The sequence below is a fragment of the Lutjanus erythropterus genome, chromosome 8 (genome assembly GCF_056507025.1).
Source record: "Lutjanus erythropterus isolate fLutEry1 chromosome 8, fLutEry1.hap2, whole genome shotgun sequence".
Classification (NCBI taxonomy): Eukaryota; Metazoa; Chordata; class Actinopteri; order Lutjaniformes; family Lutjanidae; genus Lutjanus; species Lutjanus erythropterus.
Genome location: NC_139324.1, coordinates 31,166,356 through 31,310,534, shown reverse-complemented (window position 1 = coordinate 31,310,534; position 144,179 = coordinate 31,166,356). Strand labels below are relative to the sequence as shown.

The following is a 144,179-nucleotide window of genomic DNA, read 5'->3' as shown; positions in this document are numbered from 1 at the left end:
TAGAGTTTATGACATTAATTAACAGTCTAAGCATGATATTCAAATAAATACCAGACGCTCACACTGTGCCTGTGTTTTTTTCCTGAGGGTTTCCACCATAACTGAACGACTGGAGAGGGAAGAGGAGTGGAGCTCTGATGCCACGGTGAAAAGACTGGCTCGACTAGAGGAGCAGGTTGTGACCTGATTTTTGGTTATCACTAATGTTGCACCTGCGTCTGTAACATTTCACATTTTACTGCCGGGGCAAGGCGCGGCGCAGAAAAGAGATGACACACTTTCTTGATGCACTCATGTGTGTTTGTTGAATTTTATTTCCAGACGTCCCCGATGGGGGAAAATCGGCCATCTTCAACGTTGTATAAGCAGTCATCAAAAGTATTTGACCCACTTTTATTTTTGTCACATCAGGTCGTCCAGTCGGCCAAAGCCCTGCAGTGGATTATGGACAGCCTGAAATCTCAGGGTTTTGCAGCAAAAGAAGCTCAACCACCAAGTCAGCAACCAACTTCCTCATTCATCATGATTAATTTACATATCTTTGTCATAAATTTTGAAGCATATTACACGTCAAATCTCTCTCCCTCCTGTCTGCACTCATTTTTATTCTTCCCCTGCAGCGTTAACCACAACAGACGAGTCTCCTGACACGTACGTCAATGCATCAGAGAAAGAGGACGGGTTCCACGTGAACGCCCGTCAGTTTCACTACCCAAGCAGCAAAGTCACACGCTTCCCTGTGCCTGAGGAGAAGGTGCCCTGGGAGGTATTTCATAAACATTTACAGCCGAAACTCAAAGCAGCAGCTGGTCCTCAGAACATTTGCTGCATAAAAAGGATGAGTTTGAGTTTCATGTCCTCTTTTTTTCAGGTCAGCTTCAGCTCTTACAAGCCGCCCTACTGCGCCTCTGAAGACACCGGGGACCAAGTGGATCATGAGTATGTTTTTACCAAGAGATGATCGTACAAACCGGGCCTCATGCAGGAAGTGATGTACAAACTGATACCCACAATTTGTCCTTAATTCGTTACATATATATATAGATCACCATAAATCCAATAGTGTAGGAGTTTTAGACTGCTGGTTGGATAAAACAAGTAATTTGAAGGCATCTGTAGAGGCCATAAACTTTAAAATAAAGTGTAAAAATAAATACAAAATGCTTTCCCTTTAAGCTCTGATTAGTTTGTAAAAAATAAAAAACTTTTTGTCATTCCTTTACCACCGACCACTTGATCAAACTAATTATGACAGAATTTATTTGACTCTAATTCTTATTCTCATCTCTTTCACTCAGTTCTGTTACTGTGTGACAGCATTACAGATGTTTTGCCATTACTGGGTGTTTGGTTTTCCTGTAACTCCAGCAATGACACTGTGGAAACATGATTTTTACTTTAAGTTTATTTCACCATACAGTGGGTAAGGGAAGATTTGAACGGTTAAGAACGTTTGGTGCATCGCAAGTTGACTTCTTGTATTTTTTTAGAAACAGAAAGTTGCTGCGTGAGGCCCAATCTTTGGAACCTATTAGGCTTTGCATATAGATATGCATCTGGAATAAAAATGTCTTTTATATATTTTTTTTATTTAAATGAATTACTAACTTTCCTAAGCTAACCTTGTATCTAATTACAAGTTAGCTTCCTCATCTCTTGCATTTAATATATTCTTTCTCCTTGCAGATCGGAATCAGAAGACTTAGATAATTACAGGTATGATACAAGATAAGATACATGAGGCGTCAAATAGCACTTTCAGTAACAAGAGACACTTGTAAGGCGCATGTCTTCATGTCTGATGTGTATCTTATATGTCATTAGAAACCCTGGAGGGAGGACGGGCATCAGGGGACGAGGTGCGCTGAGCCGCCTCGGTCCAAATCTGACTGTGGACCTTGTGCTTACACGGTACGTCCTCTCATGTCCTCAGAGTGTTTTTTTTTTTTTTAAATCTGGTTTCGCCACCGCCGGATTACATGGCATGATCATAGACTTTAAAATTGATTTTTAGCTGGCGAGACTCTGATCTGTCTGTTTTGGAGTACCTGGCTGTTCGGGGTGAGAGCCAAGGAATGTGGACTTTACCTGGGGTGAGTCTGGCTGTTTGTTCACTTCAGCTGTTTGATTTTTTTTTACGATATTTGAGTAAATGTGCGATTCTGTTGTGATTTTGAAACCTTCAGGGACCCGTCCATTTTGCTGAACAACTGCCTGTGACTCTAAAGAGAACCCTGGGAAATAATGTGTATGAAAAATTAAATGAAAAAGTGTCAGAGGGGACAAAGGTAGGTCTGGTCAACACTTTGTTTTGCTTCTTAGAGTCTAAATGTTCCTGGAACGTGTAATTATTGTAAAAGAAAAGGTGAAAATCTGGCCAATGACTAGGTCTTGAGGTGTGTTTTAAAACACTCAGATATTAAAAGTAGGGTATGTGATTTTGGAGAAAGATCATTGATATTTGCCAAACAAATACAGTCCTCCCATCAGCACTCCTTTTAGGAGATTTTTTAACCTCGCTCTCCAGAATATATCTTGCACTTTAAAAAAAAAAAGGCCCTGTCTCTGTAGCAGTCCTTTCCATAATGTTGTCAGACTCTTGGAATTACTATCTCAGCCTGTCAGAGGCAAAAACGAGCACAAGCAAGCATCACCTGCCCTGAAGTGTTCGATGGTGTTTGCGCTCTGTTTCCATCACTCCTCTTCGCTTTCATCACAGTCAGTTTTGCGGTTTGCAGCGTTTTAGAGACTTGTTTTTTAAAATTTACAGCTGAAACTTGTTTACCAACCAATCGTTTCACTTCTCTACTCTTCTAACCACCAATGCATGTTGTCATGAGGATTTTTTTAAAATAAATGACTGAAAACAAAAAGAAATGCTCAACTTGAAGAATCTCAGTCGGCTGAGGGGTGTCAAACCGATTAGCTGCAGCCCGAGTGGAAACCCAAGAATTTGTTTTAAAGCGAATGCACAGAACCAACAGCATTGCTGCATTTGCTGAATTTTACAAAAACAAAATGTCATTAGCATCACATACGCCACCTGCAGTTATGAGCCATGACAGTAAAAGCTTGACCGCTCGAAACTTGAACTTTGAACGGGCTGCAGCAAGGACCCGTTAACTCTGACCTGAGAGGTCTTGTGAATCTGTCTGGAATTGGGAATCAAAAACTTTGATTTTGTAGCTGCAGTAAATCCAAGTTTAACATGTTCAAGTTGTGTTGGAACTGTTTTAGAGAGCTATCGATTCAACTTTACCGTCACTCTTGAGATGCGGTTTGTGTCAGTTCTAACAGATAAATATAACAGCAAATATGAAATAAATTAGACGAATAATAATAAATTAAAACAAGCTTTTCTTGACTTTGACATTAGAGAACTTGTCCTTTCTGACATGCAGTCGTTGTGTTGCTGTGTTTTAGGTGTTTGAGGGGTATGTGGATGACTGCAGGAACACAGATAACGCCTGGGTGGAAACCACCGTCTTAAACATTCACCTGGACAGAACGAGCCAGATGATGACAGACATCATGGTGAGAACATCGTTATTTTATTGGTTTAAAACATAAAATACATCCAGTATTTTACACTTAAATAGATATAGTCAGTGGCGTAATGAAATTATGACAGGCCCTGGTGCACTCTAGTTCTAGTTCTCTAGTTTACTGAGGTCAGGGGTTCTCAAATTTTTCTCAGCAAAGAACCACTTTCAATTTAGAAAATAGCCCTCATGTATGTCCCCTGGAATAATTTGATACTCACATGTTTTGGTCCTGACTAAAATTAACTGGTGTGAAATATTTAACACACTTGGGACTTTTTTTTTTTGGCTTGAACCTTAACCCTGAACGTGTCACAGCTCTATTTGGAGTCCCACCGCTCACAGCGCCTAATTTCCCGTCCACGAAACGGCGCGTTCTGGCGTTTACAACTCTGTTAGTTAGTCGTAAAGCGAAAGCATGCTCTTCCCACCACCTCACACAACAGCTGGCTCAAGGAGATCTTAAACCACATCAGACTTGAAAAGATTAGATTTTCTCTTGCAGACTCACTTACAAACTCTAGTAAATCCTTTGAGAACACCTGGAGGCCCTGTGTTGAATATCTTAATAAAACTGTCATATATCCAGATAAGTTCATAGCAGCGAAAGTTGCTCTTGTTATTACTAATGAATAAATGAATAAATATTTTTCTATCATGATTATTAAAATGAATGACACCCTTGGACTCCCTTGACCCCTGTTTTAAAACCCCACCCCATGGGTCCCAGTGCAGCCCGCACTCCCTGCACTGTCTATATTTACACCCCTTACTAGGGTGATATTTGGGGACAAAATTCAGGTCTCCCTCCCTACAGTGAATATGTAATTACCTGTTATTGTTTTGCGATTATCCCCCCTCAGGTGGCGAGCAGCCATATTCAGTGGCAGGAGGTGAGCGGCCGAACCCAACTCGACTCGAACCAAAGACAATCCCTGCGGCAGGTCGCTGAGCTGCACAACAGGAAGTTCTGACGCTGCTGTAGCTGTGAACGTGCCTCTCTCTCTCTCTCTCTCCACAGGTTTCCTTTGGCCTGTTGTTCATGTGGCCTTTTGTTAAGTAGATTAATTCTGTCGCACTGAAAGCACTTGACTGAAAACAAGACACTATAAAGCCATAATTTTTTGCTGCTGCTGTGGATTATTTTACAACAATTTGCACAGATGCTGTTGGACAGTAGACTGAATGTTTAGCTCACACACTGTGCTGTGTGTTAATATTCCCATGTGTTCACTGAGAATTAATACCTCAGTGGTGCAGTGGAACTAAGGATGCACAATATTGGATTTTTGCTGATATCTAATATGCTGATATTTTTTGCAACTAATTACTGACACATGCACATGTTTTTTATCAAGTCTCTCCTGTGGTGAATTAACACACTGTTATGCCTTCTCTTATTGTGGTGACTCACTAGCAGATGCAGACATAAAACATTGTACAGTGCTTTTCAAAATAAAATACAATGCTTTTCATAATACAGTGGTTCTCAAAATAAAATGCAGTTTTTTTCTAAATGGACACATTCACTGAGCTAAATAAGAAAACTACTGCTGACAGGTTTTTTTTCCATCTTTTTTTTCTTCACATGCCACTAATATTGTGCATCCCTATGAAGTACACTTGCTCAAATATGGTGCAATTTGAGGTAATTGTACTTCACACTAGTATTTCCATTTTATCCTTCTTCATACTTCTACATCACTACATTTCAGGGTCAAATATTGTATTTATTACTACATTTATCTGACAGTATAGTTGGTATTCACGTTTACATTAAAAAAATGCAAGTCATCACCTCACTGTATATAAAATGATGCACTGTCACAGATAAAAATTCCTGCATTATATAAAGTAGTTTAAAAAAAAAAAAAAAAGGTCCACTAAGCCACTAACAATAATAATAATAATGATAATACAATAATATGACTTGCAAAGTGCTGGAAAAATGCACATTTATGAAAGAAATCATTCTGCATAATAAGGAAGTGTATTTTTTATGTTATGCTGCTAATACTTCTGTACTCAAGTTGAACATTGACTGCAGAAGTATCACTTGTAAGTACAGTAAGTAAGTAGTATTTTTTACTTTGTGGTGCGCCACTGCTCCTTTTATATTCTTGTGAGTATAGGTTCTTCTGAGTACTTCCTCCACTACTGAAATACTTTATCTGCTCTCTTTCCTGTATCTGAGTTTGCTGCACTTTATTTAATGTGTTATTTTTACATAATCAAGACCTCTTGGACTTAATAGAAAATAAAAAGCACCCAAATTAAGTTGTCTCGACTGTTTTTGGTGTTCGGGGGGGAGACTCGGGATTGTTGCAACGCTGGGTTAGTTGTAACAATGTTAGTTTGACCAATTAGAAAAGTGCTGCAGTGATGTCATCAATATTGTACATTTCCTTTTAAAGCAGGTGGCATGTCTGTGAGCAGCAATGTAGATTTCAAGATGATTTTTTGTGCAGTGTTCATCGTATTGAGGATGAAACTGTTTGACTTACATAAAATTAAGTAGCTGTTTCTCTAATTTAATGTGATGCTTTGCATTCATGCTAACTTCAAGCCTACGTGCTTAAACAGCAATGGCTGTCTAGGGTGGGGACAGTTATAACAGTTCAGTAAAATCATGAGAATTTCTGCATGGTGTGAACACAGATTATCTCTCAGTGTTACATTTATCCCCAGCAAGTGTTAAAACTCACTCCAGTAGTGGGGTAGGTTGTAACAACAGAACTCTGTGTTCATACTTGCTAAACCGCTTGATTTTCCACTTTGTTTATTTCTCTCTCCCGGTTTCCTACCAAGGTCACAATCCTCCCAATTTCATTCTGATTTTTGACAGATTTCCACACTTTTTTTCCCTTTCGTGATCACATCCTGTCTCTGATACTGTCTGAGAACATCGTCCTCACTAAGTGAGAGACGGAGAGAGAAATGGAGAGCCCTCAAGAAGCAAAAAAAAAAAAAAGAAAAGCAAGCAAATTTTTTATGTCCAGGAAAGAAAATTTCCTGTTTGTTGCATAAAGTTTTAAAGGGGCATATTGTTTTCAAACAGCAGCTTAACTAACATACCTAAGGAAACTCATTTACACTAGATAAAGGAAATATATACCAATGATTAGTGATAATTATGAAGGAAAAAAAAGTCAAAATCATGACTTAAATACATTTTTTTTTTAATTCTGACTTACCATGAGGATACTTTTTTGCTGGCAAAAATGGGCTTCCATACATGACCTTTAGGAAAACCAAAAAAATACTCATTTTCTGTGATACTGTAATCAAACTTGACATAAGGCTAAATGCTGTGGTCCCATTGTGTTTTCAAGCTGATAAGTGTAAGTTGCAAAAAAAAAAAAATGAGGTCTTGAGGTTGGCATGTAACTCACATAATCTATGATTGTGTAGTAGATGTCTAAGTGAGTTTTACTTGTAGCAGACAAATATGTGTACCGTGTATCAAAGTTTGAGAGATCTGGCACAAACAACCACTGAGTTACTGATGCTCAAACAAAAAGGGTTACTACCGTCCCCGGTCTCCCCTAATAGTAAAGCCTGTGGTGTCTCATATTTGTTCTGCAGAGGAATTAAACTCCAATTTAACACTATGAGATTTACATTAACACACAGTGAACGCGTGCATATTGTTTTGTCATGTGTTTTGTCGTGGCTGACAGAGTTTTTGTCCACCTGCCGGGCACGCAGCCAGCTGCAGGCGTTTCACAGCAGCCTCTGCGGGCGCTCATTGGCTCCGGCAGAGGTGGCCAGACAGCGCAGTATCGGTTTCACACCCTCTTCATTCCGCTGCTAGTTTTTCCTCATACCGATAAATCAGTGTTTCCCTTGCCAGGAAATGAGAAATCATGCTCTTTAATTCCTTTACATGCAGTCGATATGTGGCCTTTTGAACTGATTGTAAAGTTCCTAAAAGCACTTGAATGAAGACGTTTAGTTTTAAAAATTAAACTCGGTTTTAAGCAGTGAAGTATCTCATTAGTTCTATATAATAATAATAATAATAATTATTATTATTATTATTATTATTATTGTTGTTATTGTTATTATCACAGTCGGTCCCTGGAGGAGCAGCGTCACTGAAAAGAAAGAGATGCTATTTTTAACCACAGCGTCAAAGAGGAGAAAAATGAAGAGGTCCCACTCTGATCGTTTTTCGTGATATCATAAACAGCGCCACAAAGCAGACTTTAGCAGGGAGGCACTGTTGTGTTCTGTTATTCTGGACCAGATCTTATACAGTAAAATTCTATTAGCTACGTATATCAAGTGGATTTGGAAATATTGGGGGTTTTTTTCATCAAATTTGAAATAGCTGATTTGCACCAAACAATTTTGTGTATTTATGGAGTAACCGCTCTCCATATCAGTGGTGGACCGGAACTAAATACATTTACTCAAGTACTGCACATATAGATTTGAGGTACTTGTTTATACTTCTGCGACACTACAATTCAGGGGCAAATATTGTACTTAAACTGTACTTTAACAACAATTAAATTATGGCTTGCTATAATGTGTCAAGATAAGATAAAACTTAACTGACGCCAGAGGGAAAAATTCACAATCTACCGAGCAGTATATGAAACAAATTAGCCACACCTGTACCAACTATGACATTAATATGATGTACCTATTAGTGCTTCAGTAATGACATAATATTAGGAAAGTGGCCACTCTTTTTTACTTTTACTTAAGTAAATATTTTGAATGTATTACTTTTCCTCGTAACCACTGTATTTCTACTTAAGCAGAAGATGTCAGGTCGTCCAGCAGGGTCAGAGACTGCACACTTGACCATGATTGTGGAAAAAAGCACATGAGAATGCAAGATGAGGCAGATTTCAACTTATTTATTTATTATTTCATACAAGGCCCATGAATATTTCAGTTCTATATGATGTACTAATACTATACAGAATACAGTTTGTATTTGATTCACACGACTCGAGTCACAAACTTGAAGACTTGAAAAGACATTTGAAAAAGGTCTGACTTGATATAAGAGCCGACTTGATTTTCACTTGCTATTCATGACTTGATACTTGAGTCGAAAAGGACTTGAAAAATGCAAATTAAATATTTGCATTTTTCCAGGCAGACCACGAGGCACCTATCATGGCGGGAGCTAACGTTTACCCAAAGAAAAAAAAAATGGATTCAAGGATTAAGTTGTTGATGGTAGTTAGAAGATAACAGAGTATGTGCTGTCATTAGAGAAGCATGTTAGACAGATGTTTTCACAGGTAAAGGAGAAATGTTGTGATCCTGCTGAAGGAGAACCAAAGCAGAAGGTTTAACATTGTGATGTAATTTTTTGTTTCATACTTGTGTTTTCACTTCAGAGCCCTTTAGAGCTGCATTATATTTTCAGTCTCCACATTGTTATTCATTTAGGAGGCTTGTTTTTGTTTTTTGTTTTTTTTGTTATTGTTGAAAATAACATTCAACTGTCTGTAACTGATTCAAATGTGAAAAGTGGTGGAATCATCATCCTTTTATATGACATGAACTTCTTTTGCTGAACTGATAGCAGGGACCTGACTTGACTTGACTTGCTTAATTCTTAACACACTTGTTCAGTATTTGAAAGTCAAAACTTGCTTGTGACTTGCACGTGTGACTTGGTCCCACATCCGGCTAAAGCTGTTAGTTAACAAAAATAAAACACTTAGAGCTGCAACGATTAATATATTATTAATCAGCTCTGAACTTAATCTGTATCTATTCTGATACTCAACTGATCGTTTTGAGTCATTTTTTTTAATTGAAAAAAAAAAAAAAGAGCTCTCTTTCCTCCACTCTGACAATAAATTTAATATTTTTGAGTTGTGGATGTCATCTTGATTTTTGATCAACATTTTTCACCACTAGGACCACACAAATAATCAATTCACTGACAAAATAATTGACAGGTTAAAATAATTGCTAGTTGCAGCCCTAAAAACATTATATTAGGTTAAACAAATTCAACATATTTTATATTGAGTTAATCCAAAAGGAACAACATGGATTATTTTCATAGTTGATTAATTGGTTGATTAATTTCTACATTAAGCGATTAATAGTTGTTTGTCAATCAGTGTTTCCAAAGGCCCAAAATGATGTCCTCAAATGTCTCATTTGACTCAAGATTCAAAGATAATTAATTTACTTTCATAGAGTAGTAAAGAAACCAAACGTTGTTCACATCTAAGGAGCTACAATCAGAGAATTTTGTTTTCTTAAAAAAAAAAATACTCAAACCAACTAAGCATTTAATAATAATCGTTACAACTGTGGTAATAAAGTTACATTACTTAAATATTATGATACTTGATTATGTAACTGGATACATTCTTTAACAGGTGATTAGTAACTGTATCTGAAAATATTTTTAAGGTAATCCTCCCTATTTCAGCTTGACGTTTGATTAAATAAATTAAATTTGAACTTCTGCTCTACGGCCATTTTTTTTCTTAGAGTACAGAGAAGAGACACCACTTTTTTTTTTTCAGCTGCTGCTGGATTCATCTTTGCAATAGACGATCTTTGACGACGCGTACGCCGGGGTTCACAGGTGTACAGAGCGTCCGGACGTGACGTAGCACGCTCACAAGACCAGACCATTGGATTGGATAATAAATACATGGACGGAGAGAAGACAGAGAGAGAGAGCAGTTGGACATCTCCGAGGGATTCAGCGGAGCCAAACGGTAAAATATTCTCCATTTTTAATGACATTTGGGGGACAGAAGCGGCGTCGTGGTGAAATTTAAACCTCCGTGTTCGCGTCGTTTGACGAGAAACCGTTGGGTTTGATTGTGTGATGAAGCCGAATGTGCTGACTGGGCTAAGCTGTCAGTTGAGCTACGGTTTGTGTGCATTAACACGACGACGATGCAACTGTTTGTACTGTTTATGAATGAATTTTCTGCCACAAATCAACACCCGGTTACACCCCACGGTCCCCAGAGAGAGACTGTACCACTGGTTTTAAACACCGCGAGTCAAACAGTACATGTAAAGTGCCAGTTTCACAGGGTTAGAGTTCTTTATCGCCTTCATTATGTAACCAAGTGGACTATCTTGTTGAACTGTTTGGATCCAGAAAGCACTCTTTCCCTGCCCGTTTGGAGCAGGAGGAGGAGGAAATTACAGGCTGCTCTGCTCTGCTGTTGCAGGAAAGGAGGCTAAATTATAGTGGCTGGTGAAGAAATGTTTGTTTTTCAGTAAGATGTTACTCACAATGTACTTTTGAGTTGTATTTTTGGACTACGTGGCTAAAACAGAAGATCCTGGCTGGGAAAGGTGGGCTCTGATTTTTATTATTCGGTTTCCTTTAGGTGAGGATGTTGTTGTGGTTTTTTGTTAGTTACACCTGGCTTAAACTAATCATCATCTTGGTCTTGGTTATCATCTTTGTTTTTAGATATTAAACAGTGACATGGCACAAGTATTGTCTTGTCCTGGTTTGAAAGGCTGCATTACAGTAAAATACCAGACTGTTCTAGCTGTTCTAATCATTATATCCAGATTACTGACGATTATTTATCAGAAATCTCTTTGTATTAGCATTTTGTGAAAGCACCAACAATATTGTTGCAATATTAATAGAAGTATTAGGGTGTTGTTGGGTTGAATGCATCGTAATCTGTAAGATCATCACTCTCTGAGAATTAAAATTAAGAACAAAATTGTTGAGATATATATATATATATATGTATATATATATATATATATATATATATATATATATATATATATATATATATATATGTGTGTGTGTGTGTGTATATATATATATACATATATATATATATATATATATATATATATATATATATATATATATATATATGTATATATATATATATATATATATATATTACCCTGCTCTAATTAAGTTTTAGATTAGACTTCATGGTCTTTTGAGGCTGTACAGTAGTTTTTGGTGATGTTTTTGGATTGTACAACATAATGTATAGGGATATTCAACACCATACCGGACTGTTAATATTACATGATTAAGTATGTTCTTTTATTGTATAAAAGGACTGCATTGATTTTGTTTTGAAACTGTGTGTGCATAATTAAAATATTTAATGCCAAAGACAATTTATGCCAATTTTTTTGCACATGCTTACGTTATGGCTGGAGACTTTTATTTTATTACAGGAGGAAAGCAGAAGCACTGTAAATGAAAAAGAAAAATTAATTTTGTAAAAATATTTGATGAAGGACACCTCTTCAAGTCGTCGCTTTTCTTTGTTTTTTAATATCACAATAAGAATTGCATTACGGACTTTTTAGCGTGGTATTATCGTACAGAGGGTTTTTGGTATCGCTACATCCCTAATGATGAGAGATCTTTCTAATATTTTGTCCACCCCATGTATATCAGTGAGAGGAGACTAAATATTTGACACATCACTGAGCGTAATGCAATACAGCTCACCTACAGCACAAGCCAGAAATTGGACAGAGTCATTGTATTTGCAAATCAGGAGTTTACCTCTAGTCTTGCTTTAGGAAATCCTGAGTCAAATACAAGTTCTACATCCAAGTAACTAAACTAAACAAGTGGTCCTGCACCCTTCAACCAATTTAATGCTTTTATTATTAAGGGCTGAACAATATAGGGGAAAATATGCACAGATGACATATTTTAGCTTAAAAGAACTGCAGCTCCTGTGATTTAATGTTTTGATAAATTTTTCAACTGTAAAATTTGAACACATCTTTTTAGCCTGATCTTTGGGTTTAGAGAGGATATAAAGATATTACAGGGGAAAAAAAAATCCAAGTGAAGTCACAAGTCATTGGTGTTAATCTCAACAAGGAATGGGTATTGAGAACTGGTAGTAAACCTGTACGGGTTCCCACCTGAAATATTGATAAATGTGTGCACTCAATGACTTTACTTAATTTAATAAAAATGCAGCTAAATGCAATAACTCAACTTATTTCTGCAAAAAAGTAAAAATAAAATAACTGTTGAATCTTTGCACATCTTTGCCTGTCATTTCTGTGTTTTTTGCACCAAATTATGGCAAGTAAGAGTATCGATAATTGCTGGTATCGATAAGCAGTATCAGTATCCTAACACCCACCCCTAATGTAAACAACGTTGAGTCTAAAGTCACCAGCTTGGGACTCTGATCCACACCTCTGTCACAAACTGCCACCTCCTAAATGACCAAAAAGTTGAATCAGCATCTCTACTAAAACAGTTTAAACGAAAACTGAACGTTAGACCTTCATGAAAGCAGGATTTATTGCAGCACTCTTTGTTTTAGCTTGGCGTACCTTATAAATTGTCTGTGTATGACTGCATGTTCAGGCTCAGAGGTGAGAGGAAGTGTTGGTCATTGTCCTCTTCCAGATGTTGGACTGATAACACATCAGCCTGCGTGCTCTCTGTGAGCCGTATCGCAGCTCTCGGCAGACATCTGACATAAATCAGGGACGATCATTCATCCGACTTCATGTCACAACAGTTTTATGGTTCGGCTGCTTTTCACTTCTGTCTTACATACGTTGACAGTCAGTCGGCGGTGGAGAGCGTTACACGTGTGAGAGGTGGATGCTGTGTGCTGTCATGGCAGCAGCATTGTGTTCCACCCTCATTGTGCTGAGTGGGACATTTCCAGTAAGTGTCCACGTGTGTCACTAATGGCTGCTTTGCTTCTCTTGTAACTGCCGTGGTGTCTGTGGTGCAGTTACAGGTCACACTCGGCACCAATCAGCCAAATGTAGTCCCCCGCTAACACTGAATTGAGGGCTGCACCTCTCAGGTGTTCTTTTTGCTCTTAACTACGGCATAAAGTCACCCAACACCAGCTTTACAGCAAACGTGAGCGGCTACAGATGTGGACCAGTTTTAACCTGTGAGGCTCTTTGTTATATTTATGCACCACAGACTCTTTTTAAATAAGAAGAGCACTGACGTTGAATGAACAGAATGAGCAGATAGTTTTTCATTTCAACAGTATAAATTAGTGAAGTCATGATTCTTCATGTAAGTGGAAACCACAACATTTGCTTCATTTCCCAAAACATTACAAAGAGCAATGTGGTCCTGGAATCTCCTCCTCTACTGCATTTCATTGAGCAGCAAATATGAGTTAACAGTTAGTTAATGTATTAGTCAGTTATCAACAGAAAATCAATTGGCAACAATTCTGATAATTGATTAATCAAGCAAAATTGGCATATAATGTCTGGTTCCAGTTCCTCAAACGTAAAGATATGCTGCTCTTCTGAGTTGACTTTATTTTAACTTTAATTTTGTTGTTGTTTTTTGCTGCTGGCTGGACAGAATAAGACATTTGAAGACATTTTTCACTTTTCTTTTGACATGTCGTTGACTCGAGCATAATTCAAATAACAGAAAAATCTAATGGTGTCTAATTAGATATTTGAAATAATTGTTAGTTGCGGCCTTAATTTGATGTTCATTTTAATTTCAACAAATCCAATGAAAAAAACAAATCCTATTGCATAACAATCAGGGATGTAACAATATATTGAATATTGCAACAAAAAACACTGTACTAGACGATACAATATATGATATCTACCACAATATTACATGGTTAATTATTTTATTTTATCATTTTTATTCTTTAAAAAGGACTGATACTGACTGCTGCCTTGTTTTTGTTTTACTATTACACATGCATAATGCTAACATTAATTGCTGGTAATGGTAATTAATCCCAACTTTTTGCATGTGTTTATGCCATGGCTGCCTACTTATTCATTATTTTTATTTTATTAAAGAAGGAAAACAGAACTACAAAGTACTTCTGCTTTCCTTCTCTAATAAAATAAAGGAAGAACAAATATACAAACAACAAACACTGTACACATCAGATTTATTATTCAATAAAAGACATTTTTTCATCAGTATGACAATATTGGCAGGGTGAGTCTATGTGATTTGAAAAGCCGACAGTATGAACCTTCACAGTTTGTATTTAAGTGATTCAACCTATTTAACTGGTTTATTTGTATGTTGAAACCTGATGTACTGTCGGCTATGAGTCTTGTTTTCATAGATTATAATATGATTAATGTGCCTCTGCCTCGTTCCCTGTCAGACTGTTAGTAGTTAGGCTAAAGGCATTGATCACCAGAAACCTCTTGATTTTATGTTCAGTTTTAGGCTAATCAAACCCGCTCGTTAATAGAGTTGTAAAGGGGATATTGCATCTGTCATTCCTGTTATTAGCATGCAGATTTACAGATTATGGGCTGTAGATGACAATATACCTCTGGACAATATACCCAACATGCTCAAGGTATCACAAAGAGCTTTTCATTTTCACTTTCACAAATTCCTCCAAGAAGTTACTTTGCTAAGTAGGTAGCCCTGTAATGTCATTGGTAGCCTACTTAAATGGCAGCAGCCTTGTAATGTAACAGGTTCTGTTTAACAGTAAAACTACTCAACACTGCACATTAATGAGCCACGCCGTTAAACTTGGTGATATGTTCCTTTATTACTACAAATATGGGGACTGTAGAAGTTTGGCTCAGCCCCTCATACACCATCCTAGTGCTGAAAATACTCACCAGCACACCAAATGTGTATTAATCCGCTACTGAAAATAGGTCCCAGGAAATGCACTACTACTCCAGTTTGAGTGATGTTTTATAAAACGTACAGAGCTCAGCTGTTTGAAAGAGTTACTGAGCCTTTTTGAGAAATGAAACTATAGATTTTTATAGAGACTGAAAGTTCATCCTTGACCTCGGAAATGGTAGTCGACAAAGCAATCTCATCATGATGTTCTTTTTTTTTTCTTGAGCTTGCAGTCATATCACTACATCAGTAGATGAAGTTTGCAGAGGTGTCATTATGTTTGGGTTTAATTTAATTTCGATTTAATATTAATACATTTCTGGCACAAAAATGTGTATCTTCAGTAGAAATGAACGTGCCACAGAAAGGAAAGGGTTTTGAAAAACCTACTAACGTATTTAGTTTTGTTTTTTTATGGGATTTGTGACAATAAGAAAAATATAGAATGCCACTAGCTTTATCCTTTAAGTGGTTCGCCTGCTCAAATCCCCTCATCTTAAAAAAGTGGGTCACCCTGCGGTGATGCTGTTGCATGGCAACGTGGTGTTTGTCCAGGTGTCAGGACTACCTGCACATCTGAGCTATCCAGTGCCACGTCAAGCAGAGCGTCAGCAGAGGCAGAGGAAGGATCGGGGGGGCGGTCCTGGTGCTGGCGTAGAGACAGGAAGCTGTATTTATGTAATTGACATGTGTAGCAACAGCAGCAGTGCAGCCTTGCAGCTGGTCTGATCTCTCTAATCCGAGCCCTGGAGACTCGGCTTGTTTGTTTTCGGTCTCATTTATGTAGCGGTGGCTGCAGTCAGTGTCACGTCCCATCAGGCTTAATGAATAAGCTCATTTCTGTGTTTCATAAGATGAAAACGTGAAGTTTTTATGTGTTGTCAGTGGTGTGCTGTCCTGATGAAAACCATCTCAGCCGTCAGGTGTTGTGATGAGTGTCGTCATCTGATTGAAAATGTTTAAGTGAGTGATTTCCCCTGTCTACATCCGTTTACTCCCCCACACGCTCATGGTTCGCCCCCACAGGTGTTTTGACTTTTGGTTGATTAGACCACTGACAGCTCCATCACTCTGATGTAAGCTTTGATGCCGTTATTAAGACAGGACTAATCAGAAAAAAATGAAAACACCTGTGTGGGCATACAGGCCTAACTACCTGTGTAAACTTCATTAATTGACACATTTAATGCCATTTCTCCTCTCTGTCTTTATGTTTGAGAAACTGCCATTGTCCATGATGTTGAAGTGCCAAATTCAAAATCAATGTGAATGTTTTCTATCAAAGGAAGCTTTCAAATAACCAGCAGACAGACACAAATTAGAGAGGAGGTAAAAGCATGTGCACTTAAATCCACTACATCATGCTGTACATAGTATATAGATATGTGTCATGGCTTTTAGTCATGGAATTAAAGTCAAAGATGTACTGTATTTATTTCATTGCTAAGTTGGCTTGATTGAGGGTCTAGACATGAGTTGCAGCAGAGTGAATTAATAATTGGAGTACATGCAAATGTCTCGTGCATAAAGATTGTAACAAAATATATATATATATATATATATATATATATATATATATATATATATATATATATATATATATATATATATATATATATATATATTTTAATTTGATTGATGCATGTGTCAGTTTGTGGATCCAAAGTATTCAAAGAATTTAAGTGGCACAATATAGCTTAAAAAAAACAAATGCTGAAAATAGTTACCATCAGTTTCTTCTCTGCATCCTCCGTAGGGATGCATCCTAATCCAAATACGTTATTTGGAAAAGCACACATTTTTTTTCTAACCACAGTTGATCATTATTATTCAGGGGAAAAAAAGTCAGCTTTATGTGCGTCAGTGTCTTCAAACTGATTCATTGTGGATGACCACAAGACAAAAAAGACCATTCTATCTACAACATAGGAACTTCATTTCACAAACTACTTGTTTAATGTGCTACACATTATTGAAGTGATAACTATATTCTGTAGTCAGTAGGGGTGGGAATCTTTGGGCACCTGCCGATTCGATCACGATTACGATTCAGGGGCTACGATTCGATTATAAAACGATTATTGATGCATCTTTATGTATATTGATGCACTTTTTCACAAACACATTTCTTTTTGTCTCACTGAATAAGCATTCGTCACTTCGACAATTTTTAAAAACAGCGCATTTGTAATAAGAATTTATTTCGATTATATTTTATTAAACTATTGGAAATATGTGCAAACTGGAAAGTACCAACAGTAGCCACTAGTAGCCGCAGCAACAGCAGCCTGCCGTCTCCCCGACTCCTCCGTCGGGTGGAATCGAGTTACGGCTTCTCATGTTTGTTGTGTTGCCAAAGTATTTTATTTTAGCTCGACACAACTTACATATAACGTGGCTCTTGTCCAGTTCGCTTCCGCTGTCGACGTTGTAGAAGCCGAAGTGTTTCCACACGGCTGCTTTTAAATTAGAATGAGCTGTTCGGACCTCATGGCGAGGTGGCTGCCGGTCGGCCATGTTTGTTTTCCGCTGTGCGCGTGTCGCTCCAGGTGCGCGTCCCAAAGTGTCCCGGCGATGACGCGTACCGCGCTTCTTAGTTCCACATTATTTAGAAGGTTCTGTATCACTTTAATTAACAGATTTAAATAATCGAAATTTGGACGTTTGTGAATCGATTCAGATTCGCCCACGTCCGAATCGCGATGCATCTAAGAATCGGAAATTTCCCCCACCCCTAGTAGTCAGTGGTGTGAGAGCAGACTGTTTCTGGCTGAACGAAGAGGAGGATTAAAATACAACATTTGTCCAATTTAACAAGACTTTTAGTATAAATTGTGACCACTTCCGGTCTCTAAATACAGAGACAGACAATTTTGTTGGATGAACGGATAGAGATAATGTATGATTATCTCTGTACAACTGTAGTCTTTACGTCACATGCCTGTGTCTTTTCCTATTGATGACTGATCTGCCGTGTTTGTGTCATTTTTTAACTTTAATAGCAACAGAAAAAGGCTCCTCCAAGGTGATTAATCAATTAGTTAGTTGACTGAGAGAAAACTAATCATCAACAAATGCGATGATCAACTAATTGTTGAAGTCAATTATCAAGAAAAAACGCTAAACATTCTCTGGCTCCAGCCTCTCAAAGGTGAGAACTTCCTTATTTTCCCCTTGGGCTGTGGGAAATTGTATAAATTTGTGACATGTTATCAAATAAACAATTCATTGATTAATTGAAAACAATTCAATAATTACTTTCCTGCACCCAACACTGTAAATCCAATCAATCCCTTTGTCTCAAAAACAAAAATTAAGCATTTATCAGGCCAAAACTGGGTCAAAGTTCCTCATCTAAGGTTTAAATATGTAAGTGTTTCAGGTGTGTGCGTGGTTTATAATAAGGATGCCTGCCAACAGCTGTTGAAAATAGACGTGACGTAGGTTTTTGTGCTGAATAGGCACATCGCGTGCAGCCCGGCCATTGAAGGGCAGTTGAGTGGAAAAAGCCAAACAACAAACGCTGGGCTAAAGGAGGGATGTGAGCATGAATGTCTTGGCCCCTTTCCTTCTCTCTTCCTCCCTTCCCCTCTCCTCCCTCAGGGCCTCTCCTCCCTTCCTTCCTTCTGACTGACATTTTTGTAATGACACTGTCTGAGCTCCACAGGCCCTGCCTCCCATCCCATCCATAGCTTACTGTGCGCCACACACGGAGCCAGCTTGTCACACCGAGAGCCTGCCTGGCACGCCTCACATCTATATCAGACCGCTAAATGCCAATAACGACAACTAGGCTTGATTAAGAAAGTAAGCATCTTCCATCTTCCGGGCCCCTCCGCTCTGTTGGCTCTCGTGGAGGTAGAGCTGTCGTCTGCCAAAGGGTTTATTGGACACACTCGCTGCCGACGCTCTGCTGGTCAGCCTGTTTTAGGATTGGGATTCTGTTGAGAAGTGGGTTAAGCCTCACATCTCTTTATATTTGGGCAGGGGTATTACAGCAGTGACTGCGAGGGGTTTAGATTAACTCAGCATTGTTGAACCCTGAGTTTGCCTGGGCTTTGCTACTAATATTATGCAGGCTTTACTTTCTGGAGCAACGCTGGGTGAATTTTGGAGAGCGGTCTGCATCGACTGGTCATGGGTTAGTTATAAATTCACAGTTATATTTAGAAAAAATGATGCATTTATCTTTATCTTTAAAGGGGCAGTGTGTATCAATTGTGCATCCAAAATTGAGTACTGCAGTCCAAATAGCTAGTTGGCACCATGGACGGTATATTAAATAGATTGAAAAAGCCCACTGCTTCAAAAATACACTCTCCGGAGTTGCAGTTCAGTGACTGCCTGCCGTCTGCCTGCCAAATGCCATTAACATATCGCTGAATTTAACCTGCTCCTTGTAAAAGATTAGCAATGATTTCTTACTACTCATAAACAGACACTTACCCGTTTAGCAAACATTCTGCATTAATTTGAACACTAAAATGGGCAAAAGTTACAGCCAGAATATAAGTTTCACAGTAGTACGCCGCAGCTGTAGCATTGTTCTTGGTTCTTAATCTGTAGTGACACTTAATGGTCATTTTATCGTTTATTCAACTAAATATATCATAGCTTTCTCCTTTAAAAGTTTTAAATGTGGCCAAACACCATGAAAAAATACGGTAGATCAATTACAAGTTTGAGTAATATGCAGTTAACATGGATGATTATTTTCTATACAACCATCTTCATTGTTTTGGTGGTGGTATGTGTATGTGCCTTGGTTTGTGTGCATGTATGCATGTACTGTATTCACGCAACTGCACATGGCTTTAAATGTACTCTCCCTCTTGTGATGTGTCTGCTAGCTGAGCTTCTATAATTACCACAGCCTGCAGCGCCTCATGGGGAGCATATTAACACACACGAGTGGAGGAGCACATGCACAAGTCATACAGGCTACGTGTATGTGTGTGTGTGTGCGGTAGTGTTTGCGGTATCTCTGACCTCTGATGTGTGCATCTGTAGAATAATGTATGAGTAGAAAGGGATGCACTGTTACTCATAGATCAGTGTATAATGTGTTCTTCTGTATCCATTAGTGGGCTTGTCTAATGCAACAGGGAAAATGTTCCTAAATCAATCACAAGGTGTGAGTGTGCAGCGTGCACCACGTGACCAAAACAAATGTTAAACTGGAGCAGCCACAAGCTTAAATGCAAACCATGCAGGATTTTCCTAAAAGCAATGTTTAAACCCATCTAAAAATAATCCCAATCATCCCATTCATTACTTATGACCCACTAGAAATGTGCAGTGTTTGCTGTATCTCCTGCCCGCTGCCTGTATTTTCTTATTTTTGCATGTGTTTCTGTGTAGCACCCAGCCAATAACAGTGCATAGGTTTTTAGGTTGAGACTATAAAAGCATAGTTACCAATGGTTACATTGCATTTTCCAAATCTTTCCTCTGCTCTCTGCCTGTGAGAGCTGCAGAAAGATATATACACACACACACGGGCAGAGCAGACTGAGGATCGCTTCAGCTGCTTCACACAAAATCCAACATTATGTGGATTTATAGTGTAACCATTACGAAACGAACACAAAATAGTGTTTTCTTTCTCTCATTCACTGCTTTTTTTCCCCCACTAACACTGATCCCTCACTTCATTTACTCTACCTCTTTCATTGATTGAACTGAGGATGGGCAATCTTTGAATGGCGAATCTGTATAGCCTGACTGATACTAATTTTTCCGACTTTCTTACTTAATATCAAATTAATATTATAATTTTAAAGGATGATGAACACTTACTTAATAATTTTAATCAATTTAGTGAGTCATCAAGGAAAATTGTCAGTCTTCTCAGGTTCTCTCTCCTCAAATCAGATTTTCTATGCATTGCACACTTTTAAATTGAGTATCTTCTGTGGTTTGTACAAAACAAGTAAATTTGAGATGGGTATTTTTGGCATTTTTTCAGCATCTTACATTCTCAGTGATTAAATATTTAATCAATTAATTATTATTATTAAAAACAATAATTGTTAGGTTAATCAGTTTTGTTAGGTGCAGCACTAAAAACAACATAAACATTTTTGATAAGGATTGCTTGAATTTTTTGCTGTTGCTGTCACCAAGATATGCACTGAATGTGACATTTTGCAGTTTAATAAAAAAATAAAAAATCTGATAGCTACCAATATATCTGCAATAAGCTAATATTGGCCCAGCTAGTTAATTGGTCTAGCTCCAACACAGACTGTGAGAAAGAAAAGTGAAAAGCAATAAATCTGGAAAATTTTTCTTTGATAGCTTTTCTTAAAAATAGGTTTGTTATTTGCTAATTTTCTTTTTTATGATAGATAATGACAAGTGGGGATGTTTGGTTTAAAGTTAAAGTTGCACACGCTTATAGAATAAAAGATTTTTTCCAATAATTATGCAGTTATACAGTGCATACTTAATGTACAGTGTGTGCGCTGCCCTGCAGTCTCCCCTTGCCTCTGTACAGCTGTAACCTCACATATTCGTCTAACGGCACCACACACCCCCAGCTACACAGTTGTAATCTCAAGCAGACCACCACTGCCTGCCACCCACTGCAGCCCCACACTCTTTCATACATCCTCCGTCCAGGGACAAGGAAGGAGGAGGTGAAGTGTATGTGAACATGGCATCCCAGCATGTGTTCATTTCCTCCCACTTCTGTAATTCTCTTTAGTGAAATAATTAGAAGCAAGAAAGCTGGAGAGCCTTCATAACATTTAATGTTATCTAAGACTAGCTGCTGTGTGCTGCATTATAGCTCTGCACGCAATCCCATAAATCATGCTCGGGATTACCAGGTGCATATATGTGTATGTGTGTGTGTGTGGTGGGGGGTTGGACAGTACAACCCCCCACCACACAGGCTTTCTGTCTGCTGCTACTCATCTGTTTGTTCCTGCAGTCTACTCTGAACTCACAGTAAAGAGCGAACCAGGATAGATGGATTGTTGTGGTGCGGGCAGAATCCTGCGGGAGCGTTGAACAGTCATTGTTATGCAATTTCCTCTCAGCGCGGATTGGTCAGGCTGTGGGTTGTTGGTGGGCTCAGCACGGTAATCTCACAAGCATTATCTGTCTCTCAGAATCAGTGGTTGTTGTGTGCAGGACTCTCTCATCCATGCCGGCCTTTGTAAATCCAACCAGCCAGCCAGGACTGCCTGTTTCTATCATCCATCTTAGGCAAACGGGTTTGTCCCGGGCCACGTTCAATCCAAAAACATTGTGAACCTTTTTTGCTAGGGTTTCCGCATTGGCATGTTTCCTCAAAACAGTACGCAACAATGTGCAACAGGCTTTGAGATTCGTTTTCTCTATTTTTGTGTGTGTGTGCCACAGGTGTTTCCCACTGAGCAGCAACGTGTACGTAAACAGTGCCATATTACAAAAGGTATTGCAATGCAGTGTGCTTATGTACACAACAGGGTACTGTTTCTGTTTAAAAGCACATTTTGCCACTTTTTGTTGGGGCTGAACACAGCCGTGGTGCATGAAGTCAACATTATCAGGACTATTTTATTCTCATTCGTTTAGGTATTTTCCCAACTCATGTGACTTCTTCTTCCACCCGATTACACAATTTTATCCAGCTGACTCTGGGCTGCATGATTTATATGATTGGTTTGTACCATAAAAGCTTTTGGTGAAAGTGCTGAAACAGTGCAGACAACCACAGTCACACTACCTAATCACAGGGATTGATGTACAGTAAAAATAAAATTAAGTGTAATTTCAAGTTTTGCAAGTATTGTAAGTATTGTACCAATAATACCTAAATCAGTACTTTGCAGTATCTTTGGACAGTCTTAAGGGAATATTAGGGAGGGAAAAGTTGGTAAACCTTTGCTGCTTTGTGTCTACCATTTGTTTTTTTACAGCATCTCTACAACTCTAAACAAGTCATAAGCTGATAGTGTTTAAAGTTTCCATGAAGTCGAAATCAGTGTGTAATCGTTTTAACGTCCCCAGTACGCCTGTATCTGGCCCAACAATGAAAAAGTCATTTTGTAGATATTCTCTGATATTTTTACTGGTGTCTCAGAGTTTTTTGGAAAATGATTGAACTATTGAAGTCATCATGCATTTGGGTGCATACACTTAATTTGTGTCCATTGAAATGCTTTCTTACTTATGATGCAGCAGTTGCTAACAGTAACTGTTAGCTTTGGTGAGTGTGCAACAGAACTGGGCTCAGCAGCCTCCCAGTGAACACGATTGGTCACTAGGACAAAAACAACCTCAGAGGTCGACAGGTAATACAGAACCAAGGTTATTTACAGAGTTTCCTGATGGAAAGATAGCTTTAGTTGTTGCTAATGTAACTTAGCTAATAACTAAAAGCTGTTACCTCAGTTAGCTGTGATTCAGCCCTGGGGTACTCTAGCAAACACTGGGTTAGCTGGCTTTAAGTGGGACTCCTTTAGCTATCAGGCTATTACGTACTGTATTTGTGTGATTGTAGGCTATATCCATTTTGACCACATAAGCAGTTAATGAAGCTACTGCGTTTTTTCTTTGTAGAGCAGTGTATTATTTTGTTGATTCAGATGATGATAAAGCTGAACAGAGGGAACAGGGTATTCATTACCAGGTCACTGCCAAAAATATGAACAGACATAAAACTGAACAGTTTTACAGTGAAAAATTATTGTTAGTGTGATTCAGTTTACTCTAAATCTTTCTTCTAGAAGTATCTGGCCTGTCTCTCTAAAGATTAGACAGACTGTCGCCGTGCCAACAATAAACCTTGAGCCAATCACAGGGCAGAGAAGCTTTTATTGACGGTTTAATTGCTTTGCACACTATCTCCAAGTTTATCATATTGATTGTCTCAGTGGTTGCACACTGCAGTCACACAAAGTTGACTACCTTTTACTGTAATTAAGTAAATTTACGAGTACAGCACAGTTTAAGATGTGGAAACTTAACCTTAAGACTTTCTACTTTTTGCCCACTTTTAAGGGAAAATATTATACTTTTAAATTTTAATTTTGTTTTTTGAAAGCTATAATTAATTTGCAGATTTGGATTTTTCAACATGTGGTAATTGCTTTAGAGCTTTTGAAAATTTTCTATTAGTACCTGAGTTTCAGTACTAATACCAAAACATCATGTCATCAATATGTTACTTTGATCAATATAAACATGTTTATCTACAACAGCCTTTTTTCATTTGAAAAAAGACCAAAATTCTGACATGTTAAATTTTATCACAACACAATCAGTTGTACAATAACTCTGCACAGTCCTCTATCTCCCTGTTCTGTGCGTGTGCAAAAAAAATCTGAAGTTTCTCTGTAAATGGAAAATAAGCTAAGTGGATCAGACCGAGCCACACAACACTATTTCAGCCATTCAGCAACAGGCGACATTCGTGCTTGTGTGCAGGACAGGGCGAGGAGGAGGGGAGCGAATATTCGCCCCATGTTACTGGTGCAAGTGTGTGTTTATTTACTCACAAACAGGCAGCCATAAGCTATTGAGCAACATGCTAACAGTTAGCGAACACTGGCCAGCAGGCACTAGGTGTGTGTGTTTGTTTGTGTATGAGCCTCTGACAGCACTCACCAGAGAGGCTGGTTCTTTCTGCCTCTCTTCTTTCCCACTTCCTTTCTGTACATTCACAAAAATACATTACTCCTCCGGTCAGCGGTCAACAACAACAACAGAAAGACTAATTAGCTCACTGTAAACAGCCGAGCATGGACGGTCTTTCATTGCCAACTTTCTGCACTTAACGGATTTTGAATGCGACGCTAAGAGAATGTTACACCTGGTAGCTTATAATATAGTGGTATCTTCAGTTTCAGCAAATTTTCTGATCTTCAGTTCAAATGAGAGGAGAAAAAAGTTAAAATAAAGTATAAAGATTGTTATCTATACCTACACCTACATGGAAAACAAATCTGATAGTTATGTAATAAAAACGGTCACATTTGTTTACTTAAGTGACATTTTGAATCACTTAGTAGTAGAGATTTTTGTGGTGACATTTCCAGATTTTATCATTTCTTCCACCTGTGCTTTTATCATAATTTCATGGGACACAGTTTGACAGCCACATTCCTGAACATGTCAACATACTGTGACAGACTATGTCCAACCATGCAGGTCTTATCATTTGTCTGTAATCGTAGGTGTGTGTGTGTGATGGCCAGTGTGTGTTTACCTGACCGCTGCATGTGATGGCAGATTGTAAAGGTAAACCACTGTAAGCTGCGATGGTGCTTTTTCTCTTATTAATGCTGGGGACACAGGAGCTGTCAGTGCTGTTGTTCCGCTGCTGGTGAAATAGTAATGAGTGTGTATAACGGAGCTGAGCCAGTGTGGTTTACAGCTCTGTTGCACTTGGAGGCGAGGCCAGGGCACATGGAGCACTGACTGGCTGTGCAATGTGTCTGTGAGCCGGTGATGGAGACACAACAAGAGGCTTTTGGAGTAAATCTAATGAGAGACTGAGGTCAGATTTGCTTTTATTTTTTGTCTTTGGCTTGTAAATGTTTAAAGAGGTGGTCTGGAGTGTTTTGATAGATCTAAAACCCTCTGAATAAGGAAATCTGGTTGTAGCTGTAGTTCTGATCAGCATGGACAGCCTGTTGATATGTATTAGTAAAAAATTTTGGGATTCAAAATTTTAGGTTGATATTTTGTGGACAAGTTGCAGATGTAAGTAATTTTTCATGCATTTAGACTGGCTAGGAACTTTTATTGTAGAGATATAATGAGAATGATGATGGGTTTGACATTAACCTGTAACACTGTGTGGATTAGAGCTTAAATTAGTCAATTAGTGACAAAAAAAATTAATCTTAAACTATTTTACTTTTTGTAATTGGTAGTTGTATTAGCAAGACTTCAAGGATTCGTTTGTTTCATTATCTTAAATCAGACAATGTATGTGTTTCCTGTGTTTTAGGCCTATATTATTGTTGATTTGGACAGACAAAACAAGAAGTTTGGAGATGGCACACTGAGCTCTGACAGTGGGATATTTGTGCGGATTTAATTTTAAGTGCACATTTTGAGGTGATTGTGCGAACCACTGCGCCACCGTGCCGCATAGAGCCATTCCAGGCGGGGCATGGATGAAAAATAAGGGTAAAATTATGGAGTAAAACTAAGCTTAATGAATTGGTGCTGCAGCTAACGACTATTTTAATTGTCAACTAATCTGTTGGTTATTTTCTTGCTTAATCAGTTAGTTATTTGGTCTTTAGATTATCAGAAAACTATCGACCAGTGTTTCTCAGAGCCAAAGATGACGTCCTCAAATGTCTTGTTTTGCCTACAACCCACAGATATTCAGTTTACAGTTTACAGTCATAATGGAGTAAAAAAAAACAGAAAATACTCACATTTAAGATGCTACAACTACAAATTTGCAGTCTGGACTCCATTATTTTTAAAACAGTATTTTTATGGTTATTGTTCTTGTTGTGAATATTTAACAGTTATTTAACTTTGAGACAGTCAGTGAATGGACCACATATGTTCAAAAAGCAACTGGATGTTGGATGCATTATAGGACTGTATTCTCTCTATTTGATCCTTTTTTCTTTTTTTTTTTGAGCCATTTCTTGAGGCAGGAGGGTTTAGGTGATTTCCAGCTGGTCTGAATCATCTTCTTGGCAGCTGCCATCCCGAGCACTGCTGATTGTTCCTTAGATGTATAGTTCAAAGCAATCTCTGAGCATCTTCAAGTGCCGATTCTGGATCGGGGGGAATGTCCTGCCCACAGACCACAATGAACAACTGAAATATTTCACACCAATAATTATGTAAATAAGGACCGACTGCCCACTCAGAACCTCTGCATCTGTTATTCACTGTAGTTACATGTTTATCTTGAGGGAGGAATATGTAACAATTGTGAGTCCTATTTTAAAATACAGTCTATGGTTGAAGCGAGTTGTTTCCCTTCGCCCACTGAGACTCAAGGAAGTTCAGCCAGGCTGCCGGAACACCGCAGGAGTGCAAGACAAGCACAACTTTGTAATTTGATAATAACAAGTGACGATGAGTCCTATACTGTAAGTTGATCAGCTGCTAATAACTGTCAGTTGTCTGTCAATGTAAAGCTAGGCCTGTTATCTTAAACAAGTCTACTGCTCTGAAAATACACACTCTGTCATTGGAGTTCAGTGACTGCCTGCCTTTTGCCTGCCAGAGTCCATTAACATGTTTCCATCATAAACATCTACTCTTTCTAAAAGATTATTAATGATTTCTTGCAACTAAACAGACACTTACTCATTTGGCAAACATTCAGCATTAATTTTAGTAGGGATGCACGGATACAGACTTTAGAAACTGTAAAATTCCACGTAAGTCCATGTAAAACTGAAATAAATGCACAGAGTGCAGCTGTAGACCACAGCCAGCCGCTGTCCAGTAAGTCCTGGTGGGCGTAAATTAGCTGAATGCCTCGAGTAATTCATCCGAAGACGAAGAAAAGACACTGCTGCCACCAGTCTGTAACCTTCTTTCTTGGTAATAAGCTGCTTCAACTTCTGTTTGTATACTCTTCTTTATTCTCCTGTTAATTTTCACTAAAATGGCCTGACAGACAGCACAGTACACCCAACTTCACTCTTTGAAATTTCTGAAGGACACTGCAGCTCTAGAGTTGCTGTCAGAGAAGTGAGTAATTCAGCTTTGCATGTTTCCTCAATCACTAATGACATATCCTGGTTATTTTATGATTTCCTATAGTAAATGTTTTACAGATTTCTGCTTTAAAGGAGGATTTTTATTTTGGCTTCATACACTTTTTCATAGGAATAAAATCATAGCAGTGTTTGCAGGTTACAAGTACATCTGTGATAAAGACAAATGAAAATGTTTGCTTGTGCTGTTTAGTCTTGACTTCATTTATTTTATTAAAGCTTATCATTAAAGACTTTCATCACTTCTGTGGTATAACAAACCACAGAGCACAGAACTGACTGGCACATTGAAAATGAACACAGTTTGAAGCTAACCTCTGCAGAGCACAGAATCACCTCATGTAGTGAGGCAGGTGGTTTGTCCGTGTATTTCCAGCAAAAGTAAATATGGCAGATGGTTGGCTCCTCTGCAGAGGTGTTTTGGGGCAACCTGAGATTGTTTCTGTTTTCTCATGATCACAAAATAACTATTTTGTAATCCTGGTATACTGAGCTTTGCTTTCAGTTTTTTTTTTTTTTTTAATTTCTCTGGTGATCAAAAGAAAATGGACTTTTCGTTTTAATTATGCCTCTGAAGCGAACCTTATTTATGCATCACATACTTTACTGAAAGGCAGTTTCTACCTGAGCAAGCCGTAATCAAAGAAGAAAATAAGCAAGCTCAGATTTCAGCTGTCCTGCTCATCGCTCTCCAAAGTTATGTGAAACTTTCAATTAAAGTTAAATGTATTCAAATATTTGCATCATGATTGAAGGATGGAGGAAATGCAAAGAGAGAGAATGGAATCAGAATTTTAAATGAAAGCCAGCTCTCGTACACCCATGACTCACTATAACTTGTGTGGGTTTGTGGTGTGGTACCAAAAATAGGCTCCTTTGTACTATTCATGCATTATTTGTTCGATAGTACTCGCAAATCAGCACTGCTTTGATCAGTTTAAAGCAAATGCAATCAATATTTGTTAAAAGCATAACCACAAGAGTAGCCTTCCAAGGAATTAACTGCACATGTAAAACACGGGAAAGCCTCTTTAGCGTCAGACTAACAATTCCAACAATTACAATACTGCAAATGAACAGATATGTAATGTTATAACACTACTGATATTAGAACAGAGAGGCTTTGACATAACCATGTCATGATTTTGTGATGAGACAGGTAGAGGAATGGGTATTTTATCGATGCGATATTTGTGCACAGTAGGGCTGCACAATCAATTGAAATTTTTATCAAAATCGCAATATGGCATTCTGCAATTTTCAAAGGAGGTGCAATATTTGTTAAAAAGGCAAAATGTGTGTCAAAAAACTTTTAAATTAATGCATGTCATGAGGCATAGATGTCCTGTCCTACAAGTCAGATTCTACAGAATAAAAAAAAAATCTTCATTTGGTAGTGAGTCCTACAAAAGAAATCCTACCAGTCATTTTAACATGTTTTTCAATCAAAATAAGATGAATGTTGTAAAAATTATCATTACCTCCAATATTGCAAATCATATTGCAATGGGAAAATCAGTCAAAATAGTCGCAATTAGGTATTTTTCAAAATTGTTCAGCCCTAGTGCACAGAAAAGCATTGCTACTGTGGTTTTATCAAGCCAAAAGCTAACTACTTAGAGACATCTTCATAACACTTCCTGTGCTTTTATTTTTAATTTTTTCCAAAAAGTTGAGTGCTGTTTTGGTTTTGCAGGAGTACAGCCTTTCCTTACACTGTTATCGTGACAAGCGGTTTTAAAAGTATTTAATTTCTTTGAAAAACACATAGTTGTGGCATGTTTCTGGCTTGTTTTCGTCATAGAAAGTGGCTGTTGCTTGTTTCCACATGAGCTCACAGGCTTGTGATCTGCTGACCTTTGGAATTTCAGCTATAGAGCAGAGCTGGATGTTCTCACTAAGCAAACAGCTCAGGTATTTGAATTTCAGTGCTTCTATGGATAAGTCCCTCTCTCTCTCTCTCTCTCTCTCTCTCTCTCTCTCATATTAATATTTAACTAGACCGGAATATTCGGGAATCCCCTTGCTGCGTTTTTGTTTATACACTGTGTGTGTTTGAAGAAGTGTGTCTTCAGCGACATGGCAAGAATAAGCATTTCACTTTACACCCACTCTTGTCCTCTTCAGGGCCAGAAGAATGCTTGACATTGTGTTAATGTCGGACTTTGCATCACAAAGGTGCAGTTTGAACAAATCGGCTAACACGCACTCACCATTGCTTAATGTCAGTGCCATTACAGGCAGCATCCTCGGCCATCTGCACCGTGACTCATTTCACTGTCATTTCACGCCATTTATAGGCTGTGTTTGGAAGTCTCCCCCTCAGCCTCGCCCCGGGATACCGGACCTCCTCCTCTGGCAGCAGTGTCCCCCTGCTGGGGTGTGTCTTGAGGATGGAGATTGGACAATGCTGCTCCAATCTCCCAACCCCCCACTCCCCGTGCATCAATACCCTCCATCATTGTCTTCCCCAGAGGTTTAGGTCTGTAACGAGAGGATGGGGTGGAGCATCTGTTCCCCAAGCCTTTCCTTTCACCCACAGACCCTCCTTCTCAATCAGTGCCTTTTGATATACTCCCTCTGGTCGCAGTCGGTCTCTGTCTCTGCCAAAACACTCATACATACACCACAGACAGACAGACGCACCACCATGACCTTCCTCCATCAGTCACACCCCCCTTTTTCTCTCCAGTCTTTTGATTATCTGGTGACTCAACCGTTCAGTCAGTTTCTTAATGTCACCCTGAAAACGTGGCAGTGTCTTTGTTTTGTTTTGTTTTTGTTTTGTTTTGTTTTTTTTAAACCGTGAGTTTGTTTTATCAAAGTGCACTATATCAACACTAGCATGTAACCTTCAACCAAAAGAAGAAAAATATATATTCATTTATACCTATAATTGCAATTGCTGTGTATACTTTAACAATGGAAAAAAATATACAAAGGAAAAGTAAAAGTAAGTGCCTACAGTGAAACCAGGGATATTTCACAAGCTCAGACAAACTTCACAATCTGTCAGAAATTAATTAAGTGGTCTCCCCAAGTCACGATGCTCCACAAAATTTATGGAAGGTCCCTAATCTCCCCATACTAGGTCTTTCTTTTTTGCTCCAGTAAAGTAACTTTGCTTGCAGTGTTCCAGTACCTTTCTCTAAGGCAGAGGAGGAGGATACATGAACACACCGAAGTTGGAAGAACGACTTTCCAACTCAGGAGAATGGACAGTGTGAGGAGCACATGAATGCAGAGTCACTCACACGCTCTTTCTTTGTGTTTTCAGGTGAGAAGCAAGACGGAGCCGAACCTGAGCCCAGATCACACTCAGCAAAACCTGTGAGATGCTCAGAAACCACCTGACAGGTCAGTGTCTGGACACACATGCATATAAATACATGCACACATTTAATTCAGTCGAATGGCTGAATGAAGTGGTTATATTCAAGGAAAGTGTGAGAGAGAGATTGTAAGAGATGTTAAATGACCTTTTTTGGGGGGGAGTAAAGAACGGTTCTCCTGGTATTCTGATTCTGACCTTTTGATTTTCCTCCGACTGTCGAAGCCCTTCAGCCCGGAAGCTTGAACTTTCTCATTCCCCTGGAGTATGGACTCCTGTCAGGTGGTTTGATTTGAGATTTGAGTGCTCTGCACACCGAGAAACTTGAGAAAAATGGTCTAATTCACATTCAAATGTGGCTTTCATGTTTCGTGGGAACCTTGAATACCGAAGTCTGTCAGTTTGCCGTACAGCACTTAATAGTCTAAAAAAAGAAAGCAGAACTGTACTGAGCTTGTCGTGAAAATGTAGGTTAATCAAAATAATTTGATGACGACAATCACGTATCCAGAGGTTATTTGTCTACAAGAGCAGGTCTGAACTGTGCGTGTCCCTGTTTGTGTTTGTAGTGTGTCTGTGTGTCTGTGAGGAGCTGGATGTGACCTCAGTTAACTGAAGAAAAGAATTTTCACAAAGAAGGTTTTGGGTTGTTTTGTTTTAAGTTAGATTAAGTTGTAAATCATTTACCAATACTTAAATTAGTTTTATTGCCATGTGTCATTCGAGAGGATTCATAGGATCCAGAGGGATTTTGTTGTTGCTGTTTTAAGTCAGCAGCAGTTGTAGCATGGCTAATTTTAGCCGCGTTAGCCTCACTCTCTGCATTTTCACTGGTGGTCTCTGAGATGGTCTGTTGCTCATGAAGTTAGAAAATGATATATTGTTGCTCACAAGAGTGTCTGTATACTTGGGATAATAATGCAACTAATTGGCCACTAAGTTTCAATAGGTAACTAGTTCACTGTTATTGATCGGTGCCACAGAGTGGTTTGGCTAGCTCACAATTGATTCATGGGTAGACCTTTTTCAGTATTGTATAAATTAAATGTTATGTTTTGTTTTTTTCCAAAAAGGCCAATTTACATTTAACAAAAATGTTGGATTAATGTTAATGTGTATTCTCAGACATGTTTTAATCTTGAAACAAAAAAAATGATTTGGAGGCCCCCATGTAGTAATCTGAGGACCTCCTAAGAGTCTCTGACCTCCTGTTGAAGACCCCTGCATGTTCTAATGAATGACTTATATAGTTTGTAAAGGATGTTTAACTGTTGTGCCTTTGTGTGGTGTCACAATGGACTACAAAGCAAAATAAGTGTTTTAAAACAGAAGAGGGTTTTGCTTTTGAGCATAGAGCTGTGCAACTACATGAAATACTTTTGAAATTGCAATACAGGCAAAGTGCAATATTCATATCACAAAAGTTGCAATTTTATATAAAGGAAAAATATGACTAAACTTTATTATAATAAAGTAATGTAGTGCTGTGGAGATGCCCTGACCTACAAATCTTGTTCTCTAGAAGTAAGAAAATGTGTTGGTTTGGTAGAGACCCCAACAAATGTCACATCATCATGATTTTGATACAAAAATGATCATTCATCTGCAACTATTTTGACAATTGAAATGTTTTTTTTTAAGCAAAAATACCAATTTGCTTCTCAGTTTTGAGAATTTGCTGCTTTTGTCATATGTGACAGTAAACTGAAAATGTTTGGGCTTTTAACTGTTTGTTGGAGAAAGCAGTAGATGTCAAGCTAAGCGATATGGCAGATTTGCTGTTTTCTGAAATTGTACTGTACACACGTCAGGCTGTAACAAATTATTTTGTTTATCGATTTGAATTTTGAATATCGATTAATGTTGATAATTTTCTCTATTGATCAAGTAGTAGATTGGTCAATAAATGTCAGAAAATTGTGAAAAATATTCATCACTGTTTCCCAAAGCTTAATATGACACCCTCAAATGTCTGGTTTTGTCCACAACCCAAAGATATTCAGTTTACTGTCATCGAGGAGTAAAGGAACCAGAAAATGTGGAATGAGAGACAACAGTGTTTTCTTAAAAAATGACTCATAACGATTATCAGAGTAGTTGGTGATTGATAGTTGACAACTCATTGATTGACTGATTGTTGCAGCTCTCCATACATGAAATGTTTTGTTAGAAATGGATTGCTCCTGCTGGAGTACAGGATCCAGTGTGCAGTCATATGTGGGATGCTGATACAACTGGCATGGAGAGAACTGATTACTGATTTGGCACAAAGGGATTTTCTCTTGTGCAGAAACGGTCTGTCCTACTTACAGAGACGCCACCACAGCCTAACCTGCTGTTCCCAGCTGGTTCTGCTTTGAAATACATCCACCCCCCTCCTCCTCCTCTTCTCCTCCCCTCTCCTCTTCATCTCTCTTCGCTCCTCCTCTTTGAGTCTGTGCAGAAGGCTCCACCTCTCCTGCATCCCCCCCCCCTCCTCCCCGACAGCCTCCTCCTCTGCTCTTTGAGCCGCGTCCTCTCTGCGTCAGACAGCTCCATTCATGAAAAGTGTGACGTGAGCAGGTCTTCAGCGACCCGGTGACGCTGCCGGCCACCCACTCACAGCCCAGGTGCTGCGGGAGTTAAGAGGAATGTCTGTCATTCTCCAGCCTCTGTCTCCCCCTTTCTCCCTGCTTTTCTTGTTGTTTTTCTCCAATCCTAACCGTCAGTTTAGTCTTTTTCCCTCGGTGTTGTTTTGTCTTTTTCCATCCCTGCCTCTGAGCTGAGAGAGGACCATGAATCTGAGCTCTGTCTGCTGTGAGTAATCTGCTGATGCTGTGTCTTTGCCGTACATCTGGTGTGATGTTGAGGTACTTCTGCTCATATGTTTGTTTCTGGTGTTTTCTTTGATTATACATGTGTGTGTGTATATGCCTGCAAGGAGAAGTGTGTGCATAGTGTGCTGCTGTTTGCATGTGGATCAGCTGTCAGTGTTTGTTCAGCAGCAGTGATGCAGGAGTGTGTCGAGCGGTCGTGCGACGGTGCGTGCAGGAGCTATTTTAGGCTCAGCGGTGATGCTGCTGCTGCTTTTTTGATGCAGTGCTTCTCCGTGCCCTCTGAAGGACAGGTTGAGATGTAGGTAAACGTATAGACCAACAGAACCCGCCTTCCTCTACCTCCTGATGTAGCAGCCACATGATGCTCTGAGGCATTAAAACGCTGCTCGGTCAGAGATGACCAGACTTTTCTGGGACACACGTGTACTGCGCACAGCCATGGTTATTTCACTATGTGCACATACACAAATCCCTTTCCAGTGTTTCATTTTGTCTCCTCTCTTTGTCCCCTGCCAGCTTCACCATCTTTGACTTTTCGCCCCCACTTTGCATCTTCATCCCCATCTTTAGTCACTCAGATTGGCAGCAGGAAATCTCTGTGTGTGCCCACCTCTGTCCTCTGCTACTAAGCATGTTTATGTAACTGCGCTGGATGAGTAGCCGGCAGCCGGGCTTTAGAGGAGAGGAGGAGGAGGAGGAGGAGGAGGAGGAGGAGGAGGAGGAGGAGGAGGAGGAGGAGAGAGCTCCATGCATCTATCCATCCATCCATTCTCCTGAGTGTTTAAAATAATGGTTGCATATTCATATCCATGAGGAGTTTGCCATTTGTTTTTGGTTTTTTTTGTAAATCTAGAGTGTCTTATCTGAGCTGCTTGGGGACTAGAATTTAATATTAAAACATGGACGGCTATGTTTTAAGGTATAATGTGCAACTATTTATAGGCTTATATAAACATTATCTGTATCTGCAGAGGCCATTCCCCCTTCCAGTATGTCCTTATTTTTCTCATTATTTTGCTGTGCTTGGGACCATTGACCAACCCAAAACATCGGCATTTCACATCCTGGTATCTTTCTGGTGCATTTATGAACAGCTCGGACAAATCCTACCCAATCTATCTTGCACCTGCGTAGTATGTTATTAAAAAAAAATCATATTGCAATGATTTTAACAGATGTTGTGATATGATTCATGATTAGTGGCAATGATCATTTTTGCATAAAAGTTTTAATTTTATCTGAAAAAGAAAGTATTAAAATATTGACATTTGTTTCTTTAGGGCTATTTTCAGTGTCAGTTAATCTCATGATCATTTTCTTGGTTAATCGATCATTTGTTGTTCTATAAAAAGTCAGAAAATGGTGAAAAATGTCATCAGTGTTTCCCAAAGCCCAAGGTGACATCCTCAAATGTCTTGTTTTGTCCACAAACTAAAGATATGCTGCTTTGAGAAGCTGGAATAAGATAATTTTGACTGTTTTTTTTCCTTAAAAAGAGTTGGCAATTAATTTAATTGCAGCTGTAGTTTTCTTATGTCTGGAGGTTAAGATTTGTTGGCCAGGGCATCTCTGCAGCACTACAGTACTTCATTATAATGCTGTTTTGTCAAACATTTATCATTTATCAAATATTGCAGCTTCTGCAATATGGATATTGCACTTTGCCATATTGCAATTTCAATAGTATTTTGATTAATTGTTCAGCCCTAATCTAAAATCTGTCACTAAAGCTGCTTGAGCTCCAGGATTTAATATTTAAACATGGCTTTTGTGCATGTTGTGTGTTTTTAAAGGCAAGCAGGGATAGTATGAACCCAGGAGCTAATAGAAGCACTAATGTGTATTGATTTCTTGGCTTTCTGCTCTGTGTCTATAGGCAGAAGAAAGACCATGTAAAGTAACATCCATTTCATCTTGTTAATCTCTTTTTTTGGTCCGTATCTTTGTGTATTTTCATATTTCACCCACTAAAACGGTGTCAGTCGCAGCCAGTCTCCTGCAATATGTGTGTTTGTCTGTTGTGTCACTTTTTGTGTGTCTGTCTCTCTCTTCGGCCCTTGTTGTTGGCGGGCCAGGCAGGCCGTCCCTATTAAAAGAGCACAAGGGGGATTGTTGTGGCAGCAGCTGCTCTGGTGTGCAGTGCTGAGTGTGTTTGTCTGTGCGTGTGTGTGTTGTGCTGTCTCCTGGCCGTGCAGGGCAGACAGGCCCAGTTCACATGGAGCCGGCTCCTCTTGTGTCCTTTGTTGTCGCTCTGGGAGTCTTTCCCCATTGGAGCGTGGTCGGTACAGTATCACGCCGCAAGCAGCCGCAGCAGCAGCAGCAGCAGAAAAGCGTTTTCTCTTTCTCTTTTTTTGTCCGTCTCTCATTCATTTTTCTCCGCTCTCACTATTTTCTGTTTCCAGCTGCGAAATGTTCCTCCCTATCTCCCTCATTCATAACCCTCCATATCCTTTTCAGTCTCCCTAATCTGCTTTTCTTCCTCTACTTTTCTCTGAGCTATTCTCTCCCTCCACTGTCTCCTTGGCCTCCACCGTCCCTGTCTGTCTGTTTGCATTTATCATCTATCCGGACGGATCTGGCTAGCATTCATAAATAGAGCTCTGTAAAGCTTTATCGTCAAGCATCGCTGGGGAACAAAGAGTCTGTTTGACTGAAAAGGCCGATATTAAATCTTTTCAGTGTGATAGTTGCAGATTTTAGAGGGCTGTGTGTCCTGGTTGCAGCATTCGCTGCAGCCTCACTGAGAGGCTGGGAGAGAATGAAGCTGGAGGGAGAGTGTGTGACGTGTCGATGGCGCACACTCTTTTTCTCCAGTTATTTATTTTCTCCAATTCTGGCTGGTACCGGCTGAGGCTATTTGAGGCACAAGTTATGTGTGTGTGTGTGTGTGTGTGTGTGTGTGTGTGTGTGTGTGTGTGTGTTTGGGGTGCTAATTATTCACAGCCATGTCAACCCTGTGTTTGAATTTAGCGTATTCCTCCAGAACGTGTTGGTCAGCTGGGCTGTGAAAGTATGAATTTGCTTTGTTGAATCACACAGTCAGTCATTGATGTTTTGGACGTCAGAGGGAAAAGCCGAGGTGGAACTGTCTTGTTTTTACACATTTTCATCCTCCTATCTGTCAACTCTTCATACATGAGAGTAGCCACACAACAAAACCCCCCTTGGATGAAAACAATCATTAAAGGAGAAATCTGTAATATATTTATTATAAAATGACCATGATATCTCATTAGCGATTAAGGAGAAATCCTATTCCAGGCTTTAGTTTGCCCGTTTCATGCTTATTAGAGTTCAAATCAATACTGAATATTCAGAGAATGAGTTAACGCCTGTTCATGAATCATAAGAAATCATTTCTAATCTTGTAAAAGGAGATGATATATAACACGCTTAAACTGAGTGATTTGTTAAAGGAGTCTGGCAGACGGTCACTGAACTCCACTTCCAGAGTGTGCATTTTCAGAGCAGTGTGCGTTTGTTTCAGGATAATGGGCTTAAGTGTACATTGACAGACAGTTGACTGTTATTATCATCTGATCAACTTGCAGTGTAGGGCTTCTTGTCACTTTTTATTGTCCAATTACAGTGTTGCGTTTGTCTTGCGCTCCTGCAGTATTCCTGCAGTCTGTATGCCTCGAGTCTGAGGAGGATGGGGTGGCGAAAACAACCTCACCTCAATCATAGATGGTATATTAAATAGGGATTCCACTTATTTAACTTAGCTGAGCTCCCACTCTCTATTTGGACTGTGATACTCTTTTGCATGCACAGTTGCTACATATTGCTCCGTGAACCACAAGCGCTGTGAAAGTGTGGGATCAAATTAGAAAAAAATAGTGGCACCATGTCTAAAAGCTGCTATGTGACATTTTGCACATCAAACAAGTAAAAAAAAAACACAGTGTACTATTTTCTTTACTTCCCCAAAGAGTGAAGGACAGTAAAAGAAGAGATTTGTGGCTTGGTTAGTCACTGAGTAAATGATGTGACGATTGTGTCTATAAAGCGAATCAGAAAAGAGTCTTCATGATGGTTTAACTTAAGTTGTTACTGTGAAAAAATATGATCCTTTCATAGAACACCTTTCATAAAAATGGAGTTTAGTTTAACAGTCTGCCCATTTGAATGACCAACAGGAGCAGAAACTATTTTAACGTTAATAATTCACATAAATTGAGCTGATCTACCTTCTAGTAATGAACACTGTAAACAGTAATAAGTAACATAGAAAAGGGAGCTGATCTGTTTTCTGTTTCTCCCATCTCATAGTAAAAGATTGCATATTAGGCACAAACAGCCATTAAAATAGAGACAGCAGTTCCACTTCACCACAGATAATTAATTTTCAGTAAGGACAGATTACTAAAACAGCACAATAAAGTGTGTTAATGGCAGAAAAACATTACATGGAGAATCAGTATTGTCAGGTTCATCCACTTTGATGGAGGCAGACTGATACCCATTTTCCATACACACAGAGTCGGCATGTCAGCCCAGCTCAGCAGGGATTTGCATCTGCATTACAGCAGGGCTTCCTGGTTGAAGGTGTCTTTTAACTGAAGATGAGCTTAGCTCGAGTCAAGTGGCACTAAAACAGCAAATAAACACTTGACTTCCTATAAATTTGTCACAATTAAAGTCCTGTGTTCTCTTGTAATTGAATTAAGCTTTTATCATAAAGCAGCTAAATCAGGAAATATTGGCTTTTCAATAGTGGTAGTAATAGTGTTTGTCTTATTTTATGTGATTAAATTTGCAAAGACCTCTGAAGATTTTTACCGCCAGTCAAATTAGAGGGGCTGCTTCCACCCCAAAAGAGGCAGGGGCATAATGCAAGGGTAAAACTACGTGGATGGGCTGCTCTCATCTATTCATCCCCCTGACCGTCCTGCCCTTCTTCCCACTGAGAAATCCAGCCTTCACAACAAACCAGGCATATTCCAGATGATACCACCTGGCACTTTCCCTGTAGCTTCAGCAGGAGCAGCTTTGACCTTGTTCCTATTTGGCTAGCAACACCAGTCAAACCCCGCGCAGGCAAACAGGTAAACCAGGCAAGGATTATTGTCCTGTGGCCTGCTTTCCCCTTCAGGTATTAAAGTCAGCCCAGGTGAGTCACCAGAGGGAATCAGAATATGAAGAAAGAGGGATTATAGGGAAATGTCAGCCATGTGATGGCAGATGCCTGAACACTGTGCCAGAATTTGTTTATTCTCCCCCTCCACCACCGCTGTGCCCGGCCCACACCAGCAGATTATTACTTTCACCCACCTACAGCAGGCTGTCCAATCCCCTCTGGCAGGACTCACGGCCATGGTAGTGAGGGAAAGCTGATTTAGACATCGGCCCACATCCCGACAATCAAATCAGGACTTGGGCGGCTCTGTTGGCAGAGTCATATTTCTGAGGTCTCTGCATTTGGTGTTCATAGTGCTAAATGTTATGATTCTGTCTGCCTCAATGACCAGAAATGAGGCGCACGTTTCTAGATTTCTGTTTCGTAACTTTGTTTACTCACCAATGAACACTGACCATGAAAGTCCAGAGTTTGCACCGACTTGGGAAACAAGTACAGATACCAGAGTTCAGCTGTTCAACTGTGACCCAGAATAACACAGTCACATGTGTAGTTCAGAGACTTCTGAGCCACTGATAAGAGACATCCAGACTGTTTTGTTTTTATAGTTTTCCTTTTATTGGATACTTGAGGTGCTCAGTGGAGACGAGTTCTGCTCTCACCATCCATCTTTTGGTCAGGAGGGATAGAAACAGTCTGGAGCAGGTATTTATCTTTTCCTTCCAGCAAAGAGCTTTCAAGGATTGGGTGATCTGGACCATAAAGGTTTGACCCTGGCTCACCGTGCTGCGGTCATATGTCTCTGTATCTATTGCACATCTGTCCATTGTTTCTTCCATTTTTTTCCCTGTTAAAAAGGCCGGGATGCTGCACACTGTACAAATTATAAAGCCCCCTGAGACAAACTGGGCTGTGTGATATTGGACTGTATAAATGTGAAAGTCAGATTTTTTTTTAATGAATTTGCTGGACAGGTGTGGTATCTGGTGGCTCTTCTTTTGAGGTAAAGTACACGCGCATCACGCACTCTGGTAGGGTACAAAGTGTGGAAGGGGGTCACCAAAACACTCTCACATCTCTAACTACTGCATTATTAAAATCAGTGTGGTTTCCCTCATCCTTAGCCGACATTTCTTCTTTTAGAAGATGTAGAGGGAAGATAATGTTTCAACCTTGTCATGCATGCTTGTCAGAAAGGGGGCTCAATAACGCCCCAAAGCTTGGCTAAATTTTAGCGTGGTTAAAAACTGGCAAGGCTATTTTCTAAGGGTCACCTTGACCTCTCACCTCAAGATATCTGAATGAAAATGGGTTCTATGTATACCCAAGAGTCTCCCCTTTACAGACATGCCTTTTTTATGCTAACCCCATACAGTTTTTTGTGTTATTTCCACCTATTCTATGTGAATATGTCTGCATACTAGGGTCCCTAAATAGCATTGTAATATCATAAATCGGCTATGACTGAAGAGCTGAGACTCTTGTGGATTCAGTGAGCCCACTTGTATTCATGTGTGATGATGTCAGTGGCCATAGTTGCCATTTAATTATAGTGAGGCCATTTTTTGAAACTTGACATCACTGTATAAAATGACCTATAATGACCTCTAGGATAATCACAGCCTCATGAAACTTCACAACCACAAGCTAGAGACCTGCAGCGTTCAGAGGATGGATGGGTTTCCTAGGTATACTGACAAGAAAGAGGTCTCTGAGCAATCCCCCGAACAGAAGTGCTCACCATCCATTTGCAAAAATGCAATTCTTACAGAAACCTCCAACTCTCAAAAATGTTTGATACCAAGTCAGAACATCAATATTTCTGTGGGATTCCTCTAGATCTTGGTGTCTTAATATGTTATTTTAGAGGAATCATTTTTAGCAGTTCTTGAGTGGTCAAACCAAATCTGTGTAATAATGCTAGCAACCCTAAAATTGCTGTGCATGGAAATGGCTGCCATATACTTCCATCATTATATTCTAAGCCCTAATAAAGTATTAAAATTTGAATAGGTGCTAACCAAACCACAGTTGATATTACAGATATACGCCTAGGGCACATAAATGGCCTGCAGCAGCAACTTAATGAGCTATAACATGAACTCTGGTGTTCATCACAGGCAGTACAGATAGTGAAGACCACCACTCTGCCTTCCCCATGTGACAGGCTTAGTGGATACAAAGCAACCCCCAGGCTTTTTGGCCCTCTCCAAACCTGAGTGTTGGATGAGAGCGAGTGTGACTGGTAGCAGAAGGTCAGGATGGATGCTGTGTTGACATGGTAACGCGTGAATGACGAGGTGGGATAGGGGCTAAATTGGTTCTTTGTTGGTGGCGCAGCTGTCACCTAAAGGGAGGTTCCCCCTGTGGGGCCCAGCAGGGCTTCCCTTAATGAGGAGCAGAGTGATAGAGACACAGATGACGCTGCTGCTGCTGCTGCTCCTGATGCTGCTGCCTGAGTGTGAGCATGAATGCAATGAGCACCTCCTGTATGTGTGTGTTTAAGCGCTGTCTGTGGCTGCATTAATACTGAGTGCAGTGTTAAGGCTACTACAAAGAACTTTCATATTTTTTTTTATTTTGGAGGGCTCTTGGGATAAAAGCGGTAATGTTTTCATCTTAATAACCACAAAATCAAAAATTATATAAACCCCCCCCCCACCCCTCTTCTTTTAACCAGCTACACGTTATAACTTTGACTGGGAAAATGTAAACACTGCCTCATTTCTTCTGATTTTGACCCAGTGGCAGGCATTAAAAATAACTTATAGAATGTAAAAGAATATAAAAACAGCCAGTCTTCTCACAATCTGATCGTCCGTTTTCGTCAACACTGACAAATCCAAGATGATAATTAAATAAAAAACAAATATGATGACAAAAGTACAATGAAATCTGTTCACACTTTTGTCCACAAATGAAGATGAAGATCATAAATCTTATATAATAAATTAAAAAAGATTGATAATGATAAATTCCACTCTCTGCAAACTGAAACAAATATGTGACATAAAGAAGAATGCACAGTTGAAGCGATGTCAGATGGATGACTTATGCATTAGATTTTCACACTCTTTATTGGTTTTCTTTCCATCTCACCCCACCACCTTTCCCAGACTTTTCCCAATAGCACAAAAACAAAACACTAACAGTAACATGTATCTAACAAAAGATGAATATGTGGCATAAACACACACAACAATACAAAAAATACACAAGCAAAAACAAAAAAATAATGAATAAATTAAATATATGTGAAAATTATTAGGTATTACTACCAATGCCAGTCTTGTCTCAAAGATGATTATAGTGTTTTATTAGAGATTTATTTAAGTGATTTATCTTCTCTCATACCATACATGATGTCAAACGTGTAGTTAGTCGACTACATCTACTGTAAATTTAGTGGACTAAAATCTCACAATGTTTACATGACTGAAACTAAAACGATTCAGATGACTAAAATGCTGAAATTAAATGTCATTTTAGTCAAAAGGCTGACTATAACTAAATCAAAAATTGCTGTCAGAATTAACACCGATGTGCTGAAATCTCCAGCTGCCTTTGTGAGGCTGCAACACGCTGAAACACAATCTAAACAACCTTCGTAGCATTTGCTGAGTGGCACAGAATAACTCCCGTCCCCAGTGGATTGCTGGGAGTAGTGGGATTATTGGATCCTGCCAGACACGCCCCGGGCATGTGTGTGTGTGTAAATGTGTACATGTGTGTGTGTGTGTGTGTATATGTGTACGTGTGTGTGTGTGTGTGAGCAAGTGTGTTCTCTGAACCTGACCCCCCCCCCTGCACTACCAGCTGCCATGTACACACACACACACACACACACACACACACACAGATATAAAATGTGATACAGTAACTATACCAGTGAGGTCTTTCTCTTCCAGTTTGCATGTTCGTGTATTTAAGATGAACCTCCCATGGTGCATTGTGCTGTTGATTATTGACATTAGATCGTCTTTAGAGGGACGAGAAATGAAAGAAAGCGTGTAGAGCATATATGAAGGGGGAGGGCTGAATAAGGTCTGTGTTTGTACAGGCTTGTTTCTAGAGGCCTGTAGAGGGATTAAAGGATCAGCCCTGATAATTTCTCTAGCTCTCTCTCACTTGCCCTCCCCCTCTCTCTTTCTCTTGCATCTGCATTGTTTTCTTCTCTGCAGCAGTTTCTGCTCAGTGCAAACATGTAACCACATTCATTTAGAGAGTTTGGATTATTTGAAGTGGGATTGTATGAGGTACTTGTCAATAGTCAGGGTATTACCTACAGTAGATGGCAGGGTCAGCAACAAAAGATTTTAGGCAACGTGTGTTTAAATACCTTTTCTAAATTAAATATTGTGAACTTCAGAAAACATCTTTGTTTGGTCCTGTTCCCTGAAAAAAATTATTACACTGCAATTGTTTTAATGTGTTTTTTCAATGAAAATGAGAAAAAATGTGCAAAAATTATAATTCTCTTTTAATATTGCAAATCATATTGCAACTGCAATATCAGTCAAAACAATGGCAATAAGATATTTCTTCAGGACCGTTCAGCCCTAATTTTAAGTTTAAGTTTCCTTATTCAACAATACAACAACAAACAACAAAAGAATGTCAAATGAGGCACTATGACTACCATTTCTAGACTGTTGATTAATTACTGATGAATACATTTTTAATTGGTTAAATTCTTAACAGTGATTATGCTATTGATGATTAATAATTAAGATCTCTAGAAGTCACAAAATATCACCAGCAACCTAACAGATCGAGGCAGCGGTAGACTCCCCTGTTCTGCAAGGTTAAATTACTGATTTCGCCCATGGAGTTTGGTTGGTTTGGAGACGGTGGCATCTGGCTTATATAACGGCAGTTTTCTGTCGGAAAAGGCTGTAAAGCGGTGAAAGTATTGCAAGTACGGTGCACACTTAAACAGATATTGATTATTTTTTTAGGTGGATTTTTTCAAGTGGTTGAAATACATTTTGTTCCACAGCAGTTCAATGCTTAGCTTCCATGTTGGTTCTCCCCTCTGCTTCTCCAAACGGGGGTGCTGACCACCATCTACTGCAGGTAATACACTGACTACTGATAAGTGTCTCCATGCAGCCTAACTTAAAGTAATCCAAACTACCCGTTTAATATCAGAGGGACGGTCAGCGTGTCCTTCTGCCCAGTCACGGTCACTTTCGGAAAGTCCCGTTGATAAATGACTGTAAATGAAACCCTGGGCTCTTCTTGATGAGGTGCAGACATTATTCATGGGATTCTATGCCCATAGAGATCTTCCATTAGAGATTAATGGGAAAGAGCGAGAGGTCTGTTTCCTGTTCGTGGTGTCAGATATACATGGATGCATAGACTCAGTCCTGATTCAGCCTGTAAGAAGAATTGGCAGACAGAGTACAAGTTGGTGAAACGTTGAAAGGCATCAGATTTTCTGTCAGATTTTGCTCTGTAGTCAATATTTAGGCAAGATAATTGTGCACTTTTAGCCAGAGGTGGGAAGTAATGATGTACAAATACTTTGTTAGTGTACTTAGATCAAGTTTTCATGTATCTTTACTTTACTTGAGTGTATATTTTACTGGCAACTTTTACGCATTACATTTTCAAAACAGGCTTGTTACTTTAGCTTAAATGCATGAGGGAAATTATTGATTGTTATTATTATTTTGCATGAGTGTGTCCTGCCCTTCCCAACCCTCAGGACCAATTTAAACCTGAATGAAAGCGATAGTAACACAGAAAAGATTATTCCTTGGTGTATTCAGTACATATCATGCATGACAGTCATAATGAGACAAAACTGATGTAAAAGACAGCCTGTAGAAATGTTTTTACACAAGTATTTGTGCTTCTACTGGCCACCTCTGCTTTAAGTTGGGTTTACAGGGGTTTCTGTGCATGCAGGCTTGTGTCTTCATGTGCGTGCCTCTGCCCGGCCGACCACATCCACCCATGGCGGCCCACGTCAGAAGCCCAGCTCTGAGAATCGTCCATGGGGTGGAATTACAGCACGGGCCTCTACTCGAACAGCTCGATTGTCTCGGCTGTGGAAGGGACGGATTTATTGGATACCTGAGAGAGCATTCTCTCCTTCCCCTGCACTCTCAGCAACCTGCTTAGAGACAGGCCTGCATTATAGATGAGCTCCTGGCAGCCACTACACTCTCACAGCGCTCAGGTTACCCCCAGTAGATACACACAGATACAGTACATGCATTTGCACAAATGTGTAAGTGGCTCATGTGTGGGCAAACGGACTAGGACCATGTAACTGTGAGCATCTCCACTTTGAATCCTGAGGAGAACTTTTAAAGAGATAATTCAGGTTATATGATGTAGTTACATGAGTTATATGTGGTTATATTAAGTGCTTACAATGTCTTGCTGTGGATGGGGTCAGTAACAAAAGGTGTTTTAGCCACTTAAAGGGACGGTTCAGCCCCAAATCAAAAATATACAATTTTGTGTTGTATATTATTTTTGTGGAGGTGTCGGCCGCCTTTCTGTGTGTGTATGAGACCTTCTCTAACCACCTAGAATGTCCTGACAGAGGCCTTCGGTGGGTCTGTTCAGCCACATGCCATGTGCTCCCTTGGCTGTAGTCAAGGCCAGTTGACATCATGATAATGCACAGAGCTGCTGATACATCCAAATGCAGTCTAATATAGGTCCACTGTCATCTATGCTCTATGCTCAGACCTAAGGGAAGCAGACATAATTACATATGGACGATGTGACAAGAGTCCAGAGTCTCCCAGCAGTATATGGAGAGGTGAGATGACTGTTTCTCTTCAGTCTGATCCCAGGAACGACTTGGGATTGTTGGTGTTTTGCTGAAAGACACAGTGAACACCGGACTTTGTTCTTCCCCAGTGAGCTTCACTCGTCTCATCATTTACTGACTCAACAGGACTTTGAAGACAGAGTTTTTCCTGAGTTTCTTAAAATCATGACGTAATAAACAGACCTTGTTGCAAGTAGTTTCATGTAGAAACTACTTTCTTTCTTTAGTAGAAGCACCTTGAACTACTTTATTTCTGCAGTAGAATTTTATGGAACTACTTTCTTTCTGGAGTAGAATCTTATGGAACTATTTTCTTTCTACTAGACCAGCAACTTCAATGTTCTGTGAAGTAAAATGGCTGATTTTTGCCTATGGAACGCAATATTTGGCTTATATAATGCTTGCTCCCTGTCAGAAAAAGCTGTCTCACGGCAAAGTAAAGCAGTGAAAATATTTTATATATAGCATACACTTAAACTGATATTGATTTTTATTTTATTTGATCGTTATTTACCTTTATTTAAGTGGCTAAAATACTTTTTGTTGTCAACCTCATCCACAGCAGTTTATAGCTTAGGTTCTGTGATTGTACTCCTCTCTGCTTCTCCAAACTGGGGGCGTACAGACCGACATCTATTTAGGTAGTACACTGACAACCTTTCAACCTCTTTCTCTTTCTACTTCTTATTTTTTCTTTGATTTTCAAGTATCCAAACAAGCAAAATTCCCTATGATAAAAGTACAGCACACACATGTTGGGGTCTGGAAGATTTGTGCAACATTTCAGCAGCAAGCTTATCTCTATCAGAGTGATCAAAGCTTTATTGTACTTTGACCTGCGCTGAGAGGAAGAGCTGTACATTCATGCCAGCGTTCCCCCGCAGAGGGCAACATTAACTACGTGTGTTTTGACTGGACTTCATGGCTGCCCTCTTCCCTTCAGAACACTTCCACGTAACACAGAGCCAGCTCACCGCTCTGCCTCCTCCCTCCTGGACTTTGATCTTCTGTTCCTGACTGTACACACTGTACAGCCTCTCACTCACTATCTCCCTCTGTCTGTCTGTGTCCCTCACTCTCTATTTTCTGCTGCCCCCTCAAACTTGCTTGGATTTCTAAGGCCTTGTCCTCATGGGTTTAAAAGGGGGGAATAAAATCAAGTGTCATTTACTAAGCAATTGATTCACTTTGCTCTGTGCCAAGACTGGTAAACAAGCACAGTCAGGCTGGATAAATGGCCATCTGTTTGTCTGAAAACACAGTGTATGTTACAGTTGCAACAAATTACAGCCCCCGTGTGTAGGATTTGGACATTTCTGACTGTGGCAACTCCCAGTGGTGGTGTTGAAAAATATGCTGTGTCAGACAGCATTACACACCAATAAACCCCACACAGTCACCTCCAGAGCTGCAGCAATTAATCGCCAAATATGTTGATTATCAATTAATCTGTTTGAGTAATTTTTTAAGAAAAATCAACAAAACATTTGAAGATGTCAACCTGCGCTTTGGGAAACACTGATTGTCATTTTTCACAGTTTTCTGACATTTTATAGACTATTAATTGAGAAAATAATCGACTGATTAATCAATTACTTGTCACCTATTAAATTAATTGCAGACTACATTGATAATTGTTTAATTATATTGAGTATTTTTTAACTACAAATGACCAAATTCTCTGATTTCAGCTCTTGTCAGTATTTTCTGGTTTCTTTACTCCTCTACGCCAGTAAACTGAATATCTTTGGGTTGTGGGTCCAAAACAGTTATCGTTTTTCATCATTTGTATTTTCTGGTATTTTATAGACAAAACAAGGAATTGCTTAATCTAGAAAATGATCGATTGATTAATTGATAATGAAAGTAATTGTTAGTCTTTATTTTTCAGGTTTATAATTTGCTGGTTTCACCAAACAGACAGTTAACTTCTACAGAAAATGTCTGCATCACAATATATCAGTATTGTGATATAGAATAATTGCATATATTGTGATAGAGGATTTCACCTACTCATGGTGACAACATGTTGCTCTGTGTTTAGACCTTTGGAAAAGTTGTGTCTCCTCCTTGACCCAGGTTCAGGAGTGTCTTGTGTAACGCTAATAGCCAGATTAAGATGGTACAGAATCAGATTTTCTCCTGGTGATTCAGCGACTGAAGGAAAGCAGTAAGTTTGCTGTGCGGCTGCCTGGCGGCGGGCCTGTGGTGGCTATCGCTGACGCCGGCCCTGCTGGTTAAGCAGTGAGAATGGGCTGCTTGTGCCAGATGTTTCGCTCTCAGCAGTCCTAATACACAGCAAGACTTTTAATCCCTACTATACTGTTACTGCCTCACAGGGAACATGGTAAAGCCTCAGCTGTGTGTGTTCGTGTTATCTGTTTAGTCCAACTGTTTCCCAGAAATTTCCCAGAATTGCATTATGTGTATCTATTCTGCAATGTCTTCCATTCAGTAACTCTCTTATGCACTGATTTAAAGCCTATCAGTTATTTCTGTCCTCTTCCACCCTGCAGTGTTTATTTGCACTCCACAGTTAAAAATAATCATCATTAATGTAAGCTCCGTCAATCCCAGAACTATGAGAGGAAATGAAGGGATTGCTTTTCTCTTCATGGAAGTAATGTACTCCTTTAGGGGCCCTATGGCAGCAAATATAATCATATTTATGTTGTATCAGAGGTGTCTACAATCATCCAAATGGATTTAACTCCGCTTTTTATTTTAATCTGCATTTCGTCATAGAGCTGCAACAATTTGTCGATCAAAAGAAAATTATTTGCCAAATATTTTGATAACCAGTTAATCATTTCAGTCATTTTTCAAGCAGAAGTATCAAACATTTGCTGGTTCCACCTTCTTAAATGTGAGGATTTGCTGCTTTTCTTTGTTTATATGATAGTAAATGAAGAGTCTTTGAGTTTTGGTTGGACAAAAGAAGCAATTATTTACTTTTCTCTGTACAATGAACAAATAAGTATGGGAGTGTATGTGTGTATGGACAAGGCATATGTGTTTACATGTAGATGTGATTTTATGTTTGTATCTGTCTATGAAAACATGAATATGAATGAATACATATGGATAGGTATATTTGTATATATAGTACCAGTCAAAAGTTTGCAAAGACCTCTATTTTTATTTTTGTTCTACACTGTAGATTAATCCTGAAGACATCAAAAAAACATTTGAAGAGGACATGTGTCCAAACTTTTCAGTGGTGCTGTGTATGTACAGAAATATTTGCATGTATATGAATATTTACCTGTGTTTGTTCTTTTGCAGTCTTTGAAGCAACAAAGACATTTTGATTAAATAGAAAGCTTTTTACTTTAGATTATTTCTGGTTTGTTTGTTTTATTTTTTGCATTTTCCTTTTTCTCTCTTAAACTGATGGATTTTTTTTTATTGTTCTTCTTCTGTTTGAGGATGTACCCCTTTGTGTAACAACAAATCGATGATGATAATGATGATAATGAAATTAATGGTTATTTGGAGCCCTATTTCATTTTGCATGTATGTTATATTTGTAGCTAACCTGTCTTTCTCTTTTGTTCTGTCTCTCCATTCTGCAGGTGATTTTCAGCATTCAGACGAAACAGTGTGTTAGGACGCGCCCAACTCTTCATCACTGGGCAGCCCATGCACATGCACGACACCATGGGTAGCTCCCCCGAGGTGCTCTCGTGGACTTCCTGCCCCAGTCTGCTGGTGGGCAAGCTGAAGGAGGAGCTCAAACTCACCGTGGTTGGGGACGCCATGAAGAAATCAAACTCGCCCAACTCCCAACCTCAGCCTCCTCAGGCCCCTCCATCCACTTTACCTCCTCAGATTATCACTGACCTGGCTCCGCCCACTCACCTGCCCGTGCCCCTGCAGACGCTGCAGACCCCCGGCCAGGACGAGGACTCGATGTTGGGGGGTGTAAGTCCCCCGAACACGGCCTTGAGCGTGGACTCGACACGGAGCGAGGGCGGGCACTTTGACAACAGCGTGCTCCAGCTCCAGGAGCAGGACCAGGAGGAAGCCGTATCCCCGGCCTCCTGTGAGCACGGCGGGTGTGGCAGTGGGATGGAGGAGCAGATGGGAGAAGGGGACTGTCCCGTTGAACACAGTGGGGAGGGAAGACAGGGCCACCCCCATCACCCTGATGACATCAAGCTGCACTTCCACAGAGCCGGGCCGGGGTCAGGCGGCTTCTTGGAGGGTCTGTTTGGCTGCCTTCGACCCGTCTGGAACATCATAGGGAAGACGTACTCAACAGAATACAAGCTACAACAGCAAGGTTGGTTCAGTTTTTTTTTTCTTTCTGCATGGTATCAGTTTAGTCGTTTTTCCACTGCATCGTATGGCTCGACTCAACTTGATGTGAGAACACTGCAGACCCCATCCCCAAGTCTGTGTTTCCTGCGACGCACTCGCACAGGATGAGCAAAATCTGTATTTTACTCAAATTTATTTGACATTTATTTGACATTTTGTCAGAATTGGAGCTTCTGTTCTTCACCAGCCACATAAATAGAACAGTTCAAGGATCTTCAACAGGGAGTCAGAGACCTCTAGGGATGCCTCAGAGGTATTGCAACTTTTTGAAAGTTTTTTTTTTTTTTACTTTAAATATATATAAAAGTACACAATGACATTAATCCAACATATTATTAGCAAGGATAAAGCAGTGTATTTGTCACAAAAAACCCACAAGCTTTCACATAACACTGCCAAAAAGCTACCCATGAATCTTCATGCAATCATGTGAGCTAACCTATTTTTTAAGAAATCACTGCATCCCTGTCCATAACAGGCAACTAGTTAGCTGTTTGTTATTGAAACATATTGGCCAGTTAACTGTGTTATTATTCCAAGTGTACTGACACTGTAAGGAGCCACATTGGATTGTTTTGTAACTTCAAGAGCTAAAGACTCTGACATACTCCACCTCAGAAACCGCTGGACTAAGTGCAGAGCGTGAGGCTAACTCTGCTAACAATATCCATGCTACAACTGCTGCTGATATGGGAGTTATGGACTGAAAAACACTGAAGACCCCTGACATAGTTTAGAGTTGTTTTGCCCACTTTCTGCATGCGTTGCAAACATAAATACACATTTGTAGTTGACCATCTCTGCCATCATCACTCATTTTGAACATTAATATAGCTGATTTATAGCCCAGCTCTTGACTGCTGTCCAGCATATTGTAAGCAGTGATCAAATTTTGCACTTCAGTTATCTGACAACAGAGAACAGATTAAAAAAAAAGAAAGCTTCAGTTCATTTCTCTTCAAAAGAGCTTTATTGACAAGGCAAACAGACATTTACATTGCAAAAGGAAGTGTGAAAAAAAAACAAAAAATGTATATAAGCAGAAGAAATGTGGTTTTGTTCTTAGAAAATATATACAAATAAGTACAAAAAAGAAGACACTACATAGTGCACATGAAGTGCATTTAGTCTGCAACTATGTTAGTTGTTTGGACCCGCTGTGTTCTCCGGGTCAGCATCACGTGCTGGGCCTGAATGGGTACAGACAGAGCAAGATTGTGCAAAAATTTCTGGGAAGTGCAAAAAGTTGCTAAGACAGTGACCGTTGTTGTTTGGCATTATATGGTAGATACTTTGCAGTGAAATTTTTACTTTATAAACATGGCAGATTGGCACGAGATTAAGATCAGAGAGATGTTCGCAATTATTACAAATTACTAGAGGTCACGTGGTAATACTGGTCCCTGTAGGTTACAGTTTGTCAGTGAATAAAGGCTGCAGCCCCCTTAAGACCAAAGCAACCATGTCTGTTGTTTCCCAACTGCTGATGTTGCGTTGCTATGGCTGTAAGCTCCGCCTACGTTGAGGGAATACTATCTGCAGTGGAAAAATTCATTAGAAGTACCAAAAGTGAGGAAAGATGAGTCAAGCCCTACTATGTATTGGAAATACAGCTGTTAAAAAAACTAAATGCTTTGTGTTTAATCCAGGTGTCCTCTTTAAGGATTCTGAGAAACAAAGTTAAGATTCTCTTCCAGCTTCTCCTGATGTAGCCTGAAACCGTAATTGAACAGCCTCCCCGAGCTTCACCATATCATTGTTGTGGGCGAAGCTGTGTACAGCTGTCAGTTTGAATTGAGGTCATGGTAAAGGTAGACTCACCTTGCTGCAGGGCTGCCTGAACAGGCTGGACACACAGGCTGCAGGATACGAGTCGAGGTCAGACAGAACTGGGCTGGGCTTTGTGGTTGGTCAGCTAATGTCCAAATGTAGCAGCAGCATAGTCTCTCCACTCAGTGCTTTCCAAACCACGTAACGAGGATGGAACAGCATGACTCACTGTTTGAACCGTTTCTAAGACGTTTATAGCATCCGTGCGCAGGGCTTTAGGTTTATTTTTGCTCTGCATGGCTTTGACAAATATGATATTTGCTCAGTTTTGACCATGTTTTGTGTGTTTTTCGTGCTGTACCTCTGAGACACTACCTTCTGATGAGCATAGTTCTAGGGTAAAAACTACATGACACGTATTTTGAAATTGTTGTGACTGTGCTTTCAGGGAGATAGTTTCACTTTTAAAGGAATAGTTCAACGTTTTTATGTTTCATTTTCACATCCTGGAATTCTGTCATAGCAGTGACATTGCCAGGAAAACAACGGAGACTCCAGAAAGCGATTGACCCTTCATGGTCCTGCCCCTTTTAGCTCTGTGCTCCAGTGACTTGTTTACTCCCTGTTTCCACTCTTTGTGCTAAGCTAAGCTAACTAGCTGCTTGCTGTAGCTTCATATTTCCATGCAGACAAGAGGGTGGTGTCAACTTACTCATCAAATTCTCTGCAAGAATGTGAACAAGTGTATTCACCAAAATTTCTGTTTTTTAAAGATCAAATGTGACAGCACAAAAAAGTATAGATACAAACAACAAAAACAATGCTACAGATCAAAACTACACAATCATATGCACTTCAAAAAGTCCCAATATATAGCTTTTATTTTGACAAAATATAATTTACTTGTTTCCAGACATGTGGGAGGTTCCCTTTGAAGAGATTTCGGAGTTGCAGTGGCTCGGCAGCGGTGCACAAGGAGCCGTCTTCTTGGGCAAGTTCCGCTCTGAAGAGGTGGCCATCAAGAAGGTGCGCGAGCAGAAGGAGACGGACATTAAACACCTGCGAAAACTCAAACATCCAAATATCATCAGTTTCAAGTAAGCGCACAACCACTGGCCCTTGCATGTTTCCTCATGTTGTTTTCAGATGGTGTCCAGATGTGTGTGGTTAGCAGGTGTTGAGCTCATCATATTCAGGATCGAATCTATAAATGTGTTTCCTGTGTTTTGTCTCTCTTAGGGGCGTGTGCACCCAGGCACCTTGTTACTGCATCATCATGGAGTACTGTGCGCAGGGCCAGCTGTATGAGGTGTTGAGGGCAGGGAGGAAAGTGACCCCCAGGATGCTGGTGGACTGGTCCTCAGGCATCGCCAGCGGCATGAACTACCTACACCTGCACAAGATCATCCACAGAGATCTCAAGTCTCCTAAGTGAGTTTTCCTCTTCTCGTGGTATTGTAAGATGAGAAGATCATTTTTGTAGACTTGGAAACCTCTCGTCATTGTATGTTCTTCTTTATTTAACCTGAAAACATTGACCAGGAGCCTAATTTACAATTTTGCTGAGTTTAATTAAAATGCTTTAGTATATAAAACAGCAAAGTTGGTATTTCCTCCTGATCTACATGTTTTCTTGTTTTGTCGCTGATGTGCAGCAGCTGATCTGTAAATCTTAGTAAAACAGCTCAGCAGCTTTGTGAAAGACTTCTTGGCCTACAGCAGCAGCAGCAACAACAATTCATCCTTTCAGCTCTGAATAGTTTGACATTAACTCAAATGCCATTCTCAGAATTGATAAAAGCAAGTCGCCTTAATATGGACGTAAGTAAGACACAGTGTCCTGTCTTATCATGCTCATCCTGTCTCATCCTCTGCACACTGTAGCCCTGTTTCTCTAATCAATATCATCATGCTGCAGCAGTGCCAAACAGTGTATTAGTCAGCAGAACGATAGCAGGCTGAATGTGCTGGAAAGGTCAGCCTCATTCGGCTAATGGGGTGATTCAGATGCAGAAATGTGCTTCTCTAACAGCTGAGTCGTTTAGACTTGGATTGAAATGCTACAAAAGGAAGCCATACATCTTTGAAACCTGCAGAATGTCGCATTAAAAGCTTGACGTTGTCTGAATAGTTTAATATAGGTCATCTGACCTGGATAAATGTCAGTGTGACACTGCTCAGCATTGATATGAAAGTAAATATCTTTTAGAATACCTCTAGGATTACTGTACAGTTGTCTCAATCTAATAGTCTGACCTTGCTGCAAAGTTAATGTGTCTTCTGTTTGTGTGTGTTTTAGTGTTTTGGTCACTCACAACGACACTGTGAAAATCTCTGACTTTGGAACATCCAAAGAACTCAGTGACAAAAGTACAAAGATGTCATTTGCCGGCACGGTGGCCTGGATGGCACCAGAGGTGATAAGAAATGAGCCCGTGTCTGAGAAAGTAGACATCTGGTGAGTACTGAAATAATATATTAACTTAAGAAGTGGAGTAGTGCAGGTTATGCACAGTTCAAGTTTGAATTTGATGCACTATTACACATGTATGCCAGAGACCTGACCTGACTCTGTTTACTTGTGTGTTGCAGGTCATTTGGAGTTGTTTTATGGGAGCTTCTGACTGGAGAGATTCCCTACAAAGACGTGGACTCCTCAGCGATTATTTGGGGTGTTGGCAGCAACAGTCTCCACCTTCCTGTCCCCTCCACCTGTCCGGATGGCTTCAAAATCCTCATGAAACAAACATGGTGAGTGTGGATCACATATTATGTTTAGTAGCAGCATAAGTCTGTATCACTTTACAATAAGACCACCCTTATAAATGGTTTATGATTAGATTATTAATTAGGTAGGAAACATTTCATAGATCATTACAACACATTAGATAAAAAGGGCAACAGTGACCTGCTGCTTGCTAAATAGTGAGCCCACATTATCTGTGCTGTAAAGTCTCAGATCTCATTGCTTAACAGACTTTATAGCACCAGCATTTATACCACCATCAGCACTTCTTAATAGTCAAAAGGTTTCATTTGCCATATCAAACTAACATACCAAATTACCAGATTCATTCATACATTAGGGCTTTGACAGTATTATTTGCCTTGACATTTTCAGCACATTTTAGACTTTAAAATAAGGCTTCCATTTGCCAGTTACAAATAAATGTCAGTAGGTCATTAGTAAGATTAACTAATAATAAGTAGTAACTGGATCTTGGCAAATAGTGAGTCTGTATCGATCATATATACTGGTAGTCTTATTGTAAAGTGGGATCCATAAGTCTGCTAAGATACTGTGGTTAAAAAGGTCTTTGCTTATAATTAAAGGTAAATGCTAATGATGCACCTCACATGGTCGACCAAAAGTCTGATTTTTAAAATCATTTAACATATTTAATCATGTCCTCCCTTTGTTTTTTTTGTTTTTTTTGCTGATCCAGGCAAGGTAAGCCCAGGAACAGGCCTTCATTTCGTCAGATCCTCCTACACCTCGACATCGCCTCTGCTGATGTCTTAGGAGCTCCTCAGGAGACCTACTTCAAGTCTCAGGTTGGCACTTTAACTGCAATAACCTTCAATTTTTATGAGTCACTATACATGTCTTTTCTTAAAGCTACTAGTAGGAGGTTTTTACTGGTTATGAAACGGTCTGAATTTATTACTGATGCCTCTACCTACATGAGTTAACAAGACCATTCGTGAGAAGACTGGCTGTTTCTGTAGAGCTGTTCGTAATGCCTGCAACCAGGTCAGATTCTCCTTGAAATCAGATGAAACAAGCCTGCGTTTACCATTTGTCTGGCAAGGTTACAGTTACAAGCATGTTACTAGGTTAAAAGGATGTAGAACAAGATTTTTAATTTGAAGATTTTATTTTTGCCTTTATATTGGGCAGTTTATTACAATGAAAAAACTACTGCTTTTGTCCACAGGGGCCTCCAAAGTCAAAAAATATGCAAGCTCCCTGTAGTAGCTTTACAATAAATTTGATAAACACTTACAATGACTATGTTTACATGCACACTAATTTTCCACTATTATTCAGAGTATGAGAATACAGCATATTCTTTTTGTGATTGAGATATGTAAGATATGCTGATATTCAGGTTTAAGGAGCATTGTTTGGATACGTGCAGTGCATTCAGAATATGTGTCTCAGTTGGGGTTTTTACTGCAGTTTGCAAACTATGTCCTCTCGCCTGTTTACAGTCAGCTCTGTGAATTGTGAGCAAACAAACTATCCAACAGTTTGTAAGCCTGGGGTAGAGATGCTGCAGAAAAGAAAAGGTCACATTTCTGCTCGGAAGGAGACACAGACCTACTTTTAAACATTATGAAAGACTGCGATATCAACAGGTTTCTGGATATGCGCAAATGTCGCAATGCCAAATTTTTCAAGAAGGCAGTAGAACAAATGAAAGAGGGAGGCAGTGTTGGCACGGTTGAACAAATCTGCTAATGTTGGAAAACTTTGAAAAAGCTCTATTCTTACAAAAAGAAGCACCCATAATCGGATTATAGGTGTGGCTGCATCTAAATAGGAATATTTATGGAATATTCTTTTTAGTAGTCATGTAAACCGTTTAGTATAGAATATTGTCTTTTTTCAGAATAAGGGGAAAAACTGGAATATTTTGTTCATGTAAACAAAGTCACTGAGTGTAGAGCTCAAGCCAAATAGTGAAGAGTGTATTGTCAGCATTTTGTGTCCATCCATATTACAGTCAGAATGGAGGGAGGAGGTGAAGAAACATTTTGAGAAGATCAAAAGTGAAGGCACCTGCATCCACAGGCTGGATGAAGAGCTGATTCGACGCAGGCGGGATGAACTCAGGTGTGTACGAAAGGAAATGTGACCTCATTTAGTAAACATGTTGCCTGTGGACGGCACGGATTCTCCCTGCCTGCCGGCAACAAGTCAACACAAATGTGTTATTCCCTAAAAATTCATCAGAAAGATTTTGCATGATAGATGATCATGTATTTTAACAGCAATTTAGTTAGTTTTGCATGGGTTTATTATTTCATGTGAATGATAAAGATTGAGATTGAAGCCGAATTTGCTGGAAGTAAACATTTGTCTGCATCCTCTGTGCACTTTCAGGCATGCCTTGGACATCCGGGAGCACTATGAGAGGAAACTGGAGAGGGCCAACAACCTGTACATGGAGCTCAGTGCCATCATGCTGCAGCTTGAGGTCCGAGAGAAGGAACTGATGAAGTATGTAAATAAAGTATTTATCACAGTTTCTTCCATTATCAGGCCTTACACGGTTTCCTCCTTCTCGAAGGCATTTCCAGTAATGAAATATTTGAAATTACAATGGACTGGCAAGACAGCTGGTCAGAAAAACAGAAGAAGTAAAAAAAAGTCTCTGTTTTGGATCAGTTTGTGTTCACTAGAACAATAGAGCATTTTCTGAGTCACATCACACATCCGCCTAAGTTTCTTCAGCATTTATTTGTCTTTTGTTGGGAATGACTCAAATAAAAAAGTGTTTTTCCTCTCTTCATTTGTTGCCAATTCTTTGACCTATTTTTTTTTAACCCTTGAGGATTTCTGTCCTCTTCTAAATAATTGCTACCTATGTTGTCAAACATCTCTGTAAGATAACCTGAATAGATTTCACAGACGTGTAAATAGAAGTGTACAATTCACTCTAATTCTGTCTTATAAAATCATATCAGTCATATCAGAGTTTGGAGGGATAAAAGTCTGACTCTCTATAGAACTGAATGTGAATGCTGCTTACTGTCATATAATTCTGAATCAATTCGGCCATCCCTGCAGGAGAGAGCAGGCGGTGGAGAAGAAATATCCCGGCACTTACAAGCGCCACCTGGTCAGACCCATCGTCAGGTCCAACGCTGTGGAAAAGCTCATCAAGAAGAAAGGAAGCATGTCCCACAAACCTGGGATGCCCCCCACTAAACGGTAAGAAGCTCAGCAGATTTATCACGTAATGAGCTTTGTTCAAATCAGCCATATTGTTATGAAATAGTGGAGTAAACACAGGTGTTGCCAATTATACTAATTAAGGTCTTATTCCATTTAGAGTAGCAGAGCCTTTACAGTGAGCTAACATGCACAATAGCAGCACCCTGACCTTTGGGGGGGGAAACAACACACTTATTACTATCACTATTTACCTATTTTTACCATCATGGCTCCACTTCGATCCAAATCAGCTGTACTGATTTTTGAACACTAGGGTGTTACATATATCACCTTTTACAGTGATAATATGCAACATTTCTACATTAAAATATCCCAAAACACGAGACCTGTGTTTCATATTTTGTTGAGTTATTCAAATCAGAGAAATGTGTAATTTTTAATCTGTAAATTATTTTAGGTAAGAGTTCTGGGAAAACATGAGTTACAGTGAATATGTCAGAGACAGAAGAGGGATGTCAGCGCATGTGACTAAACATAACATGAATAGAACTTTAATATTACCTCGTCCATTAACATGATTTCTGCCTGAGTTGTCTTAGATAGATTCTCATCAGCTATGGCGGTTGTTAAACAATGAAGCAAACAACTCTCATCGTCCCACACATTACTTCAAATGTCATTAAAATATGTCTTGTTATTGTTTTAATGTGACAGAAACTTGTAGTGGCAGAACTTGTACATTGTGCATTTAATTAGTATCATTGTTAACACCTATTTTTACCCAAATATATCATTTTGAAGTGGTGGCTGTGAGAAAGGTCTGTTGTAAATGAGAAAAATGATAATTCCCTGTTTCAGCTGCTATACATCCACTAGCAGCTATTTTCATCTAGATGTGATTTACATTAATTTATCCATTAAATAAGTGACTCAGTGAAGTGAGAGGATTACTCTGTTAATGCTAAAAGTGTCATTAGAAGACATTAGTTTAAAGACATTAATGTTGCTAAATACATTTTCTTACAGGCCAGACTTACTTCGTTCTGATGGGATCCCCAGCGTGGACCCTTTCCCCTCCCCCTCGCCACTATCAGCCAGCCCGAAGGTCTCCACACCTCCTGGCAAAGCGCGGTACAGAAGCAAGCCTCGTCACCGCCGTGCTAACAGTAAAGGAAGCCACAGCGAGTTCCCCGGGCTGCTGAAGCCTGTCGCTGGGCCTCTAGAAGACACCCAGTCTCTTCAGGAGCAGCAGTTCCACCATCACCACCACCACCCACCCACCGAGGGTCCCTTCCTTCCCTTGAAGGGCCGCGAGGAGGCTGTCGTCAACTGTGCCAACAACCTGCGCTACTTCGGCCCCGCCGCTGCCCTCCGCAGCCCTCAGACGGACCACCTGCAGCGCCGCGTGTCTGGCTCCAGCCCTGACCTCATATCCACCGCCGTGGACGCAGACACACGACAGCGGACTTCATCCACCGGCTCCAACCCCGTCCCAGGTGCTGGTGCCGGTTCTTTGTGTCCCTGCTGTCAGGCTCACCCCTTCCCTGGCTGCCTACATTGTCAGGAGACCCCTCCTGCAACAAACCACCCGGAACTGCCCCACTACTCACTGCTCAACACCCAGGAAGGCACGCCATCTTCTTTAGGGGCTCCCAGCAAAGACCCAGCCTCAGACGGAGAGGCCACAAAGAAGGCGGAGCCACAGGAACAAGAGGCCTGCCAGCACAGTCACACCCTGCCCACTGCACTGCCTCGCACTCTCAGACCGCTCAGGAAGGTGAGCACCACTGGTAGCCCTACACCTGTCAGGCTGAAGTGTGTGTTTGTGTCTGAGAAATTGCAAATGACGATGGATTAACTGCTGCAACTACTTCTCTTTCAGGGTGGCGATGAGTCATCTGAAGAGGAAGAGGGGGAGGTTGATAGTGAAGTGGAGTTTCCAAGGAGACAGAGGTAAAATACACTTGGTCATCAAGTTTGTCACCTTGACTTTCACTGTGTTGTATCACTGTTTCATCATGTGGTGCAACAAAAGAAAACTAGAGACTGTTCATCATATCATAACCACAATAATCATAATAGCTTGTAATACTGACACCTCCCAAATTAGTTAAAGGAGAAATCTGTCATATATTTACTATAGTAAATCAAAATGGCCAAAAATTTGTGATTATATTTTTAAAAAAATCAAAAACTAAAAAGAACTAAACAAGTAACACATTCTGGAAACTAAACTGAATTAAAAACAAAACTTAAAAACGAAATTAAAACAAATATAAATACAAACCTATAGTAACTCTTGGAAAGGAAACTAGTGGATGAAACTTTGGTATTCTTCCTCTGCTCCCTCACAGACCTCATCGCTGCATGAGCAGCTTCCAGTCCTACTCCACCTTCAGCTCAGAGAACCTGTCGGTGTCTGACGGCGAGGAGGGAAACACCAGCGACCACTCCCACAGCGGTCCCCTGGAGAGGCTGAGTGCCAGTCAGGAGGAGCACCTGGACGAGCTGCTGTCGCACACACCAGACATCCCCATCGACATCTCCACCCAGTCAGATGGCCTCTCTGACAAGGAGTGCGCCGTCCGCAGGGTGAAGACCCAGATCTCGCTGGGAAAACTGTGCTCCGACGAACACAGCTATGAGGTCAGTGCTGTGGGTGTGGTCCCATCATGTATTTTTAGCCATGCTAGCGGTGTAACCCCCGTCTCAAATGCAAGCGAGTCAGAAGCGTTTTTCACTTGCGCTAATCAAACACCTGTGCAGCTTTCTGCTTTAGCTTTTTGCATTCTTGTGACCGCCACTCATGATTGTAAACACAACTTGAAGTATTTATTTACAGTAATGTAAATTTTTTTAATGAATTGAGGTGGATGCTCAATAAAAGGCACTGAATTATTTTATTGATCAGTTTTCAATTTCAGGAGGCTTTATTGGCATGACATTAACATGCGTTGCCACAGTTACAAAATTAGAGATTAAATTACAGTCTTCTTGAACTTCTTCCACTTTATTTATTCATGGACAAACTGTACATTTACTGCCACCAGACAACTTCATTGCTAAAATTTCCCTCTGCTCTGATCGCCGACACTCGTCTACTCTGAATGTAGCTTCTGCCTTTCTTTTCCTCTGCCACACTCACTACACAGACACACACACTGCCATGCTTCTGCCACAGTCTTAGGCGTTGTGTTGATGGAAAAATAGATTAGAAATGTTCACACATATCAAAGGAAAACTGCACACTGTAGAAAAAGTTTGGCTGTTCATTTGCTGCTGGACACTTGGAAATGCACAGACAAGAGGAAACTGATGTAGATAAACATGGCGTGTGGTGTGAACATGACATTTGTGGTCTAGACACAAGGTAACTCTAAGAATCGCAGTTTCAGTTGACCTGTTGGTCAGACTGTCCACTTTGGTCCCAACAAATGTAGCTCAACAACTACTGGAGGGATTGCAAATGGTTGGTTCAGACTTTCATGGTTCCTAGAAGACACATCCTCCTGACTTTGGTAATACCGTGCTTCTCTTCCAGTGCCACTATGAGGTTGACATCTGTCGTTTTGTCACAACTGTTGGATGGATTTCCATTCATTTTATCCCAGTATTAACTTGTGTGATCAGCTAGCATATTTGATACAGATAAACACAAATAATATGTCAATATACACATCATACAGAACAAAAATGCTCTACCACAAGTAAAAGAAAGATATTCATTGAAAATAGGAAGATAGATGGTTTATTATATGTTCTAATATACACATAGATACTGTATATATATATGTATTTTAAAATCCAATTAACAAATGACGCATGCACATATCAAATCTGCTCAATATGTATAACTTTATTTTCCATTACAGAAGTCCATGATCAAATTATAAAACCGTAATTGCCCTCATACTGGATGTGAGCTGATGTTTCTCTCATTTCTCTCTCAGAATCCGCTCCAGTTCGGGGACTCAGACTGTGATTCATCAGAAGCAGAGTGCTCCGATGCCACCATTAGAAACAACAAAGTCGGGGCTCCTTCTTCGTGGTGAAAGCCGACCCCGGGGTTCGGTTCTGTTTTTGCCTGGAGGCCATTGTGTCCCACTCTGCCCTGCAGAAAATACAGCAATAAGAGGACGACATTGTAAACAAAGCTCCCTATAGCAAAGCCCCATGCAATCTCTCCCAGAACCCCCTCCAGCTCCCTACCCTTCCCTTCATAAAAACCTGTCTCCCTCATCTCTAGCACAGCATCCAGGCAACCCATGGCAGGGATTCCCTTTTGAATGATAATGTACAGTAGATAGTGTAACATTCATAATTTATTTTTGTCTGAGTTTTGAAGGACAATTCAGGACCTCTGAAAAAAAAAACCTGACATTTTGAAACTGAGCATGGGCTAACTGTGTGTTGGGGGGAGTGTGGATGAAGATTCAAATGATGATGATGAGACGGAGGATGTGTTGGGCTGTATCAGAGGCTGACAGCTAGCAGTGTGGAGTTACATCACTGCTCTTATGACTGACACAAACTAAGATTTGATCTGGCTTCAGTCGCTCTCAGCATCTTACTGTTTTAGACCCCGAACAACAAGGAGGACTGCTTTATCATGAGTTTACAGTGCAGAGCCCCAGTTACCCCGCCTCCCCCTACTTCCATCCCGTCCCCACATGGCATGTGGGGAACAGGGAGCTCATGAAAACCGTGTGAACACCAGCATGAACAACCTGCCTCGCAAACCGGACTCCTCTCCCCTCCACCTCCCTTAGAAAACCACCACATGTGTCTAGTCACCAGGATCCTCACTGAACTGTCCTAGCATGCCTGTGCAGCTCGCAAAAAAATGCAAAAAGCTGCCAGTAGACTGCATGAAGTGGACAAGCTAGCAGAGCAACGGAGATGAAGACTCGGCTGACAGCAAAGGAAAAGATCAAACAACACAAAAAAAAAAGAAACTTCTTCCTCCTCTGTGACCCAGCTCGTCCTTCTCCAAGACACGCCAACATCATTGTCATCATCAATCAGATGTCATGACCGGAGTTGCTGAAGGAGTTATCAGTGTGTGTGTGTGTGAGCATGTTTGAACACGAAGCCCTTCCCTCTCCATTAGACATTACAGTTTCAAGTCTCATCTCAGGATTGTTCGACGACTGCGAGAAACTGGACTGGACCAATACTACTGTACGTAGGAGTCGTCTTTGAGTGGCACATACCACTCAACAAAAGTGTCAATGCAACAATTTGTTATCGTTCCCATTTTTCATGTTGAAGTAAAAGATCTAAAACTTTTTTCTGTGCACACAAAAGGTTTATTTCTCTCAAAGGTTGTTCTCAAATGTGTTTACATCTGTGCTAGTGAGCACTTCTCCTTTGCAAAGATAATCCATCCACTTGACATGTGTGACATAAAGAGGTGTTGATTAAACACCATGATTATTGCACAGGTGTGTGACGGACTGGTCACAATAAAAGGCCACTCTAAAATTTAGTCAGTTTTATCTTAAAAATGACATTTATTAGGCACTGTGCTGTGCCTATGTCACATATTGTAGGTACAGAAGCTTACTGCATTCACTTTCTGAATTAATGGGATTATTTTTCATCTAAAACAAATTTGGCTTGGCCTGATATTCTTACCCTAACCCTAGCCAATCACTCGTCATGCCTTAACCTAACCAACCCAAACAACGAAGGCAATGAGTACCGGCCAATCAGAAGCAGAGTAGGGTTGGTCATGACTTTGCCCTCATGTAGCTGTAGTTTAGTGCCTAATAAAAGTATCTTTAAAGATAAAATTGCACATTTTAGAGTCTTTTATTGTGACCAGTTCAAGGCACAGCACTACCACAGATTTTAACAAATTTGGGAACAAAACATGAGAGAAATAAACCTTTTGTGTGTACAGAAAAAATCTCAGATTTTTTACTTATTTTTTCATGAAAAATTAGTGCAAAATAAAAGTGTTGTGTTTATATTTTTGTTGAGTATATTATGGACCATGCAGGAATATTTTTTAAAAAAAGGTCTTGCAGATAGCCTTGATGTTCAACCCATTATTGCTGTAATGGACATTAATGTTATGTAGAGATGTAGAGCGTTTTAGTTGCAATCCAGGTGCAGTATCCCATTTCTTGAAATCATACGGTGCAGCATCTACTATGTACCATTTTCTAGCAGGGTAATTTATACTGTCTCAAAAGCAATGTCCAAAAAAAATGCTCAATGTTTTACTGTGCTGTAGTGACTAAAACAGCAATAATGTAGGTCGGCGCTCAGGTGAGAATGAAGTTGTCTGCTCAGGATCCGGGGCGTCTAGCTGGCTAGACACAACACAGTGAACGGTGGCAAGAGGAGAGCAGCAAGTGTCAAACTGCTTATTATAGAGGCTATATTTTTAAATTGTCCCATTCTTTTTTTTTTGTGAACTTGCCTTTCCAGATATTGATGCTCAGGTTTTATGTTGCCGATTGACAGCAGGAGCAATATATGAACAGCCACTAGATGGCGACAGTTACAATGACTTATTTTCCTTGTGTTATGTAAACGTCCTGGTTTGATTCCTTAAGATATTTTATCTGACATTTCCCATGAGCGTAAAAAGAAATCCAAGAATCCCAGCAATATTACGTTTTTTTTGTCTAGTCGTCTTTGAAAGGGGATACTGCACCTGTTAGAGCTTTATTTTTATCCCTGTTAAGAGTGTTTGTCCTCCACCTTAAATGACTTTAGCCAGCCAGGGTTGAATTTAACGATAATGATGTCAAGATGTCAGCTGAAGTGTATGCAGACGGCTGAGTTTCTAAGTTAGGAATAAAAGCCAGAGACAAAGGCCACAGAGCAATTTAAGCTGCTCTTGGTTTTCAACAACCTCATGTCAGTGTTAGTTACTCCTGTGTATATATAAACATCTGTAAATGTAATGTAACCCCTTTTTGTCCCCTCTCTTTAACGTTTCGCACAGCTCTGACAGAGCGTCGAGCTGCTGCCACTGGTTGAAAACCATCAGAAAATCTGTATTACATCAGTATTGAACACTGCAGGAGGATGTGAGTCATAGAACCAAGTAGCACAAGGTGAATCTAAAACTCGTCTGATGGATAAATGACCTTTTGCTCGAAAGGCTTACAGCTGGCGGTGAAAGCAGCTGCTGCCTTTCCTCGAGCCTCCTTCAAACCTTGTTCACTCTGTTTACGTACATGTGAAAATAACCTAGTGTATCGTAATGACTGGGTGATCCGATCAAGCTGTTAATAACATTGTCTTTCTGGCATATTATCCTGTGAAGTATGATTGTTTGTAAAGTTTTAATTTAATTTTGATTTGTTTCTTTGTAGCTGGCCTACATGATTATTGAATTAATTTATTATGAATGAGTGGTAAGGTGTTCTTTTTAATTTCAGGCAGCTTTAGAAATGTCATGACCTATGATTTCTCCTGAAAAGTATTATTTAAAGGAAGCACAATGAATTGGTATGGGAAGAGGACAGTATTTGTGTGGTAGAACAAAGGCATTGTCATATCACGGCGATCTGATGTCATATTTATCTTTGTGACCCTGCAGGGGATCATTCATCATTTAGATCATCATGAAGTATTGATTTACATCAGTAATTAGCAACATCAAGTGTTTCTAAAGCTTTTTCTTTTTTTAATCTTGACACAGGCTACAAGGAATCACTTCTAGTACAACCAAAAGCCAGTCAGAGGACTGTCACAGCAGGGTAAATAATGAGACGTTATAAGCCTGAAGGCACTTTGTGATGCCGATTTCTGTACCTCTGCAGAGATCCCCTCCTCTAATTTTTAATCGAAATTCCAGTTACTTACATTTGAATTTCTGTGAAATTGTCTCTAACTGTGGACATCATGTTGCCTCATCCCATGTATCAAATATCTGTTTCTTTGTTACTTTCATCTCCGACTCCCTTTCCTGTTGAATGGCATTATGATCAACCAATCCTGTCAGTTTCCTGTATTATCCAGTGTACAGTGCAACGGGTATCTGGGAGAATAAAATCAGAGCAAATAACTGCATGGAATAAATGCTGATGTACTGTACCCAACACACCGTGGCCTGACTCTTCTGTGACTCAGTAGATTGTTGTTGATTTTCATCTTGCCCCATATATGTATATAATATTTTTCTGTTTATTTTTCTGTAAACTTTATCTCCCTACATAAAATCTGGTATCTGAGGCTTCTCCGAATGGCCAGGAATTCAGTGAGAATACCGAGTCCCTTTATTCAATGTCAATCATATTAAAGGATACTGATTCTAAAGAATATCAAAGTAGATTAAAAGACATTACTAAATATATGACTGGAAGCTACAACTCTGATATGAAATTAAAAAGTATAAAATTTCACTTTAAGATTTAATGTTTAAAAGCAAAAGTTGGGTTCAGGGCTATTGATCTAGTGTAATTTCTTGCCAGTTGAATGGTGTCCAAACTGGCATAGAATTTAAAATGTAAGAAATTATGAATCAAACTGGTCGCAGCAGGTGGCTGCTCACCACTGCTTGAGATTTCTGCCTGTTAAGAGGAAGTTTTTCAGCACTACTGTTGCACCAGCGCTTGCTCCTTGTGGGAACTGCTGGGTCTCTGTAAATAATATAAATTGTTTGGGGTCTAGACCTGCTCTGTGGGCCCTTTTCTACCAGAAAAATTGTGAAGTAATGAACCAGCCTGCATTTAAACCAGTTTTAAGTAGAACGACTGTAAGCATGGATTTCATTCAGAGGGTGTTGCACATAACCTCTATGATATGCCCACTTTAATTTCTAAGAAAAAAACAATTTTTCAGTTAACGGACCAGTTTATATTTGGTGAAAATGTTCAGAGCAGTTCAAAATTAGGTGCTTGAATTGGAACTGGGCCGGTTTCATGTTAGTGGGTAAGGCTTATGTATGAAAAGACCCTTTAGATAACAAAACCTTTAAAATTAAAGCCTTAATTAAGGGCCCTCAGATTATTTTCCACCTCAAGCACAGTGAAAATGGTGGCAAAATACAATAATTTTCTGTTGACAGTATATATAGTATACTTCAGAGGTTCTCTGTTTTTTCTCAACCAAGGACCCCTTACAAGATAGAAAATATACCGGGGATCCCCTCATGTATGTTTCATGGAAAAAATTTGACATGGCTTGTGTTTTTAAAATACCTCATTTATTAGAAAGATATTAGACGTGTACTAAAAATATTTGCACATAGAATACCTATAACATGCACACACATCAGAAGAGCGTATTTCACTCAGTGCAAAATAAAATGTGGATTCTTATTTTAAATAATACACTGTACAATACAAAATATGATATTTATACTTGGGCCTATAAAATGATTTCTGGAAATGAAATAGTTTGTGTAAATAATAATGACTGCCAAAAGTCTACTCATGAAATAAATGCAGGCTACATTGAAGTATTTTGTAGAATAAACAAATAACTTTTTAAAAATCATTTAAAAGAATGTGTCTGAAAACTTTTCACAGCCCCTTAAGGGTTCCCAAACCTCTATTTAAGAATCACTGGAATATTTTATCATGCATGTATAAACTATGTGTACCATTCATTTTAGTCTATCTGCACAAAAATATTCTTTAAGCTAAATTAAGATCTGCCTTATCTTAAAATAAACTTTAATTTAATCAGTTTATAGCCACATCATTAGATCTGTTTCTACAGTTTTTGTAAAGATAAGTTTAAAAGTTCAGATTCGTTGGTAGTAATTGCTCTGAGTAACATTATTAGCGCAATAAAACCTGTTGAAATTAGGTCGTGCTGGACGTGCTGCTGCTGAGATCTCTACATCTCAGGGCACGGCGAGCAGGCGGGGTTAACGTTCTTCGTGACGTGTCGGCGCTGGATTTCTGCCGGAGAGCGCTGGATTATAAACCAAATGCTCCCTGTGCTCTTCCACGGGGGCTCCCCTCCCCTTTGGACAGGGGCGGCGCGTAGACGTTACATCCATGAGGCGGAGTTAACCTGAAGAAGTGTCACTGTTGAACGTTCACTGACTACTTATCTGCTTAAAACGAGGAAGCGACATCTGGAGTAACACGGATTTACCCAACGAATCACTTTCCCTCGCTCGTTAACGGACATTTTCCTCGTTTTCGCCCGGTTTTGTTGTTGTAAACTGAGCGGGTCGGAATGTCTTCGATGGACTTGGAGAAGCTGAAGATGACGGGAGCGGGTCGAGCAATAGCAGTTTTAACCAGCGGTGGAGATGCACAAGGTGACTCACAAGTCAGCCAGACTGTCGTTATGTGGCAGTAAGAGCTTCTAAATACACGTAGATGTCAAGCTAGGTTTCTGCAATAAATGTTAACATAGACGGGGGGATAGGAGCAGTTTGTTTATGGAGAGTTGAGTGAACACTGACAGTTGGGTAATGTCAGCAGAGGTCAAAGGTCGTCGTGTATGGGGCTGCATGCATTTACAGTACCTATACTGTATGTAGGTTCACTCACACTGGTGTAAAGTAAACAAGTACACTCACTCAGGTACTGTATTCGAGTTTAATTTGGTGCACTTGCACTTCACCTGAATATTAAAATTGTCGGCTACTTCATATGTCTTTTCAGAAACAAATATTGTATTTTATTTTATTGTATTTATGTAATAATTAAGTCAGCCTACTAATTATTTTGCAGATTCAAATTTTGAAATACAAAATATAATGAATAAATAGAATTAACTGATACCCAGGGGAAAATATACAGGTAATGCAGCAGTATATAAAATAATAATAATAATAGTGACTAACTTTAGGTTAAAAAGTGTTTCACAGAAAAAGCACTGAAAACAGCCAATACAATTAAAAACAGGTGACAAAGCAGAACAGACAGAAATACAGTAGACAGTAAGTAAGATAGAAGTAATTAAAATTAATTCTACTTGCAACATGTAAGCAGGGCTGCAGCTAAGGATTATTTTAATAACCGATTAATCAGTGGATTATTTTCGGTTATTCCATGAATAATTTGTTGTTTGTTTTAAAATGTGAGAAAATGGCGAAAAATATCAATCAGTGTTTCTCAGTGTATACATTTTACAAAGCTTTATTGGCAGAATAAGGCAGAAATGGAATATGTTATTCATTATTATGTTTTCACAATTAGTGGAAATGATAATTTTTGCATCACAATTTAGATTTTCTCTGAAAAATAAAATTTAAATCAATGTACAGATTGTAAAGCTGGCTGAGGCAAATTGCATATCATGATATTGGGTTATATAAATAAAATTTGACTTGACTTGATGATGTGACATTTATTGGGATATATACGATCTGGAGAGCAAGATTTGTGGCCCAGGGAATCTTCACAGCACTAGGGTACTTCATTATAATGCTGTATTATATAGAGTAATTAAATATTGCCATTAAAATCTGTCTAAAATTAAAATTTACCTTTACCACTTGCAGCAATGTGAAGTGGATATTGATGCATCATCGTGCCTTATTCTGAAATAGGTCATTTTGCATAATGAGTTCTTTTACTTTTGGTGCAGTAAGTAGGTTCCTTTTGTACCTTTACTTAAGTAAGATTTGGAATGTATGACTTACAACAGAGTATTTCTAGACTGTTGTATTGGTACTTTCACTTACGTAAGTATAAGATCTAATTACTTCCTCCACTACTGTTAACTCATACTGTGTCAGGGTCTGTTCATGTAATTGCTTGTCAAGGACTGTGATTACTTTGTCTCCACAGAGCGGGTGGCACCTTTGCCCAATAAGAGATAATGAAGTCATATCACCACAGGGTTTGATTTCCTCATGCTGGGTTATGGTGTAACAGCTTGTGTGTAATGAATTGAGGAGCGGAGGTGAATGTAATATTTTTGTGCAACCGTCCCCGACCCAGGGATGAATGCTGCTGTCCGAGCTGTGACCAGAATGGGCATCTATGTGGGGGCCAAAGTCTATCTTATTTATGAGGTAAACAAGCTGTTTGTATTAATAAGCCCCTATTAAATATACAAATTTAGTTAGGTCTCTATTCTACACTGTTCTTGTAATTAACATATAATTTGGAAATGACTATGACTTTTCAGGGATACCAGGGGCTGGTGGATGGGGGAGACAACATCAAACTGGCACACTGGCACAGTGTCACCAACATCATCCAACAGGTAGGTTAAAATATTATCATCAACTGTGGAAAAGGCAGATATAATAAGCCTCTTTCACAGCATACATTGTGACTTTTCATACAAGGCAAAGCATTAACATTAACAATGGCTCATATTCAGGTGTCCCACTAACATGCAATAAGCACAGGAGAAAACCATCATCAGTTTTATCCTTTAAACATGTGCTTTCCCTACTGTTACCATCAGTTGTATTTATTTTTATTTTATTTTATTAATAATATTTGCTTTTACTTTATTCAATACTATCTGTTATTTTATTATTATCAGTATTGTTTTGTTTTGTCCATTTCTGATCTATTTTATCTAGTTATTAGCTTAGGTTTTATCTAACTTTATGTTATGAATATTGCTTTAAAATTAGTTTTATTTTATATCATTGTCAACAACCTTATTCTGTGTTTTTACTCTCTATTTTATTCATAGATTTAATTTGGGTTAACGTACGAAAAGTGCTACAAAAGTTTGAATGATTGATCGATGACAAAATCTCAAAAAAGACCTATTGTGCCTTAATTGTGTTATTGTACAATTGTATTACGATTTAGGATTTTTGTTGCTCCTTTTCTCATCTTGAACCTCTCTCTTTCTTCTCTGTCTTTTTTTTTTTTTTATGGTTTTAATAGGAATTTAATTATTTCAGCCTCCTCTCATCTCTTCTCTCCCTGCCTGTCTAATACTGGTTATAATCTGGTAAGGGGCCTTGCTGCATGTGTGTGAAACCATATCAGTTGAAGAAGCAGCAAGTTGCACTATTCAAAAGAAAATTCTGAGCAGCACCACTGTTCTTTTTGCATTAGTTGTCTTGAATTTATGCAGCAAATGTGTTGAAGGGCACATGCTACTTTTTCTAACTGCTGGTTTTTTACTTGTTTTGCATTTGATCTCTAATGCAAAGCAATGTGTACTCGCCAGCCCTTGTTTCAGGGTTCATGAATTTTGAGCTGCTGAAACAAAGAGCGTTCTCTCCTTTTCAGACTGTTTCATTTAAATAATTTAGAGAGAAAAGCCTTAGAAATAAACCTTATGTAGCAGAATATTGTTGTTTTCTCATCACCTACTCTGATAACTATATCACAACCCTTTTGATAATGGGTCTTAGTTCACATTTCATCTAGTTTGATACGTCCATCTCAGATATTTTATTGTATCTTACAACACCACCAGGAGTCGCAACAAAAACAAGTGTTTCTGTTGTTCTTGATGTGGTTTTTGACTTGTTATATGACCTCAGGGTGGGACTGTGATAGGTAGCGCCCGATGTAAGGCCTTCACAACTCGTGAGGGCAGGCTCGCTGCCGCCTTCAACCTGGTGAAGAAAGGCATCACCAACCTGTGTGTGTGCGGTGGAGACGGCAGCCTCACTGGAGCCAACATCTTCCGCACTGAGTGGAGCAGTCTGCTGGATGAGCTCGTACAGAAAGGTAAAGGACTCTCAAAAAACTGCAGTCAATTTCTTACTGAGACTTAACGCTCATTAGGTACTGCTTTTTGGAAACAACAGTGTGAATAAAATTTGAATTACCTCTTTAAATGGATAGTTTGGATTATTTGAAGTGGAGCTGTATGAGGTACTTATCGATAATCAGTGTATTGCTGTTCTTTGGCATCAGACAGCCTTTTCTGATTGGAAACTGCCAAATATCAGTCTCCAGACCAAACAAACTCAGTAATTTTATCTCACAGATCTCAGGAGTTTCCAGTCTCCTGCTGCTTTGATCTGTTTGTTTGTTTGTGTTTATATTTTCTTTGGTAAATCAGAGCTATGCTTTTGAAATACTGAACTCACAAAATAACACAAACAAACTAACAGACTCAGAAAGTGGTCAGTCAGCAACTCCCATGTTCTACAGTGATGCTGGTCCTCCAAATTGGGGGCGTGTCAACCAGCATCTACTGTAGGTAATACACTGTTAATTAGTATCTCATATCATCCCATTCGACTGAACTATCCATGTAAGGTATCATGTCATTAACTTGGTATCATTTCATATTAATCCTCTTGAATTGAAGACTCATTCCCTGACTTGTTCTGCAGTAATATGATGATTATTTTATTGCTTTGGTGTGTGTAATGTGTATGTGTGTTACTTCAGGAAGGATCACAGACACTCTGGCCAAGCAGCACGACCACCTAAACATCGTGGGGCTCGTGGGCTCCATCGACAACGACTTCTGCGGCACCGACATGACCATTGGAGCCGACTCTGCGCTGCATCGCATCATGGAGATAATTGATGCCATCATGACCACCGCACAAAGGTCAGACACTGTGTGAGACTGAACAGTGGCAGCAGTGACGCAGCTGGTGTTTCATCAAAGCAGTTATTAAGAGGTCAAAATAACATTAGTTTGTTCACTAATTCTTTCTGAATATGAACAGTGGTGCTTTAATTGATGATGATACTTAATTGGCAGAATGAGTCTGAACGTTGTCTTGCATCACATCAGCTGCATTTGCAACATCACAGAGAAGACAAAAAATAAGACAAAAAGCACAAAAATAAATACATTTAACATCATTTTAAAATCACAAAATTAAGAAAAGAAAAAAACTGATATATATAATGTAATATAATGACAAAAAGTAAGACAAAAAACAAAACAATACATCACAATCACAGAAGACAATATTTAAGTCCCTTCGGCGTACATTTGATTATTTTTTTTAGCAGTAATACAAATACTGGAATCAGACTTAGATAAATTAACTGGCAACTATTGTGGCAATGAAAAAGTGCAAAACATTCTCTGCTTCCAGCTACCTAAATGTGAGGATCTAGTGCTTTTCTTTGTCTGTCTCTGGGGTTTGGGCTGTTATTAGGACAAAGCATGCAATTTGAAGACATCACCTTTGGCTCTGACACACAATCATAGACATATTTCACAAAAATTATCAATGATCAGTGGATTGGAATCATTAGTTGCAGCCAGTCAGACATATCTTAATGTGTATTTATACCTGCACGCATAGTGTGATGCTTTATTGTTAATGGAATGTAATCATCTCAGCCAAGTTTTCTTATAATGCAGCTCCCTCATTCAGGGTAGTTTTCCATGACTTCTATAATCTTGCCCAGACTTGCTCCCTGGGATCTTTGCATGTTGCAACAATCTAAAAATTCCACAAATGTTTTTTAGCGTATTTAAATATAAATGTTGTGTATTTCTTGTAGCCATCAGCGCACTTTTGTCCTAGAAGTCATGGGGCGACACTGTGGGTGAGTAGCACACTGACCCAGTATGTTATTCTTCATACAATGCCACTGAGTAAGACAAATTATTGTCCTATAACAATATGTTATTTCTCTAGGTATCTGGCCTTGGTGTCAGCTCTGGCCTCTGGAGCGGACTGGCTCTTCATTCCAGAGGCTCCTCCTCTGGAGGGCTGGGAGGACCGTATGTGTGCCCGTCTAGAGTCGGTAAGACATGAAAACTAATCAAAGACTACAGTATATATTAGCCACAGGCACATACATATATATGTGTTCACTGGAGAGCTCAGTCTGTTTTGAAGTTGGAGAAAAATGGACATGCTGTTTAGTCTCATAGAGTTAGACACTTATCCTGAAATATGCATTTATTTTTATCAGACGTGACAGGCCTGTAGTGTAGCCATACTTTCAAACCTCTTGGTAGCATCTTGAAAAGCTTAACTCTGAACTTCCACTTCCATTAAATACACCACGGTCGATTTAACCACACCACAAACTGTATGGGTTTGTAGCTGCTGCAGCAGTGGGCCAGTCACATGTTATTTTTTTCTAGTTCTGGATATGAAAAGAATCAAATGCAGGTATTGTTTCACTGGAGAAGGTTCCATACTACTTCATACTGGGCTTTTTAGGATACCTTTACGATATCAAGCACTGATACTCAGCGTTACTCTACAAGCAGTTCAAGAAATGAGGCTGATTTGCCTCTCTTAAAATACAGTATTTACAAGCAGGATTGTGCTTACTGATTTACTTTACTCTTTTTACCTCCAGAGCCGCTTAAAGGGGTCAAGACTCAACATTATAATTGTTGCAGAAGGAGCCATCGACAGAAATGGCGAGCCCATCTCCTCCACTTATGTAAAAGATGTAAGTTTAAAGATTAAGGACCGGGGATAATTATGGAGAGCAACAGTAACAGCTGCACAACAGCCAAGAGGCAGTCAGTGCTGATGAAATGTTTAACAGGCAAAGGCTGAACCAGCAGAAAGCAGTTCAGGTCAGTGTTTAAATGTCTGTAGTAAATGAAAGGTAGACTTTTATTCTGTAAAAACAGAAAATGTACTGTGACTTTTGTGCCACAGGAGTTCTCCTCTCAAATGTTTGTAAATGATTTTTTTCTCTGCTGTATTTGCCTGCTAAATGACAAACCTATAATACACTGAAAAGTTATCATGTATGTTTGAAGCTGGTGGTAAAGAGGCTGGGTTACGATACCAGAGTGACAGTACTCGGCCATGTTCAGCGAGGAGGAACTCCCTCAGCGTTTGACAGAATACTGGTGAGTTGATCAACATACTGAATTCTTTATTTAATGGTGCAAAATGGAGCTATGAGTCTTGACAAATTACCAAAATGTTGGGGCCTTACAGCTCGTCTGTTTCAGCAATAGTTTAAACATTGAAGTTCTAATCTGCAGAAACGTAGAACATGTCTCACCCAGCCTTTATATAATAATGTTACCATGGCAGGTGGCCATTAAGGCCATAAAATTTTAGATTTTTATTACAAGATAAATATAATAAGTCTATAACATGACAACGGACATTCACCAGGAGCAAATGAGACGAGGGACAAGAAGAAAAGAGCAATACGAGAGGAGAGGGGACAACGTGGCACTGCAGCAGTGTCAACTCACTGTTGGTGAGAAGAGACAGCGAGACACTGCAGCTGGTACTGGAGTATCAGTACTGTAAAAAATGAGTACTGAAAGCATTAGAAATATTCAGTATCAATATTTATATTTACTTATACGTGGTCATATCGTCATCCATGTAACCAATACAAGACATTACTAATGAGTAGGAGGTGATACTCTTCAACGTTCATCGTCTGTGCATTTATATTCTCATGCATGGCCTTACTTGTGTTTTCAGAGCACAAAGGTGGGTGTGGAGGCGGTGGTTGCCCTGATGGAGGCCTCTCCTGACACCCCTGCCTGTGCCATCGGCCTGTCAGGTAACCATGCTGTTCGTCTGCCTCTAATGGAGTGTGTGGAGATGGTGAGCGGCTCTCCTCTCGTCTATAATTGATTTTAATGGACACACTCTGTGACCAGTGGGAGGTTACTGCATCTCACAGCTCTACCATAATTTGCAGACTAAGTTGGTGCAGAAGGCCATGAATGAGAAGAGGTTTGATGAGGCTGTCAAACTACGTGGAGGGTGAGAACTCCAAATTTTTTTCATGCATAATAGATATTAGAATATGTCACGATATTATAATGCATAATTGCTTGATTTATTACAACAAATGCATCTTCATATTAATATGATCACACACATGATTTAATTTTGTTTTTTTGTCTGAAAATAATAAACAAGACCAGCTAAAAGTGATGATTTTCTTGCAGGAGTTTTGAGAACAACTGGAACATCTACAAGCTTCTTGCCTTCCAGAAACCGGCACAGTCTAAGGTGAACACACATCTGCACACATACAAACACCGTCAACCTTAAAGGCGTAGTTCTAATTATTTGAAGTTGAGTCCTAGTATGGAAGGTACGCAATGCATTATGGTGGACAAGGTCAGCAGCAAAATTTATTTTAGCCACTTTAAAAAGATCCATTTAAAAAAATCATTATCAGTTTATTTGTACGCTATATTTAGAATATTTTCACTGTTGATGTTGCCGTCAGACAGCCTTTTCCTACAGCAACCTGCTGTTATATAAGTGAAATATCACTTTCTCCAAACCAAGCAAACTCCATTGGAAAAATCTTGCAGAACACACCAAACTAATCCAATAACACAAACATATAGAGGAAGTTGTAGACCTGTAACTCCTGTGTTCTGCAAGGTAAAATTATTTCGCCAATGGAGTTTGGTTGAGTGACACAAAGCAATTGGTTTATATTACAGTGGTTTCCCCTCAGACAGTAAAGTAAAACAGTGAAAATATTCTAAATATAGTGTACACTTAATCTGATTGATTGTTTTAAGTGGGTCTTTTTTCATGTGGTTAAAATGCCTTTCATTGCTGACCCTGTCCACCGCAGTTCATTGATTACCGTAAGTACCTCATAAAACCTCACTAAATAATCCGAGCTATCCCTTTAACACATATAAGAACAGCAGACGTTAAATGTGCTCATCATTATCTGACTCATGTTCTCCCTCAGAGCAATTTCTCTTTGGCTATTCTGAACGTGGGAGCTCCAGCTGCAGGGATGAACTCAGCAGTGAGGTCTGCTGTGAGGTTGGCGCTCGCTCACGGACACAAGGTCTACGCTGTCAATGATGGCTTTCAAGGACTTGCCAGAGGAACGGTGAGGGTTTCTACTTCTACATTTTTACCACACTGTAGCGGATTTTAACAAGTGATCTGTATGAGAGTGAGAGGAGACCCTGACACCTGTCTGTCTGCAGGTTTTTGAGATGGAATGGCACAATGTGGCGGGATGGACCGGCCAAGGGGGCTCACTGCTGGGGACAAAACGGTGAGCAACAGGAGACTTTGATTCCTTAACATGAACATATTTAAGTGAGAGGACTCTACCAGTTTAGTATTGTACTTCCAAAGTTTGGGGACTTGAAGTTGGGGTAAACAGTTGATTTTTGTTGCCATCGGACAAATAATAATAAATATAAAGTAAAATGTAATACAAGAAAAAAAAAACTAGACTTCTGCTTCTCGTCTTGACTCTGTTTTCAGGATGTAGGAAATTTAATCCAAGTCTAAAGAGATCCAAAGAAGAGGCCACAGTAAGGCAGTATGATGACATATACCATGACACAATATAATTTTTGATCATTTTGATGTTGGAACTATTTTTAATGTGTTAAGGATGCCCGTCACATTTTGGGGTGTGCTGGCCATCGAGTGCCAAGTACAAAACCAATCAGCAGGTTTGCATTACAGCAAAATTTGATTTTTCAGAATTTTTTAAATAAATGTGATGACATAACTTGATTTGATTTGTCAGGGATTTCATTTGCTATATTTGCTAAAACAGATAATCTAATTATAATATCTATGAATATTTTCCATAAAATTGACCCTGTTGATATTTTAATATTACTACTTTGCAGCAGGAATGAGTCCTCAACCCCAGAAATTAGTTAGCATATTAGCTAATATTAGATTGTGCGTGTCTTAAAAGTAATGGTTGCTAACAGGTGTCAAAATAAAGATGCAGGGGTTGTCAGGGACATGTAATCATGCTGAACACTGGTCACTTCGTGTTTGTTGATGCTGAAGTTTATTTCCTTTACAGCCTCACTTTAGCTTTTTACTTCGGGCGATTGCATTTTCCCCCCTTAAAAAAATCAGAAACGTGAAGATTATATCGCTGAACAAAACATTTAAGCCTTGTGTTTGCTACTTTCTGCTCTAATCCAAAACAAAATGGAAAAATCCCATTGGTTTGTGGAGGGAAGCAGGAAAATGCTAACTTCCTTGTTGACCTGAAAAATAAGTCTCCCTCTGTTGACCTATATGATCTTACAGTTCCCATATAATACATAATGCAACACGATATTGTCTTTTGTTAGACATTACCACCCTTCATCTTTCAAATTCAAAGGTTTCGGTTTGTAATGCAGATTTTCTGGTAAAAATATGTAGTGTCCAAGTCAAAGCTGAGGAACCAGGCTGATGTCACTTGATAAATAGAAATTTTGCACGACCTCTTAAAGTGATTTTTAATTTTTGTTTCATGTCATATTTCAGAACTCTTCCAAACAAACACATTGAAGGGATTGTGGAAACCATCACTAAGTTCAACATCTCAGCTCTGCTTGTGATTGGAGGGTTTGAGGTAGAGACACCACCCTTCAAAGAACCAGAGTTGTATTAGTTGTATATTAATTTATAGTGTCAGTGTTACATCAAAGAGGTTTTCAGTCTACCCTCTTGGTTACTTTCAAAGGGCTATGAAGGTGTGCTGCAGCTGTTTGAAGCCAGGAGTCGCTATGATGAGCTCTGCATCCCCATGTGTGTAATCCCTGCTACCATCAGCAACAACGTCCCTGGAACTGACTTCAGCCTGGGAGCAGACACGGCTGTCAATGCTGCCATGGAGGTAATGCTGAGCAGATGGCAAATTAACAGCGTGACTTTGATGTTTCAGGATTAACATGAATAAAGACTGAACCAAGCCAGAGAACATCACATCTAACATGAGCTGCCATATGACGAAGATACACTTTGAACTCTGTGTACTTAGCCAAAACAGGGGTGACAGTGAGTATTTATAGCTTTAATTTTTATCTTGAGAGGTCAGTGTGTACTATTTATGGAGATTTACTGGCAGAATATGGCATAAATAGAATATAATATCCATAGGCATGTTTTCATTAGTGTATAATCACCTGAAATTATGAACTGTTGTGCTTTTGTTACTTCAGCATGAGCTGTTCATATCTACAGAGGACACTGGTTCGTTCTCACGTCCACTGTGGCACTGCCATATTTCTACAGGAGCCCAGAACAGACAAACCAAACACACTGGTCTGTCGGTCCACCACTTTTGGTCCAGACTGAAATAAATCTTTAGATCAATTACTATACTTTTTTTTTTTTTTTTCGAACAATAATGTTCCCCAGATGATGAATCCCTCTGTCTTCAATTACCACGCTCTCCTGTCACATTGATTTTTCTTCTTCTTTCTTCAGGGTTGTGACAAGATCAAGCAGTCCGCCACAGGGACCAAGAGACGAGTATTTGTGGTGGAAACTATGGGTGGATTCTGTGGTTATCTGGCTACTTCCACTGGTATAGCTGTGGGTGCTGACGCAGCCTACATCTTTGAAGACCCCTTCAACATCCATGACCTGAAGGTAAGATTAAAAAAACAGTTTGTTTATTTTGTCTGTAAGCTGTCTCTTTAATTTTCTTGTCTTTTGACAGACCAATGTGGAGCACTTAACTGAAAAGATGAAGAAGGACATCCAGCGGGGTCTTGTACTGAGGTACATAACACTCATTCAGCTTCATACATTCATACTCCATGCAAAGACTTTCCATCTATGTTCCATTTGTTGTTGCTGCGTCGTGCTTTCTAATGTATGCGTTCTTAATGGTGTGTCAGTCTTGTTTCATACAATTGACGTATACACACACTACTGACGATGCATTCACAGCTTATCTCTATGGTTCAGTTAAAACAAACCCAGGTCTGTTTGTTTATAACGTGATTTTAGCATCATGTCAAGAGCTAAACTACTAATACATCTATCTGCTTTGATATCTGTTGAGGAAACTATCCATCATATCGTATGCAGTACAGACTTACATTTTCCCTTGTTGATATGTTTCTCTGTCATAACAGGAATGAAAAATGCCATGAAAACTACACAACAGATTTCATCCATAGGCTGTATTCATCAGAGGGGAAGGGCATCTTTGACTGCAGGGTCAATGTCTTGGGACACCTTCAGCAGGTACGGAGCCACCAGACAAGATCCATCAACTCTGTCAGTGAAACACATCTTAGCAACTGACAAATGACAGTGACAACATAAGTCTTGCAACATGTTTATACTCAGCTTGTGTGCTCTAGGGAGGAGCACCCTCTCCCTTTGATAGAAATTTTGGCACGAAGTTGGGCGTGAGGGCTGTCCAGTGGATTTCAGAGAGATTGACTGAAAACTTCAGACAAGGTATAAAGCCTGATTCGACATGAATAAATTCCTCAGAAACTCAGTCAAACCACAGCAATGCAATGAGTACACCGTCTTTTTTCCCAACAGAGCGCGTGTTCGCCAACTCACCAGATACAGCCTGTGTGCTCGGCCTCAACAGGAAGGTCATCTCATTCATCCCCGTCACTGAGCTGAAGGCTGTGACTGATTTTGAGTAAGCAAATTCGCTGTTTTTACCAACATTACCTACATTTATTATTAATCAGTTTTAATAATATGTGAATTTGTTTTTCAGGCATCGGATGCCCAAAGTCCAGTGGTGGATAACACTTCGTCCGTTGCTAAAAATGTTGGCCAAGTACCAAACCAGCTTCTGTGAATACGTCCCAGGAGAGATTGAACACGTGACTCGACGCTCCATCAGCATCGACTCCGGGTTCTAGGTTCCCTAAATCAACAGTATACCCTCTGCACTTTTTAACCCTTATCTATCCATCCTTTGTTTTAAGAATGATTTTCAGTCTGCTGTTATGTTTACAGGACTGATCTCAGTCTGTAATCAAGACTCAAAGTAGCTCCAGCATATTAAAAAATGTAAATATGTACATCAAGTGTTCATTTATAGAGGCGTTCAATACAGATCAGAATTTGATATTTCTTGTGCTAAGTGAGCCTTTGTGTAGTCAAATCACTGACATAAAATGAAAGTCAGCTGTGTCATGACTCTAAAACTGTGTTAATTTGCTACTGAATATATAATAGAAAACTGATTATATGTCATGTGATCAAAATCATACAAGTGAAATATTGACTTCTTTAAGATGAATACTGAGCCAGAAGTCATCTGATCAGGTCCCTTAAGTAAAAGGAAGTGTGTATATCCCTGTTGTAAGATGCTTAATTAACTAAAGAGCTACTAAATTTTTGTAGTCCCTTTATAATTTGTACAAAAAAAGTAAGTTGTGAGAGCTCCAGTGGTTGATTTGAGATTCTCTTCTGATATATGTGTATGTGACTGTGATTCAACAGACCAAGTTAAGGGACCATGTTCATTTCAGTTTATTACACTGTGTAAGACTGAAACACTCCTCCTGTCATTAATTAGTCCAAAGTATCAAATCACAAGTAATATTATGGTGTATCACAACCACTGCAATTACAACAGAACAATCTGTATAAAGGTATGAACATATCTTGTGTATTATTTTGATAGTAATACTATATCCTCAATAAAATGTTATTCAGCAGTAAGAATGTTAACAATATTTTCATTGTACTACGAGTGGCTACTGAAATAAGATATTAAATTGAACAAATAAATAAATACCAACAAATTTTACCTTAACTGCTTAAGTTTTAGAACTTTTATAATGATGTTAAATTATGAACTTTCACCTAACCTATTTGTCATTAACCCACTAGAGATAGAGAACATTGCAGAAGAAAATTAGTAACGAACTAATGTGGATGAACTGAAAATATTTTTCTTATTCTCAAAACTTTCAAAAGTTGAATGAGAAAGGAAAGTCATCCCTGGTGTTGTCTTTGTTAGTTGCCTGAGGGCTCTTGGAGTTGAAGGCAAACTGGAAGTCTTCACTTTGCTCCGGTTGGTCAAACAGGAACTCAGAGCTTGAAGACTTTGATTCTGTGGTTTTCTGGAAAGAGATGAACAGAGTTTGGTATTTGTATTTTAGTTATACTGATGAAATATAGGTGTGGAAGTGTTACAGTAAAAATGCAGTACCTTCTCGTTGAAAAAAGAGCTGGTGAAAGCGAAAGATGAGTCCTGTAAAGAAACTCAGAAGTAATTACAAAACTAAGAAACTGTTATTTCTGTCACATCGTTTATTCCTTTTGCTCACTCCTCACCTCATCCCTCGACAAGCCCACGTCAAATCCAAACTCAGAGAAGCCTGGTGTGTTAGGATCAGAGTTCAGACAGAACGAGAAAGCTGGAGATTTGGTATCAGAGCTCCCTGCATGTGGGGAGCTTCCAGGGCTGAGGCTGAAACAGCAACAGGAAATACTTCTCAGAAGCTGTCTTATCAGTGATTCAAAGCGTTGGACAACTTGGATACTCAGGCCTTACTTAAATGGGAATGTTGGGGTTGAAGGCACAGCTTTCTCTGTTGCTGGGGACGACTCAGGATTCATTTCCTGAGATGATGGTTGAGGAAAAGCAGCAGGTCCTTCATTGTCCTCTTTGCTTGGTGCCTGCTCTTCCTCTACAGCTACTCTTTCTTCCAGCTCCTCCTGCTCCAATGTCTGCTCCATGTCTGATACAGTGGACTGCTGCTCTTCCTATACAAAAAATAGTTTCAGTGTCAGAGTGGGCGCTGCTGAAATTCCATTTACAGCGTAGACCTTAATGAGACTGTGATACAGTCTGATTTGACATAAAAATTAACATAAAATACAACATTTGACAAACTGAACAGGTTTGAATCTGAGTCCCATTCAGAGGGCAGCAATGTGATTATAAAACCATTGTTGATGCATCCTGATGCATCAAAATTTAATGCATGATTATTTTTTCTCCTTGTGCAACAGCTTCTTTTTAAAACCTAGTAAATTTTTTGTGATCCATAATTAACTTATTTAGACACAGTCTGCATGTAGCGTGGCTCTTGTCCAGGCCTTGTTTTCCTTAAACTTCAAACAAGCCAAAATGCTTCCATACAATAGCTTTTAAAGCAGGGGGCAGGTTAGATTGAATCCATCTGGAGTTGCTCACACTCAGACATCCTCATCAAAACTGAAGACTAGGTAAGAATGTAAACGTGATGCACGTTTGCATCACTATTCACCATCCAGATGCTTCACCTGTAAGAAACACACAGCCTGGTGTCAACCAGGCTACCAGTGAAAACTCATAACCTCTCAGTAAATTGAGATTATTTCTGGAAAGAGGCTGAAACATCTCAACTTTTAGTTCCTAGTATGGGTTTAACTCCATAAACACTGCCCTAGATTTCGCATAATGCACTTCAATAGTATGATTAATTCAGCCCTCCTTGGCTGGTAAATGTCTTTCCAACCCTGGAGTTGTATTTTCAGACTTAAAATATCATGGTCCAGCCGGCCCTCATTCCCAGTGTATTCTGTTGTTTACCCCTCCCCTGTGTCTCTTGTTGGTCCCTTGTTTGTCTTCTCTGTGTCTGTCTGTGTGTTTGTCTGAGCATGGTGCTCCATCTCACTCTTGCTGCCAATTAACCTGCACACCCGAGACTCAACTCCTCAAGCTCCTGCAGTATAAATACCCCGGCTCTTGACTCCAGTCTTCGCCAGAACATTCAGTTGATCAATTAATGCTATGGCCAAGTTTGTGACTCAGTTTAGTTTTTACTTGTGTTCTCCTGAGACCAGTCTAATCCTGTGTTTACCTGTGCCAGTCCAGTCTATCTTTTCCCAGTCATCAGCCGAGCTCAACCTGCCTGCCCAACAAAAAAACTGGCTTGTAGTCCTTGTAATGTGTAAACTGATGTTTTGGGTAAAATCAGTGGAGTTTCCCATAATCAGTAGGCTTTTCACCACCACCTGAAACATACAGTGGCTAAGGGCAAAGAGGGAAAAGGCTTTACCAAGACCTGGTCCTCTGGTCCAGTTTCCTGGTCCTGCTCCTCAGTGGCATCTTGGCAACTTTGTTCTGAAAAAATATAAACAACCAAATATGTTTAAAAAAAAGTCCTCTGGTGTATAAAACCATGTCATTAAATGAAATACTTATCAGACATCTCTGTTCTTACCATTCACCTGCTGACTTGACCACAGCTCAGTGCTTGCTTCTTCTGGGACAGGGCTGTCAGTGGTGTTTGTATCCTGACCCTTGTTTTCCTCATGAATTTCTTCAGCCTTTGCATCTACAGAGGTTTTCTGACCATTGTGCGTCTATTTGGGTTTATTATAATGGTTAGTGGTTAACAGGATCAGGTTCAACTTTTCTTTTCATGATTACTAGAATTTCATCAGCTTTACAATGCGATTAGCACTCATCAGTGTATCAGACAACCTCTGTCTGGTTGAGATGAAGAGAGGAGATGTCGATGGAGGAGTCACTGCCCTCCACTGTGAGAGGATCCAATTGTTTCTCTGGTTCTGCTGGGGGCTGCAGGCCAGAAACACTAGGAAGAGAAGTGGAAAACTGAGCTTTGTTGGAGGCATGTGTCATTAATTTTTGCTATCTTTGAAAGTCACTTATAGATACCTGTCTGGTAGTTTCTCAGTGGAAGAAGGATTGACTGCTGGACCTGGTCAGACAGAAATTAAATTAGTGGTATAAAAAGCTGTAAACATGTCAGCTTTACCAGAGCAGGTTGTGGTGATATAAAAAGTTTATTACCAGTGAGATTGTCCAGCTCCTTTTGTTTCATTGTTATTTGATCATCACAAGCCTTGATCCTGGACTCAATCTCCTCTTTTTCTGCCTGCAGCGTCAGGAGCTTTTGAGCAAGAGGATTTTGGCAATAATATTCTTTATGCAACTGGAATATCTTCTTATAGCTCTCAATTCTCTCCTCGTAGACTTCCCTTGGTGGGTTACAAATGAGGAATAATTCCGTTTTTTATTATTTCCCATGAAAACGTATTGAATACATTTGATCACAGTTAACCGAACCCACTTGTCATGGTTGTAGCTGGCTTTTCTGCTCTCTAGTTCTTCTTTCAGTGTCTGCTCATACTGAAGAAGCAGGCTGTTAGTTGCCTTCATGCTAAAGTTACAAGGATGACAAGAAGCAATATATGAACATCCATACTACACTGCACTGCTTATGTTAACGTACAAGTAAAATCTGATGATGTATCACGTTGACTCATCATGGTTTGGCCCATGTTTCACTTCGTCGTCATACCTTTTACCATTTGCTTTATTATGCATCATGTTGCTCTGCTTCAACCTGATTTCTTCCTCAAGTTTATTGGTATTTCTGTGGATTGTTTCAATGTAAGACCTCCTCTCAGCGATGTCAGCTCGGCAAACTGTTGACAAAAATGTGAACACTTGATGGAAACCATATCACCACATAAAATCTATGGTAAACTAACTACTTGTTTGTTAGCCTGTCTTTCACACCTACCTGGAGGGCACAAAATTAGCAACAGTCATTGGCCAAAAATAGAAAAACAAATAAACAAATATTCACTAGTCATTTGACCAGTGAACAAAGATGTCAATTTTTATTGAACTAGCTAGCTACTAAATTAAGAAGAATAAACCTTCAATTAGACATAACTTTACCTTTAATTTGTTCGTTGATTTGATTCTTCTTTTGAGCAAGCTCCCGAGTTTGAAGAGCTACGAAATGCAAAAGAAAAATTATCTCAAAAAGAAGTAATGTTACTATCTATTAGTATAATTGTTATTATCTTTTCACCTGAATTAGCTTAAGTTAGTTAGAGAGCTAGCTAGGTAACAACAATACTGGCTTATGTTAACTAGCTAACGTTAGCTAAATCTTTAGCTAGGCTACATTGTTAGTCAAGCAAGCATCGAATGAGAGCAAAACTACAATTAAAAACCCAAAAGTAACTCAATAACCGAACTAACCAAATTGCAAAAGGAGGTTGTCAATATTATTAAATGAAAACTGGTCGGTCATTTTTACACCAACTTTACATTAACCACATCAGCTGAACAGACATCAACTATCAAGTGTACGCTGAGTGCTGCGGCTGCTGTCAACGGTCGTGTCTCGATGGGAACCCCCGACTCGCTAAAGATCTCGCGAGAGTGACAGTAATTATATTATTTCCCTAACCCTAGACAATTATGTTTTGTCGCTAAACCTACCCAATTTTTTAACCGCAACGTAGTCATATTGTAAAACATAATTATTTGGTACAACGTGCGCGATGAAGAAGTGACGAATTAAAATCTCGCGAGTGTTCCGTAAATCAAGGTTTACCGTCTAGACACTACCGTTGTTAACGGTTTAGACGTTAGAGGATGCATTCTTTCAATGTAAAAGCGCGGTATTAATTTTATCAACTCGTGAAAAATGATAATTTGAAAAATGATTAAATTGTATATGTAATCGAGCTAGAATAAATTTAGTATGCAATACTTTATTGATATGTTAATCAATTCATGTAACTGCATACAAATCATAGGGCCCTTATAAATTATTATTACATTATTGTGCTATAGGAAGCCTGTTAAGAACATTATTTATCATGTTCTGTTTGTCTGTATGTTCCTGTATGTAGCTGATAGTTTTTTTGTTTGTTTTATTTTGTTGTTTGTTTGATTGGTTTTTAAATGTATAACAAGCTGCTCTAGCAAATTGCCCCTAGTGGAATTAATAAAGTTGTATTGTATTGAATGAATAGTGAATAGAGGCTATAAAATAATCATAGCCTTATTAATTGAGGGGAATATATGTCCATACTGCATACAATTGAAAAGTTGGGCTATACACCTAAAAAAATACAAACAAAACAAAAAACAACTAAAAATAGTTACACACATTGTTATCTGATTTTTACAGTTTATTTTGATGGATTTTTTTAAATTTGGTTTTCAGATATTAGTTACTCATTCCCATGTCTCATTCTCTCTGGGACAGATGTGCTTTTAATAGACACTGGTGGATTTTTTTTTTTCTCTCCATCATTTTTTCATGTTCACATGACCGCAGAGAGGATGGCTCAGGATTGGTGTGACAGCGGTTAGAGGGGCGGGTTTAGTGCTATTCTGGAAATCATCTTGCGTAGCGCATCTGTATCGACACAAACACAGTGCTGTGTGATGTGCGGGCCCAAACAAATTCAGTGATTTATCCTCGAACGATATCGTTGATTTACCCGCTGTTCGTCCAGCCTGTTTGAAGGTAAGATCTGACTTTCAGCTGCAAATTGTGTTTGGAGCAAATGCTGCTCACCGGCTGGTTTCTGCAGACAAAAGAGCGGACATGGGTGGGATTTAAATGGGAGGGGATCAGCTGTGTGAAGAATGGGTTGCATTGTCGATTTCAGCCCCCCCTTGTCAAATTATGCATTCCTTTGGAAAATCATCACAATCTGTCAGTGACTTGTGCAGTTTTTCTGTCATTGTGTCTGTAAATCTAGCAGGATGATGTAAATAGACTGAGCTCGCTGCATATTTCCACTGAGAGCACCGTTTCGCTGTCATGCAAAACAGAGACGAGCCCCCCTTTTCTGATCACATCTATCACGCTTTGTTTGTCATCCATCTAGAACGATTTGGTCGCTGCCTGTTCTGATGCCTAATGCTATCAGATCAATAAAAATATGACATTTGGTGGATTTTTATTACTCATCATCATAGAAAAACTGACTTTGCAGAATGTAGGCCACAGAGGATTACATTACAGTGACTGTACACAAGCAAACCTGCTGTTTGATGACTCCCTCCCTCTCTGTTTGTGTGGTAATGTGTCACTTAATCTTCCTCAGATTGAAGACCTGAACATTATGGGTGGCTTGTGTTCCCCAGGACTTCACTGTTATTAGTCTCCATAATCAGAAAGTATCCTCAGAGTCAAAGAGTTTCCTGGATCAGGTGAGGGGACGGCACAGGTAGAGGAGCCTCAGACTGAAGGAGAGGGCAGCCCCCAGATGATCTCCTTGAGGTCAGACATGTCGGGGAACCACGTGGACGACGGAGAGGTGGGGCCCTCCATCAGGAGGAAGAGGAGGAAGAAGAAAGACCCACGTCCAGAGTCCATTATTGTGTACCGTTCTGAAATGGAGAGGGCGCCCGGAGAGGACCAAGGTGGAGAAGAGGGAGCAGAGAGGAGCGCAGAGGAGGGAGCAAAGTTCCTCTGCACACCTACAGGCGAAGGTGAGACGTTTGTCAGATTCTGTTAAAATCATGAAGCCATATGCCAGTTATTATTATTATTACTGAAGGAAAGAATGTCAAGTCAAGCGGTGCTTTTTTATATTTGAGCTGCTCTTGTTTTCTTTTAGGTTTCCAGAGTCACTGACTGGATTTATATGCACACGATTGTCCTGATTATCCGGTTTTGACCACATTCAGCACATGGCATTGCTTTGCATGCGTAAAACATGAAAAACCTGCTCATTCATATTGCTGTATGCATGATTCTAACAGTATCCAGGTGTCTGATCACGTGTGTGCAGCTGTATCTTGATCTCTCACCATCTCAACCACTCTGTTCTGTACCATCAAACAATGTTCAGAAACCCGGATAATGTGTTTACGTGACACAGTATCCTGGTTTCTATCTGAGAGCTGCAGGGATAAGGCCTCATCCAGGTTTCTGAAAACCAGGATCTGATGTTTACATTCACAAAACATAACCAGGATACTCCACAAACCTGATTGTAACCAGGCTACTCATGCACATATAAACGCAGCGATTCGTTCTTCTTAGTACCCAAACAAGAGGATAGATAAGGAAGGGAACCTAATTTTGTGTTGTTTATCAATGTCATATAGGTCAGTGTTTTCCAAACTGGGGTCCAGGGACCAACAGGGCTCCTTGAGTGGGTTGAAGAGGGTCCCTAGCAAATGGAGGAATTGAATAATTTATTTTTCAGCACATTTTTAAACCTAAAGATTAAAAAGAAACAACTCATAGGAGGTTATTTAAAAGGACAGTTCATGCCAAAATCAAAAACATATATTTGTCCCGTGGCTTGTAGTGCTACATATCCATCTAGATTGTTTTGGTGTTGGAGTTGCAGAGTTTTGGAAATGTCAGCCATAGAGATGTCTGCCTTCTCTCCATTATAAAAGGACTAAATGGCACAAGCCCTGTGGTGCTCACACACACACACACACACACACACACACACACACACACACACACACACACACAAAGACATTTATAAAATTCAAAAAACCATGACCCAGTTGCTGAAAATAATGCACTGAGGGTCGGGTTTGTTTTGTTAGTCTGCAAAACACTGCTGGAGTTTCACAGGAAAACAGCGTCGCAGAATCGCCCAAACAATGGAAGTGAATGGTGACCAGTTTTCAAACAGAAAAAACAACAGGAAAAATAACACAAAATGCCTCCGTACTGCTCGTCTGGCATAATCCAAGTCTCCTAAAGCCCCAAACATGTCCTTTGCACATCATCTCCCTCACATACTCAGAGTTCAGACGGTGTGCTTGTGCACATGAATGTGGAGATTCAGGCTAAAAACATGTAAATAACATTTTTTTAGTCAACTTTGCATGTTGGGGCTTTTGTAGACTTGGATTACACCAGACAAGCAGTATGAAGGCATTTTATGTTTTTTATTCTGTTGTTTTTTTTACGATTGAAAACTGGTCACCATTTACTTCCATTGTTTTCCAGCAGTGTTTTGTGAACTAAAAAACTAAATCCGACCTTCAGTCGCCATGAGGGTGGGTAGATAATGACTGAAGTTTCATTTTTTTTGGGTGAACTATCCCTTTAAGACATTTTAATTAGTTAAAGTCTTAACACTGATTAATAATTAACATCCTTACCCCTGATACATGCTGTAGGTAACTGTCTTATGTTGTGTTATCTTGTGACAGGAGGAGGGTGGAGCCTTCCTCCAGACAGCCGCTACGTGACCCTGACGGGCACCATCACCCGAGGAAAAAAGAAGGGTCAGGTGGTGGACATTCACCTCACTTTGACAGAGAAGGAAATCAGGGATCTGGCTAAGTCAAGGGAACGTCTTGACGCAGAGTGTGAGGCGGGGGAAGGCGCCAAACGCAACTGCAGCTTGGGCGTGTGCCAGGGACCCCACGTTGTCCTGTGGAGCGTCTCCTGTGCCCCTGTGGTTTTCCTCCTCTCCTTCATCACCTCCTTCTACTACGGCACCCTCACCTGGTACAACGTCTTCCTGGTGTACAATGAGGAGCGGACGTTCTGGCACAAGATTACCATATGCCCCTTCCTCATCATCTTCTACCCCATGCTCATCATGCCCATGGCGCTGTCTCTGGCTCTCTACTCCGCTGTGGTGCAGGTGTCCTGGGCCTTCAGCGAGTGGTGGCAGGCAGTGAGAGACCTGGAGAAAGGTTTCTGCGGCTGGGCCTGCGGGAAGATGGGACTGGAGGACTGTTCTCCTTATAGCATAGTAGAGCTGCTTGACTCTGATACTGTTTCTGGCACTCTGCAGAGCAAGGCCCCAAGTGAACTCGCCCAGACATCATCAGTGTGAAGGGGGGGGGGCACTGACGTCCAGCTGAGGCACATGTTGATGTAGGTGTGGTCAAAGTGATCATGCCAGAAAGCTCAGTCAGTCACAGGAAAGTATACAGTATAAATATATTTCACTATACTTTTCTGTAAATGACATCACTATATCAAACACTGCCTGAATTGTGCTGAAATGCACTACTACTTCATTTTTAAAGCACTATTGGGGCTGCATTACAGAAACTTCCAATTTAAGTCATAAGTTAAGACAGGAAGAGTCTAAGATAGGATTCTTTCTCAATTTGGTATCACAGAAGCAAATCCTAACAAAATTTAATAATCCTAGTTTATCTAATTCCTATTTTATCTCACATTGGAAAATCCTATACTCAATACAGCATCTCTTATCAAGTTTTATGTCTGTTACCTAGCAACCAACATTATTAACCAACACACATATGTTCTTTTAAACGTACTGAAATATTGAAATCAGGGTTGCCAGGTCTGTGATTTTCCTGTGGAATTGGGCTACTTTTTGAAGTGTTGCCATGGGTTACCTTTTTTTTTTTGTCTGCTGGTTGGTTTGACCTATTTTGTATTCAAATTACTTTAAGAATATAATATTATCTTTTAATAAAAATCCACATTTTAAATTAAATAATTTAGATATACCCAAATTCTATCAAATTGGCTCTAGATCAGCATGTACACCCACACACACACAGACACGACACACGCCAGAACGCACAACCACGTACACACACACACACACACACACACACACACACGTCGTGTCTAATGATCTTCACTCCTCTGTGCCAGTTTTATTGATTGCTGGGCTGGTTTTGACCTGACATTTGACTGGTTTTGTCACACAGACCTGGCAATTCTGAATGAAATGTACAAAAACTGGAGAAAAGCAATCAGTTGTTTACATGTTTACAACAATGCTAACTTGGAAGATAAATAAAAAGAATGGGTGAAGATAGCAGATAGTCTCCATTGTGTCTAGCACGATGGTGTCTGCAAGTTTGGAAGTTTCTGTAATAAAGCCCCATCTCTATAAATGATTCAGTTGAGCATGTTGGGTCATTTTTTACTTTTATGTTGTAAGAGTTATTCTCAAATCACTGAATCCTACTCAAAGTCCTTTTGATACACGTCGGCCTTGGTGCCTCGAGTAGTAAAGTTTAGAAAAACTGGATGTGGACACTGATACGCACATCGTCGGAGGCCTGAAAGTTAAACCGAGTTTCACTTTCATCTGTAAATATCTGTAATTAAAATGTATGTGATCACTGTGCTGAGCACTGACATCCACAACAGCATTTGTTTCAAAGGCGGTGCTGTCTTGTATGTGACGTCATTATAATCACTCAGTGAAGTTGCATTTGAAGCAGGGCTGGATTACCAACTGGAAAAAAGTGGGTATTGACTGGGAGGTATGCACCAATGAGCACAATTTTGACAAAAAAAAAGTACCTTAACATGGGGAAAGTCTTCTGATACTTTGCCAGTATCTATAAGAATAATGCTGTTGTTACTTTAGAGTTTTCCTATTGTCAACTAATCCCATGAAAACACTAAAACCAACAATGTTTTAACCACAGACACGTAGTAGTTCTAGTGGGCTCTTGTACACTTATGGATAGATGTGGAATCATCATATCATACCAGCATTTATCCATCTAAAAAACTGTGACTTCCCTCTCCTTGTCAACTCCAAGCGTTGGTTGCTACTGAAAACGTAAATCTTTAATAAAAGGCCACAGACGTATAGTTTAACTTTTAAAAGAGGTGAATTACGAGCTGGACACTGTAGTTTGAAGCAAAGGTTTCTCAAACAGGAGTATACAATACATTTGTGTGGACTATTTTCACTTGTGTATTAATCCACTTTTGATGCTCTTGTGAGTATTTTCAGCAGAACGAAGCTGTATGTGGGTTTTTCTCAAAATAAACTACAGTGTAGGTGTTCATGGTAATGAAGGAACATGTCGCCCAGTGCAGCGCCGTGGCTCATTGATGTGTTAATAGTTTTTGCTCATCTTTGTCCCAGCGCTCCATAACAGGTTAATCCAGCCATGATTTGAAGCCATAGTCAGGACAATCTGACGATTCAGACATTTCTTTGGTGAATTTATATTTTTTCAGTGTGTGTCAGTGTTTTTTCATATGTTTAAGGCACCATCAACACAGATGTTTGTGATCTTAAACCACTTGTACAAGAGTAAAATGAAGTTTTCTGTAATTTTCCATCTAAGAATTCCTGTTGCATTTACATTAAGTCATGTTTTTATTGCTGATTTAATTTATTTTAAGTATTTAAGTCTAGTACACTTCATGAAAGTGTTGTACCTTGGTGTTTTATCCTCTGGCACTTTGAAGTAAATGTATTGCAAACAGTCTTCAGTAACTGATTGAAATACACAGCGGATGCATGTGATTGGTTTAAGGAGACAAATGTTTATGATAAGAACTGGCTGAGTTCATAAATTTTAATTTCTTACTGGTAAATCTGAGTGTCTAAGGACTGGCTCTGTATGCCACATTACATGTTGTGAAAATACAGAATGCAAAGTAAGGAATTACACAAATTAAATAAAGTGTTATGTCATTACATCACAGCTATGTGCTAATTTTTAAAACTACATTGTTGAAGACAAAACAACATCTTGTTCGTCTTCTCTCAATGCACAGCAGGCCACTGTTTTCTGCATGGTTTATGTCTCAGAAAAACAAGTCAGCATATATCCCTGCGTGGTGCACACAGATGCAGATGGCTCTCTGGGGTTCGGGAGCTTTGAGAGCTTATTACTGGCACCCTGGTGTTACATTGGAGTGATCACTGAAGAGAAACCATATGCTGCGATGTCAAATACAGTACAATAGAGAAAAACACTGTCAGGAGCACATATTTACCAACTTGAGCTGGCTTTTTTTCTAATTTGAGGAGTTTTGTATTTTCTCAAAATAATTTTATTCCTAGCAGCGTGAAGAGCATCTTTAAACACTGGGATGTAGGGAAATAAAACCTATACAATTAAAATTAATACATATAACATGAAACATCGATTTTTTTTTTCAGCCGATGTTTATATACGATAATTACTTGCTTCTCAGGGTCGATACTGATAAGATAAGTGAATTTGTATTTTAAAAAGAAGTTCATATAACTTGTAGTTTATGCACAAATAAGGGTAAGAAAACCTATGATTTTGGCAAAGATCAGAACTAACTTTAGGAATCCTATCGTAATCTTCATCCTTTTTTATTTCAGGTTATGAAATCCTATATTTAATCCAACATCACTCATCTTTTATGTTTGTTACCTAGCAACCCACATTACTTTTCTCAGTGCTAAACAATTTTGTAACCAGTTCTTGTAAACAAAGATTAAAACACAAATAATGGAGGAAAAATAATGTTTTTTGGGATATTCTGTTGGCCAACTCCACCATTAGCTGTTGTTAGCTAACACTGCTGTTAGCATTAGTTACATTACTATGTTAGCTACTACTGCAGATGGAAACATGAAATTAGGACAGCTTAATGGTTATCATAAGGTTAGGAGAGTTTATTTAATATTTTTTGGGAGTTAAGATGCTTGTGTAATACACTTCACCCATCTTAAGTTAGGATAGGAACACTGATTTAGGGAGCGATCATCTTTATGTCTTTTTTCCTAAATCAAGTCCTAATCTTTAAAACAATGACAAAAAACAGTTCTGACCTGTCTAATGTTACTCCTAGTGAAGTACATTAAAAAAAAAATCACAAATATACTTGGGGTTTTATAGAACATTTTGCCTAAGAATTCCAAAATAAATGGCCCAACATAATGTGTCAAATCAGATATTATTATAGCCAATATTTATCGGCTATAATTTAACAATCAAGATAATAATCTAAATTTCCCATTCTCTGCCGATATTTGAAATTAGCCCCAGTATATTTTACATTTTGGAGTAGCAGTTCGGGAGTGCTATGAGGTGTTTTTATTAGCATTTTGTATTTTTATTAATCCTTTTATGTATTTATTTATCACGTTGTTTTAATTGTTATAATTTAATTTATTATTTGTGTTCATTGTGCATCTATTTATTTATTTTAATGTATTTATTTATCATTATTTTTATTTGACCTCAATACACCACAACACACTCAGGCCTCATTTCTCTCACAGGACCATATGAAACGCTGGAAGGCGTATGACCTACATCTGATTATTGCATTTCATTGAACTGACTCGTCTCAAGCTCAAGAACACCAAGAATGACATTATCACAGTAACTGATGCAGGTCCAGTAGCGCATGTTTTGTTAAGCAGATATATCGCGACCGAGTGTGAGAAACCAACAGCAATAATCAAGTGAAGCTGGCGAACACGGCGGAACTATTATCATCTCCTGCTGGTCACGGTTTCTTTCCGGAGGCATAACAGAGTGACACGCAGTCACTGGAGGAGGGAAAAAGAGAAGATGGCAGGATCTAAAGTAAGTTACTTTCTTTTACACTATTTTAAATAAATGAATTATCCGAGTGTGCGACTTTGTTAGTTAATGTTCGTTGTTTAACACGCGCAGTTTTCAAAACAAGTTGTTCTCTTTCACTGAGTTTCGGACGTTAAACGTTTTCGCGGCATGTCGAGACATGTTGAGACCGAAGCGAACTCTGTCACGCCCCCCGTTCAATGTATACAAAGCTCAGCCTGTAGTGGTTTAACAGCGTGCACCAGAACGACAACTAGCTAAATAATTAATTTGAAAGATTAAAAAGCTATTTCGTCTGTCTCTGTTCGCAAAGCAACACTCAGGTTAGCATATGTGTTGATCTGTGGAAGCCTGTTTCCGCCTATGTTATGAAAAAGAGAAGATATATCATACATTGTAATGAGAGACTTGGTATCTCAGTGAAGAGTTAGTATTTCAAAATAATGAGTTAATATCTCAGAAAAATGAGAAACCTTCTCAACATAAAGACTTAGCTTGATATACTAACTCATTGCAACATTTACATCATGCCCTGTTGTATTTGTCTGTTTAAAGTACTGGCTGCACACTTACTGTTAGGGGCTGCTGACATCAGGTGAATTGAATAGTCAATAAAACTGCTTTCATGACAAGATACCAGTCAGTGGTACATATTAATAACAATTTTTGGTGACTGGTGTCATCTCATACCTACGTTTTGAATTAAGAATTCCCTGTTCAAATTCCATCTGTAATGCATTGCTGTTTAAGTGTTTGCATTTAGTAGACAAATTGTGGTGATTAAATCTTGACTTCACTGTATGCAAAAACTGTGTGTTCACAGTCCCGGATCCAGTCTTAATTTGGTGACATTTTGATAATTATTTCCAAAGATATCAGATTTAGAAGGATGCAAACATCAAGCGAATAAACAAATTTTACAATATAAAAAAACTGCAAAAAATTAAAAAATTATTGTGCTCTGTTCTACCTAAGGGAAGGGTATCTCAAACACTATAGACTGTATGAGGATTTGTCCCTCCACTAATTCTATCTCATTATTTTGAGATACTAACATTATATTGAGATACTAAATCATTATATTGAGAAAACTTCTCATTATAATGACTTACAGGTAGGGATGAGAATCGAGAACCAGTTGCAGTTGAGAATCGGTTCCAAATTATAATACGATACGATGCAATATACTTTGTTGTCTCCATGGGGAAATTTGTCTTGGACTCAAATGCTGCACACAAAAATGCCCCTGCAGTTGCGGTACAACAAACTACATAATAAATTGCATTTAGTCCACATTGCACATTACAGATATTGCACATGCATAGTACATAACCCATATTCCACATACCCCATGGTCATAAAAACACCATTAAACTATGGCACAATCCCTGCAGCCTCAAACAACATTATTTACAAGTTTTATGGAGGTAGGAACAAATGAGTTTTTAAAACGGTTAAGTTTAAAAACTCCACTGGAGTCTTATGTGTCTGAGCTTATCAATTCCTTTTATTGATGCCAACAGGTTTTTCAGTTGCACAACAAAGGCATCAATGTCATGTGTTTATGCTGCTGGAAACTTGCAACAAGGAAGAGTGATGGCAGAGTGGAGGAACAGTCCAAAGTGTGGCGTCATCTCCGTAAGAAAGATGACAGTGGTCTGTGAAATAATAAGTTCCAGCAAGGGTGGAAACACCAGCAATATGCTGAAAATTCTTTATATAACATGGGCTTAAATTCCAATCATACCAGGTATTTGCCACTTCTGCCCAACTGAGCAGTGTTACCAGGGGTAAATATGCTATGTTATAATAAATGAAAGCAAATGCTGTACAAATATTCTCCTTTCAGAGGCTGACTGTTGCTACAGCTATGTCTCAGGTTGCAGCCAGGTTGGGAATCAATCAGGGAATCGATAAGGAATCCGATAATGGCATTGGTATCAACAAACTCTGATCAATTTCCATCCCTACTTACAGGATCTTTTTTCATTGCTCTGGTGGAAATAGGCTTCCATATCGATCAAAACAAGTTGCCTTGATTTTAAGACTTAAAAGCTGAAATGTATTGATTGCTCTCTGCAGTCAGCCTTGGTATTATGCATGGATGTTGGATTCTCCATGTCCAACTCCGCCCCGGGTGAGGAGCCTCCCTTTGAACTTGCCAAGAAAGTCATCCAGAAGTTTGTTCAGCGCCAGGTAAACCTGCACTACACTTGTAAAAAGAAAGAAAAACAAAGTCCGCCTGAAGGACCGACACTGAAAATGCCTTTGTCTTTTGACAGGTTTTTGCAGAGACGAAGGATGAACTGGCTTTAGTTCTGTTTGGGACCGACTCCACTAAGAACCAACTGGCCCAGGATGGCCAGTACCAGAACATCACTGTGCACCGTAACCTCATGATACCCGACTTTGAGCTTCTGGAGGAAATAGAGAATCAGGTCCATCCAGAGAGTCAGCAGGCTGATTGTATCCTTTTGCTCAAAACGTTTTTTTAAAAATCAGTTTATCAGGTAATGCTGCAGGTGTATCAGTATTAAGGCCTCATCTAGCTATTTTACAGTGAATAATTGTTGGTTTTGCAGATACATAATTATTACAAAAGAAATACAGAACAATTTTCATTCTCAGGTAACATTGACTGGACAGGAGAAAAGGCTCTTAAAATGAACAACTAATTGGTTTCCTTTTTTGGAAAAAATGAAAACAAAAGATAATGACAATAATAATAATAAACTATATGACCCAATAATACTACACATTATACTAGTGATCTTATACAGTGCTGTCTTACAATATACTAATACATATAATATAGAATTTTACAGTATAAAAACAACACTACACTCGGTAGTCTTGCTGAGTGTCTTTCTGCTGTACCACAACTGTGATGTATATAGTGACATGGATTAAATAAAGCCTTGATGCAAAGAATTTGCCTCAGTGGTTTTTAGTAATCGATTACCTCGAGGAATCATCTCAGCTAAACTTATTAGCTCCTTAACTCCTGCCCAACAGGGATGGATGCTCTTGTTGTCTGCATGGATCTCCTTAAGACAGAAGCAGTAAAAAAGTAAGAAGCTGCTTGTATCTCATGTAGATTTCAAACTATTCACAGCGAAAACAAATGGACTTCCATCCATTTTTGCTGGTGAGATTCCTGGCTCTCCCGTGATGTGACGCTGTGTCTTGTGGTTTCTTTTCAGGGGGAAGAAGTGTGATCGTCTCATCATCGCCGTCCTGACTGATCTCAACACTCAGGTCAGCTCGGACCACCTGGACGTTATTGTTGAGAACCTGAAACAAGCTGGCGTCACCCTGCAGTTCTTGTAAGGTTCACACACATTCACCCAGTATAATTTTAAAGCAAATATAATCAATAAAAATTGTCTGGCTGCATGAAGGCAGATCGCAAGTGCAAAAAGGTTTTTTTGTATCTGTCACCCATCGATGGTTATCATATTCACACTGTGTGAATCAGCGCTGATAACAGTCTCTCGAGCTGAACTGCCTGTTCTCTCTGCTGGTGTCATGGTTGCTTTGAGGCTCCTGTACTCGCTATATAATAAAAATGATACTTTAATATGCCATGCCAAATGCACCAGTGCTGTCTTTATACACACTCAAGGCAGACAGATTATACCTTCAGATACAGAAGCCCCTTAGATTTACCAAACAAAGCCAGAGGATGATATCAGTAATACAGTTGTGTGTGTTGTTATAGTAAGAAATGGCAGCTATTTAATTCTTATTTAAGTGTAAATGAGAGCCAACCTAGAGCCCTGAATCATACTGGACTATCACTGTGCAGCAACGAACTCAGGCTAACTGTGGGAGATATTTTATTTTTCTAATAATTAATATTTTACTGAAAATTGATTCCTCATATACTAGCAATATTAATGTTTAAACACCATGTAGAATTTCACCAATTAAAATGTATTAATTTAATGAAAAACTAATTTTAAAATTTGCCTTAAAATGCATTTTGTACTTTTTAATTATTAATGATTAATTGATTATTAGTGTTGTGGTGCTTCCCAGAAGCGGCTCATCACTCTGTGTGGCTTCAGATACACACCAAATCTATTTCTGAGGACAATCTGGTTAAATAAATGTAATATAAAACAAAAGATAAAAATAAAGAAGGCATTCTGATGAAACATTCAAAGTTAAATGTGTCTCCTGTCAAGTTCACTCTGTGTAGTTTCATGGCATTAACTCATACCTACGTATTCTTCTGTCTTTATGCATGTTCAGTTTGCCTTTCCCTGCGGAGGAAAATGAAGAGGAGGGCGGAGGAGATGCAGACGGAAGAGGTCACCCGGGCGCAGGCAAAGGTCTATCCAGGGAACAGAAGGAAGGCCTGGACATGGTGAAACACATCATGCTGAGCCTGGATGAGGAGGACGGCCTGGATGAAATTTATTCCTTCAGGTTGGAGAAATCTTAAACACTGGATATTTATCATGTATTTCTTCTTTACACGTTTCTCTCTTTATTGTTAAACCATCAATTAATGACAAAATTTAAACCTGAAGTTAAAACTTTAGTGACCCCTTTCTCACTGCAACACAGACTGTATGCGTAGCACACATGTATTTGTGGTGGAAAAGAGGATTTAGTTTGTTATCATATGTATTAGTCCATTATTAGATTCCCTGTGATGCAGTGATGCACATAAAACACACCTCTGGAAAGAGTTCAGTCCAGTCAGCTGCAGAGTGCATGAGGTAGGGAATACTGTATCAACTGTGCACAGTTGATCTCAATATAATCAAAATCGCAATATGGCCAAGTGCAATATTCAAATTGAAGAATGTGTTCGCTACAGACCTCAACAAATGTCACATCATCATTATTTAATAGTGTTTTTCCATTGAAAATGTAATTGTGATAACAAGGTGTCAGTCATTATACAAGATAGGGTTGTATAACGAGGTTAAGATGCAAAAATGATCATTCTCTCTAAAGCTGAATCATTGCAGTTGCAATATCTGTCAAATTGATGTATCATATTGTGCAGCCCTAACATCATGCAACAACTGTTACTGCTGGTATACAGTGACACTTGTGGGTGATTTGTACAATATGTGTTATTTTGTTTTAGCTCTTGATTATAAAGTAGACCTGGCAACTACAGTTTGGTCTAAATATTGAAGTTTGTCAGAGTATTAATTTACTAATGTTTATTAAACGTACCGTACTCCCCCGGAGAGGAGGGGTGGTAAGATGGAATGGTTACGAAAAACTAAGATAATCTGCTCATTAGTCACATCTTGTTTACGTCTGCATTGTGGAAGTGAGTCAGATGATTGATGGCAGAACGTTTAGTTTGTGATGGGGTTTTTTTTACGCTGTAGAGGCAAAGATTTTTCCATTGTGGCCTACTATGGCAAAATATTACCAGCAGAACTGCTGTCATATGACTTGGCTGACCGTGTGCTTCACTCATGCTGTAGGAATGCTATTGAGCAGCTGTGTATGTTCAAGCGCATCGAGAGGAGACCCATGCCCTGGCCCTGTCAGCTGACAATTGGCAGCTGTCTGTCCATCCGTATTGTTGGATATAAAGCAGTAAGTGAACTGGGTGAATATACACCACATGATTCTTACACAGCCTTACTGAACAACATAATGCGTCTGTGAGTTCTGTCATGTAACCATGCAGTTACCGCTGTGAAGTCCGGCTGCTGGTTGTCATTCTTTAATCTGATCAATTAGTGACACCTTGTGGCGAAAAATAATTCCACACATGGTTACTGCAAATAGTGAGACTTTCAGTCAGACGTTTGTCATGTTTACTTTGAATAAAGAGACTAAAAGTGCTTTTGATTAATATATCCTACATACCACTATATAGCTTTTCAATTTAAAGGGATAGTTCAGATTTTTTGATGTGTGGTTGTGTGAGGTACTCATCGATAGTCATTGTGTTACCTACAGTAGATGGCAGATTGTACCCCCAGTTTGGAGAAGCAGAGAGACGTACCAGCATGGGGAGCTAAGCAATATACTGCTGTGGACAGGGTCAGCAACAAAATGTGTTTTAGGTCCACCTAAAAAAAAAAATCAATATCAGGTTAAGTGTACAGTATTTTTAGAATACTTTTTCACCCTTTACCTTGCTGTCAGACAGCCTTTTCTGATGGCAAACTGCCCTTATGCAAGACAAATATTGCTGTTTCCTGCCCAACCAGACTCCATTTGCAGAATTAGTCATTTAGCTTGCAGAACACAGGAGCTGATGGTCTACTGTTCCCCCAGATTGTTAGTTTGTTTGTGTTAATTTGTGACTTTGGTGAATCCAAACTGTCCTTTTAAACATGGCAGTCTCACAATAACACAAACAAACTAACAAATCGAGGCAGCAGTAATCCTGCAACTCCAGTGACGCAATATTCGGCTTATATATAACAGCGAGTTCCCATTGAAAGAGGCTGTGTAATGGCAATATAAAAGTACAGCATACACATAAGCTGATATATATTTTTTTTATGTCTAAAATACATTTTGTTGCTGGGGCGGGGGGTGTCAACTGGCATTTACTGTGGGTGATAGACTAATTATAGATAATTAATCTCATACAACCCCACATTAAATAAATGGACTGATCGCTTATCTGGTTTTGTACTTATTACAGAAATGTCAGTTTGCAGCAGTTCTGTATGTTTTGCTCATTCATCTACTGTATGAGAAGAGAATCCTCCATGTCCTTTAAACCGGTGTCACTTTACTTCTGTGTCATTTAAATGCACAGGTGACAGCTCATCAGTAACAGTCACGTTAACTCTTACCAGTGGACATTTTCTCATCCACAAACACTGCTCCTCATGCGTTCCAGGTGACTGAGGAGAAACTGAAGAAAACGTGGATCACAGTCGACGCTCAAACTAACCAGAAAGAGGACGTGAAGCGAGACACCGTCTACGTTCTGGATGATGACAATGAGACAGAGGTGCAGAAGGACGATACCATCCAAGGTGAGAGAGTTGTTTGAAATCAGATTGCATAATGTCGTTGGAATTTCGAATTATTAATATAAATCTCTTTTTTTTCTTCACAGGTTATCGTTATGGAAGTGATATCGTTCCCTTCTCCAAAGTAGATCAAGAACAGATGAAATACAAGCATGATGGGAAGTGCTTCGCTGTCCTCGGCTTCACCAAACAGAGCAATGTATTGAACTATAATAATAATAATAATAATAATAATAAAAAAAAAATCACAGGTAATGTAATCCTGAAACTTCGCTCTCACACTGATTGTTTTTACCGTCTGTCTGCAGGTAAAACGGCATCAGTTCATGGGGAATCAAGCCATCAAGATGTTTTCTCCAAAGGATGATGAGGTGAGAACGGAGTGAGCCGCTGCAATGCTGGTGACTCCATGCTGACACTATTGACATACAGTATATAGAAATAGAGGACATGAGAGCTCCCCTAAATTTAAACATTATTAATGTCAGTGGTTGATACTGACCTGTTCGTGCTTCTCCTGTTCTGTCTGAACAGCATGCAGCCGTTGCCTTGTCCGCTCTCATCCGAGCGCTGAATGAACTCCAAATGGTGGCCATCGTACGTTACGCCTATGATCGCCGCTGCAACCCTCAAGTAGGAGCAGCCTTCCCGTGCATCAAAGAGGACTATGAGGTGCGGTCACAGACTCGAAAATACACAGTTTTAATTACGTTTACCAAATGTGTGTGAGACAACAGAGCGTTAACGCTCTTTCTCTCACCCTTATAGTGTCTGATATACATCCAGCTGCCCTTCATGGAAGACCTCAGACAGTTTACGTTTCCCTCTCTTGAGAACAACAAAAAGTTCACCCCGTCAGGTACTGTCTCTGCATTTCAAACCCATTCCACAGTTTGATTATTTTTAGATACAAAACACCTGGAGGAACTGAGTTGTAAGAAACTCACAAGCTCACACGTTCATGTGTAACTGACTGCAGATTCTCCACAAGAGGTCTGATCAATATCACAGCAGCAGCTGCAATATTCAGACCTGAAGGTGTAAACATGACAGTGATACAGAAAGTAAAAACTGCTGCAACTTTAACACTGCTTCACCAGGCTCCATGATCAGAGTTAACACAGAAACACACACACACACACACACACAGATCATCCATATCAGCACTTCTTAACTGCCACTGCTCTTACGTGTTTCATATGTGGCTCAGGTTGTGATAATCGTGATACCGGCCGGCTTTTTAAGGCTGTGTACCAAACTTCAATACTTTTATGGCACCAACTGTTAAATTACTTTGATCCTGTTGAGGATTGAAAACTTTTGTGTGCTGTGTGTTTCCTCTGTAGACTCCCAGCTGTCGGCTGTGGACTCTCTCATTGACTCCATGATGTTGGTGGAGGAGGATGATGAAGGACAACAGAAGGACATGTTCAAGGTCCACCAAATTCCCAACCCTGCCTTCCAGAGGCTCTTCCAGGTACTGCAGTCCAGTTTGTATTTATGAGGTGCAGAGCTCCAGCTGTTTAGTGATTCTGATCTGAGGCAAATGGGAACAGGAAGACAATGCTCATTTTCAGCTCAGTGACTTAAGAAAATAAAAGATTTTATTTGCCTGACAAGAGTTTAACCAGCTAGAGGCTAATAATATTCAACCAGGTCATATTAGAGCTGCAACTAATGATTATTTGTCGTTTTATCTGTCAATTATTTTCTTGATTATTAGTTTTTGTTTTAAAATGTCAGAAAATGATGAAAAATGTAAATCGGTTTTTCCTTAAGTCTGTCCACAACCTGAAGATAATTAATTTACTGTCATAGAGGAGTAAAGAAACCAAAATATTTACATTTAGGAAGCTGAAATCGGAGAATTTTGACTTTGTTGCTGGAGAGCAGAGAGAAACACTTTTTTACAAATCTCTGTGTGTTCAGCTCTCAGGACTTTTGTAGCTTCTAATCTAATTTCTCTGCTGCGTCTCTGTGTTTAAGTGCAGGTATTAGCTTTTAAATAACAAAATAACAAGCTTGTCCTCAGTTAAAAGACACATCTTCAAGCAGGTAGTCCTGTTGTAATGGAGATGTAAATCCCTGCTGTGCTGGGCTGACGTGCCAAGTCAAACCGAGTCAAACCAGGCCAGCACATGTACATGGAACTGGATGAGTTTAAAAACACTGGTCCAAATATGTTTATTAGAGTGAAAAAAGTTTGTTTTTAATGATATTAATCACTACAAATCTGAAATGATGCTATATCGAGGTTGAATTCCTGTTTTTTTTCTGTGTTGAAAGTCATTTAGACCCTGTATTATTACTGTGATTCTGTTTTAAATATGTAAATGCAATCATCATTTAGCCTACAGACACTCTGTTATCACAGTGAAACTCGTCAGCTTCCTTGTGTAGATTGGACTGATTATTTCCTCACTTTTTACAGCTCATCTTTTGCCCAAATTCTGGTGGAGTTGGACAAAACAACACTAATATCTCATTTATATTCTGAATGTGGAATCTGGGAGGCACCGCACAATCAAAGTTCAATCACCAGTACAATAACATGAATGAGATTTGCTCTGAAATACTGGAGATTAACGGCTAAACAGAAACACTAGAGGAAAAAAGTTAAAATTAGGTAAAAACCCACAGAAACTGGAGGGTTTGCAGGTTAGCTGATGAGCTTACAGTGGTCACCAGGGGGAAGAAGTTTGCAAATATGAATAACAGACAGGAACAGGATAACAGAAGCATTCAAATTCACCTCTTGTTGATTGAATGTGCAGACATTCTGCACTTAGACTGGATTTTAAGACAATGCTCACAGCATTCAACAAATAAGAATTTAATTAAGACCTTTCCGAAGATATTTCGACGATTTAATACTTTTTAAGGTTTTATACTAGTAAATGTGAATTCAAGGATGAGTAGCCACCCTGCAGGTTTTCTTTCTCAACCCAACCTTTCTTTCAGTGTCTGCATCACCGGGCGGTGAACCCCGGCACTCCTCTTCCTCCCATGGAGCCGTGGCTGAAGGCCGCTCTCGAGCGCCCTGAGATCATTACTGAACGTTGCCAGGCTCCACTGGAGGAGATGAAGAGGAAATTTCCCCTCACAGAAGTGGAGAAGAAAAAGAAGCCAAAGACCAGTGCTCAGATTTTTGGCAAAGAGTAAGTTTGACTCAGTACGCTGCTGAGAGCTCTTTGAATGTTACAGAAAGGCCTGTTAGTCATGTAGTGAGAAGTGTTTTTTTTGGTCTCGTCCAAAATATTAATGCAGAAGATTGTATAAAAGCCGTAGTGTTTTATAAGTGTCTTTGTGCAGCAGAGATGGGGACTCAGGTTGTTATCAAGTTTCCACACACAGAGACTCGTGACTTGACTTGGGCTCGTACTCAAAAGACTTCAGACAGGACTTGAAGTTGAGATCAGGGACTCATGAACAGTCTGTATTTTATTTTGGCGCATTAACATTAAGGAAATGATTAGGTCAATGTCTTTCCCTCCTTTATCATCATGTGTAACCTGGCAGATCAGGTGCACGACGACTGCAAACCTGCAGCTGCTGTGCAATCTGTCATGAACTTTAATAACTTCGTGCAAAGCCAAAACAAAACCGTCTCTAAATGCAATGTCTGCTGGGATAAAAGGATAAACTTAATGAGGCACCTGAAAACAATAGGCGAGTCACTTTGTAAGTTAAAGTAAAAGGCCCACACTTAGCTCAGCATCCGATATCTAATGTTAGTTTGATTGCTTAATCAGTTTGGCATTCGATTATTATTTTGAAAAGAGGAGTTGGTGTTTGTGCGCAGGGTGTGCTGCTTTGTTGAGACTAAAATAATTAGATTTCCCCAGTTTTGGGAGGAGGAATGGCGGCGCCTACTTGGTCTTCTCTCTGCTCCTGCATTAGTTTTCATCTGTGGGATGTCTGTGTGTCTCTGTGACTCACTCCGGACTGAGCGTTTTGTGATTGATATCAGGCGGTTGTGCGCTCTCCCTCCTGCCTGGCGGCGCATGAAGAGCTGCGTTTTTCTCCACTCTGCTCTTCGCTGGCCTGTTAAAGTGTGTAACCCTCGTCTTTTCTTTCTTAGAGCAGTAGCAGCTTAATTTGTTCCCAGCCGTCATCCCCTCATGGAAAATGTTAGATATTCTACTGCGGTGGACAGGTGGTTCTGTGATGCGTCATTACGCATGATGCAGTGGCTGGGCATAATGTTATACTGAACTCCAATAGCTCGGTTAAAGTGATCACATACCAAACAACTAATCAATGCTGATAGGCTAGAGTGTGGTAATAGATAAAGGCATGATGATTAGTGCTGCAATTAACAATTATTTTTACGATCGATTAATCTGTTGATTATTTTCTCAATTAATCATTTTGTTGTTTGGTCTATAAAATGTCAGAAAATGGTGGGAAATGTCGATCAGTGTTTCTCAGAGCCTAAGATGACGTCCTCAAATGTCTCATTTTACACACAATCCAAAGATATTCAGTTCAATGTCAGTGAGGAGTGAAGAAACCAGAAAATATTCACATTTAAGAAGCTGGAAATTTGGCTTTTTTTCTTAAAAAAAATTTACTCAAACCAGGTAATCTATCAAAATAGTTGGTGATTAATTTATAATTGATCAGTTGTTGCAGCTCTATTGATAATACAGTACATGCTTTGAATTCGTTAGATAAAAGTGTGCGGTGTTCGAAAAAGACCAGATGACTTGCAGCAGATGATAGAACACTCATTACAACTATATGAGACTTACCTTAACTAGGACTTGCAAAAAATGACTTGTGAGCATCTCTGGTGTGCACACACAGGTTTCACTGATTATAAGAATTTACTATTTTCTGTATTCTAACTCAGTGGTTCCCAACCTGGGGGTCCCAACCTCCACTAGGGATCGCTAAAGCTTCACAGGGGGTCGTGAGGTCTTCTTGATTTTAAAGGTTTAAAGAAAACTTTTGTATTTTTTGATATGTATTATGTAAGGGATAATGTACAGATGAGCAGGGTTTATTTTACAATAATGACTTGTTCACTGCACATTATGCCACGTATTGCACAGTTCCTTACTAGGGTTGGGCGACTGGATAAATATATCATCTATTGAGGATGGGCTTAATCCATGGCCGATTTAATTTTTTTTTTTTTTTTTTTTGGGCCGGTTTTCAGGGCGATATTTGTCATTTTATTCTGCTAATGTATTAGTCTGCAGAGTGACAGCCTCTGCTCTGCACCACCAACAAAGACAGTTTTGGTGAGTTTTACATGTTTTTCTGTCGAGTTTAAATGAAGTGTGTTTTCCGAGGCGTTAACGAGCCAATTAAGCTTGTATTAGTTTGGTAAAAGAGAGAAACTTGAATTCAGAAGGTGAACGGTTGTATTTCTCCGTTTGAAATGGAAATTAAGTGGGGGGACATGTCATTTCTAGACACTTCGTGAGTTTATTTTGTCTATTGGACGTAGTGAACGTACGCAGTGTGCATATCTCTCAGCTGAGACCCGGGAGGAGGTGGGAGGGGGGATGAAGATATCGCCAATCGCTGATGGATGGGCTGACGATTGGAAAAATTTAACCTATCGCCCAACTCGATTACTTACCAAAATAAATCAATAATTTGTGATGAAGTAGTGATTTTAAATATGATTTTCTTGATTTGGAAATAATTTTATTGCTCCTCCAGAGTCTATGATCAGAGCTGCATCTATAGCAACCATATTCTTCATAGCAACAGTCTGCTGTAAAGAAATAACTGACCTTAAGAATGCTGTATTTGACCAATCAGAGCTTGGTATTTAACAAAGCTTTTAAATAAAATATTATATGAAATATTCATAAAAGATGTCACATAGTCAGGGGTTGTCAGTTTACTCAGTGAAAGAGACGGGGGTCCCTTAAGGAAAAAGGTTGTGAACCACTGTTCTAACGGTCCCATTTGTCATTTACAGCACTGAGGAGCCAGATGCCAAGAAGGCAAAGGGAGACGAAGAGGAGGAGGATTACAACCTGGCTGACATTGCCGAAGGCTCTGTTACTTCGGTGAGAATCAGGGGAGCTGGGATGGCACAGTAATCCTAGAGAGAAAACCACTTTCTATAAAAATCAGCCATTCCCAGTTAAGTTCTTCATCACTTACATTTCACATTTTTTAACACTTCCAACACCAGGTGGGAAGCGTGGATCCAGCGCGAGATTTCCGCGCTCTGATCAAGCTGAAGACTCTCCCGTTCGGAGAAGGTGAGGTCCGGTTATTTTGTGGCGAGCTGGCCTGATAAACCCGGCATATTACGAACCAGCCTGACTCATGTTCTGCCCTGGTAATTGTGTTTATCTCTTTGTTTGGTTGCGGTGACCCTCGTGTCCTTCCCAGTCTGTCAGCAGCTGACTCACAGGATAGAGCAGTTGCTTAGCAACAAGAACACACACTACTACATGAAAAGCATCACCTGTATCCAGGCTTTTAGAGAGCAGTCTGTGAAGGTAAATAAACATCCACTACCTCCCTTTTGGGAGTTGCATGATGATGTGGGAGTTTTTGTCGTAAGAGTCTGCATGAAACAATCTTGAGATATCATAGTTTTGACTTTACCATGGAGATTATGAGTCAACTTGAGGAGATTACAATGAGTCTGTTTCATGTCTTGAGACTTGAGCCGATGCCATGTCTTGTGTGAGTGTGTGTGTGTGTGTGTGCAACGGTGTCTGTATGTGGATGTGAGCTTTCAGGTGACTCATAAATGTGTCTTATCTTTCATTTTTCAGCTGGGGAATGCTGATCTGTACAATAGCTACCTCCAGTCCCTGAAAAGAAGCATCCCAAACAGACGGCTGGAGGTTTTCTGGGACCTGCTTGCTCAAGGTTTGTTAAGCCGTCTTTACTCAGGGCTGCAGGATTTCTCTCAAATCACTCCTCCCTTGAGATGAGATTACATTTCCACATAACTGAGCTCAAAATATGTAAATAACACAACACAAATAGGAGCTGATTGATGCCGCCTGAATCACAAGTCTGCTTCCAGTGTTTGTGGACTTAACTCATGCCGTTTGATCGACAGATGCCGTAACTCTGATCAGCAAGGACGAGGTTGAAGGAAGCACCGTGTCCAGAGCCGAAGCTAATCAGGTGACTTAATGAAAACTCACCTTTTTAAACCAGTGTGATCTAGGGGCGGGCGAAACAGCAGAATTTCAATCTAATGCCAAATAATACAGGGCCAGAATCCCCAGAATCAATCGCTTATATTACTCAAAGTAGCTTATGTGCCTTTATGTTAAAGGGTAGCAATGTGTCGTGATTTATGAGGCTAATCGTCGGCCTAAATGCAGGAGTCCTATTCTCTATTTGCACAACGTAGTGGGACATATGTCTGTTTTATGAGCTGCACATCTGTTCAGCTCCTGTCAACGATAAAGTAAAATCACGCTTCGCTTACAAACCAAGTAATTTTTCATCCTTAAGTCAGTTACTTCACTTTTCATGTGTAGCTGTTGGTAATCGTGTGTGTCGTCTGTTTTGTATATTTTGATAAGTGCCTCAGAGTTAAGACTAAACTGGAGGCCATTTATGTTTAATAAGTAGTTTACACTGAAGACATTTCTCTAAGCCTCTAGTTTTTCTAATTAGGTGTCTTCAAGTGAACCATTTTCAAAGCTCCATATATCACCACAATCCTTATATCCTAATTATCAATTTCATATTTTTTCCACACATAGTTTTTATCACCTTAGACCTCCTCATTCCCATACTTCACAATCTCAGTTTAGTTTGTGGTACAAAATATGGACAAACAATAGATTATTTTTTCATACAAGTCTAAAGGCCTATTATAAATATTTGTTGTTCTTGTCTTTCGTCAGTGCTCGTGTTTATTCTCTCATTTATCTCTTCTTATGAAAAAGTCGTATCACACAAGTGTATGAACTTATAATGTCTAGCACTATGCTAAACTATGTTGTAGGTTTTACTGTTTCATTTTATTGATAAATATATAAATTATGTAGTTCATCGCTGTAATTATCTGTGATATGCTGCCAGGAGAGTGCCACTTAGCAAGCTCCTGCAGGGTTTTTAGGCAACTCTTTATACGTGTAAATAACAAACAAACAAACCGTTAGCAACATTAGCTAGCTGATAGGGTTGTCATCTTTCTTCAGACACGACAGAAACAAAACTCGCCAAAATCGTCTTGGCTCATGTTTCCACTGCTCTGACAATCACCAACTCTGGTCTGATCAAAATAGACACGTAATTTACTTCAATACATGTGAAAATATCACAAGGGGGAGGTCAGACTTCAGACAAGCAGCAAAAATCTTTTCACATCTTCACATTTATTTATTTATTTTTTGTTGGTGGTGCTTTGATGTTACAGTGAAGTTGACAATGCTAGCTGGCTAATGTTGTTAACGGTTATCTAAGAAAGACACTGAAGTGATTATCAAAATACTACATACAAAACATACTGTAAACATTAACAAAATGTGCCAAGCCAAATGTGAAAAATTTAGTAACTAACTTGAGCTTGAAATATGAGTGTTTGTAGGTGAAGGTAATGTTACTTTAATGCTGACAGGAAGTAAACAGACATGCAGCTCATGAAATGTTTATACGTCACACCACGTTGTGCGAATACAGAATATCTTCCACAGTCACAAAAAGGTTATTATAATCAGCCATTTTCATATGTCAGGTTTGAGATATTTTTTTCCCAACTGCATTAAAATAATTAATTTAAATAATACATTTCAGTGGGATTTATATATTTTGCCATTTTTAATCAGTCTGCTAATTTTAAGTTAATGGTGACCAATTACAGTTTAAAAACGTAACATTTACCAATGCTGAAGATCTGATTTGACTGAAATATTAATTTCACTTCTATATAACTTGATGTTTTTTTGCCCGAGTCTGTCTGAAAAGACTCTGTGTCGGGGGTCTGGATGCTGAGGCATTTAACTTCTCCCTTCTTTTCCATTGCAGCTCAAACTTGTTTTTCTGGTGCTTGTTTTTTTTGTTTGTGTTAAAACTAATTTGTGGTGTTGCCACAGTAGCGACCACACATTTTCATTCACAGCTGTGGAAAAGCTTCAAATGGTGCTCCTCTTTTGTTCAGTCGTCACTGCGATTATGTGTCTTCTTACACTAGCCAGGCTGCACGTGCAAAACATTTTCTGTCTGTTTTTTGGGGCTTTATGCCTTTAATTGATGGGACATGAAAGAGGGAGAGAGAGTGGAGGGATGACATGCAGCAAAGGGCCACAGGCAGGAGTTGAACCCATGGCTGCTGCAGAGGACTCAGCCTTAGTATATGGGACTAGACTAGACCCCAGCCTTAATATGGGGCTCACATTTCTACCAACTGAGCTAACCAGGCGCCACAACATATTTGTTATTTGAATGCACACAAGTTACACATGCAGATGAAGGAAGAGGTTAAATGCGCTTCAACCGACTTACAAGGAAGTGCAACCCTGTCTGATGCTCTCAAGGGCAGGATATTTTTATCACTGGAAGGCTTGGGAAAATATGTTCAAAAATACTGGAGCATACAGACTATTAGTCAGTAGTTTTAGATTTTCCAGGTTTTTCCTGTGACAAGAATAAGTTACAGGCACTAAGATGTGTTCACTACACCGAACGTTGTTTTGTTTGCACAGACAGTTCCGCTCTTTGATGAAACACAAACGGTACAATGTAGAGAGAGAGAAACTGATCCCTTTTTGATGTCGATTGTATTGATGCCAGAAACTCTCTCCAAAAACGAGACACACGACTTCCAGCTTGGTGAATGGCAGAGTAGGTTGTGAGTCAGTTTTCAGCACATTTTTTGACATTTGCTGCAGGATTTACCTGTCCGAAACTCAGAGAACCTGTTGCCGAAATTGAGTCCTGATTGGCTATCCACTGCGTCCAAGCTCGACATGGGCAAAACAACCACAACTAAACCTAGACGTAGTATTGCTATTTTGGTATTTGTCCGCCCACCCCTTGCTGTTTCTGGAGACTGTCCTCATACTGACAGATGCCTGTTTTGTCCTCAGTTTCTGGTTGCTGAGGAGAAGAAAGAGGAGGCTGCTGCACCACCAGCTGAAGATACTGGAGATGTTGATGACTTGGTAAAATTTTTTTTTTTGTTTTTGTCTTTTATTCTGTGACTGCCCCTCTCAGGTTTTAAATGTTTAATGATGTGCCGCAATCTCATGTTAAAGCCATTTCCTGTGTATTTACAGGCTGTCCCTCTGTGTGTCTAGTGATGTGCTTGCTTGGCCTGTTGAGACCTTTCATGTAAACTCTCCAGTATTGAGTCTTTGTTGTGTTTTTTTTCTTCCTGTGCAGCTGGACATGATGTAAGGAGGCAATGGGAGCGTTTGCAGTGGACACGGAGAGAAATAAGAAGAATGCTTTCCCTCATCCCGGCCAGACCAAACCAAATCAGCCGTCCATTGTTCTGCCTCCTACTTTGAGACCCCTGATACTGAGTAATTACAGGCATACTGCACAGAGTGATGTTTGATTTAAATGTTTACACCAGTACTGTATAAATATTTGCCTTTTCTATAGAATTCACAATTGCAGATACTGTATGTCAAGGGCTTTAGATGTGTTTTGTCAGAAATTTCTTAAAGGGATAGTCCACATTATTTAATGTGAGGTTGTATAAGGTGTTTATTGATAGTTGGGGTATTAGCTACAGTAGATGGTGGCTGACATGCCCCCAGTTTGGAGAAACAGAGAGGAGTACCAGCATGGAAGCTAAGCAATGTACTACTGTGAACAGGCCATATATTTATGTTTTCACCACTTTACAGTTGCTGTCAGAGAAGGAGAAAGCCCTTCCTGAAAAAATGCCTGGTTTAGAGTGCTATTTCCCTTCCCTAGTTGGATTGCTCTCCTCTACCCCCTCTATGGGAAACGGCTGCTACAGCTGTTGCTCTCTCCAAACCAACCAAAATCCATGGGCAAAATTAGTAATTTTACCTTGCAGAACATGGCAGTTGCTGGACTACAGCTGCACCAAGCAGTTAATTTGTGTTATTGTGTGACTTTGGTGTTTTAAGATGTGAATTCAAAGTCACACAATAATACAATCAAACTAACAGATGGAGGCTGTGGTAGACAGATAGGGAGGTAAAATTACTGAGTTATGGAATTTGGTGGGTTTGGAGAAAGAGATGTTTGGCTTACGTGACAATGGTTTCTCACTGGAAGAGGATGTCTGATATTGACGACTTTTTTTTTTGGTGGACCATTTAAAGAGGCTAATATAGTTTGTTGCTGACCCTGTCCACAGCAGTTCATTGCTTAGCTTCCGTGCTGGTACTCCTCTCTGCTTCTCCAAACTGGGGACGTGCCAATCAGCATCTACTGTAAATAATACACTGATTATCAATACAGCCCTACATTAAATAATTTGAACTATTCTTTTAGAACGATCCCTTTACTGTATTTTTTTTTTAAATCTTGTTTTAATTCCATGTTAATCTTCAGAAATGTTGGATACAGTGAATGTTTCAAATCTCAAGATTCATGTGCACTAGAAACTGACTTCACAGACGACAGCACTGCGCATACTGCAGGTTTATTATCGAAAATCAGTAAAACTTAGTGGTGCATGAAGAATGAGAGACTTGTACTATGTTTCTGTATGATAAAAGATGGAAGATCAATACAAACTTTTTTCCTGATGCATATCACAGAGCACAATGTAGCGATGTCGTTTGCAAATTGTACAGTACATATTAGAATCATAGTAAACCAGTATCTCATGTTTAAAATGCTTGATTAACCGCAGTAGCACCAGCATGATGTTCACGTCTGTGTGGTGTCTCTTCAACACACCCACAGGATGAAACGGTCAAAAAAACTGGACTTGGACAGATCAGACAGGTCTTTTGTTTTAAAGATGGCGTTCTGGTCACCCAAGGCCAGCTTCATTAGGACTTCTTGGTTAACGTCACTTCCCGTGGTGATCACCGTGGAGACGGCCTCTGCCCTGCGCATGGCACTCACCGCCTCCTCCAGGTTGTTGGTGTCAGCGATGCCATCCGTGATGAAAACAAACATAATCTCTGGATGACGTATCTTCCTCTGAGTGTCAGCTCTCCTCAGGATGCGGTCGATGGTCTTGAAGATGGCGGGCCCCAGGCTCGAAGAAGACTCCAGATAAGACAAGTTAGATAAGCCATTAGCGATGGTAGTGGGGTTGTATGTGAGGGGAAAGGCCACGTTGTACTCGGTCTCCTTGCCGAACTCTATCAGCGCCAAGCGGGCTCGCATACGATCATCCTGGCTTTGGGCCAGTGGCAGATGTTCTGCCACCCGCTGCACAAACTCACGGACGTACCCGAAGTTCGGCAACCCGAGGCGCTCTGATCCATCTAGTAGAAATACCAAATCCACCGGCCGCTGGACACACGGAGCCACATCAGGTTCTGTAATGAAAGGAAAAAAGAAAACTCACTGAGCTACTCTCTGGTACACTGATAGGTCGATTAATCAAGGCGATTACCTCACATTTCGAGAATAGGCGGTCACAATATCAGATTTTCACCACGCAATTATTGTGGCCCAAATAATTCATAATAATGAAATTGCTGCAGGAACAACGCGGGAGCGCAAGACAAGCGCAACATTGCAATTTTACAATAGCAAATGAGGACTGCCTGTCTCCCTGCCAGTCAAACCCTATTAACATATTGCTCAATTTAACTGTTATAAACGTCTTATCCTTATAAAAGATTATTAATGATTTCTTAAAACTCATAAACGCACACTTTCTTGTTTGGCAAACATTTGGCATTAATTTGAACTGAACTTGAAGATAGACACCATGGCTGTAGTGTTGCTGTTAGTGAAGCAAGTATTTCAGCTTAGCACGTTTCCTTAATCTTTGATGACATATCATGGACATTTTAGTATTTATTACAGTAAATATTTTACAAATACAAGTGTAGGGAGGTGGAGAGTCTGTAACCATCACAGTACAAAAGTGTACAAAAAGTACAATTACACTTAAAGGATACTGAAAAGCGATAATCTTTTAAGTCAGTACCAGTATATTGCAACACCCCTAATTGAGATAATTGGCATTGGCTGATTCCTCATGAGGCTGATTGACAAAGCAACAATGAATTTTGGGAAGGTGGTGAAAAAGTAACTTTCCAGCCCTGTACTATAACGCTCCTGCAAGCAAGCAAACAAGCAACAGGTGGACGCACAATGTGCTGCACAGAAAGTGACCCACCAAAGTTGCAGCCACAGGAACAGATACATGAAAAACTGGATTAAAATAAATTAAGATACAAAATAAGCATACATCCTGCTGTAAAACATCTGCCTACATGTCCTCAGTCACCATCGCCTTTTCTAAATGTTAACAAGTTGCTCTCATCCTTAATGAGCAAATCTAATTTAAAACTTGTGTTATGTATAATACGGTGGTTTTCAAATTGGGGTCCTTGAGTGGGTTGTAGTGGGTCCACAGCACAAACGTAGGAATTAGGGCTGTGCGATTGCCTCTAAATTTCAAATTGTAGATTGTCAATACACGATTAAATTGGCAAAGGGGCAGGGGCAGCACGTGTCCTTGGCACGTGTCTTATGTTGATCGCTACCAGTCAGCAACACTGCCAACACTGACACCGCTGTGGCTTTGGTGGCAAAGAAAAACACCACATCTCCAATTTGGGAGTTTTTTTGGGTTTATCCCAGATGCCAGAGGTGAGCCGACGGACACAACAAAGCCTATCTGCAAAATATGCACCAAATGTGTGTCCGTGACAAATGTTCAGACAACCAATTTATTCGCGCACCTTCGTCTTCATCATCCTGCTGAAGCCACAAAACTCCCGATCACCCAAGCTAGCACTTCAAGCACTGCAGGTTTATACTGTTTTGTTATAATGACGTTATTTTTAATGTTTTGCATCACATGCAAAAGTGAGCAACACCGCTGCGCTGACAAGCCGGAGACGTGTTGCTCCTCCTCACTTCAAGTCGCTGTCATTAACTTTTAACCTGCAAAGGCGGCAGTGCCGCAACACTGTAGGAATTTATGAAAGCCCTTGTGTGAACATTTCAGTAGTTACACATTAAAACAATATTTATTTGCAATTAGCCTACTCTGTTGAACGACCCCGAAGCATGAGCAAACGGGCTGTGTCGGGTCGAATCAAAGAGATGCGCCCTGTCACTGTCACAGGGCTGACAGTGTACCCTGCGCTGAGAGGAGAGGAGAGGAGAGGAGAGGAGAGGAGAGGAGAGGAGAGGAGAGGAGAGGAGAGGAGAGAGGAGAGAGAATGTGGATTGTAGGTCTGTTTGTAAACGGGGCTTCTCTAACAGTCATGTATTTCCTCCAGAAACATCTCTTAATGCACAGTAGAGCGCCGTTTTTTTTTTTTTCAAAATCGCCTTGATAAACAGCAAATCGCCTGGCAACCTTCCAATCGCCAATATATGATTTAATCGGTGATTGTCCCAGCCCTAGTAGGAATAGAATATTTTTTTATTTTTTGAAAGTGGGAACTCCAAAGTATAGCTGTTTGATTGCAATTTACAGAGATTATAGTTTGATCATTAATAGACTAAAACCTCTATCTTCAAACCTAAAAAAAAAAAAAAAAAAAAAATACTCAACAGGGCATTCCTGAAGACAAAATCTGGGTCTGTGGTCTAATGTACATCTATTGTGGGTTTCTGAACCCTGTTACAACATATAGAATAATGCAGTTAAGTAATATTAATGATGCAATCTTAATTAATAAAAATTCCATCTAAATTTCAAAGAACATATTTCTGGCTAAGATAACCATGCGTATTAGATTGTAATGTGCATGGAGTAATTTTAACAAATACTAGCCAAGAAAAACACTTACCCTGCCTACAGGGGAGCTCAGGGCACATGATCACTGGGCCTGGAGGGGAAATCAAATAGACAGAAGTTAAACAAATAGTCTGAAGGATTGGTACTGTCATTCTGCTGTGTGTGCTGGTACAGGCTTACTGGGACAGAGCAAATTCTCTATCTTTTGTACGAAGGTCTCTGCCAACAGCTCTACGTAATAATTCATCGTGAAGACATTTTCCGGCTTGTTGCATGTGATGCTGTTCAGCACGGCGTTATCCTCCTTCTTGTGAAACATATCACCAACCCCGATAGCGAACACCTCCACATTTTTTTTTTTACAAAGGTAATCAAGCTTAACGTTCTTGTCACGTCGGTCATAGCGGCCATCTGAGATCACTATGACAGGCACTTTGGCATTGGATCTCTTGCTGGCCGTGATGACCGTATCGTAGGCGAACTGGAGGGCTGAGGGTGTGAAGGTGCCCCCGGCGATCCACTGCAGCCTCTTCACTGCCGCTTTGAAGTCGGACATGGAATTGATGCTGGCGTCGTTGAGATGAATGGCCTCAAAGGTCCCGTGGTGACTGTACTGTACGACTCCGACTCTTGTTCCTGGAAGAGACAGACATGTCAGGGTGTTGTGACTTCAGTTTTAAAAGACGTCCTCCAGTGAGCAAGGACAGTCTCACAGAAAGCCAAACAAAAAGACAGATTTAGTCCGGCTGGGTATAGGACGTCTAAGGAACCAATCCTGTTAATTAAGGGGGGTGCCATTAGAGCTGTAACAATTAATTGATTTTTAATCGATTATTAAATAAATTGGCAACTATTTTGATAATCGATTAATGGTAATGAGTAATTTTTTAAGAAAAAAAATTATCAAACTATTAATCGATGAATAGAGAAAATAACCGGCAGATTAATCGATTATGGAAAATAATCGTTGGTTGCAGCCCTAAACACTACACACATCGTTAGCGGTGACGCCCAGCCCATTGGAGAAGCCGGATGTAACTAGTTACTGTGATTGCCTGGCAAAACAGAGAAGTCGGGTGCAGCTGCTTCGAGGTCGGGGTGGAGAGGGCGGAGACTATTTGCTTATTCATGAATCATTTAATACTAAATGAAGCCAAGAGCTATATGCAAGTCATTTTAACAAGGTATTTTAATTAATTTTGCACTAATGAAAATATACTTATATTATATTCAAACATTTTCTGTCAACAAATCCTCGCAAATCTTAAACACTGGACCTTTACAGGCATACAACTGTACATTTGTTGGGGACAACTTTCACATGATGCTGCTGTAAGTATTAATATTAACAGGAAGCTGTGTGTGGAACTGTCTCAAAGTAAATTACAGTCCACATTTCTTTGTAATGAAACTAAACAGTGTGGCTCATTAATGCATTTTTCGGAGTTTTTAGACACAAGTGGAGGCCTATTGGCATAGAGAAATTAATATATCAGGTTTGGGCTACAAAGGTAATACTTATCAGTGGCATAAATTACCTGTTGGTTTCGGTATTTTCGTATTATTTGTTGACAATAACAAAAATGTAGAATATTGCAACCCTTATCCTTTAAGTGTTTTAGCTGTTTTTCAGAAATTAATATGAAAAAAACCAACAACACATTTTTGATGTTTTGGCTTCTTGTTCAGTTAGTAGTCAGTAAATAGGCACAGTTGGAAAATTAAAAGGATAGTTTGGATGATTTGACGTGAGGTTGTATGAGGTACTCAATAATCAGTGTATTACCTGCAGCAGATGGCGGTGAGCAAATCCCCAGTTTGGAGAAACAGAGAGGAGAACCAGCATGGGAGCTAAGCAATCCTACAGCAGATGTTTCTGACAGGGAACCATTGTTATGTCAGCCAGATATCGCTCTCTCCAGACCAACCGAACTCCATGGACAAAATCAGAAATTTTACCTTGCAGAACATGGTTGTTAGTGGTCTGTTGCTGCATCGATCTGTTAGTATGTGTTATTGTGCAGCATTGGTGTTTTTAAAGTTTAGTCTGGATTCACCCAGGACACAAAATAACACAAACAAACTAACCGGTTGTGGCAGCTGTAGACCAGAAACTGCTGTGTTCTGCGAGGTCAAATTCCTGATTTCGCCTGTGGGGTCTGTCTGAACTGACAGATTTAGAGAAAAATTTAGAGGAAAAGACGCTGAGACGTAAACGTAGGCTACAACAGAGAATTTAGTCGATGAAATATTAAAATATTGTTTTTATTCAGAATAACTTAGGCCTACAACAATAAGTGAAAACAAAATTGAAACGTGTAAATAAGAACCGTATTCATTTCCATTTAATTTTTTTGTCAAAGCAACAGGAGGCCACTGGAGAGGGGCAAAACAGCTGCATGCAGTTCTGGAGTTGCAGGTTGCAGACAGAGCGATATTTGGCTTATATAACAGCTGTTTCCTATCAGAGGGGGCTCTCTGATGGCAAAGTAAAGTGGTGAAAATATTCTAAATGTACCGTACATTTAAACTGATATTGATTTTTTAGGTGGCCCTTCTTCAAGTGGCTAAAAAACTTTGTTGTGACTCTGTCCACAGCAGTTCATTGCTTAGCCTCCATACTGGAATTCTTTCCTGTTCCTCCAAACCGGGAGCGTGCCGACCGCCATGGACTGTAGATAGACACACTGACTATGGAGAAGTAGCTCATACAACTTCAAATAATCTAAACTATCCCTTTAGCTGGTAACACTTGATGGCTAAAAATATGCAACACTGACAATCTGTGCTTTGTGGTTACTGTACAGTCACAGTGTTAATGAAGACTGCAGTGAGTAAATGGGGTCCCGTCCAAATATTTCTGGCTGTAACTTTATATCCAACAGCGGATTAAATGATTCACTCCTTGGAAATGTTTAATCTTTTGTGGCGACCTTTACTTCTTGTCACTTGAAACTGCGTCTGCAGAAGGATTTGCAGGGACGCCTGTGCTGTGTTTCTGCTCGACCGTACCGTTCGGTGACGCAGGGTCGCTGGTCATGGATCCCATTCTGTTGATGGTGTTGATAACAAAGTTCTTCTCCAGGGTAAAGTTAGTCATCCCGACGCTCTCTGAGCTATCGATTATGAAAACGATGTCCAGAGCTCCACAGTGTCTCTCGCAGTCTGAGACAAAAGACAAGCACAGGATCAGTACGTTTAAAGACACTAAAGGATGAAGCTGCGTTTGATCGGTGATCATGTTTGCTCACCACAACAACCACACGTCTCTCTGGTGTAGGCCATGATATCACAGGCCTGCAGTGACAGCAGGGATTCAGGTTAGAAATAATACAACCAAACGAATATAATAACTCATTCTTGAGAACTGGGACAAAACTGTAGGGAGTTTTGATTCTTACTCTTCAATCATGCTGGAAAATATATTTTAAAAGATCAAACTCTTGGCTTTTAAACCTCTGGGTTCTTTCTTTTGTTTTAAAGTTTATTGACATTTTTCAGTTTTTATACACAATATTCAGCTCTATACAGTTCTGTTAGACAAAAATAAATATAATAAAATTAAATGGCAACAATAATAATATAAAATGTAATAAGACATCTGAACTAACAAGACAAAATAAATAAATATCTACATATAGTGCAATAAATAACCAAATTGATAAATAGTGCAACAATTATAATATAAAGGAATACACTCAAAATGCACTGGAGTAGCACACAATGTTAATTAAAGGAAATAAATTAAATTAATACGGGTGTCACAACCAATCGAAATGAGCCCTCAACTTCATCACTTAAAATTGATTTTAAGTCGCTAAATTTAATAACAACTAATAAAAAATTAACAGCATTTTTTGCAGCTGGCAACTTTTGTCAACTCCGTCAGACACAAAATGTCATAGTGCTATAATATCAACCATAGAACCTTAACTGTTTAAGGGTTTTTGTGGAATTAAATGCAAGTTTTTTAAATAGCTGTATAATCAAAACGTTTGATATATTTTTATTCAAGAAATAAATATCATTAATACCACTGCCAACTTACAATTTCTCTTGATAATGCAATTTTCTTTGTGATTAAAAAAAAAATATAATATCATTTAGAACACAAAGAACACACATTAGGTGTATCATATTTTTTGTTGTGTAAACTCATTTTATAAATCCTTATGAACCATTACTTAATGAATACAACAGATAAAACTTCTCTGTAACGGATTTGACGTCACGTACAGGAGTGAGTCCAGATGTTTTTGACTGGGTGGCCCAAGTGGGGCAGTGAGTTTTTAAAAAGTAATAATTTCCTTTTTACTTTTTTGTTTTTTTCAGTGAAAGCATATTATGGTTACAAGAAAAAAAAAAGTACTAATTCAGTTATTAAAGAGAACTGAGTTATGTCTCCTCTGTCTGCATGGATGTCAGTTTACCGGTGCTTCAGCAGAATTCCTGCCTTTCTTAAAACCAGGAAGTGAATCAGGGGTCCTTAAGCTATAGCTCAACATTTTTATTAGGTATTGTTAATCTTAGATTTTAAAGGCTTTTAAAAAAATTTTTAATTGCTTCAAAGTGAATTCCTGTCTGGGACAAAGATGTTTTCTTGCACAGAGCAAATTTAGACATAAAAAAATTAAAGCAAGCTAAAATATTTTATAAATTACATCAATCTCATGTATTTAAGTCCTTAAAGAACAAATTTTTCAAAATAAAAAAAAAAATCAAAGTGAAATTAGAGTGGTAGTAGTAAAAAAATTTTTAATAAGTTTTGATAATAAAAATTTCTCCCAATTCTCAAGAATGTGTGAATAATCTAGTATTAAAACAAATGTTTTTAAAGTCGACTCACACTGAGCCCAGGGTCGCCCTGTGGTCCTTGGTCCCCCTGTGCGCACACACACATGCACACACACATGCACACACACACGCGCACACACACGAGCACACGCACACACACAAAGAGACATCAGTGTTATTGGATCTCAAATTTGCCTGCGTGGTCAAGTCATTATCTGAGCAGGTGTGCTGTTGCTCACATCCTTTCCCGGATCCCCCTTGGGTCCTCTCGGTCCTGGCTGCCCTGGCGGACCTGGGTCTCCCTGCACAGAAAACATTTTTTCAAAGGAAGTGACTAATTTTCTGCATAATTTGCTCTTCTTTGGAAGTAACATGTTTCTTTTTACCTCCCACAAACCGCCAAGATTTATTAACTGTTGGTTATTCTGCAGAAGACTGCAGAACCTTCCAAAATATGTTTTTTTCTTTATTCTTTTTTTCTTGTGTTTTTTATGAAGCATTTCTTAAAGGAACAGTTCACCGTAAAATCAGACATACATAGATAGATACAAAGATACATGTTTCTCCAGGCCTGTTGTGCTGCTTATCCATCTAGATTGTTTTGGCGTGAGTTGCAGAGTTTTGGTGATATCAGCTGTAGAGATGTCACTTGTGGTGATCAAAATACCAGGAAAATACATGTGAAAAGCAATGTCTCTTTGCAAAAACCATCCTCTTTCTCTCAGAAAGAAAGTGGTCCCTCATTAAAATGCCCACAACAAGGTCTGTGGATTAGTTTTTGCAATCCGGTAATGATTTCTGGAAAGAGACACCGTTGTTGAGTTTTTCATATGTTTTTGTTGCGTCATTTTCAGCACCACAAGTCAAGTGCCATCTAGTTTCATTATATTCAAGAGAAGGTGCAAATCTCTACAGGTGAAATCTCCAAAACTCTGCAGCTCTCACCAAAACTATCTAGATGGATAAACTGCACTTCAGCCAAGAGGTAAATTTTTGATTTTGTCCCTTTAAGAACTAATTGCCACGTTGGTGCTACGATTAAGTCAACAAAACTGTGCAGTTATAATGTTATTGAATGTTAATGATGGTTTACATATCTGACATCATAAAACATCATAGCTCATCGGTTCAGCTGACGTCACATGACGTCTTCTGAGAAACTGCACCTGATAAAATATCTGCACAGCCTTGTTCTTAAGCTAAATTCAGACACTGTGCAGAATAAGGCAAAGTAAATTCACCCACATTTCAAAAAGACATCTTGGCACGTAACATCTAATGGTATCTAAGTGTGCACTGCAGATATGATCAGTTTCATTAGCTGAGGTTTTGATATACTGTATCCCTAAGATTTCTATCTCCATCCCTCTTCAACGGAGGTGAATGAAACTTAATTTGTGGTGGACAAAGCAAAATTATATCACCAACCACTCAGGACAATCCCCAGACCTGCCTGTGAAGAGTTTTCTTTCCAACTATTTTCTACTGAAGGAACGGTCTCAATGAAAATTGGTTGCCGTGACGTCTGTGCATTATTTTGTGAGTGAGTGCCCGGGACATTGTTTTTGGAAAGATGCGCTGCTGCTGAGCTTTCAAAAGTAATTATTGAAATGCTCTGAGCACCAAGTTCCATTCAATTTAGCTGTTTTTTTTATTTAACCTTTATTTAATCAGGAGAGATCCACTGAGATTAAGAATCTTTTTTTTTTTTTTTCTTTACACTATTTAAGTTTGCTCCTACTTTGACCTTTCAGGGTGATTTAGATTCCCAGATCAATAAGGCAAAAAATGTGAAATGATAAGGCTGTTGAATCTTTGCTTCATATGACATAAAATTGGATCAATAAGGCATTTTTGGAGTAAATTGCACAGTTCTCCATAGGCTTCATGCGATTTTTAAACAAACCAGATTTCCAATATATGCATAGTAACAATAAAGCTAAATAAAGTCACTTGCTAAGTTTGCAGAAAACTGGTTAAAATATATTTTGTTAAAACAAAAATTACCAATATATTGTATATTCAAATCAACCATGATTATGGTACTAAATCTTATGTCATAGCAAACTAGGAGTTAAAAGTTTCCCTGTGAACAGGAATCCTTCCTCTGGCCCTTAAAGTTGGCAGATTTAAAAATATCCAGGAGGACAAGAGGTTGTGTGAATTATGTGAATTATGAGAGGTTGAAAATGAATCACGTTTGCTTCTGTGTTGTCCTTCTTAATATTAGTAAATAACACCTATATTAAATGAAATGCACATTCAAAATCCAATAATGTTCTGAGGCACTGATGATGACAGAATGGAATTGATGTCAAATTTGAATGCTGATAAGCTGGAAACATCCGTTTCTATGAAACATAAAATAAAATATGTCAGGATTGTTTATTTGTTCAGTATTATTTGTAATTTATGTTGCTACTCTTGTTTCTCATCTGTTTTTCTAAATAACTGCGTCTTGCAAGCCTGTTTAAGATGGGCATATTAATTGTGCACAACCCAACAATAAAAATCAAAACAAATCCATGTAAAACATTTGTTATTGATCTTACAGTGGGTCCTGTGGTTCCTTTTTCTCCAGGTTCTCCTTTAGCGCCACAGTCACCTCGGCCCCCCCTCTGTCCTTTTCTACCTGGGTCACCTCCCTCTCCCTGGAAAGATCAGAGTCGCTTTAGACTAAAGTTTGAAAGATATGCAAGATTTTTGTGAGGTAAACAACAAACACACGTACAGTGAGTCCTCTTTGTCCAGCATAGCTGAATCCAGGTCTTCCTTTGTCACCCTTTAGGAGAAAAAAAAATATCAATCAACAAATGTTTTAGGGTCCTAAATAATCTTTATGTTATTATGTTATGTGTAATCGGGATTACAAAAAATTATACTATAGACTGTACACTACAGACTACAAACAGTCCAGATTACATTTGAAAAAGATGTAACTAGATTACAGTTACATTGTTAATTTTTTTATATGCTTTTAAAATATGGCAGTTTTAAAATTTTTTTTGCATGATAAGCCATGCATATTGCAATTACAATATCAGTCAAAATAATCCCAATTAGATATTTATTAGGGCTGCAACTAATGATTATTTTCATAGTTGATTAATCAGTCGATTATTTGCTCCATTAATCTATTTATAGTTGTTTGTTTTAAAATGCCAGAGAATGGTGAAAAATGTCGATCAGTGTTTACAATCACGTCCTTAAATGTCTTGTTTTACTCACAACCCAAAGATATTCAATTAACTGTCATAGAGGAATAAAGAAACAATATTCACATTTAAGAAACTGAAATCTGAGAAGTTGGTCTTTTTGTCTTAAAGAGATGACTCAAAATTAATCGTTGATCAAAATAGTTGTTGATGAATTTAATTAAAGAATAATTAATTAATTAATTTAATTAATCAGCGATTAATAATCGATTAAGTGTTGCAGCTCTAATTTTTTTTCCCCCAAGATCGTTCAGCCCTACTGTGCGGTGCTTTGCATCTGGCAGAAGATGGAGCCCGAAGTGTTTCACAAGATGAAAGTGATGGACTGAGAGGTTTAACCCACCTTCGGTCCAGGGTTCCCAGTCTCTCCTCTTGGTCCAGGATCTCCAGGAAGCCCAGTGGTGCCCTGCAACCACAGCAGAAACCTTCACTGACAGCTGTTTCACACATGTAATTCCTAACACAAAGTCTGTCAAGGAGCAGTTACTGCAGATGATTGTGATGTTATAAATGACACACATTTCCTCCGGTTACTCCTGTCTCTCCTGGCTGACCCCTCGGTCCCGGTTGTCCTTGGTCTCCCTGGAGGACAGAGACATTAACAGAGAAAATATCATTACTGGATGTTTACTCCAGCCCACCCACCCCCACCACGAGTTACTCATGCTGTAATGAATTTGGCATTATATAATACTGGACAAAGTTTTAAAAAGCAACAACAATTTCCCAGGAAAATGTGTTTATTATAACAGGCTCAGCTCAGGCTATTTTGGCAGAGCATCAGGTACAGAAGGCCAAACCTCCAGTGCTGGAAGTCTGGGGAAAACTTGCTGAGTTCTTAGGAAGCTGCTGAATCATCACTCTGCCAGAATCTACCCACAGCACGATCCCCTCACCTTTGAGCCCTTGGGTCCGTCTCCCCCGGGCCGACCTCTGGCTCCCGGGATCCCTCGTTCACCCTCGAAAAATAAATGAATGTGTCAGGATTAGCACCACACCATTAATCATAAACAAATGTACACAAAACACAACATTAACTCGGAGGCAACAATTCCATTTAAGTGAAATATGTGACGAATTTTCCTGAGAAGTTGGTTTGGAAAGACCCTACAGCAACATAGCCAAAGTTTACTGGGCATGAAAGCCTTTATACTGCTTTACAGGGAAAGTAAAACTCCCATGGGTCTGTCCGACACAGCTGAAGTCTTATTTCAAACTATTCCACTCTAATTTGACAGGGTTTCGCAAGAACTTGTTATCTGGCTTTCAGATCACAGCCGTATCTGTCATTTACCTCATGTTCCTCTGTTTGCTTTAAAAAAAACTGAGTTTCCTCAGAATTGAGAAGAAATTCTGTAGAATTCCCAATGCAACAAACCTGCTCTACAAACAAAGCTGAAAATCATTAAGTAAATAACTCAAGGAGATGATGTGACCTTCTCTAAGCGCTGAACTTACCTTCTCTCCTTTTGGCCCATCAGATCCCTGTGCTCCCTTTGTTCCAGTGTCTCCTGTCCGTCCCTGTTAATATTTAAATGATGGTAATTTATAACAAACTATGGCAAATTTTCAAAATGATGATATATATATATTTTTTTTTAAATAAAGGTGTTTGAAATACCCTTTCGCCTTTTGGTCCAGGTGAGCCAGGAGTCCCCTGCAAGAGTTAATGTTTTTATTTTTGTTTTATTATTTTTCTTATGGTAGTATATAACAGAAGTAATTATAATAAACCAAAAAATGTTATGTACTTGAGATCCTTTTGTTCCTGGTAGCCCCGGATTTCCAGAATATCCAACTTCACCCTGAGGGACAGAGATTCAGTATCATGATTTTGTTTTTAAGTAAACCTTTTTTTCCAAACAATGTTTTCTGTCATGTTTTAATCTAAAGTTTACCTTTCGTCCTTGATCTCCTTTTGAGCCAGAGGGACCTGGCTTTCCAGGGCGGCCTGGGAAACCCTAAACAAACAAACAAACAAACAAACAAACAAACAAACAAACAAGAACGAAGACATGAAATCATGCATATATATATGACGGGTTGATATCAGCTCTAATGCTCACTAAACTTGCCACACTGTACTCGCAGACAGCCTAAGTGGACTGAACCGATGCATAAAAATCACATAAGGTATCGTTAAGCATGACCACAGAGTCAATTCCCAAATCTGTGTTCTTTTGTTTTTGGTTTAAAAAGTCTTTCAGTATATTAAATACCACTTTTGTTGCCTTTTTCAGATTTATTTTATCCTTCTCTTCCTTTATCATTTTAAGCTCTTCAGGTTCCTTGTGCCATTTTTCAGGGCTTTTTTCTTCTCTGTTTCTCTCTCCTTAGTCCTGGGAAAAAAAGAACAACCTCCTAGTTGCAACCTACATGCTGAAAACGTCAAATTAGCACCTGGGACACAAATAGTACAAATGTAAACAAGCTAACTGCCGTTACCTCCAACTTACCTCCAAGTTCCTCCTCGACGCTATTTTGCAGCAGCACCATCGTTGCATCCTGGACTTAGCGCCGCCCAAGATAACTGTGATTGGTTTCAAGAAATGCAAACAAGGTGGGGCATTTTTTCCTCCTATAGCAGAATGTTTATGCGTGGAGCCAGACCTTTCTCCAACACTGGGCGCTGTGGAGAGAGGTCTATGTGAGACTACTCTCTCCTCTGCTGTGTCCCATTCTTCAAAATGGTTGTATTCAAAGGGCGTTTGAAAGGATTTAATTTACATAATAAGGCATAGAGTGTGTCTCTAATTAATTAGCCAACAAGCGCAAAGCACCATGAATTCAACTTCTGGCTGTTAATGCAGTTTGTACCGTAACTTGCGGCTCTACCATCTAAATTAGACTAACACAATACACCGTCCATCACCGGCTCTGTGTGGAAATACTTCAAAAGATAAAACAATCAGGATGTAAATTGTGCACTGCACTCTAGCGAGAGATAAAATGCGCTGGTCTGATTCATACTTCATCCAAAACACTTCTGAAAGAAATACTGGCAGAGATGGCAGCATACGACGAATTTACCTCCAACAGTTGACTGCAGTAAAACGCGCCCTTCGCTGCAGAAAGACGGCCAAAAGTTCCTGAACAATCGGTCCAAAATCTCTCACCAAGTGAGTGAGAACTTTTTGAGACTTTTGCTTTTTAATTTCGAGTGATCATTAAATTTATTCAGCCGACTGTTTCTAACATGTAGTGCGAATGGCGCCGTGCTGTGCAGAGCTGGAACTTCTGAAAGCGAAAAAATATGGGATCTGTCTCAGCTGAATAGAATGACTTTGAAAATGCCTAATAACGTGTTTTAAAGAATTTTGTTTGTTTGTAATGCAAAGAATTGTAAAACATTGTTTCCATGAGGCTGTTCAGTCAGACAGTGACAGATCACAGGCAGTAAACCTGGCATTTCATCCTTGCACCTCAAGCTGCATGTAGCATGTGCAGTTTAGATTGTTCATTATAATGTTCATTAATGTTGAATTTGTGTTCCTCTGTCACAATAATTAATTATTAATACCACCAGATAACAGACTAAAATGGTCATGTTCTGCACCCACAATTCTACTTAAACATTTGCCTGAAATAGGCTATGACCAGTGTATATTGACAGTATAGCTAAAATAATATAGAGGGATAGTGAGCTTCTGTTCCCAGGATAAAAATGTCTAATTTTCAGGGGAAGAATATCAATCCCTACTCCTCACCACATCACACCATCTAACATCACAGAGGCTGACATTTTTGCCCCTACCTGAATGTTTAACCCAAGTTGGCACCCATGGACATGTTATCAATGCTGACAGGTGATCTAAAATTTTAATATTAATTAATTTCTGTTTCTATTCTGTCCCTTAGCTTGTAACATCTGGTTGATTCAGAAGCACACAACAGACAAGACTAGTAGTTTTCCAGTCTTTGCTGCAGCTGTATTCCCTTTTCTTTGTGGTAGTTTCCACCGTATTCAGCCTAAATCTGCGTAGCTTATGACTTTGTGGCGACTCGTGTTGGTCCCTGTTGGGTGTAAGATAGAAATACAGTGACAGGTTAACCTGCAAATGACCCAAGTATGTTCAGTTTGATTGACAATCAACACGGGACTGTCATGACAGCATTCCCTGCTTTTTTCACAGCCAATGAACAAAGCCAGACTTTAGAAAAGTTATGCAGCCCCACATAAAGTGGGACACCCAGTCACCCTGGTTAGCATGGTGATGCTCAAAGCACTGCTGCGCTAAATATAGCCTCACAAAGCTGCTAACATGCATACATCAGACTGGAACATATGGGTACTTAACCAAAATGTCAGGCCGGGCCCCCTTTTGGGGGACAAAAAACTGGAAACCCCATACGCAGTTGTGCAATATTACATCTTTGAAATACAATTTTTAAAGTATGTTTGAATTCATGTTGAGTTAAATAAAGCTTTGTTTTATAGATGTGTCTAGTTATTATTCTGTGAACTTGCCTTAACCAGAGCATTCCTAATATCTTAATAAATTAAGGTTAATTAGTCAGCCGTCATGCTCCTTCAGTCTTCTACCTTCTAAGTGGATCAATGAGCCGACACTGAATTGCGAGGTATTATTAGGCTTAACATTTTCTGTAAATAACAAAACCTGTCAATAGAACCACAGATCTTGATGAATTTGTATATTTATTTGTTTTACAACCTGCTACACAGCAGATTTTTGGTACTTTCCTATTTTTCATTATATGAAACTATGAGTTTTCCCCCAGAAGGGGCTGAGGGCTTGTCAACTCGGGCTGAATGACATTTGCCGGTCTGATGTTTAGAGAAACAACAGAGAGGGAAAGATCTTCACACCAAAAAGCTTCTGTTTAAGGTATTTTTTCGCATTATTTGCATGATATTTTGAGCTCCAGGCTCTTCCTCAGACTGATTCTCATGTGTTCAGAGCAGAACATGTGAGCAGAGCGGAGCAGGAGCGAGCGGGGGAGGGTTGGATGAGAGCGGCTTTTTTTTTAAAAAAAGGATCAATCGTCACCTCTTCTCCCGCTCCAATTTCACTCAGGTACCGATCACACCACGAGCCTGACCTGTGCCCAAGTGATCATTGCACAGACACCCAAACTATTTTGAACCGTCCTGTTGATAAACTGCACAGATGCCATCTCTCCCTCGTCATCTCCTCAGTGTGTGTCGGCGCCCAGTTTGCTGTCTACTGTTGTCTAAAACATCCTCTCTGATGTAAACTGAGTGAAACTGATGTAAATTATCCTTCTGCCTTAATACAAAAACATAAATATTGTGCACTGTTTAGTCATTATATAGACTGAGCTGAAAAAAGGTGAGGATTTTTCCCCTAAGAGGACAATATGTTATTTAAGAAATAAACTCTTATTAACAAAATAATAGTGAAGAAATACATAGATACATATGAAAAGCAATGTTTTTCCTAAAATACAGCTGGTTCTGTGGTGTTGGAATTTTAAATCTGAAGCCTGCAGCACGCCATAGAAGCTACAACTGACACACGTATATTGAAGCTTTTAGTGTGTTTTGGCCTAAAGACTGCGATTTGCACTAAAGGTGAATTACAATGCAGGTTTTTCTTTTTTGGAGTGAGCAATAATAAGCGGAGCGGCCTGGTGCAGCTTTGAGTGGGAGAGGTGGGGGTCGGACAGCTTCCCGAGCGAGGAGCAGAAATTTTGTTCACATGCTCTGGTTCAGAGTTGGTATCTTGAAGACCGATACTTCATCACGCATCCACCACGAGATACACATCTCATAGGTATAACAAAACCAATCAGAAAAAGACTTTTTTTTTATCCTTTCAAAACATATGTATATATATTCAAACAATAAATAAATAAATCCTTACACAAATACACCAATGTTCTGACAAAATGTAGATCTATAATAAATGCATCTGAACTTATAAGGCAAGCATCAGAGTTCAGTCTTTTCAAAAATATTTTCCCACAAGATTATAGCTTAATGAATATGAGCTCATACAGAATTCATGGTGTATATCTATCAGTCTTTAGAAAAAAATATAGATCTACAGCAAACACATAGATATTGGTGTTGTTTCTGTTTCTGTTCTGTTGTGGAAGCACGATGACTTATGGGTGGTTACAACGGCGACTCTGTAGTCTGAGGAAGAGCATGAATTCTGATACGACACGAAAAAATGGAAATAAAAACCTTAAACAGGAGCTTCTTGGTATGCCGATCTTTCCTTCTCTGTTCAGGTATTTTTATGATCCAGCACTCATCTGGTTGGGTTTATGGATGTAAATGTGACAGCCATAATGTCAAACTCGAGGTTTCAAAACGGTAGTCCACAAACCGATAGGCAACGCCACGGAGGCTCTGTCCACTATTTATCATACAGTCTTTGGCAGCATGGCTGTAGACTTCTAGTTATGTGTTTATCTGCTGATAAGTTAAAGGGGAAGCGAAGTATCCCAGTTTTGATTTAATACAGACCTTTCCTCCTTTGTCTCCAGGTGTCCCAGGGTCACCAACACCTCCAGGGAATCCATCTGGTCCCTTTTAGAGACAAAAACAAAATGACTGTTTAGTAAACTAGACTGTATAGATATATGACTGGTAGATGGTAAAATTAACCACCTGCATGTATTATTTCATCAAATAATTCTGATTAAATAAGATGGCTAGAATAGAATTACTATCTAAGTAACATTTGGACAACACAGCTATTCTGTATGACTGTGACCTTCAGAGCTACATGTAAAAAATTGTGTTGACTTAAGACTTACCTTGTCACCTGGATCACCTTTGCAGCCAGGAGTTCCAATTCGTCCCAGTTTACCCTGAAGATGCCCAGAGATGATCAGATCAAATCAGTGTACTGAACATGTTAGAGTCATGTGACATATACTGTACATTTTACTTTGTTGTTTGTTGTGGACTCACCTTTTGACCGTCAGTTCCGTTCTTGCCAGATTCTCCAATCACACCCTGAGTATCAGCGAGGACAGAATATTAACTGCGGCATGCTAACGTCAACAGTTGCATGCAGAGTTACTGTTTTTCATTCATTATAGAGGGAGCAATGCATATGGAAGTAACATAACTGAAATAATGACATGGCATAACACGTATAATCATTTGGGTGATCCACTAAACCAGCCATTCCCAAACTTACGAGTCCAATTCAGTTTAGTTTCAGTTAGTTACCATAGTGGGTTTGCTTGTTTCAGTTTAGGTTTTATTGTTAAAAATGTTTCGTTTTAGTTTAGTTTTTATTAGTTTGAGTATTATTTTTTATTATGATGTCTGGGGGTATTTCTCAGGGGCAAGACTTAATGTAATTCAAGAAGTTCAGATCAGGTTTATACTTAATCTGAATTTCTTAAGTTAATTGCTTTAAGTGTTGAGTTTGTATTGTAACACTCAAGGCACCTGTCTCACAGTCACGTACAACCCTGTCTTCACAGTAAGCATGACAATTTAAAAACTAAAATATTGATATCATGCTAATAATACACATTTGATATGTAAATAATCCAGCACCTCGTTAATACACTTTATGCCCTTAAATCAGATACAGTTATGGTTACAGATTCTCACTCCAACTAACTGTATTATTATAATTATTACTACTTAAAAAATTTCTATAGATATCATTTTAATATTGTTATTATGAAGTCTTTTGGTCACAAGAATCATGTAGTAAAAACCTGTTGTCATCACAGCCCTAGTACATAATATTGTTTCAGTTTTTTTTTTCGTAAGTCGTTTTTATTTTTAATTTCGGTTAACTAAAATGTTTTTTTCACACCAAACCGCAGTTTTTAAGTTTATTTTTAGTTACAGTTGCTTCTTTCACAGTGTTGATTTTGAAGCCACCCCATGGACAAAAGCAGTAGAGTTTCCACCGCCACCAAAAAAAATATAATGTCAAAATTAAAATTATCTAAATAAAAATCTCTTCCTGCCTCTTCCTGACTGGACAACATCCTGGTAAATGTGATTTTATCTGGCAAAACGTAAAAACTGGCTCGTTTCATCTGATTTCATGCGACCTGCTGAATAACTACACAGAAATAGCCGATATTCTCACTGATGATCTCGTTTGCTTATTTGGGTTGTATGGAGGCATCAGCAATAAAATGAGACTGTTTCATATCCTGCTGAATACTCACTGCAGTACATTTAACTATAATCATTAGTTGAATATAGTAGGATATAGAAAGAAAACACATATTCAATTGTTATTTACCTTTGCTCCAGTTGCTCCTATTTCACCCTGTTGAGGTAAAACAGAAACATTAACACCAACAGCATTTCATTTGACAGACGAACAGAAAAACAGGAATATAAAGATTCATCTCTCACCTTGTCACCTTTCGGACCTTTTTTTCCCTACATCAAAAAGAGCACAGAAGGAAATGTTATTGAGATCAATGTAATTACATAATAGTGTTCAAAATCATCGATGAGAGGGTCTCAACAAACCTTTTCACCAGGTGGTCCGATTGGACCTTCGATTCCAGGATCACCCTGTAACATAACAGATAATATTCATCATTAAAATGATACAGTACTGCTCTTACAGAATTTCAAGTGTGATAATCATGATGTTTATTTTCTACCTACCGGTCTGCCTATTGTACCTTTTGGTCCATCATCACCTCTCTCTCCCTTCATACCCTAGAAATAATAATAATATTGACATTTTAACAAAGCGATCTTTAATGTAAGCAGAAACATGGATCATTCATACTTCTGTTCTGAATTTGTTTGTAAATACTCACTTTTTGACCTGGATACCCTTTTGGTCCAGGGGGCCCAGGAACCTCATAGCAATAATATTTGTAACACTACAAGATCAAAAAGGAAAATAAAACAATATTAAAAATACAATGCAGGGTTTATGGGGCAGATTCCAATACCAATATTAGGGACTAAAGGTTTTTGAAACCTTTAGAAATAAAATTACACCAGGGTACTAAAACAGCAAACTTTTTTTAAGTAAGTATCGCTGTAAAGTAAAAGTTCAAAACACATAATTTCAAGGCAGCTGCTAGACAACTAGATTTTTGAATTTTGTATGAAAACACAAGTAAGTTTTGAAATAAACTACAATAATATATAATACTATAATCTTTTGAGATATCTTTTTTTAGATAAACTTTAAAGTTTTAAGTTTTAGAATTCCCCTAAATGTATGTCATTGTTCACAGTGAGCTGTGAACAGTTATGGCCAATAATATCAAATTATAAACCATTCACTTTTACTTCAACAATTATAAAAAAAAAATAAAAAATATATATGTATATATATATATGGTTTCTAAAACTCAATAGTTCTAATTTATCTAAAGTAGAAAAGAAAAGTAAATGATCTGATCTAAACATTATCAGTAAAACTTCAACCCTTGAGAGTTTGATTTGGTTTAAAACAAATCTGTTGATATAAGCTGCCTTGAAAATTTGAGTTGTTTTTTTTTTTTTTTTTGACATTTTCATTATAACAATGTATAAATAAAAAAAACAGGAATATAACTAAGGAGGAGGATCAAATATACATAAAATTCAGCATATAAAACAATAACAACAAAACAAACTGCATTATCTTATGTGCCAATACAGATAAAGATCAATATGGCTGAAAAGGCCAATATCGAGCAGATAACATCAGCCTTCATCTGGCTTTATATGAGGAGACACTAGTCTTGTTAATAACAAGTTTTTCTTACCTTTAAATAGGCTTGATATTTCTGTAAAGAAAAAACAACAATAAGTTAAAACGTGTCTGACAGTGATAATGATGCTGAACACATTCAAATATTTTTTATCAAATACCTCGATATTGCAACAGTATTGTGGAGCTCACAAAATATTAACACAATTAGATGCTTTTTAAAGGGACAGTTCATCCAAAATCAAAAATCCACATTTCCCCCCCTACCTGTAGTGCTATTTATCCATCTAGATTGTTTTGTTTCTAAGGGAGAATCTACCATAATTACTTTCTTTCTTTTAGAAAATAAATAGTTCCTGCATTAAACTGCTAAAACCAAGATCTGTAGGTTATCTTGAGTAACCTGGTCATGACTTCTGGAAAGAGACATTGCTGTTGAGTTCTTCAAATGCATTGTTTTTGAGTTTTGAGCCCCACAAGCTGAGCGCCGACTAGTCTGTTTACATTCAAGAGAAGACAGACATCTCTACGGCCCACATCTCCAAAGCTCTGCAACTCACACCAAAAAACATCTAAAATCTTGGGATAGTTTTGGCGTGAGCTGCCGAGTCAATGTTGTCAGTACGATGCTTAACTTTATATTTTTTTCAAGCTGAAGTCAAATTTCCACTCTTGATTACATACAGCTATACAGCTGTTCAACTTCATTTAAAGCGCTGTGAGTTGCTTTTCTTTCAGAAAGGTGTCTTTTCTTTCAAATTGATGCTCCCAAAACAAAGCATGTGGGTGTTTTTCTGACAATCATCTCCACAGCAGAATTACTGTTAAGCAGATTAAACAGTAATGTTTTTTTTTGTAACTCTGTTAGACTTAGACATTTTCTATAAAATAATACATTCTAATTTAATGTAATTTCATATAACATGAAGATTTATTTCTGGACTTTCATCTAGATTGGGCACCTCTGATCTAGATGCATAAATAGCAGTACAGGCAAAGAGGAAAAATGTGTATATTTGAATTTGTGGTGAACTGTCCCTTTAAATAATCATCTATAATGTGGATATAATCACTAAGTGGGTAAAGAAAAAGATAAAGATGCTGATATAATATTGATATATTACCCAGCCCTAAGTGCTACTGCAATTAAAAACTAAATTCAAATATAAGCATTCAAGGTAAAAAAAGTTTTTCAGATCACCATGGTTTCTATAATTTTATTGATGGTATGTTCCACGTTTGCTGGTTTTTTTAAGTCCACAGCGGTGAAGTCATCACGGTACACTTCAGTGGGAGTGCTGGCAATCTCCTTCATCCCCATTTCATCAGTGATCCTGGACGCTGCCACTGCGAAAATCTGGATCCCCTGCTCCCGGGCCTTCTCTGCCGTCGATTTCATCCCTCCACACGGACTCCCTGTCACATGCCCATCTGTGATGACCACAGAGTAGTTGACGGCGTTCTCCTCTGAGAAGTGGCTGGTCATGTAGGAGGTCATGTTTCTGAGGGCGCAGTCTGTAAAGGTGCCTTTGCCTTCGTAGACAATGTTAAGGTTCCTGATGAAGTTCTCCTTCTTCGTGAACGGGCTGAACACATGCACCGTCTGGGAGTAGTTCAGGCCACCGACGGACCAGCTGAGCCTGACCCGGTCTTTGTATAATTCATCACGCAGCTTCCCGGCAAACGTCTTGGTGAACTGTTGCACGCTGTCCAACAGGGCGGGAATCGGGGCCTCCTGTAAAGCGATGGTCTCTGAGGTGTCGATGGTGAAAAGCAGCCTGATAGGGCAGTCGATTATCTCGGCTGGAGAAGAGAATGTCAACAAAAGTGTACTTTACTTTAAAAGCTTCATTAGACTGAAATTACAAATGTTATGAATGCAGTGGTGGAAAGTAAGTACATTTACTCAGGTTCTGCACTTAAAGGGTAACTTTGGTATTTTTCAACTTGGACCTACCTAAACTACTTGCCCAAAGTCAACTTTTATTTGCCGCTGTACAAAACTTTTATTTACTAGTTAGTTATCAAATAAAAACCAACACTAATGTTAATTTGTCATTATGGCCAAGTGCAATATCCAAACCGCAGAACCAAGCCACAATTTATTGACAAAGGAAAAATGTGTGTGAAAACAGCATTATAATGAAATACTTTAGTACTGCAGAGATGCCCTGGCCTACAAATCGTATTCTTCAGATGACAGAAAACATGTTTGTTTGGTACAAACCCCAACAAATCTTCTTCTACGATATTTCCTCATCTAACGCTGTAGATTTAAGGTTTATTTCAACCAAACCAGAGCGGCAAAAAAGAGCACTTTTAGTGGACGTATTTTGACGTACGCAGTTATCCGGAGGGATTATGTTGTAGCTCAGTTTCTCTTCTGACAGCTGCAGCATTTCCCCTCCATACTGGACCAATTTTAAAAACTGTTACTCTTTAAGTACAACTTTAACTCACTTTTTTTTTTTTTTTTGGCATTTTTGCCTTTATTGACAGTGACAGCTGAAGGTATGACAGGAAAGGGGGGTGAAGAGACAGGGGATGACATGCAGCAAATGAGCCGCAGGCGGGATTCGAACCAGCGGCCGCTGCAGAGGACTAACAGCCTCAATACATGGTGCGCACGCCCTACCGACTGAGCTATAGGGGCGCCCACTTTAACTCACTTTTACTTTAGTTGAGTGTTTTCTTCATTCTTTCAGTCCACTACATATCAGTGGGAAATATTGTACTTGCACTGTCATTAATCTGACAGCTTTAGAAAATAAGATTTTAGCACACAAAACATATGAGTACCTTCTAAAACATGGTTTGTTATAATGAAATAAAACGCCAGTACATTTTAAAAACAAGCATAATGAACATTATTATAAGCTCTATATAAAATACTTAACTCCACCTCAACATGCACAGACATCCATAAAAGCAAAATATTGCTCTCTCCAAACCATTCTAACTTCATGGAAATCAGCTGTTTTACCTCACAGAACACTGGAGTTGCTAGTCTACCGCTGTCTCAATCTGTTTGTGCATCTGTATTATTGTGAGACCTGTGACTTGTGACACAAACAAACTGACAGATCAAGGCAACAGACCAGCAACCCCTGTGTTCTGAGAGGTAAAATGATTTTGCCTATGAAGTTTGGTCGGTTCAGAGGGAGCAATATTTGGCTTACAGCACAGAAGGGCGGTTTCTCGTCAGAAAAGGCTGTCTGACCACGAAAATATTCTAAATATAGCGTACACTTAAACCGGTATTTCCACTTTTACTTAAGTGAAGATCTTAAGTATCTGATTACTTCTTCCACCGCTGAATAGAAAGAAAATAATAAAGTGACAAATCTATAAATAACTCTGACTCACCCTGACACGGTAATGAAGATGATGGTGGAAATGCTGCTGGTTGGTACAAATAACTGTCATCTATCCCAGATACGGGCCTGGACAGACGTTGAGGGACTGCAGCGTGGAGCATGCACAGCAAGATGAACCCTGAAATCACTGCCATTATTCCTGCAAAAAAAAAATAAGACAAGACAGAGAGGAGTGAACAGGACAGTTGTTGGGGGCGTACTTTTAACTCCAGCGCTCCCTTTAAATGCAGGAAATAGCTGTCAGACAAGTGAGTCTTCACAGAAGGCGTCTCCTCGGAGCTTAAGAATGTTTATCGTTGTTTTAAACAGCATCAGTGAATAACCACACTGTGTGGAGAAAAGAGGACTCTATTTAAAAGCTGAAATGGATTTTTTTTTGTTGTTGCATCCCACCTGTTTGGTGAAATCCACAATTGGGGTTCACAAGCTATCTGATGTTACGAAAGATAAAACATGAAAAAAGGCAACGGATGAAGCAAGATACGATTTTGCGGAAGGAAATCACATCCAGAGAGGAGTTGTAGCCTGTTGTTAGAACAGCAACGTTCTGTAGGTCAGGATTACTTTTACTAAAAACAGAAAATCTCTACAACCCAACATCAACAAATGAAGAAAACAGATTCAATCCACAGCAGAGAGTAAATCCAAGACAGTGGCACTGTTGTACAGTGGTGGAATATAACTAAATTAATTTAAGAATCGTAATTAAATACTATTTTGAAGTACGATTAATTGGTTTGAGAATTTTTTTTAAGAAAGAGTCAATTTGTCTGATTTCAGCTTCTTAAATGTGAATAACTTTTGGTTTCTGTACTCCTCTCTGACAATAAACTGAATATCTTTGGGCTGTGAGTAAAACAAGACATTTGAGGACGTCACCTTCGGGTTTGGGAAACACTGATTGACATTTCTCACCATTTTCTAACATTTTGAAACAAGCAACTTTTGGGAATTTTTTTGGAATTGTGGGTAAAACAAGACTTTTGATTGACGTCTCCTTGACCTTTGGGAAACACTATGTATCATGTGTTGCAAGACGTATCAGGAGCAAAATAAGCAGAAAACGCCACGTCTGAGCATTTCTTGCTCTGAAACTGCAGTGAGCACAGATTCAGTCAGGCTGGGTTTATGACGTCATATACCAATCCCGTTAATTGAGGGGGTGACGCCCAGCCCATAGGTGAAGCTGGACATAGCTAGTTACCGTGATTAGCTAGCAAAACGGAGGAAAAGTCGAGTGTAGGTACTCGGGGCCATGAGGAGAGGGAAGGGACTGTTTGCATATTCATGAAACCTTGAATACTACATGAGGGCAAGATGTAGAGCTATATGTAAGCCATTTTAACAAGGTATTTGAACTTATTTTGCAAAAAAGAACATTTCAGACAATTTATTACTCCTTGTAGAAAATGTTATATTATTTAAAACATGAATGGAGGTGGATTTTAAAATGAACACCACAACAAAACAGGACTCTTACATTATGTTGCCAATTAATTTTCTGTCAATCGACTGATTGTTTCAGCTGTGCTTGTATAAACTGGTTTGTAGTTTAACTTACAATGTAACATCGTGTTTTATAAACTTTTCACACTGCATGTAAAAATCATTAATAATTTATAAGATACATAACATTTTATTTTCCTAATTTTCTTTTTTTCTTTTTTTTTTTTTTGTTTGTCCTTTTTTCCATGTTAACTCAAAGTTTAAGTTTGCTTATTCAACAAATGGCTCCACTTGACGAAACAATATCAAATGAGGTGCAGCTACTTCCTTGACCATTGATTAAGCATCAATGAATACATTTCTAATTGGGTAAATTAATCAATTAATGATTAAACATTAACATCCTTACTCCAAATGTTTGCTGTCGCACCATTTCGTTTTGTTTTTCAGGTGTATGTCTTTGTTTTCATTGGCTCGTTCGTGATCAGATCACCTGATTGGCTACAAAAACACAGATGAAAGGTTTGGATATGTTGTTGAACTATGATTTTGAAAATAACTAAGTAGATTACATGGTGAAATGAATACTTAAGTTCAAGTAAAAGTAAAGACTTGTGAATCTACTCAGAAAAGTACAAGTACCCCAAAAGCTACTTAATTACAGTAATTTGAGTATTTGTAATTAGTTACTTCCACCCCTGATTACAGATATGTTGATATCAGTGGATATGTTTACCAACATACACCGATATTACAGGACATATAATGCAGAAAATGGGTGATTTATATTGAGCATCATGGGGAACATTTATGAAGACAAGAGGAGCTCCCTGGCAGGTGTGACCGCTGAGAAGCTGCTTCTTGTTTTACAACCTGCCTCTAACTGACTGACAGTATTAAAACACTGAGGAATCAACAGATAGTGAACAGCACTTAAGTTTATTTAGCTTTTTATTTATTTTCTCGGCGTTCCTTTCAACAACTGGTTTGAAATAAAAGTTAAAATATTTATGCCTGCACAAACACACACAAATATGTCACTTGAACGCAACATCTCAGTCTTTTGAGTCATATCCTCCATGCATCATACAGTACTTGAGTAAATGTAATTAGTTACATTCCACTCCTGATAAAAAAAAATAAGCATTTCTAGTAGTTGAAGCATAAAGTGATTTGCTGCACTAAAGTAGCAACAACAATAAAATGCTTATTGGTGCATCAAGTGTGCAACATGGTCACTCTGGATGATGAGCACTTTTACTTTTGATACTTTAAATTGATTTTACCTCTAATACTTATGTTTTGTACTTGTGTTTTGAATGCAGAACTGTCACAGTAGGACTATCTGCCTTATGTCACTTGAATTACAGATAAACAAGACTACACCAGACTAACTGCTTGTTATCTCGATCTGTTTATCTGTCGGTGCTTTGCGCACCACCGCTCTGCACCAAACCTTAATGAAAGTTCAAAATAAAGTGCACTCACCGCGGCGGCAGTACGCGGAAAATAAAAATCCAAACTAGGACCGTCAGGAATTTCAACAAATGTACGGAGTCTGCAAGTTGCAGATACTCATCTCAGGCGGAAAGGTTCCCACATCAGTGAACTCCGTCAGGGTCAGCTAGGTCCGAGGAGCCGCCCGTTTTATTTCAACAGACGCACGAGCGCGCGCACACACCCACTCACGCATGCACGCGCAGGGGGGGTGGATTTCATGTGAGATGCTTCAAATGAGGAGGGAGGGGTCTTCAGGGAGCAGGGGGTCCCCTGTAGACTGTAGAAAACTGTGTTGGAGATTAAACACATTAACGCAAATATCTAATCAGCCAATCACATGGCAGCAACTCAATGTATTCAAGCATGAAGACATGATCAAGAAGACCTGCTGAAGTTCAAACCCAGCACCAGAATGGGGAGGAAAGGTGATTTGAGTGACTTTGAACGTGGCGTGGGCTGGTCCAAGTATTTCAGAAACTGCTGATCTACTGGGTTTTTCACGCACAACTATCTCCAGGGTTTACAGAGAATGATCCAAAAAAGAGAAAAACATTCAGTGAGCGGCAGTTCTCTGGGCGAAAATGCCTTGTTGATGCCAGAGGTCAGAGGAGAACAGCCAGACTGGTTCAAGATGATAGAAAGGCAACAGTAACTTTAATAACCTCTTCATACAACCGAGGTGTGCAGAAGACCGTCTCTGAACACACAACACGTCGAACCTTGAAGCAGATGGGCTACAGCAGCAGAAGACCACACTGGCTGCCACTCCTGTCACCTAAGAACAGGAAATTGAGGCAACAATTCACACAGGCTCACCAAAATGAGACAATAGAAGACTGGAAAGACATTGCCTGGTCTCGATTTTTGCTGCAACATTCAGATGGCAGGGTCAGAATTTGGCATAAACATGAAGGCATGGATCCATCCTGCCTTGTATCAACGTGTCAGGCTGCTGGTGGTGTAATGGTGTGGGGATATTTTCTTGACACACTTTGGGCCCCTTAGTACCAACTGAGCATAACGCAACATGTCACAAAGCTTAAATGATTTCAAACTGGTTTCTTGAACATGACAGTGAGTTCACTGTTCTCCAGTGGCCTCCACAGTCACCAGATCTCAATCCAACACAGCACCTTTGGGATGTGGTGCAACAGCAGATTCATATGATGGATGTGCAGCCGACAAATCTGCAGCAACTGTGTGATGATATCATGTCAATATGGACCAAAATCTCTGCGGAATGTTTCAAGCAACTTGTTAAATCTAAGCCATGCAGAATTAAGGCAGTTCTGAAGGCAAAGGGGGGTCCAACCCGATACTACCAAGGTGTACCTGATGAAGTGGCCAGAGAGTGTATATAAATACTTTATTATGCTTCATACAGAGATGGACACACATTTATCAAATTCTTTCTCATCAAATGCATTAAAATAAAATACAAAATACTGGAATACAAAATGTATTAAATTAAATTACAAGTGATTTGTAATTTGAAAATACAAAAATATATTCTATACAAACTGACAGTGTCACATTTTTGGCATAAATTAACCTCAATATGGATCTGACCTTAAAGGGACAGTTCACCTCAAAATAGTCCACAGACCTGGTTGTTTTTTTTTGTTACGGATTATATTCTCCATTTATCGATTGATGATTCGGTTTGTAATATTGTTACAATAGAGAGAAATGCCGTCACAATTACCAAAAACACAAAATAACACATTCTGAATGATTATTTTGTTCAACCAAGCAGCAAATCTTTACGTTTGTGAAACTGGACCCATGAAATGTTTTTACATAAAAAATGACTTAAGCAAAGCAAAATAGTTTGATTAGATTAGATTAAGAAGTTTAAAAGAAAAACTTCCTTTTACCCTTGCAAAGACTTTAATCATCTAGATCGATTTAGTGTGATTTGCCGAGTTTTGGAGATGTTTGCCTTCTCTCCAATATAATGGAACTAGATAGTACTAGTCCTGTGGTGCTCAAAGTGCCCAAAAAACCTTAACAGCAATGTCTCTTTCCAGAAATTATGTCCCGGTTACTCAAGATAATCCACAAACTTTTTGTGAGCAGTTTTATGCAAGAACTATTTTCTTTCACAGAAAAGAAAGTGGTTACAGTAGATTTTACTGCAGAAATTAACTAGTTTTTGTAGATTTTACAGCAGTAGAAGTACTTCTGTTCAATTTTACTGCAGCAAGAAAGTAGTTCTGGTAGATTGTTACTGCTGAAAGAAAGTAGTTCTGGTAGATTTTTACTGCAAAAAGAAAATAGTTCTGGTAGATTTTACTGCTGAAAGAAAGTATGTCTGGTATATTTTACTCCAGAAACCAAGTAGTTCCAGTAGATTTTACAGCAGAAAGAAAGCAGTTCTGGTAGATTTTACAGCTGAAAGAAAGTAATTCTACTCAATTTTACTGCAGAAAGAAAGAAGTTCCAGTAGCCACCACAAGCCGAATGTCATTTAGGCCCATTATATTTGAGCAAACTCGCCAGTCTTGAGACCTCAAAAACAGGGAGGATTTTGATTTACTTTTAATTCTCAGGAAAGAATAGAGAATAATTTGGCCCTCTAGCGAGACCTAAAAAAAAGTCTCTGGAGTGAACTAATCATCAGTTTTCTGTCATTCATTAATTTTTTCCCCTGCCCATAAAAGAAAATTGATGCATCAGGTTTTACAACAGAAGAAACAGGAATTCTTCTCAGGAAGTCTGGTTTGGTACAGTTGTGTTGTTGTCTGAGTGGAAACGCATCGTACAGTGTCAGAATCAGGTAAAAAAAAAAGGAAGGGAATAAAAAAACTTGAAAACTTGTCAGACATTGAGAGAAATACAGGAGAATTGTGATTCTGTGAGGAAATAGGGAGAGATCATTGCAAAACAGGAGGGTTGATTAAGTATGTGTTAGAGAGAAACCAGATATTTAAATGGCCGATATCTTCAAAACTGAGCAACTTGCACGAAAACTTTCTCGATGGTTAAAAGGCTTTACGGGTAAGAGGAAAAGTATGTACTCTTAATTTTGGGGCGAACTGTTCTTACAACCCCCCTACATCAAAGAAGTATAAAGACAGCTGGATACAGTGTTGGATACAGGGGTCTTTTCTTTCCTAGGAACTTGCTCAGTGAAGCCAAAAAAAGCCACATCCCATTCTAAAGAAATTACCAAGAAGAGTTCAGCTGTGGTTTATTTCTTCCACCAAGCAAAATACAAATGACAGAGTACTCACTGGGTGCAAAGAAGCTATTAAAGTAATAATTATCAACAGATTCATATGGTTTAACATATTTTAAATTTAAATATGTAAGTGGAAGGGACACTGAATCCTTAAAGGGAAGCTTCAGCACTTTTTTATGTGGATGTCCAGTCAGTGTTGCTCAGTGTGTGCTATACTGACAGAGAAACTGACAGAGTTCTTCTGCGGAACAATTCAAGTGAATCAGACAAAAGTCTTAGTGACAGTGGAAGTTAAGTTCTTCTGGTCCCACCATAAAATACCCACTTTTAGAATGGAGTTTGGTTCAACAGTGCCAAAACAGAAAAAGCACCTTAGTATTATAAAAAGTGACAGATAGACATGTAATACAAGACTTGAGGATTCATTAAGGTGGGTCTATGTTAGGTTCGTCCACTTGGATGGACGCGGACTGACGGCACCCCTGTTTCTTTCATTTTTTCTTTGTAACAACTCTGATCATTGGTCTGCAAAGACACAACACAGCTTCTCACCTGACAAGCCAGAGGATCTGGTCTCCTAAAAACTGAACAGCGACACGGTTTTCTTATTTTAGGCATTTAATCTGGAAAACACCTCAGAATCTGTATGCACCTCCAGTCAAATTAGAGCAGTCGTTTTCACCCAAAAAGAGGCAGGAGCAAAGTATCTGGATGGGTTGCTCTCATCCATGTTATGGCATGAGCATCAGAAGCTCATGTGCAATGAATCCTGGTACATGTAGGCACTGCTGGCACAGCTCCTTATGCAGGAAAACTCAA

General features: G+C 39.2%; 7 protein-coding genes across 9 annotated transcripts in view; 5 read left to right on the top strand and 2 right to left on the bottom strand.

Moving 5' to 3' along the window:
• The window catches only part of trpm2 (transient receptor potential cation channel, subfamily M, member 2), a 23,842-nt gene extending 18,977 nt beyond the window's left edge, over positions 1-4,865 (top strand). The window contains exons 24-33 of the mRNA XM_084725293.1: positions 88-175; positions 412-496; positions 621-766; positions 872-939; positions 1,687-1,716; positions 1,825-1,911; positions 2,015-2,093; positions 2,187-2,288; positions 3,424-3,534; positions 4,406-4,865. Of these exons, the coding sequence (XP_084581419.1) occupies positions 88-175; positions 412-496; positions 621-766; positions 872-939; positions 1,687-1,716; positions 1,825-1,911; positions 2,015-2,093; positions 2,187-2,288; positions 3,424-3,534; positions 4,406-4,516 (907 nt within the window). The 3' untranslated portion in view covers positions 4,517-4,865. The remainder of the gene's footprint in view (positions 1-87; positions 176-411; positions 497-620; positions 767-871; positions 940-1,686; positions 1,717-1,824; positions 1,912-2,014; positions 2,094-2,186; positions 2,289-3,423; positions 3,535-4,405) is intronic.
• Positions 4,866-10,201: 5,336 nt separating this feature from the next.
• Positions 10,202-63,425, top strand: map3k13 (mitogen-activated protein kinase kinase kinase 13). 2 transcript variants are annotated; one of them, XM_084725291.1, is made up of 15 exons: positions 10,202-10,255; positions 31,105-31,184; positions 49,426-50,135; positions 52,857-53,040; positions 53,183-53,374; positions 54,243-54,401; positions 54,536-54,694; positions 55,390-55,498; positions 56,674-56,783; positions 57,054-57,170; positions 57,741-57,884; positions 58,875-59,625; positions 59,731-59,801; positions 60,203-60,494; positions 61,799-63,425. In XM_084725291.1, exons 3-15 carry the CDS (start codon positions 49,493-49,495, stop codon positions 61,898-61,900), a joined length of 3,033 nt encoding a protein of 1,010 aa, XP_084581417.1. In that variant the 5' UTR covers positions 10,202-10,255; positions 31,105-31,184; positions 49,426-49,492; the 3' UTR covers positions 61,901-63,425. The 2 variants fall into 2 exon arrangements, with proteins under 2 accessions (XP_084581417.1, XP_084581418.1); XM_084725292.1 differs by lacking the exons at positions 10,202-10,255; positions 31,105-31,184 and adding an exon at positions 33,707-33,954.
• A 4,397-nt stretch (positions 63,426-67,822) lies between these two features.
• pfkla (phosphofructokinase, liver a) lies at positions 67,823-80,655 on the top strand. The gene is made up of 22 exons (XM_084725289.1): positions 67,823-68,088; positions 69,722-69,795; positions 69,912-69,989; positions 71,242-71,431; positions 72,104-72,269; positions 73,184-73,228; positions 73,321-73,429; positions 73,997-74,092; positions 74,412-74,504; positions 75,100-75,225; positions 75,323-75,387; positions 75,576-75,639; positions 76,346-76,492; positions 76,593-76,663; positions 77,896-77,983; positions 78,095-78,247; positions 78,841-79,005; positions 79,076-79,137; positions 79,497-79,608; positions 79,728-79,827; positions 79,918-80,023; positions 80,105-80,655. The coding sequence occupies exons 1-22, from the start codon at positions 68,004-68,006 to the stop codon at positions 80,250-80,252; spliced, it is 2,343 nt and encodes a 780-aa protein (XP_084581415.1). The 5' UTR covers positions 67,823-68,003; the 3' UTR covers positions 80,253-80,655.
• Positions 80,656-80,767: 112 nt separating this feature from the next.
• On the bottom strand, positions 80,768-85,941 carry LOC146323071 (uncharacterized). Its single transcript, XM_084725290.1, has 13 exons — positions 85,355-85,941; positions 85,046-85,102; positions 84,660-84,786; positions 84,429-84,518; positions 84,149-84,336; positions 84,014-84,056; positions 83,816-83,930; positions 83,556-83,697; positions 83,391-83,455; positions 81,899-82,110; positions 81,679-81,814; positions 81,554-81,595; positions 80,768-81,464 (listed from the first exon to the last, which is right to left on the bottom strand). Exons 1-13 carry the CDS (start codon positions 85,404-85,406, stop codon positions 81,312-81,314), a joined length of 1,422 nt encoding a protein of 473 aa, XP_084581416.1. The 5' UTR covers positions 85,407-85,941; the 3' UTR covers positions 80,768-81,311.
• A 539-nt stretch (positions 85,942-86,480) lies between these two features.
• tmem169b (transmembrane protein 169b) lies at positions 86,481-90,988 on the top strand. The gene is made up of 3 exons (XM_084725288.1): positions 86,481-86,636; positions 87,223-87,610; positions 89,306-90,988. The coding sequence occupies exons 2-3, from the start codon at positions 87,385-87,387 to the stop codon at positions 89,938-89,940; spliced, it is 861 nt and encodes a 286-aa protein (XP_084581414.1). The 5' UTR covers positions 86,481-86,636; positions 87,223-87,384; the 3' UTR covers positions 89,941-90,988.
• Positions 90,989-94,263: 3,275 nt separating this feature from the next.
• Positions 94,264-112,834, top strand: LOC146323069 (DNA repair protein Ku80-like). Of its 2 annotated transcripts, XM_084725287.1 has the most exons (21): positions 94,265-94,414; positions 96,494-96,607; positions 96,694-96,877; positions 97,427-97,481; positions 97,615-97,737; positions 98,669-98,845; positions 99,871-99,985; positions 101,253-101,391; positions 101,475-101,587; positions 101,697-101,759; positions 101,923-102,060; positions 102,157-102,247; positions 102,735-102,865; positions 104,350-104,546; positions 107,330-107,420; positions 107,549-107,618; positions 107,752-107,861; positions 108,144-108,240; positions 108,437-108,504; positions 111,423-111,497; positions 111,718-112,834. In XM_084725287.1, exons 1-21 carry the CDS (start codon positions 94,400-94,402, stop codon positions 111,730-111,732), a joined length of 2,181 nt encoding a protein of 726 aa, XP_084581413.1. In that variant the 5' UTR covers positions 94,265-94,399; the 3' UTR covers positions 111,733-112,834. The 2 variants fall into 2 exon arrangements, with proteins under 2 accessions (XP_084581412.1, XP_084581413.1); XM_084725286.1 differs by lacking the exon at positions 111,718-112,834 and having other exon boundaries at positions 94,264-94,414; positions 111,423-111,711.
• A 114-nt stretch (positions 112,835-112,948) lies between these two features.
• LOC146323068 (collagen alpha-2(VI) chain-like) lies at positions 112,949-140,318 on the bottom strand. Its single transcript, XM_084725581.1, has 28 exons — positions 140,165-140,318; positions 137,220-137,369; positions 135,055-135,656; positions 133,909-133,929; positions 132,964-133,029; positions 132,806-132,859; positions 132,665-132,709; positions 132,545-132,571; positions 132,429-132,455; positions 131,120-131,164; positions 130,963-131,016; positions 130,670-130,732; positions 126,111-126,173; positions 125,964-126,017; positions 125,834-125,869; positions 125,671-125,733; positions 125,109-125,171; positions 124,732-124,794; positions 124,556-124,618; positions 123,729-123,779; positions 123,550-123,648; positions 121,237-121,299; positions 121,050-121,085; positions 119,455-119,500; positions 119,216-119,368; positions 116,384-116,839; positions 116,256-116,294; positions 112,949-113,813 (listed from the first exon to the last, which is right to left on the bottom strand). The coding sequence occupies exons 2-28, from the start codon at positions 137,362-137,364 to the stop codon at positions 113,212-113,214; spliced, it is 3,099 nt and encodes a 1,032-aa protein (XP_084581707.1). The 5' UTR covers positions 137,365-137,369; positions 140,165-140,318; the 3' UTR covers positions 112,949-113,211.
• Between the last annotated feature and the right edge of the window lie 3,861 nt (positions 140,319-144,179).

Coding starts and splice junctions, on each gene's coding strand:
- LOC146323071 (XM_084725290.1), bottom strand. CDS start 85,406: ATGACCGACCAGTTTTCATTTAATAATATTGACAACCTCCTTTTGCAA. Junction 85,103..85,354: donor CAACCTCCTTTTGCAATTTG/GTTAGTTCGGTT, acceptor TGCATTTCGTAG/CTCTTCAAACTCGGGAGCTT. Junction 81,465..81,553: donor GCTCTTTTTTCAACGAGAAG/GTACTGCATTTT, acceptor ATCTCTTTCCAG/AAAACCACAGAATCAAAGTC.
- LOC146323069 (XM_084725286.1), top strand. Junction 96,878..97,426: donor AGAGAGTCAGCAGGCTGATT/GTATCCTTTTGC, acceptor CCTGCCCAACAG/GGATGGATGCTCTTGTTGTC. Junction 102,248..102,734: donor CAAAAAGTTCACCCCGTCAG/GTACTGTCTCTG, acceptor TTTCCTCTGTAG/ACTCCCAGCTGTCGGCTGTG.
- LOC146323068 (XM_084725581.1), bottom strand. CDS start 137,364: ATGGCAGTGATTTCAGGGTTCATCTTGCTGTGCATGCTCCACGCTGCA. Junction 123,780..124,555: donor CTGGGAACCCTGGACCGAAG/GTGGGTTAAACC, acceptor TTTCTCCTAAAG/GGTGACAAAGGAAGACCTGG. Junction 121,300..123,549: donor AAGGAACCACAGGACCCACT/GTAAGATCAATA, acceptor TTTTCTGTGCAG/GGAGACCCAGGTCCGCCAGG.
- pfkla (XM_084725289.1), top strand. CDS start 68,004: ATGTCTTCGATGGACTTGGAGAAGCTGAAGATGACGGGAGCGGGTCGA. Junction 74,505..75,099: donor CAGCGTTTGACAGAATACTG/GTGAGTTGATCA, acceptor TTGTGTTTTCAG/AGCACAAAGGTGGGTGTGGA. Junction 79,828..79,917: donor GACTGAAAACTTCAGACAAG/GTATAAAGCCTG, acceptor TTTTCCCAACAG/AGCGCGTGTTCGCCAACTCA.
- tmem169b (XM_084725288.1), top strand. CDS start 87,385: ATGATCTCCTTGAGGTCAGACATGTCGGGGAACCACGTGGACGACGGA. Junction 87,611..89,305: donor CTGCACACCTACAGGCGAAG/GTGAGACGTTTG, acceptor ATCTTGTGACAG/GAGGAGGGTGGAGCCTTCCT.
- map3k13 (XM_084725291.1), top strand. CDS start 49,493: ATGCACATGCACGACACCATGGGTAGCTCCCCCGAGGTGCTCTCGTGG. Junction 50,136..52,856: donor ATACAAGCTACAACAGCAAG/GTTGGTTCAGTT, acceptor ACTTGTTTCCAG/ACATGTGGGAGGTTCCCTTT. Junction 60,495..61,798: donor CCGACGAACACAGCTATGAG/GTCAGTGCTGTG, acceptor TTTCTCTCTCAG/AATCCGCTCCAGTTCGGGGA.